This window comes from Gymnodraco acuticeps, unplaced genomic scaffold (genome assembly GCF_902827175.1).
Source record: "Gymnodraco acuticeps unplaced genomic scaffold, fGymAcu1.1, whole genome shotgun sequence".
Lineage (NCBI taxonomy): Eukaryota > Metazoa > Chordata > Actinopteri > Perciformes > Bathydraconidae > Gymnodraco > Gymnodraco acuticeps.
This window is the reverse complement of record NW_022990595.1, coordinates 129,283-240,235: the sequence shown is the minus strand read 5'-3', so window position 1 is coordinate 240,235 and position 110,953 is coordinate 129,283. Positions and strand designations below refer to the sequence as shown.

General features: G+C 41.9%; 5 protein-coding genes and 3 pseudogenes across 5 annotated transcripts; 5 read left to right on the top strand and 3 right to left on the bottom strand.

Moving 5' to 3' along the window:
- Nucleotides 1–2,319: 2,319 nt before the first annotated feature.
- Nucleotides 2,320–3,216, bottom strand: LOC117554422 (annotated as a pseudogene).
- A 30,310-nt stretch (nucleotides 3,217–33,526) lies between these two features.
- On the bottom strand, nucleotides 33,527–36,312 carry LOC117554437 (zona pellucida sperm-binding protein 3-like). Its single transcript, XM_034228878.1, has 10 exons — nucleotides 35,941–36,312; nucleotides 35,751–35,866; nucleotides 35,556–35,659; nucleotides 35,302–35,476; nucleotides 34,774–34,891; nucleotides 34,621–34,703; nucleotides 34,380–34,540; nucleotides 34,073–34,228; nucleotides 33,841–33,954; nucleotides 33,527–33,754 (listed from the first exon to the last, which is right to left on the bottom strand). The coding sequence occupies exons 1-10, from the start codon at nucleotides 36,307–36,309 to the stop codon at nucleotides 33,546–33,548; spliced, it is 1,605 nt and encodes a 534-aa protein (XP_034084769.1). The 5' UTR covers nucleotides 36,310–36,312; the 3' UTR covers nucleotides 33,527–33,545.
- Nucleotides 36,313–36,527: 215 nt separating this feature from the next.
- LOC117554449 lies at nucleotides 36,528–38,366 on the bottom strand (annotated as a pseudogene).
- Nucleotides 38,367–47,481: 9,115 nt separating this feature from the next.
- On the top strand, nucleotides 47,482–50,312 carry LOC117554431 (zona pellucida sperm-binding protein 3-like). Its single transcript, XM_034228873.1, has 10 exons — nucleotides 47,482–47,894; nucleotides 47,969–48,084; nucleotides 48,176–48,279; nucleotides 48,359–48,533; nucleotides 48,939–49,056; nucleotides 49,127–49,209; nucleotides 49,289–49,458; nucleotides 49,610–49,765; nucleotides 49,884–49,997; nucleotides 50,085–50,312. Exons 1-10 carry the CDS (start codon nucleotides 47,517–47,519, stop codon nucleotides 50,291–50,293), a joined length of 1,623 nt encoding a protein of 540 aa, XP_034084764.1. The 5' UTR covers nucleotides 47,482–47,516; the 3' UTR covers nucleotides 50,294–50,312.
- A 16,519-nt stretch (nucleotides 50,313–66,831) lies between these two features.
- Nucleotides 66,832–71,395, top strand: LOC117554432 (zona pellucida sperm-binding protein 3-like). The gene is made up of 10 exons (XM_034228874.1): nucleotides 66,832–67,396; nucleotides 67,464–67,579; nucleotides 67,671–67,774; nucleotides 67,854–68,028; nucleotides 70,031–70,148; nucleotides 70,219–70,301; nucleotides 70,382–70,551; nucleotides 70,701–70,856; nucleotides 70,975–71,088; nucleotides 71,169–71,395. Exons 1-10 carry the CDS (start codon nucleotides 67,034–67,036, stop codon nucleotides 71,381–71,383), a joined length of 1,614 nt encoding a protein of 537 aa, XP_034084765.1. The 5' UTR covers nucleotides 66,832–67,033; the 3' UTR covers nucleotides 71,384–71,395.
- Nucleotides 71,396–86,463: 15,068 nt separating this feature from the next.
- Nucleotides 86,464–95,766, top strand: LOC117554433 (zona pellucida sperm-binding protein 3-like). The gene is made up of 10 exons (XM_034228875.1): nucleotides 86,464–86,832; nucleotides 86,907–87,022; nucleotides 87,116–87,219; nucleotides 87,299–87,473; nucleotides 94,452–94,569; nucleotides 94,640–94,722; nucleotides 94,804–94,964; nucleotides 95,116–95,271; nucleotides 95,390–95,503; nucleotides 95,594–95,766. The coding sequence occupies exons 1-10, from the start codon at nucleotides 86,464–86,466 to the stop codon at nucleotides 95,764–95,766; spliced, it is 1,569 nt and encodes a 522-aa protein (XP_034084766.1).
- Nucleotides 95,767–97,093: 1,327 nt separating this feature from the next.
- On the top strand, nucleotides 97,094–99,995 carry LOC117554434 (annotated as a pseudogene).
- Nucleotides 99,996–100,132: 137 nt separating this feature from the next.
- LOC117554448 (zona pellucida sperm-binding protein 3-like) lies at nucleotides 100,133–104,856 on the top strand. The gene is made up of 7 exons (XM_034228892.1): nucleotides 100,133–100,159; nucleotides 102,351–102,434; nucleotides 103,637–103,752; nucleotides 103,825–103,942; nucleotides 104,034–104,119; nucleotides 104,502–104,605; nucleotides 104,718–104,856. The coding sequence occupies exons 1-7, from the start codon at nucleotides 100,133–100,135 to the stop codon at nucleotides 104,774–104,776; spliced, it is 594 nt and encodes a 197-aa protein (XP_034084783.1). The 3' UTR covers nucleotides 104,777–104,856.
- The last annotated feature ends 6,097 nt before the right edge of the window (nucleotides 104,857–110,953 follow it).

Genomic DNA, 110,953 nt, shown 5'->3' with positions numbered 1-110,953 from the left:
GCCATTCAAAAGGGATGGGAAGGGAAGGTGCTTTTCAAAAGAGTTCTATAACAAAACATCCAAAATTGGATGTAGAATTCCACGCAAGTGGCTATGTTACTCGCCATCTATGGACCGGGTGTACTGTGAGCAGTGCTGGCTGTTCGGTGACAGACTGTCTGCCCATCACCTCCACCAAGCGTGGAGAATAGGAATAAATTATTGGCAGGGTCTCTCTAAAAAGATTAAGGAACACGAATTCTCTCGCTCTCATTTGGCAGCATGTGTCGTGTATGATACGTGGAAAAATAATCTGACCATTGACGCGCAAATATCATCTGAGTTTAAGAGAGAGGTGGGGTTTTGGACCGAGGTCCTAACCAGAATAACTGATGTTACACTAACACTGGCCTCTCGCAACTCTGCTTTCCGGGGTCACAGAGAGAAAATAGGTGATATAGATAATGGTAATTTCTTATCTACCATAGAACTTATGGCGCGTTATGATCCAGTTCTGCAAAGGCTTATTGAAAGCAAAAAGAAGGTGCACTACCTAAGTCCTCAAACTCAAAACGAAATAATTTCATTGCTATCGAAAAAAGTGCAGGACACAATCATTACAGACATACAGAATGCAGAATTCTATTCGATTATAATGGATACTACCCAGGACATTTCAAAAGTAGACCAACTGAGTCAAGTGTTCAGATATGTTACTATAGCAAATGATGAAAATGGAAACCCTACAGAGGTGAAAATAAACGAAAGTTTTTTGGGCTTCCATGCAGTCACAGACCAAACTGCTGCAGGTCTAGAGAGAGAAATTCTCGAATCGATGGAGAGAAAGGGGATACTACTTGGGAAGTGCCGCGGACAAGGATATGACGGGGCTAGCAATATGAGTGGCGTCTACTCCGGTGTACAAAAACGCATAAGGGATAAAGAGCCCAACGCTGTGTACATTCATTGTGCTGCGCACAATTTAAACCTTGTACTCAATGACTCATGCCAAAATATACCTGAGATAAAAGACTTCTACGACACTGTTGAAAGGCTATATGTATTCTTTAGTGGAAGCATCAAACGATGGGAGCTTTTGGAAACACACCTCTCAGTGCCCAAGGCTGGCCAGCCTACACTGAAGAGACTATGCCCGACACGATGGGCATCAAGACAAGACGCCGTCCAATCATTGCGGTTCCGTTATGCTGACATTATGCAAGCGCTAACTAAGATAGACTTGCTCTCCAAAAAAAGCGAGGAACGTGCCGAGGCGACTGGCTTGAAAAAGGCCATGGAGAGCTTTGAGTTTGTTGTAATGACTGTAATACAGGGCAAGGTCCTTGAAACAGTCAACATTGTGTCCCAAGCTCTCCAGCGCAAAGACGTGGACCTCTTACAGGCGACAGCAATGCTTGGTAACGCAACCGATACACTTGTCCAACTCCGAGGAGAGTTTGATGGCTTAAAAGCGCACGCGCAAGACCTGGCATCCTCATGGGGTGTCCACAGTCTCTTCAAAGACAGACGCGCAAGGCGCACAAAGAGGCACTTTTCAGAGCTTTGCGAGGACCAGCGGCTCCAAGACCCAGGGGAGCATTTTAGAGTGGCGGTATTTTACGCAAATATCAATATTGTCGTTGCCCAACTCAAAAATCGATTTGTTGGAATGAGCGAAGTTGCACAGCGATTTTCTTTTCTGCTTCCCCGCAAACTTTTGCGCGCAACAGACTATCAATCAATCAATCAATCAATGTTTATTTATATAGCCCAATATCACAAATGTTACATTTGTCTCAGTGGACTTTACAGTTTGTACAAAATATCAGTACGACAATACGACACCCTCTGTCCTTAGACCCTCACATCGTACAAGGAAAAACTTCCGAAGAAAACCCACAGTTTAAAGGGAAAAATGGGAGAAACCTCAGGGAGAGCAACAGAGGAGGGATCCCTCTCCCAGGACGGACAGACGTGCAATAGATGCCGTGTGTAAATTGAAAAGATAATACATTTGCAACATAGGTAGTCCAAATGTTTGGAAATGCATGTGTGTATAATAGGAAGATGAATCCACGAGGATATCCATCCAGGACCTATGATCCAGGACCACAGCCACGACTCAAGATCCAGGGCTCGCGATCCAGGACAGAGGAGCGCAGGATCATCCATGACTCCGGATCCCGGCGTATATAGACACCAAAAAGAAAGACATTTGGGGAAGCTGGGTTAATCGGAACATGAGAGTACACAGGTATAGACAGAGAGAAGGAAGAAGTAAGATGTCCCCCGACAAACTAAGCCTATATCAGCAAAACTAGGGGCTGAATCTAATCAGCCCTAACTATAAGCTTTATCAAAAAGGAAGGTCTTAAGCGCACTCTTAAAAACGGATAGGGTGTCTGCCGCCCGAACACAAACTGGAAGCTGATTCCACAAATGTGGAGCTTGATAAGAAAAGGCTCTGGCTCCCATTGTACTTTTAGAGACTCTAGGAACAACCAACAACCCTGCATTCTTGGAACGCAATGCCCTAGTAGGACAGTAGGGTATAATGAGTTCTTTAAGGTAAGATGGCGCCTGCCCATTAAGGGCTTTGTAGGCGAGAAGAAGAATTTTAAATTCTATCCTGTGTTCTATAGGGAGCCAGTGTAAGGCAGCCAGAACAGGAGTAATGTGGTCCCTTTTCCTAACTCTGGTTAGTACACGAGCCGCAGCATTTTGAATCAGCTGAAGCGACTTGACTGACTTCTTGGTACACCCTGATAATAAAGAGTTACAATAATCCAGCCTTGAAGTAACAAATGCATGGACTAGTTTCTATGCATCGTTTTGAGGCAAGATATGCCTGATTTTTGCAATGTTACGTAGATGGAAGTAGGCGGTCCTTGAAATTGATTTTATGTGGGCGTTAAAGGATAAATCCTGATCAAATATAACACCAAGATTCCTTACAGTCTCACTGGAGGCCAAATTAATGCCATCCATAGTTAGTATATCCTTAGATAATTTGTTTCGTAGATTCTTCGGGCCAAGTACAATAACTTCAGTTTTGGTCGTGTTTAACATCAAAAAGTTTAAGTTCATCCACGTTTTTAAGTCCTTAAGGCAGTCTTGAATTTTATTTAGATGATTAATTTCATCAGGCTTGATTGATAAATATAGTTGAGTATCATCCACATAACAATGAAAGTTTACAGAATGATTCCTTATAATATTGCCTAACGGAAGCATATATAATGTGAACAAAATAGGTCCGAGCACTGAGCCCTGTGGCACTCCATGGCTAACTTTGGTTTGCGTGGAAGATTCATCATTGACACGTACAAACTGAGAGCGTTCAGATAGATAGGACCTAAACCAGTCTAAAGCAGTTCCCTGTATGCCAACTAAGTGCTCTAGTCTTTGCAATAAGATATCATGGTCGATAGTATCAAATGCAGCACTGAGATCGAGCAAAACAAGAATAGAGACACGTCCCTTGTCAGAGGCTATTAGAATGTCATTTGTGACTTTAACCAGAGCTGTCTCTGTGCTATGATGTGTTCTAAAGCCAGACTGAAAAGCTTCAAATAAATCATTGTTTTTTAAGTAATCACACAACTGTTTTGCGACCGCTTTCTCAATAATTTTTGAGAGGAACAGAAGATTGGAAATAGGTCTATAATTGGCTAAAACCTCTGGATCGAGGTTGTGCTTTTTAAGAAGCGGTTTTATCACTGCTACTTTGAATGATTGTGGAACATAGCCTGATAATAAAGACATATTCATAATATTTAATAAATAAGTGCTAATTAATGGAAAAACTTCCTTCAACAGCTTAGTTGGAATTGGGTCTAACATGAACGTTGATGGTTTAGAAGAGAGAATCATTGAATTTAATTGTTCAAGGTTTATGGCTGAAAAGCATTCTAGTTTACTATCTAGTGTAATATTAGAACTTACGTTTCCGGGAGCTGTTGATAACACTATACTGGTCAAAGGCAAGAGGTCATTAATTTTGTTTCTAAGAGTAACAATTTTATCGTTAAAAAAGCACATAAAATCATTACTACTGAGTGCTATGGGAATAGAAGGCTCAATCGAGCTGTGGCTTTCTGTCAGCCTGGCTACAGTGCTGAAAAGAAATCTTGCATTATTCTTATTCTCATCTATTAATGAAGAGTAGTAGGCTGCTCTCGCTTTACGCAGTGCTTTCTTATATTCATTGAGAGTAATATGCCAAATTAAACGAGATTCTTCAAGTTTAGTGGAACGCCATATCCTTTCAAGTTGTCTCGACTTTTGCTTTATTTTGCGGGTTTCGGCATTATGCCATGGAGCTAATCTATGTTGTTTTATTTTCTTCTTTTTCAAAGGAGCAACAGAGTCTAATTTTATTCGCAGCGCATCTGTAGCACTATCAACAACATGATCAATTTGGGGTGGTGTACATTTTGTATAAGTTTCCTCCCTTACATGCAGACATGCTATCGAGTTAAGTATTGGTGGAATCTCTTCCTTAAATTTGGCTATAGCACTAACAGATAGGTTTCTGCTGCAGGAGCTTTTGACTAATGCTTTGTAGTCTCGTAACAGTACTTCAAAAGTTACAAAGAAATGGTCGGATAAAGCAGGATTATGCGGTTCGACTAATAGTTGCTCAATTTCAATACCATAAGTCAGAACAAGGTCGAGAGTGTGATTATAGCAGTGAGTTGGTTTATTTACACTCTGACAAAAACCAACATAATCTAATATAGAGTTAAATGCAACAGTAAGGCTATTTTTATCATCGTCAACATGAATATTAAAGTCACCTACGATAATTACTTTATCTGTTTTAAGAACCAAAGTTGATAAAAACTCAGAGAATTCTGATAAGAATTCTGAATAAGGACCTGGTGCACGGTACACTGTAACAAATAAGATTGGCTGCAAAGTTTTCCAGGTCAGATGCGTAAGACTAAAAACGAGACTTTCAAAGGAGGTATAATTTAATTTTGGTTTAGTATTGATAAGTAAACTTGAGTCAAAGATTGCTGCAACTCCACCTCCTCGGCCCGTGCCTCGGGCAATATGAGTATTGATATGGCTGGGTGGAGTGGCCTCATTTATGCTGACATATTCTTCATGTCTCAACCAAGTTTCAGTGAGACAGCATATATCAATATTATAATCTGATATTAAATCATTTACCAATATTGCTTTAGATGCTAGAGATCTTATGTTTAAGAGACCACATTTAATATTCCTGTTTTGTTGCACTGTAGTAGTTGTTACATTTACTTTTATTAGGTTATTATGTATGACACCTCTATTAGGTTTTACCTTAACTTGTCCTTGGGCAGACACACACACCGCTAATATTGGGTATTTTATTGGGTTCGGGATTCCTATGGATGACTGCTTAGGAGAGAGCGCAGAGAAGCGTGTAAGACTGCGACTCCGCCTCCTGGTCTTAACTAGGATCTGTCTGAGTCCGCAAGTGCTTTATCAGGCCAGTATAAAGACGACCTGTCTGCCGAGTTTCCTTTCCAGATCCTGTCCCTCCGTAATGCTCTTAGGCCTACTATAAAGAAAATTGAGCGTGGAACAATCAAAGACCTTGCACAAACCCTGCTCATTGAAAATCAGTCCATTTTGCCAAGTATCCCCGATGTTGCCACAGCACTGAAATTGTTTTTAACTATACCCGTGACTGTTGCCAGTGCTGAGAGATCTTTCTCAAAACTTAAAGGGATAGTGGAAATCCGCGAATTTTGGATTTAACTTATGTATTTTTATTAAAAATAAGCATAATAAACAATTTTTTTTTATTTCATGCGCCTAGTTTCATTTTATTTTCAATTTTACTGCGCCCTTTCAATGAAACGAAATACTTCGGGAATCGTCGGGAATCTTCGGGTGATGACGAGAGCATAGGAAGACGGGCACAAACAATGGCGGACATTGTAGAGTTATATTTGTATTTATTCATGTTAGCAAACTATGGATAAGCTTAAAATGGGAATAATTTGGGTAAAACTGTGAGCTGCATTTGGGGCCTGTTGACATGTGTTTTTGAGGACAAAGGAAGATGGGGGAAGGTGAGAGCATGTCCTGATTTGCATTCAACTTAGAACGAGCTACAGTGGTTGTGCTATTAAGAGAGGTCTCTTGGGTTTCTCTGGTGCTTATCAACAGTAGCAGTTAAGTGAATACTGTTCAAACAATACCTGTGTTTGTGTTTTATATTGATTTCTCTGTTTTATCCTTTCATAAATGTAAGGACTACAAATGGCTATAAACATTCTGGGCTGGTTGGAGTAAACAGGGTTTTATGGCTCTGTGGGGGAGGTGTAGGTATGCAGGCCTTGAGACCTTTTGTTGGAAAGTGAGCCTGTTTGGTTTCCTGCTGCGTTTCCTGCTGCGTTGCGTCTCCCAATGAGATGACCTGAAAAGATGACCAGCTGACCTAACACCAAACCCCTCCTTCTTACTCTGGTATATATCCGGTGGATCCCTGGCGTTCGGCCTCTTCTTCACATGCTGCCCTCGGGTGAAAGTAGCTCTGCAGTATGCGGACTAGAGCAGGAGTAAGCCGGCATTACTCCTTAAGCATTGCAATATAACTGTAATATATCATGTTGTATTGTAATGATTGTATTGCATTGTCATATTGCCATTAAAGTAGATTATTGTTAACGGTTACTTTGTAGATATGGATTCCTTCCTGTATTATAACCAGCTTCATAGGAACGCGCGGAGATTTGAAAAGCGGACCAGTTATCCCTTTAAATCTCCAACAAAATGGTGACCCGACGTCTAGAGATAACGAAGCTGAGGAAGAATTCAGACGCTTTCAAACATCTCAGACAATCAGCAGGACTCTGCAACTTTGCAAATAAGGTAAGCAGACGATGAAAGTCGCCTGTCTGTAATTGGATACGCTAAAACTTTAGGATTGTCTGTAGGCGTTTCACAGTGTTTTTATAGTTTAAATGGAATATACAATGCATATTTTACTATGTTAGGAAAGTTATATACAAAACGTAAACGTGGATCGACAGGTAGACGAAAGTCCTGCGTGACGTAAAATAGAGCAGTTTGGCGCGGATCTGCAGGTGTTTATTCCTGAGTGGCGTAGAAATGGTGCAGTTTGTGTGAATGCGAGGTTTGAATCCTGCACGGCAAAACCTGAAAACTCGATATATCAGATCGAGTCGCCGTTTAAAACTGGGGTTTAAATAACAGACCAATGCTAAAAGCTTAAAGCCAGAGGTCTGTTATATATTAAACCAAGGTAGAGCGTTTCCCTTTGTCTGGAAACTTCTGCTGCTGCCATCTAGTGGCTGAAAGGGGGTATCACACCCTTGAAACTTCTGCTGCTGCCATCTAGTGGCTGAAAGGGGGTATCACACCCTTGAAACTTATGCGAGCTTAGAGTTTAATCATTACATTGCTGGCCGGTATTGTTTGGTAAACTGGTACAAAACAATAAGGGATTGAACATTTTTTACAACGACAGCACCAGGAGATGAGTAAACTCAAGAATCTGTAGAGTGTAAATACATTGTGCAAAACACATTTTACACTCGAACTGTTTGCAAATGTAGACAATATAAATAAATGTTCAGAAAGAAGACATAGGCCTACACTTGATTCAAATTTCATTACTGTGATCCGATTGGTGTGCTCTGCAGGTTTACTATTGTTCGAAGTAACAGTGGGATTTAAAATGAGAGAAGATATGGAGATGTTCTTTCATAGTGTGTGGAATATGTGATGCTGGAAACATGTAGGTATTTCAGAGTTGTGTTGGGTAAATATGTAACAATGGATGAAACCATTTTTGGAGTGAGTTTTTGTAATATCATAAGTAGACATTAATTATGTTGTTTAGATGGCATTTAACAACTAAGACAGATAGTATGATTAGAAAGAGACAGAGTGGAAAGGGTTGGATTTATTTAACATCAGTGGGCTAGACTTCTTATAGGTAATGTGTACCGGGACCTGGACTCCCCCTCTGAGTTAGAAAGGCTTTGATCCCGACCCTCCAAGCAGACAACGAGACCTAACCCAACAGGAGACTCCTCCTTCTCCATCGTACAGACAGAGAACCAGAGCTGAACCAACAACAACAACAAGACTACATCAAGACTGCAGCCAGAACTATCTCCACCTGTGGCATCCAGAACCAAACCAGCATGCTGACATACAGAGAGAAACTCTCATCGGTCCCTCAAACAGGACATGAAGTTCCAAACTGCGCCGCGAGATTTGGCACAATAGACATGAGAGCAGAATCCGCCCTCCATAAAAACAGCAGAGAGACTGTAAAGGAGGAGTGCAACAACAGTGGCATGATGGGGCTGCAGATGTGACTGGGCCAATGGCTGCCTACAAAAGTTACAGCGGATGGATTCAACAGCTGATGGACTGAAGAGAAGACAGAATCAGAGGAGTTGGCATGGTCGATTAGAAGTGAGGAGGCCGGGGTCACGGCTTGAGAAAACCAGGGGAGGAGGAAAGGAGAACGGGAATGAGTGAGTTACACATAAACACACTTATTCACGAAACGCACATTTAAATAACTTGAATTAACTTCATAAATACGTAAAGACAGAAAGATTTATTAATCATTTGGTAAATTAAAAATAGCAGTAAAGAGGAAACTATTAAAGTAAAATGATAATCATCCTAAAACACACTGACAGAGTAGAACCATATTCTTCAATATTTTCATCATGTTAACAAATCATTCTTCAAGACATTTTTATTCACGTGTGAATAAAGTAGCGGTCTCATTGGTTACAATATTGATCACCATTAAAAGGATAGTTTTAGGAACCACTCTATAGGACAAATCTTTGTTTGTATTAATGGCTAGTGCCAAGCCACATATTAAATTCCAATCTAAAGTGTTGATTTCACCATTGTGGCATAGTTATTACCAGACTTCGGTTTTAAATCCTTGATAAAGGAGGGAGTAATTGTTGCATGTTCGGACACCCAAGGTTCCACACACTGCTAAAGAGTTTAACATCGTTTTTTAAGTAGACCAGAATTATAGTGAGCTATGAAATGCAGAGCGACACAGATCCTAGTAATGTTTTGACTCAAGATAATAGTTATTGTACACAAGTTTCTGAAATAGATCATTAGACATTTTAATTAGTATTGGTACTCGAAGGAAGTGAGTTTTGTACCAAGTTTCAGGAAAAGTGGGAGGCGGAAGTCCCAATGACAAGTGAGAATCATCTTGAAAATTATAGTTGAAATCGTGACATATTTTTGTAGACAAAGGATACTGGCCTATGCTGAAATGTCAAAGTCTCTGCAGAGCACGACACATGGCCAAAAAAGACGGAGACCAACTGACCTTTGACCCTGACCGACAGTGTAACTTGACAAGGCACTGTGGATGACTGACTCTGGGGTGAACCTGACCAAACTTGACATGACGACCAGACAGTGTGAGTGTGAATGTATGCCGGCATGTGATCAGTGTAACTGCATGATTCTAAAACAATAACTAACCAAGCATGTTTTTGGACTAACATATTATTTTGGAGCTCCAAGGGAAACGAGAGGTTTCCTAAAAATTCCACAAAAAGGGGAAACCGCACATGTGATATTTTCCTCTCACATGAGTTGGCGGTTTGCAAATGTAAAACTACAATCTGAAGATTCTGTTTCTTTTAGGCCTGAAGGACGGAGAGGAACACTTCTTTTCACTGAAGTGTTCACTGTGGAAATAATGATAATAATGTTCGTTATGTCCCTAACCAATTACCTGACAGTTTTTGTTCCCCTCCCATTACAGGCTTTTGTTACACATGATTTCATGTGTAAAAGGGGGGAGTGAGTATAATGTATAAATGTCAACATGGCTGTAAAATTCACAATTTACATTTTTCTTTTAAGGATTGAGCATTGAATGTAATTAACCTGCTCCATATCTGGGGATAAGATACTGTTTGATGAATGTTGAGATGTTTCTAAATATTGATTTGAATTATAACAGGTAACAAAGAAGCAGTGGCCAAGGGGCTACTGTGAAACCGAAGAAGTTGACCTGTGATAATGAAACAATTTTGTAATATTTTAACAGACATTAGAGTAACTGAGGTTTGAAATGTAGAAAGAACATATTACAGTTAAGTTAAGCTAAAACATAGTAATGTAATGAGACAGAATTTAATTTAGACAACATCATGTAACTAGCCTGGTAAAGAAGTAAAAGCCATAGACTTTATTGTTTAGGTCATTATGGGGATATACATTTCATCTAAATTTATAATAGAAAGACATTTGATGACAGTTTGTTGGAATTCTGTATTCATTTTTTCAGCGTGATAATATCTAAGCACTGACAGGTAGAAGCAGAATCACCAGGAAATCATTCACTTTGTTAGCATCGTGATTTTGGTTGTTTTTGAATCCATAACATTAGTGTGTTTCTTTACCAGAAACATTAGCAGTTCATATTATGTTTGGATTTTAAATAGGATTTCATTTAAAAATAAACACCGATGCTTGTCAGAAATTCAGAGCTATTGAAATATGTTATTTAGTTTACCTAAAGATGTTGGGGTTCTTATTTAGTTGGCACAATCCAAGTATTAAGATTCTGAAGCTGCACTGGCAGATAGGAGGTCTACAATTAATTTGGAAAACCTGTTCACAGACGGCTGTTGTTTCAAGACACCCCACCAAGAGGCTCCAAGTGGGGCAAAACAGCTGAGCGTAGGCTTGAGGGAGTTGTATCAGATTTCTCCACACAGGTCACTGGCGCCAAAAGGGGGACCCGAGAAGCACGAGGACAAAGTGGCTCAACCCCAGGCTCTCCGACCCCGACCGAGTGACCCAGCGGACCTCTTATGCCGTCTGCCTGGGAGAAAAGGGGGACAGCTCGTACCACGGGAGCCAGTGTGCGGCGGGGAAACCACCTACTAGGACCAGGGGACGACATCAGGACGGACGTGGCCCTGGCAGACGTGGACTACTCGGAAGCAGCAGACTGGAGGAGCAGGACCCTGGAGACATCCTTACAGCAGACGACCCGGGAGGCATCATCAGCGGGCCGGAGAAGGAGGACCCTGGAGACATCTCTACAGCATCGACCCGGAAGCCGCCATCAGCGGGCCGGAGGACGAGGAGGAGGAAGACATCTCTCTAGCAGGCAGCCCAGAAGCTGCTGTCAGCAGATTGGGTGGACAAAGACACGGCAAGCCGGGACGGCGCAGCAGAGGAGTCTACTTCGGTTCTACTCAGTTCTACCCGTGAGGGGAAAGCTGCATCTCCCCCTCCCTATTAGCTGTCCTTGTGGGCTATTCCTCCGAGGGAGGGGGGGGGGGGCTGATGATTCTAGCACTCAGCTACCCCCTCATGGTTCCTTCACTGCCATGGAAAGTGGTGTTCTGTCTCCATGAAGGTTTCAAGTACTCTAAATACCAGCTTCGGATGGATTTACGGACACAGTAGAAAATAATGACAGTGGGTATATTTCAAAATGCCTTGTCTAAGTTTATCTCTGGAGAAGGAGATAAAAAGGGGGATTTGTAGAGTTATATTTGTATTTATTCATGTTAGCAAACTATGGATAAGCTTAAAATGGGAATAATTTGGGTAAAACTGTGAGCTGCATTTGGGGCCTGTTGACATGTGTTTTTGAGGACAAAGGAAGATGGGGGAAGGTGAGAGCATGTCCTGATTTGCATTCAACTTAGAACGAGCTACAGTGGTTGTGCTATTAAGAGAGGTCTCTTGGGTTTCTCTGGTGCTTATCAACAGTAGCAGTTAAGTGAATACTGTTCAAACAATACCTGTGTTTGTGTTTTATATTGATTTCTCTGTTTTATCCTTTCATAAATGTAAGGACTACAAATGGCTATAAACATTCTGGGCTGGTTGGAGTAAACAGGGTTTTATGGCTCTGTGGGGGAGGTGTAGGTATGCAGGCCTTGAGACCTTTTGTTGGAAAGTGAGCCTGTTTGGTTTCCTGCTGCGTTTCCTGCTGCGTTGCGTCTCCCAATGAGATGACCTGAAAAGATGACCAGCTGACCTAACACCAAACCCCTCCTTCTTACTCTGGTATATATCCGGTGGATCCCTGGCGTTCGGCCTCTTCTTCACATGCTGCCCTCGGGTGAAAGTAGCTCTGCAGTATGCGGACTAGAGCAGGAGTAAGCCGGCATTACTCCTTAAGCATTGCAATATAACTGTAATATATCATGTTGTATTGTAATGATTGTATTGCATTGTCATATTGCCATTAAAGTAGATTATTGTTAACGGTTACTTTGTAGATATGGATTCCTTCCTGTATTATAACCAGCTTCATAGGAACGCGCGGAGATTTGAAAAGCGGACCAGTTATCCCTTTAAATCTCCAACAACATTCAATAGCATTTGCATGTGAATAGCCGAGTATATTGCCATAAATATGATGATTGATTATCAGTAACAAATTCTACGTGACACAACGACATTGGATTAACCTTGAGATGCGTTTTTATTCCGTTGAACACAACTTTTGATCACAAATCAAAAAAGGTAAGACGTAATTATTGTAATATCTTTGGAACCGGATGTTGTTTACTTTCTCTTTTCTGGCTGATAGCTATAGGAATTCGAGGTCTTACAGTGATGACATTACATGTGTGGAATCTGTGGAGTCTCAGCTTTAAATCGTATATCTTGTTTGTGCAGTTAAGATAGTAATAAGGGCATTTCTACCGTGTGTTGTGTGTAAAAAAGCGTTAGCATTAGTTAGCATTGTTTCGCTCAATGCTAATTCAAAGGCTTGGTATTACGCTTGTGTTTTTTCTAGCTAACAATTGTTCTTATTGTCAGTTAACGGAGTTTCTTACCTTTAAAAGGGTATGAAACATTAATAGTTTCATAAATGTTAAGAAGCCCTGAGACATGTGAGAGAAAAAAAACTGTGGGAGGGGTCCACTGGGGGGACCTTCGGGATTAACTGGTTAACAATGATTAATATTTGTAAAGGCTACAGGTGATCTTAAGATGCGTGAGCTATGCTTAGGGACCTACCAGTCAAGATTATTTGTGCGTAGGGGTGCATCATCTGGCGCCTGGTCCTGGTCATCCTCGCCATTGCCCATGCCGTGAACCATCACCTCGGGCTCGGGCTCGAACAAATAAGGACGTAATGGTCCATCGTCTGGCTCAATATTGTCACCATCGTCGCTTACTGAACCGGATTCAGATTCAGTTCCTAAAACAACATTTTCGTAGGAAAGTCGAGAGGATGTTTCTGACTCGCTATCATCACTGGATACCTCGTACAATCCTTCTTCTTTGTCTGGTATATTTGCCCTTCCACGTTCATTCTGCATAGACGCCATGGTTTGTTATCGTATCGTCTTCCTAAGTTTTCGTCACTTCCGGTTTGGCTGAGTCGAACATTTCGTTTCTAAAAAACTTCGGGGAAGATGCAATAAAGTGCTTCTAACATGCGTAAGGCATTTATTATATTTTTTTAATCAGGTGTGATTGTTTTGGTACGTAATTATGCTTGTATATAAGTTAAAACGAAACTATTTTGAGGTTCCATTTCCACTATCCCTTTAAATTAATAAAGACATATTTGAGGAGCACAATGTCGCAAGAGAGACTGTCTGGGTTAGCAGTCCTTAGTATTGAGAGCCGACGCGCGCGCAGTATAGATTTAAAGACTGTTATACAGGACTTTGCGCAGAAGAATGCCAGGAGACGTGCTCGTATAAAATAATAGGCCTACAAAGCAGCTCCTGATTGCATCCTCTTTGTAGCCTATATAGGATGTGTTTTATTTGTTTGTTTTTTGTAGGCTACTTTTCTTTTATACAGAATGTTATATATATATGTGAACCGTTCCGTTGTGTGAACTCCAATGATGATAGGCTATAACGTTCTACAATATACCTTCATGTTACAAAAAATACACAGCCACTTGTTTGTATTTGTCAATTATGTTTCAATCAGATGTATATTATTATACAGTTCCTACTGACCTTACTGTTTAAATCAGATGTATATTATACAGAAAGTTCCTACTGACCCTATACTGTTTAAATCAGATGTATCTATACAGAAAGTTCCTACTGACCTATAGGCCTACTGTTTACAAAAGATGCCTTAAAAAATAAACATTTAAAAAAGTGGCCGCGATGTCTATCCCATGTCACTCTATTATTGATTTAGGGGAGGGGGCGGGGCCCCATGGTCCGACCTGCGGGGGAGCCCCGAAATATTGCGCAACGCCACTGGAGGTAAGGTCCACCCCCCACTTATAAAAATAGCACTTTACCCCTGCTTACACCTATATGCCGTGAGCTGATTATCGAGCCTTCATTGTAACAGTCGCGGGCACACTGTGTGTGTGTGTGGGGAGTGTTGCAGTAGAAAATTCAACTGTAGCGCTGGTGCATTAATGGGAAACCCTTAAAGATCAAATGCAAAGCTTCCAAATATGCTACATTTTTATAGAAATGTTGTTTTTAAGACTGCCTGTATTTTAAAAAAAATGTAAATCGAGATAATACACCCGAAAAAAAAGCTTTTTATTGATACAAAACTTGACCCAAAGCCGTCTGAATTTCTGACATGACCTCCCCAGCAGCCTCCGCGCGCGTGACGTCATACATGCCAAACAGTCTCTGGACCAAACATCCCGACTCGGCAGTCTCGGTCACAAGTTTTTCGACAAGAAAACTGAATTAACATGGGTTATTGTTGTGCTTTTTGTTGTACGAACGGTGCGGGATCTGGGAGAGTTTTTCATGTATTTCCCAAAGACCAAATCATCCGCAAAAAATGGATTTTGTTAGTGAATCGTGTTGGCTGGCAACCGACAAAATGGAGCATGTTGTGTTCTGATCACTTCACGTGTGATGCATACGAGGTTGATCCTGCTATCATCAAGTCTGTTGGTGCAGAAGCATTAATAGCACGTCGGAGGCTGAAACCCGGAGCCGTCCCCTCCATATTTCAGCACAAGAAACTACTGAAAGAACGAAAGAGCCGGGCGATGCAGAAACGCCAAATAATTGAGGTAAACAACTTTTGATTAGATTTCAAAGCGCACGGAGCACAGCAGATAACGGAATTGCAGTTTTATTGCTTATAGAGGTGGGCACCGTTAGATTCTGTGTCTTTACGATCATAAACAATGTGTTGGATGTGGAGCTAGGATAAGTAATAAGGGCGCTAGGAGTGATAGGTTAGCATTTTTCGCTCGGGGCTAATTCACTACACGCATTGTAGTTTATCTGCAGCTCATTCATCGCTCCTCCACTCATAACGGAAAATGTCGAACGTCCTACAGTCGGTGATGCAGACTTCTTCTCCCATCTCTTCCTTCACTTTCCCATAGTTGTGGCAGCACTTGTTTTCTCGGCTTGTAGGCATGGTCTGGCAGTTTCCACATCTACACCAATTCTCAGCACCCTCGGCCTCTTCCTCAGATGGCGAACTTGAATCATCGCCATCAGCACTTTCATCGGTGATATCAGGTGACGTTTCCTTGTATTTCCTCTTCGACATCAGAGGCTCGTATAGATATGGTTGGATGTCGACAACATACTCCACCTACAGTATGTATTTCTGCTGAGTGTCATTATTCTATTGGATAAAAAAAGTTAGGAAACGCCCCTATACGATCCGCCTCCTTGCTGCGGTCTGCAGCCAGACCCATCTCGGAAACTGGGCTGCTGTTCATCCATTTCGGATTGATCAGTCTTCAAAACGCTAGGTGTGTGTGTGTGTGTGTGTGTGTGTGTGTGTGTGTGTGTGTGTGTGTGTGTGTGTGTGTGTGTGTGTGTGTGTGTGTGTGTGTGTGTGTGTGTGTGTGTGTGTGTGTGTGTGTGTGTGTGTGTGTGTGTGTGTGTGTGTGTGTGTGTGTGTGTGTGTGTGTGTGTGTGTGTGTGTGTGTGTGTGTGTGTGTGTGTGTGTGTGTGTGTGTGTGTGTGTGTGTGTGTGTGTGTGTGTGTGTGTGTGTGTGTGTGTGTGTGTGAAGCAGCGCTGTCTGCTTATTTGCAATGTAGGCTAGGCCTAATCAGAATAATTTCAAGTCCAGATTCAATGTTGTTTGCATAAGTAGGCTATATTTTTCGTTTCGTTTTTTTAATAAGTTAATTTCAGGACAACTTTGGGAATTTTGTTTGTTTGTTATGCGTTTTAAATAGATTTTGAAAGTGGAGATAGAGAGAAGCAGCGCTGTCTGCTTAGTTGTACTTATGCAATTTAGGCCTATAAATTGTTGTAATTTATGTGCCAGTGTATTCATGGTTTTGAGTCTATGTGTGTGTTGTGTGCAGCGCCGTCTGCTTTTTGAAGTACAGTAACTAAAGTAGGACTAAGCATACCGGTAGTTTCTGTGGACCTGTCTGCCCGTTTTGTGAGTGCACTGCGCGCGTGCGCACTTGTGTGGCATTGTTTGGGATGACCTAATTAAAATAGCGTCCCCCCAGTAAAAAAAATCCCCACTACACCACTGCTCCCACGTGGCCGAGTGGGCTTTTAGGGAGGGGCGAAAGCGCACCCAGCAAAATAATCGTATTTTGTCAATTATGCTGTTTTCATAATCTTCGCAAGCCATAATCGTAATCGCGATTAAAATACGATTAATTGCACAGCCCTAATTGTAGCTACGGAGTGCTACATGATGAACTCATTCGAGACAGGCTTGTTGTCGGATTGACGGATAAGCGGCTGTCTGAACGGATGCAACTGGACTCAGACCTTACCTTGGGAAAAGCTATTACCATGGCTCGGCAGAGTGAAGAGGTGAAACGGCAACAATCTTCTCTGCGAGGTGACGATAGAACTGAGGCATGTGACGCTAAATTAGTGGACAGAGTGTTTAAGAGCAGTAGCAAATATGCTAAAAACAAAGCTCAATCTGCTAATAGCTACCAAGCCAAGCCACAATACAACAAGGGTAATGATGCAAAGTGTTATAACTGTGGTTGTTCTCCTTCACATGTAAAGACTGAGTGTCCAGCCAAGGATGTAAAATGCCATGCATGTGGGAAAATGGGACATTATATGCGCGTGTGTAAAGCAGCCAAAAGCGTGTATGAGATTAATGAAGAAGAGAAAGCGTGTTCTTAGGCAGCATTGAGGCCGACAATGATCCGTGGATGGCAGACATTGACATTAACAACAAAAGCGTGCAGTTCAAAATTGACACTGGGGTTGATGTTACAGTCATTCCTCACTCCGTGTTTAAGGAGGTCTATAAGCACAAAGCTCCACCAGCTCTTCAAAAGCCAAGGAAGCCACTTTGGGGTCCAGGGAAAAATCCTTTAGACGTAGTGGGCTTTGCTAGTATGCTGCTGAAGAAAGGAGAGAGAGAGAACTTATGGAGGATGTGTATGTCATTCGACGCTTGCAAACAGCATTGCTCGGGAGGCCTGCCAGTGTAGCGCTGAAGCTAGTGGCACGACTAGACAACGTCACTATGGACACGCTCAAGACTAATTACCCAACAGTATGCAGCGGTCTTGGAGAGGTGCGGCAGCCATATGCCATTAAGCTGAAACCAGGGGCCCAACCGTTTTCTCTGAAGACGCCTAGAAGGATTCCACTGCCACTGATGGACAAAGTCAAAGAGGAACTGTCCCGCATGGAAGACCTGGGGGTGATCAGCAGAGTTGAGGAGCCTACAGATTGGTGCGCTGGCATGGTGGTGGCGCCTAAAAAGACAGGGGCTGTTCGCATATGTGTGGATCTAACTAAACTGAACGAGTCTGTGTGTCGAGAAAAATACATTCTACCTTCAGTGGAAGAAACACTGGGAAAGCTGGCTGGAGCCAAAATATTCAGCAAGTTGGATGCAAACATGGGGTTTTGGCAAATACCTCTAACAAAAGGCTCAGCCAAGTACACAACGTTCATCACACCCTTTGGCCGATACCACTTCAATCGGCTACCTTTCGGCATAGCCTCAGCCCCTGAGCATTTCCAAAACAGGATGACAACTGAGGTAACTGAGGGACTAGAGGGGGTCGTCTGTCACATGGACGATGTACTGGTGTGGGGCCAAACACAGGAGGAGCATGACGCTCGTCTGTATGCTGTGCTGGAGAAGATCCAAAAGGCAGGAATCACCTTGAATGTGGAAAAGTGTGACATATCCAAACAGGAGGTGACATACCTGGGCCATGTGATCACTGCTAGCGGCATTAGACCAGACCCGAGCAAGACAGAGGCGGTAAGGAAAATGGAAGAGCCGAAAAATGTGAGCGAGCTGAGGAGCTTTCTAGGCATGGTCAACCAGCTGGGGAAGTTCATACCGCAGCTAGCAGAGCGAGACAAGCCACTTCGAGACCTGCTCTCCAAAAAGAACTGCTGGCTGTGGGGCATCGATCAGGCCAGAGCCTTCCAAGATCTGAAAGACTCTCTGATATCTCCACCAGTGCTAGCCATGTATGACACAAACAGAGAAACCAAGGTCTCAGCAGATGCATCATCATACGGCTTGGGGAGTGTGCTTCTGCAGAAATGGGAAGAGGATTGGAGGCCGGTAGCCTATATGTCACGTTCTCTCACACAGACGGAGCAGAGATACGCACAGGTAGAAAAGGAAGCTTTAGGCTTAACCTGGGCTTGTGAAAGGTTTCGCAACTTTCTCATCGGTAGACACTTTGAGCTGGAAACGGATCATAAACCTCTACTGAGTCTCCTGGGGTCTCAGGCATTGGATGCGCTTCCCCAACGGATTCAACGTTTCCGGATGCGCCTGATGCGTTATTCCTACTCAATCACACATGTGCCAGGGAAAAGCCTGTGGACGGCTGATACACTGTCACGTGCACCTGTGAAAAGAGACTCCACACCAGATGAAAAAGAGTTCCTCGAGAGCACGAATATCTATGTGGATATGATTATCGATGGTTTGCCAGCAAGCACGGCTTACCTGGAAGAGCTAAAAGAGCAGTTGGCAAAGGACAGTGTGTGCGGAAGAGTGATGCAGCTGTGTGAAGAGAAATGGCCAGCACACAGCAACAGAGAACCAGTCATAAAGTTATACTGGGCGGAACAAGCGTTCATAACTGTAAAGGACGGACTACTGTTAAAGGGGGACATACTCGTCATCCCCGCAACAATGAGAAAGGATGTGCTCGCCAGACTACATGAAGGTCACCAAGGAGTGGTGAAGTGTAGGGAGCGTGCCCGACAGTCTGTATGGTGGCCAGGGCTAAGTCAGCAGCTGAATGAGTTGGTTCTCAACTGCCGGACATGCAGCAAGGAGAGACAGAACCCCAAAGAGCCGCTGATGCCAACACAATACCCAGGCTGACCATGGCAGAAACTGGGTGCCGACTTGTTTATGCTGGGAAGCAAGTCATATCTGCTGGTAGTGGATTATGCATCAAGGTATGTGGAAATGGCTTTGCTGACACCCACAAAATCAACAGATGTAATCCACCATCTCAAATCCATCTTTGCACGACATGGTATCCCTGGTCACAGACAACGGGCCGCAGTTCTCGGGAAGGGCATTTGAAGAGTTTGCAGAGTCGTATGGATTTAAACACATCACCAGCAGCCCGAAATATCCACAGAGCAACGGTGAGGCAGAACGGGCTGTGAAGACTGTAAAGAGTCTCCTTAAGAAAGCAGCAGACCCATATCTGGCTCTGCTGGCTTACAGAACCACCCCACTACAAAACGGGTATAGCCCTGCGCAACTTCTCATGGGGAGGAGGCTTCGCACGACGGTGCCAACATTACCAGCGCTGCTGGATCCTGCTCCTCCCGACAGCGAGGCTGTAGTTCTGTGAGAAAGAGAGAGGAGAATAAAGGATGCACAGCGGTACAACCTGCGTCATCGAGTGAGAAGTCTCGAGAGGCTTGCACCGGGAAAAGAGGTTTGGGTCACGGATCAGAAGGCGAGTGGAACGGTTATGGGAAGTCACAACACGCCGCGCTCCTACATTCTTGAGGGACCTCATGGGACAGTCCGGCGAAATCGCCATCATCTCATCCCCATGTACTCCTCGTCAGAGCAGAGCGGCAGGGATGCAGCTGAGCAGCATTCAGGAGGTGGTCCAGAGCCGCATATCGCAGAACCTCCTGAGCCCGGTGCTCAAGATCTGCCACCTACCCCGAGAACCAGGTCTGGGAGAGCCGTGGTGAGACCGGCTAGGTTGGACTTGTAAACAAACCAGAAGCCTAAGAGATATTATAGAGAGTTTTATAAGAGAGTAAAAAAAACTGGTTATTATTAATGTTGTGCATTAATGTTGTGTAATACACAAAATATCATAGGGTTACATTTAGTTCATGAAGGTCTGGAGTTAACTGTTATTTTATATCTGGTTCAGATAGGAACAGACCTTCCACCCTACAGAGGCAGAATAATCCTCTAAGGTCTGTGGAGTCAATGGCAGTCTACCCATTGCTTCATAAAAAGGGAGATGTGGTGTTATTGTATATGTGTGTGTGTTAGCCAATAGGAGTGAAGCCTTACGGGCACGGTTGATTGACGTCATAGGCAGAGGATATGTTATGGTAACGGGGCATGTGAGCAGGGTTGCCAACTTTGGGTACCTGGCTGGAGTGAGATTTTGATATCATGGGTTTAATTACACATATGCGCACTAAATGACTGCTATCGTGTCAGTAGCGGGACCTTCGCATATATATAGGATATATATACAATAGTGCTGGGGGGAAACGATTATTTTGAAAACGATTAATCGGGCGATTATTTGATCGATTAGTCGACTAATCTAACGATTATTTTTCTGTTGCTCAATTCATAAAAAACGTAATGTAAAAAAAACATACTGTGTCTCAGGGGATCTTAATATTTAAGAACCTATTAATGTGTTATACCAGATTAACGGAAATAATCTCAGCTAACTGACGATACAAACCATGTTTACCAAAACAAAACACAAGTCTCATAAGAAGCATCTAAATGACCCCTGAGCGAAAAATGCTAACGGGCATTGGCACAGAACTCAAGATAAAAGTACCCTTATTACTTATCGTAGCTGCACATACAATATATCCGATTAAAGCTGAGACTCCACAGATTATGTAGGTACATAGTATCATCACTGAGTGATCCGGACTCGCGACAGGGGAAGCAAATACAGTCATCATAACACGTACCTTCACAGAGCTTCTAGGGAGATCGTCTCACCACCGTAGCTGTCAATCTGATCAAAAGACGTGTTCAATGGCATTACAATGAGAAAAAACGCGGCTGAATCTATTAATCCATAGGTTTTTAACGTCTATGTATAAAAAAATGATTGAATTTATAATCTATAATTCCATTTTATGTAAAAATCGGAGAGCAAATGCTAGCTGGTAATGGTAGCCACCACAGCTAGCTGCTGCTTCTGCTAGGCTATGCAGCAGTCTCAGTGAGATATAAATATATAAATATCTTTGCGTTTTGGACTAACTTTAAAATATTCCCATGCTTTTGAAGACCTAGGGCGAGATGTTTTCGTTTGGGGGCTTCGTGCGCAATCCTGTGAGGAGGAGGTGGTAGCCGTTTCAGTCTCCATTGTGTTTGAAGTGAGATTGCGAACTGCATGTTGCTTTGGGTGACCCACGTGTGTGTAGCGATGCGTCAACGCGGAAATATGTCGTCGACGATATTTTGAAGTCGACGTCGTCGACGCGTCGCTACAGCACTAATATACAATATATACAAATACACAATATTGGACACAGAATATAAAGGGCACACAGTTTCATTCACTAATGAAAGTCAAACACATGTTTGTTTCCACTGTTTTATTGTGTGCATAGGCCTGTCGCGATAAGCAAATAATTGACTTATAGTACGACAAATAAAAATGAACTCGATAACTTTTCTGACTCGATAAATTGCCGTTTACATGAGGATGTGACTAGCAGTTTGAAAGGATGTACTTGAATTATTATTATATATTATCATTATGTCAGTGGTCTAAAATGGTCATACAACGGTGCCGACAATATTATCGTTTATCGCAATAATTTCCGGGAAAATGTATCCAACAAAATTAATTATCGTGAGAGGCCTATAGGCCTACATGAAACACACGCACACAAACAAATCTACAGACTTACTCCAAACTGCCAAATATATTAATTAACACACTCTCACTCTCATATACTCTTTGACTCTATTTTGGCCAAGTAGAACAATAAGCAGCAGACTTTGACTATTTTATCATTTCTACTGGATCTTAGATATGCGCATGCGCAATACGGGTCGGGGATTGACCAACCGGCTCCCACTGCTCTGCTCAACGTTGTTAAGAGTGGTGGGGGCGGAGAGGGAGCTATAGCGGCCAAAATCATAAAAATATAAGAAAGAAATATAACGCAAAGTGCCGCCGAGGCACCCGTCAGCGAATCTTACGCATGGGTAAAAATCAAGGTCCGAGCAAAAGTCGTTTCAGTGCAATTTATTGTCAACACATCAAGCATTTCTCTTCCTTCTTACCCGATGGTAAAAAACCATAAGCCTACCGGGTGCGCCCCTCACTACCACCTGTTTCCCATATTTATAATGAGCCGGTCTCCCCTCCCCCGGTGCCCAAAGGCTGTCTTTACAAAACAGAGGCATGGTACAACTTATTTGATCAACTTAAATAAGAATTAAAAGGAAGATTTACTATAAACAAAAAAGAACAATAAAATAAATGGATAACTATTAAATAATATAAGCTCCTAGATATGGCTTCATCAGGAGCGGATCGACAGTTTGAGCTGCTGTCAACTCACATTGTAAATAACTAACCAAAAATGATCGCCGGTTCATCTTGTTTTTGGCGTGAGAATAGTTTGGGCAGCGTGAGAGCGTGAGATTGAGAGTGAAAGCGTGTGTCACACGCATGCCCGGCGCCGTGGGAGGGCCAGGCCCTCCCATTTGACATTCCTGCCCTACCCGAATAAACACGTTTTTTAATTATTTATACAAATTAAAAAATATATTTATTTTATTTTTTTAATTATAAATAAACTGTGAACTTTTATGCTACGATGTATGTGATGTCAGAACTAAAAAAAAATCGCAGGCGCCAGGCTACGTCAAATAAATGCATGTGTCTGTTGTGATTTGTGATTCGTCCCCATTTAGACCAATCACAGCGTCACACTCTGCCGCCTATTCTGGATTTGTTTATTGTGCATTCTGTAGACTCCCATTTCTGTTTGAATTACAAAATGGACATAAAAAATTGGCTTAAAAGGTCTAAGAATTTATTAAAACGAAATAGCGATGAAAGAACTGCAGCCGATGGTGCTGCTGGCGACCCTGCACCTGCCGTTGCAGCAGCACGCCTTAATGTCACAAGCTTGACCTCGGCAAACCCCGGGCTGAGTTAGCGATGATCTGGGGTTAATAAACACAAGCAGGTGAAGCTGGATCGTTATCCAGGGAGATTGTTTTCAGGAAAGAACCGCACTTTTGCCGGTCTGTTGAAGATTCGTTAAAAGCAGACGCAGCCTTGTGTCTTCATCTGATGCGGCTTTTACTGTCAAAGGTTTTTGCGACTGGAAACACGCATTACAGACTGATAAAGGACTGCTAAGGCATGCCGCATCAAAAGAACACATTTCATGTGAGAGTGTGTGGAGAGAGACAGATACGCGAGGAAACAAATAAGGAAATTAGAACTTTGGTGCAGATCAGCTGCACGGAGCCGTTATTACGTGTCAGCTGTCGTTGATATTATAGCTTTTTTAGCTGTCAACCAACTCCCTCTCAGAGGTGACTCGATTCACTCCACAGCATGTCCGAGTGCAGTGCATCGGAACATAAACCATGCCCAAGGCGGGCTAAACAGCTAGTAGTAGAGATATAGTAGAGACTCTGTCTCTACTATTTCTCTCCGAGTGCAGCGATGAGGAAGCTGCCATCCTTAACCAGTGTGCCTTGCTCGTGATTTACCAGTGTCTGTGCTGCCACGCACACAATGTTTCAAAGTGGTTTCTACGTTGCCCTTTATTTGTGTATGTTTGCGATAAGTGTGCGTCTTTGCGCAATGCCGTTGGCCTTGCTGTTTGATATATATTGTGCCGACGGTTTTGTGGGCCCTCCCATGAAAATCATAGGCCCTCCCTTTAGATTTGTTCTGGCGCCGGGTCTGGTCACACGCCAGATGCGTGAGAGTTGGCAACCCTGATGTGAGCTAGGGGTGTGCTAGCATGTGGGCTACCAATAAAGAGACAGGTAATTGTGACAGTTGAACTCAAGTGTATTATTGAATAACACGACAGGTAAGACTTTTATAGTCTATGGCTATGACGCCCATAATGCTAAACGGGAGCAAATGTTAATAGGGGACCCAATTATCCCAGTGGTAGCCGCCGGAGCTAACGGAGCCGCAGGGGGCTAGCTCCAGCCGGCATCCCGGAGCTAGCCCCCTGCGGCTCCGTTAGGTCCGGGCGGTGGAGTCCGTCTTTTCTCAACGTGTGAATGACAAGCATTAAGAATAACAAAATATAGCAAATTCTCTTGCAGATTGTCTCATTTGATTATGAATGTAACGTTTATATAGGGGAACTACACTGTTGGCAGCAACTTGGTATGCATGTATTTTATGTTAGCTTAGCTTCTTAGCCTGAGCTAGCTCTGTTTACTTCCAGTTCGGAGGCAGCAGGTCCCGCCTCGGCTCCGCCTCTTTGCCCTTATTAGGAGCAGGCGGGATTAGACTCTGACGTCACAGTCGAGCCGTTAGTGGCCGACTCCGCCTACTAAGGGCAGCGCCAGAGACACTGATATTCTATTTTATAGTTCTATCTATATGGCGCTGACTAAGGGCTTCAAGGCAACTCTGCAGAATCCTATGGGTGACGTCACGGACCCTACGTCCATTTATATCCGTCACTATGAGGTTAATTTTCACTGCTACGCCGATGACACAGGTCTACATTTCCTCCAAACCCACCACTGCCCTCCCCCCAACCTGCCTCACCACCTGCCTTGAGGACATCAGGAGCTGGATGAGCAGGAACCTTCTGAAGCTTAACGGTAGCAAAACTGAGGCCCTGCTCATCGGCTCCAAATCCACCCTCACCAATTCATATATCACCCCAGCATCAAACATCATCATCGACGGCTTCCCCATACCATTCGCTGCCCAAGTGAAAAGCCTCGGTGTCATTCTGGACGGCTCCCTCTCATTCGCACCACACATAAAAAACATCACCCGCACCGCCTTCTTTCATCTTCGGAACATCTCCAGACTCCGCTCATCTCTGTCCCAACCCAGCACTGAAATCTTGGTCCACTCATTCGTCACATCCCAGATTGATTACTTCAATGCACTTCTGACTGGCCTTCCCATCAAGCTCCTCAATAGACTGCAAATAATCCAGAACTCTGCTGCCCGGATCATCACCCGCACCAACTCATCCGACCACATCACCCCCATTCTCACTCGGCTACACTGGCTTCCTGTACGCTACCGTATTGACTACAAAAACATTCTACTCATATACAAAGCTGTCCATAACCTTGCCCCCATCTACATCTCTGACCTCCTTCAGGAGTACACCCCCTCCCGCACCCTCCGCTCTTCGTCCGTAGGACTTCTCACCGTCCCAAGCTATCGCCTCAAAACCATGGGTGCTCGAGCTTTCAGCTGCTCGGCTCCCAGACTCTGGAACACCCTGCCACTACACATCCGACAGTCTGATTCCATAACAACATTCAAAACCCAACTCAAAACCCACCTGTTCAAACTGGCATTTTCTCTATAATCTGTACCCTGTGTCCTTTTGTAGTCAATTTCCTGTTGTTTGTCTTACCCCGGCTGATACTTCACTAAATCCACTGTTTTAATTTGTAAGGTAAAATTGTAAATCTGTAACCCTGTAAGGTGTCCTTGGGTGTTATGAAAGGCGCCCCCCAAAATAAATGTATTATTATTATATACAGTCTATGGGTAAAAACCATGGATGTATAAAACCAAAAAAAACCAGCAATGAGCGCTCAGCTCGAAATACCAGCGAGTCGTTTCCCATCAAGCATTTCGCTTCCGCAGCCCGTGGAGAGGAACTGCCCCGCCTCGCCCTCAAGGCTGCGGGCGTCTTTGTCCCGCGAGATTTCAACGTCTCATGTAGGCGAGCCTCCAGAGCAAGTCGGACAAAATAGGCTTGTTTGAGACGCGTTGCGGCCTGGTTGCGGCTCGCCTCAAAAGTAGACGAGAATAGCCGATCACAGCCGGGGGAGGTCTCAAAAAGCTTGCCTGAAGTCGGACAGCTCGGAGTCGGCTTCGTCTTCTTCTTCTCTCGGTTTTTTGGCGGATTGCAAACAACTTTAAAGGTCACATGTCATGGCCATTTCCACTGATCATAATTCCATTGTTGATGTCTACTAGAATAGATTTATACTGTGCAATTTTCCAAACTCACATTGTTTCGCATACAGCATCTCTGTAAACTACGTGTATTCACTCTCCACTAAACGGCTCGTTGCAGCTCTTGCCCCCCCTCCCTGTGAGCCCAGTGTGCTCCGATTGGTCAGCTCGGCCCCTCTGTTCTGATTTGTCAACCACCAGAGGCTCTGCCCCTGTTGACATCTGCCGTAAAGTGGTTTAGCGGGTACTTAGCCCACTTAGCCCATGGTGTTTTTTCGGCTCTGAGCGGAGTAGCAGAAATGAAATCGCGTCAGTAAAGCCATATATGTACGAACCGGAGTCCGACTCTGAGAGTGAAACGGACCGTGATGGACCTGATCCACCGTCCCAAACAAGAATACAGCAGGCGGTTTCACAGTGGAACGTTTTAATTTTGTATAGCTGCTACATTTCAGATGTAATGTTAGAACTTCATCATTTATCTACATCACCGTAACAAGTGTGTCCGCTGACTAACCAAACTTTCCAACTGTTATTTAGGTGCACGTGTGGAAACTGCGCAGTAACGGAGCGTCCACACTACAGCTCCAAAAAAAGCTTGGAGCTTGGCGTGTCTGAAGCTTGGGGATGTTATTCAAGCAACACGACCAACAACCAATCACATGAATCTCCCGCCCCCGACATACAAAGCAAAAACCCCCGGGGATTTTATGGGAGCAATATATATATATATATATAAACTCCCCAAACAGGCGAAAACCTACCAGTTTCACCCACTGTCTCTGCCACCTCCCTCCATGCCTCGCTCCTCTGGTTTGTATCCCGGTAGATCAACAGAGACTGATCATACAGCACCGGGTGATTCACTACCGCTATAATGAATTTTCCCTCCATTTTTTTGAATATGAGGAAATGACCTGCGTAGTCTCTCCCAGCATACACGCGGTTTGATTGGCTAGTGCTTGTACTGGCAGATTTGCATAAACGGGATTTCATTGGCTGACGCCAGCTTCGAGCAAGCATCGAGCCTCAAAAGTTGAACATTGTTCAACTTTTGACGCCGATAGACGCTCGCGATGCTTGCAACGCCTTGCCATGCTACCCACAATGCAGTTCGGCGAAGTTTGAAAATATCCTACGTCACCCCATTCAAATGAATGGGCGAAGCGTTGAAAGCATTTTTTGACGCCTGTAGTGTAGACGGGCCGTGATGCCTACCGAGGTGGAAAACCTCTGTTGCAGGGAGATTAGAAAGGTGACAGTGTAGTGCCGATGAAAGGGAGTCGGGGGCGGTGTGTTTAGAATCAGGTAAAATACATGTCTGCTCTGTCTGACAAGCTAGGAATGACAAGCTAAACCTAAGAGCACACACTAAAGGGTCCGTGTGGCAACACTATACCAAAGGTGAATTATGGTCAAAACAGGGTGTCACCACAACAAATACAAAAACACCAACAGTAGCACACAACATTATATACACCATACATACTTGTCAAGTCAATAGACTATATGCCCTTTTATTTATTCTATAGTAATTGAATGTTTATTTTGTAAACCTCGCCATAGTTGGATTTAATTGTTAAACGTATTATGTTACAAATATCTTATCCTCCTATAGGTTTTAACACGAATGCACCAAGTACCAGAACCCATTGTGTGCATGGTTGACCACCCCGGACTAGAACCAAACTGCCTCAATCCCTACACCCTGCAGAACCTCCACAATATTTATCGGTTTGATTATGGACCTTTGAGGCGTAGAACTGAAGAAGAGTAAGTTATTTTTAGCTATAATAAACTACTACTGTATTAGATGAAAAATCAAATAATGGTTTGCTATATATGAATGATCTAAGAGCAAATCATTCAGGGAAGAAAGGCTATCAAGTAGTTCCATCAAACTTTATTTTGATAAATGTACAAATTGATCATGTGTATATATATACACTGTATGAGATAAGATGGACCTTTATTAATCCCTGTGGGGAAATTCAGTTGTTCAAGCAGCCAGAGGGTAAGGGTGAAAAACAGGACAGCACATATATGTTATCATCCATTCCTCCTCTTATAGGCGTTTTAGGCATCGGGCCTATCGCAGCTTCGTAAGCTGGTGCTGGGGCTTTTTGGGACGAGGAATCAGAGTGGTCATCCCGTCGTGTGTGGTCCGCCGGATACGCCAGGAGTTCCCTGATCTGGCTGGACAGTACGTGGGCTTCCGACCGCCCCTAGACTAAAACGTGAGACATGGCGGGCTACCACTTCCTCCTTTGAGGGCCTGTCAAATTGAGTGGACAGGTCCTTTGGGATGTTGATTTTATTCATCTCCTCCAGAAAGGGTGTTGGGTCCTCAAAGACTTCTTCAAACACCAGCCTCATCAGCTCACCCACGTACACTGAAAAATATAACATTCATATAATAATTAATTATTTGTATACACTTATTCATTTTTAGAATGAGTTCTTATTTTATTTTATTTATTTGGGTCTACAACAGATGATACAAATGTTTGTGTCAGTAAATGTGTACTAACAGAGTCGGGGGGTGTGTGGAAATAACGGGGACAGAGAGAGTCAGACGATCAGCTGTGCAGCGTCATCACAAACGGACGTCGCTTCACGTGACGCTCCGGAGAAAAGGACGTCCCATTGCTCTTAAAACTAATTTCCCTGCTTCTCGTGGTTTCCTTGCGTCCCTCCATGCTTCCCTGGTGGGAGGGACTAGACGCAGGGAAACGACGCAAGTGAGGGACGCAAGGAATCCATTTAACCGAAGTGAGAAGGGCCCTATGTATTGAAGTCAATGGGGAGAGAAAGATTATCTTTCGATCCCGTTTGAATTGTGCCACGAATTACACATATGATGTTTGTCAATTTAAAAGATAATTTTGTAAGTACATTTTTTTTAAATGTGCCGTAAAACTGTGAAGTAACACTTTTTTGTGTTAAACCGCTCAATTAACTACATCTCCCGTCTCGCACCACACACCAAGACGGCCGTCACGTTGGCACATTTCACTTCTCTCTTTCAGCATGAGGCAAAAAGTATTAAAAGAGGTGAAAATCACTACAAGTCTGGGCATGTTGAGAGCTGTACACAAGGGTGTAACTTTGGTTTGAGAAGTGGGGGGGGGGGGGACACAAAAGAGGGGGTCCTCCGCAATTAAAAATGTTCCCGATTTAATTTAAGAGATTTATGGATACAGCTCTCAACACTCATGAAACAGAACTGTATAGCTATTTAAATAATCAAAAAACCATTAGAATATGCTCACAACCAATAACACATATTTGATAAACTCCTCTCTCCTATCTTTATCTTACCTAGTCTGCATTCTTTCTTTTTAGTAATGCATATTTTACTAATCAATCCCCTTTTAAACTGTGTTTTTGATTTTTTACTGACTTAATAAAGTATCTATGCCACAATTTGAGATGTTGTTAAACTAATACGTTTGCGCTGTGGACCAACACTATACATTGATGGGGAAGGGGGTAGCAATAAAGATAACACCATTAAACAGTTACACAACATAGCCCAGTGGTTCTCAAACTTTTTCTGTCAGGCCCCCCCTTTGGAGAAAAAAAAAAGTCGGGCCCCCCCAACACAAATAGTCAGGCTCAGTGGCGGCGCCAGAGATTTCTTTTGGGGGTGCTGTGGGGTAGCTTGACGTTTCATAGAGGGTGCTCAAACATTTAGGGATTCCCATTAATGTACCGGGCGCTACAGTGGAATTTTCTACTGCAACAATCCCCACGCATATACACAGTGTACCTGTGACTGTTACAATGAAGGCTCGATAATCAGCTCACGGCATATAGGTGTAAGCAGGGGTAAAGTGCTATTTTTACAGGTGGTGTGTGGATCTCACATAGGGGGGTCCTCACCTCCTCTAGGGGGGTCCGAGGGCAAGCTCCCCCGGGAAGATTTATTTTTAAATATTGAAGTTAAATGCATCAATCTGGTGCACTTTGAGAGCAACATGAAGAGATCTATGGATACCTCTCTCAACACCCATATGAAACAGAACTGTAAACAGATTTACTTTTTCTTTATAGATATTTTACAAATCACCCTTTTTTTACTGTCCTATTTCATACCTGTTAATTTATTACAATTTATTCTCTTATTTTTGTATAACTATAATGATCATATAAACGTGTGCCTCGGAAATAATTGTTTACATTAATGGTGACCAAAACGTTTGAGACCCACTGAGATAACACTGAGAGTCCTTTAGCTCACTGAGTCTCTCAGTCTGACAGTAGAGGACTCTCCTCCACTTTGTTGTTGAAAAAACTCCTTATATCTGTTAGCGTAGCTCGCTAGCACCAGAAGCTAACAACAACGACCTCCAGTACCGGTGCGCTCTCTCTCGCTCGTGCACACAAAATGGCTCGTTTCACACACACACACACACACACACACACACACACACACACACACACACACACACACACACACACACACACACACACACACACACACACACACACACACACACACACACACACACACACAGTCGAGCTTTAATGAAACACAGAGACCCAGACGTAATAGTACTCTACTGCATTATATTATTTTCGAATCAATAATTTTTTTAATTATGATTTTTTTTTTTTTTTTTAATTATGATTTATTTTTTTTTTTTTTTAGAACCATTTTTCCTCCTGGTCTCTCGCGCCCCCCCTGGCATGCCTCTGTGCCCCCCAGGGGGGGCGCGCCCCCCACTTTGAGAACCACTGACATAGCCTAACAGAAATAATATCGATAGCAGCGTCCCTATAGCAACCACCTTGGTAACAATGAAAACGTTGTATGGACACAATTTCCTGAAGTAATCTTCGTAATAACTAGCAAACTAAAGATCATGTACATCCACTGCACACATAATCTGAAATAACAACTCATATTTCTCGCATCAAATGACATCAAAACGCATTTTAATGGCCAAACTAACCTTAAAATAGGCATTTTACACCGAGAATAAAACGAAGGCCGGCCATGTTTCTTTTTTCTGCAGGGAGAAATTTGAAGATCACGTGATAGACGCCAGCCATTGGAAATCAATGGTGAAAAAATAACGTAGGGATCCTACAATTTCAGAGGCGTTTTTGTAGAAATACTACGTCCCAAGTTGTGGACCAACGTAGTTATACACGTTTTTTTGTGAGACTGGGTTGGGTTGGCCTACACTTGACATGTGGGTTTACGGCTTAGTAGACTGATGCTTCCTTCCTTATGCATCAATCAATGTTGAAATATTATACCACAGTTAATGGAGAGCAATTTAAAATGCAGCCCCATTTTATTTTATTCAACATCATTCAGTTTATTTTTTGCATGTAGGTTTTAATGTGGTATATGAGTAAGATTTAGTTAAGATAAGATAAGATAATACTTTATTCATCCCGAAGGAAATTGTTGTGCCAGAGTAACAAAATACAATAAACACAATAAACACAGCAGCAAAACTGTACACTAAAAGTGCAGCAAAAAGAGCAATTACACATCCACAGACAACATGAAACGTAGAAACATAGAAACATAGATGGTCACACAATCAATGCAATCATTATTAGCAGTATTTAGTAGTTAGTAGTGCAAAAATTAAAACGTAGTGGCAGTTACGTAATTGCACGTTATCATAGCATTATTAATAATACTACTAATAATAATATATAATATTGCACATAGTTATATATATAGCAGCGAGTGTATTGCAATGATGTTAATTATATTGATATGTATATTGCACATAGTGTTGGTGTGGAAGTTCTCAGTGCCCTTTACTTAGAGGTGAAGAGTTAAAGAGTTTGATTGCCACTGGGAGGAAAGACCGTGGCGCTGTGTGGTGGTTATCGATGATCTCAGTCTATGGCTGAAAGTGCTCCGGTAGGAAACCAGTGTGGCATGCAGGGGGTGAGACCCGTTGTCCAGAATGCTGAGAAGTTTCCTCAGCATTCTCCCCTCCGACACCACTGTCGGACTAGTTCCAGTCCACTGTAAAGTGAAACAAAAACTGACACATTTACAGCTTCACTGGTTTCTGGCTTTGAGTCCCAACAGGCACTTTGTTGCAGGGACCAAAAAACATCCCAGGAAGTTTCATCTTCCACACGGCCTTTTAGTCTAAAAACAAATGTGTGATGTCATGGCTGCCATTGCATTGAGCCAATATTTTAAAGTCTTGCTTCAGTTTTTTCCCCCAGATGCCTTGAAATAATGGCATCTGTAACGATACTTATCTAAAAATTCATATTCAACAAACTGGATTATCCTGATCACACCAGAGGTGAATTTCCAGAGCAAAATGTAATGTACAATTTATTTTAAAATATGTTTCAATTTAAATAAGATGGCAAAGTTTGTTAACTGAAATAATACACCATTTTTAGCCTTCATGGGAAATACATTTTATTTTTCCATTTTGGCTCACGTTGGTGGTAGCCTATTTTATGAAAAATGTTTATGCTCATAAAAGTATCACAACAAAGATTGTCAATCACAAATGTAAGATTAAAGAAAAAATATCTTCAACAAAAAAAAGTCCATCTGTCATCACCTTTCAAAAACAATTGCGGACAATAGATGTCTGCAATGTGGTCTCTTGTCTTCCTTGTATTATTTTTCATATCCACTAGATGGCGATCGGTAGGATTAAAGCGCTGATATTCAGGATCTAGTAATCTTGAAAAATTGTATCTGGTCCCTGCAACTGTAATTGTAAATTGTAAATCTGGATCAGGGTGATCCTATCCTGAATTGCTTTGAACTACAGGGACAACATCTGGCTGATTTGTCTGATCCTGGATCACAAAAAAAAAAAAAAAAAAAAAAAATTCTAAATCTGATCGGATCTGATTGAAATTAAAAGCTTTGAACTACTTGCCCAGGTCATTATATTGCCAGGGCCCCCACGGTAACTCCCCTTTTAAAGTCGCTACTCATGTACAAAGGCTTTGTTGCAGCAACTGAAGTTCAAATATAAACTGGCTGACCTCTGATGCATCTCCTTTATACAGCCGTTTCAACAACGCATCATATCTCCCCAGACAAAAACTACAATGTTGTAGTACACATTTTAGCAGCAGACAAGCACAAGAAAAGACAAGGAAGTCAAATAGCAATTTTGAGTCCACCCCATAAATGTTTACCGTTATATGGAATACTTTTGCTCATTAGGAAACAATTGAGCAGCTGTGAGCAGGTCATCAGTTTTCCTTGTGTATTGAAACATTAAAAAGCAAACAAATTAAAGTTTGAATCATTTATTATCTCTTTTGGTCCATTGTTTCAGAAAGGTCAGATTCTGTTGCAGTGGTGTTGGACAGTGGGGGCACAGCCACATTAACCGCAGCAGTTGGGAGGACTTCATCGAGCGCCGCTGTGTTGGTACTGTTCAGCACCGCTGCCTTCGGCTGCAGGTGGGCCTCAGGAGAGGTTTTTTCTAGAACTTCAGGAACTTCCTCAGCATCTTCATCTGTAGTCGTAGAAGACATGTGTTAATGTAAAAGGTGCATTGCAGAGTGCCATTTAAAAAAAGAGTTAAGACGTTTCACATTTTACCTTTTTCTGTTCCACTTTTGTCTTCTTCGTCTTTATTCCGCTCAGAAGCTAAAGTCACAACGTCCACCTGGTTTTGGGTCGATGATGAATCAGGAAGCAGTCCTTTCCTCTGATCTTTGACAGAAAAACAATTCAACATTAAGATTTAATTATGGGCCATTTTAATCTCAATTTAGAGATTGTTAAAGGCTTCAAATGAACAAAGAATAATTCAATACCGGTATTGACTTACCAACTCTGTTTATTCCACTCCTCCAATGGCTGCCATACATTGTAGATCTGCTGATTTGATCAAGAATGGAAGAAGGCTCCTCTGCAGGTATGGGTCGGCTTTTCTGCTTGGCTGGCAAGACCATCATCGGACCCACTCTGGCCTCATGTTCCCACACTAACACAAACCAGCACAATGCATGTTAATTCAGTTACCCAGCCATCATCACATCTAAAACCTATGCCAAAACATGTGTCACAATTGATCATTATGACGACATCTATTCTGCAGCCAATATTCATCATACAAGTTTCTACAAGCTCCCCACCTGTACTGGTCTTCAGTCCGCTCCTCCAGAGGGGTTCACGCTCTTCTGGTTTCACAAACCCTCGAGGCCTAAACTTGCCCGGGCTGCTGGGAGTTTGCTCAACTCCAATTGGTCTTTTGCATTGCCCACATAAGTAGTCATTACCATCAGCGGACCGCCATCTGATAAATAAAAAACATTCCGCACCAATACTTTGCTTTGTGTGTGTAATTTGACATATTTTAGACTGGATCTCACTTACCTTCCATTCACAAAGGTGCACGCCTTGGTTGTTGCATCTGTGCTATTTATTGGAACAGCATACAGGCGACATGTGATGTAGAGCTATGAGAAATGCAGGTGTTGGGAAACATGCACACACAATCATGTTTAAGGCAATTTAATAGAGCCTCACCTCCCCTCTGTCCTCATTATAAAATCTGAAGGCATCAATGGACATGTGGAGCTTGTCATCCTGTGTCCTGGCTAAGAATTGAGACCTTGAGCCTGGAAGCTGAGAGTCAACAAAGCACCTATGATGAGGAAAAACAAAAAGAGCAACACTAAATTAGCACTCAGACTACTATAACCAGAGTCTACATTACCCACAATGCAACTCCACCGCTAACATTTCTATAGCCTATAGGCAAGTTCTGGAAGTAGTTCTTTAGAGTCAGAACTGCACAAATCTGACCTGTGCGTTTGCCAATAGTGGCAAAGAAAGGAATAACTAGAATAAAGATTAAAAGCAAACTGCAGCTAGCCTTAGCTAATGGCTAACTTGAAGACAACGCTAAAGGAATGATCTTTTATTAACCTGTCACTCGAGTCAGCATTGCTCGTGTCTGAATTAAACAACTTGAAGAGCCTTACACATTAAACAGCTCCCTCTAGGGTCAGAAAAATACTTTACTTTTTGCCATTTAGCAATTTGCAGCCTTACCCATTTTCAATGAAGGCATGCCTGGGGCTGGAGTGCATGTCAGGGCTCAGGGTAGCCACGCAGCTGCTCACAAACACTCGGAGCTCCACGTGATGCCCAATTCTGACCGAGGCCTCGATGCTGATGGGCTCACCGAGATGAAACACATTAGAGCCTCTTTTGTACTGCCAGTCACCTGCACTCGGACAGAAAAAAGCACTAAGTGCAAATAGAGACATGACAACTCATAACATGGGATAATTATCAAAACCCACTTGTCATGATTCTCAAGTTAAACTGCAACATTTCCACTGCAGCCTGGGTCGACATGAAGGGGATCCAGGTAGGCATGAGTGAAGAACTGGACAAACTGTACTTCCTAAGAAAGAGAAAACATGCATTTAAAAAAAGACAGACATCATTCAAAGATTTTTACAATGTGAGCTTTAAAAACAAAAAGAGACAAAGACCTTTCGTAGTGACATTCAATTGGAATTACAGCCTCCTCCATTCGAACAACACCATATGGAGAGGCCTCAGGAAAGTATATGAGCAGGTTTGTGTAGATCAGAGATTCCTCAGTTACCTGTGGAGAGTAGACGTGTTTAAAACTAGAAGCTATAATGAATCATATTTGAAATGAAATATATTTAAAGTTACCCAGTGTCTGGTGCCGCACTCCACAAGTCCAACACTGATACTGTACTCATCTGCTGAAGACGCTGTAGCTCTGCAGTACTGGTTGTTGGTCTCTACTCCAAGGCGTATCTCGTCACCATCAACAGGAGCTCCAACCGCAAACATATCTGCTTTGATAACAATCTCCAAGGAGTCTGGATGACAGGTCACTCTGATGGTATTCACCTGCTGCGGTTCCTCAGCCGGAGACTTCTGCTGCTGCTGCCCGAGTTCTGACCTGCCTGTGTTCGCAAGGCTCTGAAACGAAGCATCTTGTGTGGGCGGGAAAGCAAAAGAGGAGCTAACACAGAGTCCTACAAGGAGGATAACCTGAAAATGAAAGGCCTCCATAAGTGAAACTGTTCGGCTGCTCTCTGTCTTCCTGACTGACTCAGAGTAGGCCTATGGTTCAGTGTGAGCGGTGGAATTTTTTTAAACTCTAGCCGATCATTATCCTCATCAGAGCAGCACACCTGCGTCCAATCAGACACGCATCAGCTTAATTGGCTGCACACTCTGAACTCAAGACATGAGGCTGATTGGGAGAGGTGAAGGGCGTTTTCACATGTTTAAAACAAGGCCTTGTTGACGGGGCTGCTCTTCTGCGTTTCAGAGGTCGCTTTCAGCTGGCAAGTGTTAAAAACCTAATATAAGAGAGCCCAAAGAAATGGCATTATACAACTTCGAAGCATTTCCAAACATGACAAAGTCATTCAAAGTGGCTCACTGAGTTCCTTGTGTCGTGGGGGAACAGGAAGGCATCGAGCTGCAGCTGAAGAGAAGAAGATCTTGTTCTGGGATTGAAAAGTGCATTTGATCTGTCCTCTTTGGCATCATTGAAGCACCTGACGAAAACATTTTTTTTGAATGCAATTTAAGAGCCAATTATCATTCTGTATTCTGAGCTTCTCTTACCCATGGTTTTCGATAAAGTAGGATCTGGGGGCTGATCTCAGGTCAGGAGACAGAGCGGCGACACAGCCGTCGATAAACAGGCGTCTGTGTCTCGCATCAGGACCGCTGTAAGAGGCCTCGAGGTGCAGGAGGTCTCCGGTGTAGAAGACACTGGTGAGCGTCTCTCCTGTCCAGTCCTCTACAATTAAACACAAGCGTCACTCACCGTAATTGAAGTCAACATATTTGTGTTTCTGCTTATACTCAGTTATTCTGTAATGAGTTTTGAAACTGTAATTGAGTGTTTCTTTATTGGTTGAAAAAATGCTCAAACTTATAAATAAGTAATATCCTACTATACTTCAAATATAAATGTTCATTTTGTATTAAACAATGGTTTTTTTTCTAATTAAAATGGTGGTCGAATTTAAGAAAAGCAAAACCTCCATTGACAATGTCTTAAAAAACTTGTGCAAGAAAATCAAAGACCCATTTATCCAGTAGTGTACTAAAAAAAAGAAAAGAACAAATTGCCCTGCGAAATACTACACTGTTTATGTATGATTTGAGAATTCAACGTAAGGAATTAATGTACACATTGTCCTTAGTCCTTAGATGTCTATAGAATAAAAAATAACTAAAATCAGGGACACTTCTGAAAACACAACAAATCAAAACTACCACTTGAGCAACCACAGTTATATATCCAGCATCTTCTATTATTAGCAGATTTAGACTTATACCTTTTGTCTCCTGCAGCAGAAAGGTGAATAATCTCAGCAGTTCAAGTTTAGCCATTCATCACGGCGTTATTTATTATAGGCACACATCTCAAGAGGCTTGAGGACAGAGAGAGAAGGGGTGTGACTTCCAACGGTCTTATACCAGGTAGTGACATCACAATCATGTGGTGCAGCCCTAACCAATGAACACAGTTAGAAGTCGCAGCTACTTACATAATAAAGAATATATGGTACACAGTAATACATGGAGTCATACACTATACAAGTCTGTATGTTATATCTCAACAATCATCAACAACTTAGTCACTTTGGAGCCACAGTCTTGTAGTCCAGCTTCAAATAAATATTCAGTCACCAGCAGCAACAGGTCAACACTGACTGCTCTGTGAATGCTTGACTTCTCTCCAAAAAAAATCCCATTGAGACAAAAGGCGTCCATTTTTAAAGAAGTCAGCCTTTACCGCAATGATTATGGACACTTCTGTGCATTGTACGCTGATAGTGGATCCCTCATTGAATTGTGGTTCACTGATTTGACTTTCTGTGTCAAACCCTAATGCAGCAGTTTTATATTCCCTTCCTTCAGCATCGATCATTGGTCCATCTCTCAAAGTTCGAATGGCGTCTGCAAAACCAAAAGCAAAAAGTGACAGCAGTGCCACAGAGGCTGGCCGAGCTGCCGTCACCATTGTGCTCTTTTATCAGAAGAACAGGAAAGCAAAGTAAGCAAACACAACACTACCAGTAGAACAAGTGATAATTTAGGAAATCTAAACCATACTGAATTTAAATAAGATGCAGAAGGTTCAAACTCTCAATGTCAAATACTTCCCAGTGCAGACTAATCACATGGAGAGGACAGCTGGAAGCAATTACTCATTAACTGATGAGAATTAAAGCTGCAGTCACACCGAAATACCTGCATGTGATTGGCCCACACCTGACATGTGCGTTTACATCTAGTAGTTACACTGATGCTTCCTTCCTTATGCATCAATCAATGTTGAAATAGTATATACTACAGTTAATGGAGAGCAATTTAAAATGCAGCCCCATTTTATTTTATTCAACATCAGTTTATTTGTTGCATGTAGGTTTTAATGTGGTATATGAGTACGATTCAGTTCCAGTCCACTGTAAAGTGAAACCAAAACTGACACATTTACAGCTTCACTGGTTTCTGGCTTTGAGTCCCAACAGGCACTTTGTTGCAGGGACCAAAAAACATCCCAGGAAGTTTCATCTTCCACACGGCCTTTTAGTCTAAAAACAAATGTGTGATGTCATGAATAGCATTGAGCCAATAAGTCTTGCTTCAGTTTTTTCCCCAGATGCTTTGAAATAATGGCATCTGTAACTATACTTATCTAAACATTAATATTGTCACTTTTTTTTAATCAGTCCCCAAAAACAGGAATTTAACTATGTAACCATGTAACTAAAGATTGTAGTCAGGGAAATCAGTTTGACATATTGAACTAATAACAAATCACCTCTGGCTGGCAGAGAACTCTCTGCTCCATAGCTTCTCTTGGACGTAAAATCACATGTACATTTTACATTTATATTCAATTTAATATTCCATCCCTCACATACTTTTGTATATATAATAACTTATATTTTGTTTTTCTTGTTATGCTGCTGCAACACAAACATTTCCCAAATTGGGATCATTACAGTAATATCTTATCTTAATTAAGAAATATAACTATTATAATTAGTGTAGCAGCTGACACCTATTTTCAATATGGATTAATCTACCATTTATTTCTTTAGTTCAATTTTCATCTATAAAAATGTCAAAATAGTGAAAATGTTCACGAGACAAAGTGCAAGGTTATATCTTTAGATGTTTTGTTTTAGCCTATGTACTGTATGTCTTAATGCTCTTATATGTGACGGTGTGACTTCCATGAAACTAATATTTGATATCTTCCCAACAGACGAGTTGACAGGAAACACTCTAACAACCACAACATTGCAAAGGCGAGTACATGTAAATTAAAAACGATTCACAATTTTTTAATTTCTTCTTCTTTCTTGCAGTGAGGTGAAGCTGACCTTGCACTTGGTGCCAGTAAGGATGTTCCTCACGTAGGCTGAATGTTTCTCCCTCCTTACTGACACAGAACCCTTGATTTGCAATGCTTCACTAATTGTCATTTCCCTGGCTCCGTAGGGACACTTTACCTCCAGCACAACGGAAGACTCTACCAGACCATCTGGAGATGCCCCCAACAATCCTGATTGGGAGAGCCCCAAACCTGACTCATGGATTGCAGTGGTGAATGCCCTGACGCCCTCACATTCATTCATAGTCCCCCACTGTACAGACAAAACACCATCAAGGGCCTGTTGTTGCCCTAGCACCCTGGCACTAAGGGAAGCAGTCACACGCTTTGATCTCAGGACAGCTCCAAAGTTGCTGGCAGTCAACCTTCCTTTCCTGAACAAATGCCAGTTTGGGTTGGTTCGCTGACCAGTGGTAACCACCTGAATTGCTCTCTGTTGCTCCTCAGACAATGCCATGCTTGCCACAATTGCCTCAAGTCCCTGATGCCCAACAGATTTGAGAATTTCAGGAACAGTAAGTGTTTCCAAGCTGGAGTGTTCCTCTTCTGGCTCGGGGGAGAGAAGCCAAGAAATTCCTGAGAACCTTTCCCCGAGTCTGTCCCTCAGCCAGTCACGATCTTCGGAGGTGGGCTCTCTTGTCAGCGGTTTGAATTAGTTATTAGTTGGAGGAAATAGCTCCTCCACTGAATGCGTACGTTTAGCTGCCTTTGGCTTCTTCCACTGACAGGGGGTGTCAGTGCAGCTGAAATTGTGGATGGCAAAGATGGCTAATGCAGCCACATGACTGCATTTCCATTCTCCACGTGGGCATTCACATTTTCACATGAATTCCCTCTTCTCCTGTAGATACATGTGGTGGTGGGATTGTTTTATTATTTAAAATATATTTACATTTGTAATGCCTTCCCAATTATCCCTTTAATTGTTTATAGCCTACTGTATGTTTATTTCATGGATATTTCTGTGTTTTCTGGTGTGTAATATTTGTAATCTTGGTGCCTCTTCTCTTTAACGTCTACATGCTACCACTGGCTCAGATAATGAAGAACAACAAAATAAGTTACCATAGCTATGCAGATGACACACACATTTACGTAACCATTTCACCAGGAGACTATGCTCCAATTCAAACACTGAGTAAGTGCATTGAACAAATCAATGACTGGATGTGTCAGAACTTTCTCCAATTAAACAAAGATAAAACTGAAGTAATGGTTTTTGGAGCCAAGGCAGAACGTTTAAAAGTTAGCGCTGAGCTTCAGTTTGCAATGTTCAAAACAACAGATAAAGCCAGAAATCTAGGTGTAGTCATGGACTCTGACCTGAGTTTCAACAGTCACATTAAAACAGTTACTAAATCAGCCTACTATCACCTAAAGAACATATCTAGGATTAAAAGACTAATGTCACAGCAGGATTTGGAAAAACTTGTCCATGCTTTTATCTTCAGTAGACTCGACTACTGCAATGGTGTCTTCACAGGTCTCACTAAAAAATCTATTAGGAAGCTGCAGCTGATTCAGAACGCCGCTGCTCGAGTCCTCACTAACACTAAGAAAGTGGATCACATCACTCCTGTTCTGAAGTCTTTACACTGTTTTCCTGTGTGTCAAAGAATAGATTTCAAAATACTGCTGCTGGTTTATAAAGCTTTGAATGGTTTAGGCCCAAAACACATTTCTGACCTCCTGCTAAATTATGAACCATCCAGATCTCTCAGGTCTTCAGGGACTGGTCAGCTTTCTGTCCCCAGAGTCAGAACTAAACATGGTAAAGCAGCGTTCAGTTATTATGCTCCAAATATCTGGAACAAACTCCCAGAAACCTGCAGGTCCGCTGCAACTCTGACTACTTTTAAATCCAGACTAAAGACTTTTCTTTTTGCCGCTGCTTTTAATTGAACTATTCATATCTTAGACTGCACTGTAACTTTTATCCATGTATTTTTTCTTTTAATGTTTATTTTATTAGCTTTTCTTTTTAATGACTGATTTTAAATGCCATTTTCTTAACGTCTTTCATTTTTTGTAAAGCACTTTGAATTGCCTTGTGTTGAAAAGTGCTATATAAATAAACTTGCCTTGCCTAATAAAGATTTCATGTGACACATAAAGTGGATTTGTTGATGGGAATGAATGTGAATAAATGAACTCTAGGTTAACGGTACTCTTGCTATCACTACTCACCGACACTATAAACCTTGTCCCTCATGCTAGCCCTGACAACACCGGTAAGTGCATCTGGCCTTTTCTCGGCTTTCTCCCCATTCATTTGTTGGGGCCGTGGGCCACCATATGCTGGCGGTGGGATAAGTTAACCAGGCGTTTATGCGGTCCCCCGGCAGCATACTATGCTATATGTGGACAGCCAATGTGTGATGTGTGTATTCCAGCATAGGTGGCGCTAGAGACCCATGCGGGTACTTGTACTTATCCCCTGATTTGGTAAGCACACCTTCATCTAGGCTGCACTGTTTTACGTGTCCTGACTTGTAGTGGTTCTCTCCTCTATCTACACTCTTCTTGTCATCTTTGTAAAACGATATCAGACTGGTAATTGACACAGCCATGACTTATAGTTAAATTCAGCTTTATTGTCAAAAATTCTACATGTGTTATTGTTAGAGTTTATTGAAGGATAAACGTGTTTTCATAATATGTTGTCATTTTATGTTGTAAAGAGACCATAGTCAGAAAAGAGGAACAGAGAATAGTCTGTTCCTCTTTTCTGTGGACCATACACACACACACACACACACACACACACACACACACACACACACACACACACACACACACACACACACTCACCCACATGATTGCGAGTCACAAGACTCCCATTGACAAATAAGCCGTTGGTTACATACACTTCCTCATGCATGACTTGTAACTGTTTGTTGAAATAAAAAGAGGGTGCCAAGGAGAAGGCGAGGAGAGTTGGCTCTCCTAGCTGAGAGTTGGTTAAGGAGTGGACATGGCATATGTCACTCGCCGATTCTCCTAGCTGGGAGTTGGTTAAGGAGTTGACATGACATGTCACTCGCTGATTCTCCTTGCAGCAAGTAAACTGGAAACATGAGTCCTGTTATCTCTGTTCACTGGGTTCTGGTTATTGAACCGAGCTGGGGTTTACTATTACAAAGTAATATAGAAATACCTCACAGTTATACATCCAGAAATATCGAAATATCGTTTCCCACAGTGTGACATGTATACATAAAACAAAACAAAAAGGGCCTAGATAAACGTGGTATACATTAAACAAAACAAAAAGGGTCTAGATAACCGGGGTATACACAGGGCCGTCCCTGGCCAACTTGGGGCCCCAAGCGACATTGTGAGATGAGGCCCCCCCCCTACCGATAGGAGTACACATTTTTTTTTTGGAAACAAAGTAGGCTAGTTTGCAAATATAATTCCTGTTTATTATTATTATCAACACAGTTACTTTTTTATACAGTGAGGTAAATGGTAAATGTGCATGTATGTCGTTCAGTATGCGTTTACAGGTGAATACGTCTGCATTTCCTGCCAAATACTAGCCTCAAAAAGATTACAATATAATGAATGCAAATAAACTACTTCTACTAATAATAATAATCATAATAATAATCAATTCAATAATATAAATACTATATTATTGTATTGTAATATTGTTGTAATAGTCAAGACAAAACATGCTTATGACATGCTCAAAAACTGATATTTCTTAAATCTGTATTCTAGTTCCCTCTGTCAGCAATGTGTCAACAACTACACACACATTTCTATCAGTATTTCTCTGTGTTGTGGTTGACATGATGATGATTGTTAGGAGTTAAGGGGAGAGGCTGAGCATCACCATGAAATGTGCAAATTGACATAAAAATGAATAAAAGGGGGAAACATGCTCCATGTTTTTTAGGCTGTAAACTTTAACTGTTATGTAAGCCAACTAGACAGACAGTGTATCACTCTTCCTCCTGTACATTAGCAGATAAAAGGCATACCATACTTGAATGAATGGTAAATAAAGAATGCTGGAAATAACTGCATCTCCATTAGCCTCTATGCTATGCAGAGACTGCCTTCTTCATGTCGTGATGCAGCTGATGTTTTAATATGGCAATTGGCAATTTGACTTATACAACATTCGCAAGTTGTACATTTGACTCATACAATAACCCACCTTCGAGTGATGCTCTAGTTTCTTCATGTTTTTTTTTTTCCCCTCTAGCTTGCGCTGAACTGAAACTGTCTTTTCACCGACATCTCTTCACCTGCACTAGTGGCCGTATCAAAGCCGTGATTGGTCAGATGTTGATTCATTGCAACGGTGTCGGGTTACAGACGTGCTCCCCTTGTCACCTCTCACTCTCACTCTTGCGGGGGCGGGGGTGTGTGGAGAACTGCGCACAGCAGCTGAGGCCCTCTGGGCGGGGCGCCCTGCGCAAGGCGGGGCCCCATGCAGCCTGCGTGATTGGCCTGTAGGGAGGGGCGGCCCTGGGTATACAGTTTAAAATGTTAATATATTTAAAGTGTTCAAAGTGCAGTTTCAGTGCAAGTCAGTTGAAACGATCTTAAGTTGGCGTGACGTTGAAGTCGTGCGACCCTGCTGCTGTACTGGCTTGTAGTTCGTTTATAGCATAACGGTAGCATTTAGCTTTTGGCGACTAGATTTATGATTCAAAAATTATAAAAGTAGGGTAGACATGTGCAGATTATCCGGCTGAACAAAACGTGATCCCACTCTTAAATGTGTGTCAACCACAGACCTTATTTCGAGCTATTTTCCAAAATTCTATGGAGAATTTGCCTTGCGTTTTTGACGAAGGAACCGGAAGAAGTTTACTTCCGGGTTTTACGACGCGTCACTGCGGTTCTCTATTAAACAACATCTTCAATTTCTCTTCACAATATAAGTCTCCTTGCAGTATCAACACTAATTCGGCTGACTTTTATATTTGATCCAATTGGTAGATAGGCTGTATTTACACCATAACGGTGCACAGCTGATAGAAAGGGACACCTAGTGGTTCAATCACGTTATTGAATTTTATTATTTTTATTATTAGATATTAATAGGAGACACAGACAGACACACTAATAAAGCTTTATTTAAACATTAAAGAATACTTTAGGTTAAGGTCTTCTTTTGAATAAGAAAAAAGCTTTGGGGGTAGGCTATACAGATAAATATTAAGCCTGACTAAGTACTAATATATTGCTTTCCTGCAATGTTAACTACTGTATGTGTAAGCACTTATTTTAACTGATATTATACATATGTATTATACTCTTATAAGATGTATGTAGATAGTATAAGAAATGTGCAGAATATGACAGTTTAATGGTGGAGGTATACACACACACACATATTGATAGATGTCTTGTAATGCACTGTTGAGGAACCTGCGACCAAAGTTTTTCATCTCCGACCTTGTCAGGTATTGAACATTCAATAAATAAAGAACACAGAATTATTAAATATAAAACACAGAATTTGTGTGATTATACTAAATGATTTACAAATAAACACCACTGCATATTTAAAACTGTTACACATGCTGATGTAACGAAAACATTTCTAACTTGGGATCAATAAAGTATATCTTATCTTAAGATGATCGATGGCTACTGCCATATTTGCTAAATTTGCATCTGATCCTTGACAAGTGCATGTTTCAGGCTTATCAATTAACAACAGGAGGGGTCACAGACATAAGACCAGCTGTTAAATAAAGCTCTTCTGACCTTAGCTGTCATGTGGGTATATTAATGCTGCCCGTTATGGACACAAGCAATTTTCACCCATTTATTAATTATATGTTTTTTGATAACACCACTGTGTTTCGTATCCCCTAAACCTCCAGGGTGTACACAGTTTAATACTGGCAACTTCTAATTGTGGGAAATACGAAAACGTCTTAGAAAACTACAATTCCAAGTAGAGACGTGCCATAGAACATGTTGTGAAACACACAATAGGGGGGGCTGGCCCCGTCCAATTCTAGTTTTGGAAAGTCTGCCGTGGTTCCATTCCATTTCAAAGAGCTGTTGACGCTCAGCGTAACCTTGTCGCACTGCCACTCCAACATCCAATCACAGGGCTTGAGGACTAATCACGGAGTTTGTAAAGCAAGGCTGATGTTGTAGTCCCAAACGATAGCTGGGGATTCTGGGTAGTGTAGTGTCTTCGGAAACTCTGGAGTGTCTAAACTCCGAAAAGACTATTTGTTTCTCCGAATCGAAGGTTAAAAACACAAAAGCATTGTACACAATTCAAACCAATCAATATTGTGTAATCAACAAGGATAAACTGATTTTTTAGTGGATGAGTAATGCCGATATGACTGTGTAATCATTTGTAATCCGGTTTTATTATGAAAACTTCGAGACCGGAAAAACTGTTTTCACACCGTGAGGGTTGACGCTAACTTTACATGGAAGCTGCCGCATATACACGTTATCCTGGCGAGACCTCAAATCATCTTCCTAATATTTATCAAAATATCCTACACATCGACTGGACGTGGATTCTAAGAGTACAATATACACTTCTCGCTATAAATCGAATAAAAAAGCATTTTAATGGCCAAACTATTCCACAATTTAGGATTTTCCAGAGAGGGTTATTTGTGAATAAATGTCCCTCCGGAGCGTTTGCAATCAAGCATGTTGTTTCTTACACGACCACTAGAGCACCTCTAGTGGTCGTGTAAGAAACAACATACACTTTAAAAACGTGTCTCTGGGTCGTAATAAGGGCTTGAACAATCGGGCTATATGGTCGTTTTCTGTAGGAGGACAGGCTGGTACGCCGGCACAGTCCAATTCAGAAGCTCTGCAATCATAAATAATAATAAATATATATTTTTTAAGCTTAGGTTGTGTTTTGAGCGCACCAAAATAAGTGCTATTCACATACAAGACAATACAATGTGTCCAAATATAAAAGAGCAAAGGAATAGGAAATAGTGAAAGAGGTTATGTCAATAACTAGTAAGCCAGTTCGAATCCTGAGCTGGCCGACCATGTCTGGCATGTCCTCCCCTGTCTCCCCCTTTCAACTTTAACATCTACAATAAATCACCAAAAAATACCTGAAAAGAATGAACAGAAAAACCAAAATGAATCAATCAAGCTAAAATAACAGAACATTATCAAAGTATTTAGGCAACAGTAGGCCTACAGGGTGAACATCTGAAATGGATCATAGCTTTCAACTCTATGGATATATATTTGTTAAGTCAATTTAAATTAGTTGAGATCTTATTTTATTTTAAGTATTTGTATGCATTTTCAATACTTTCTTTTAGTTGGAACTGCATGGATGGATTTTTGTATGACATGTCTTATGTTTTAAACAAAAGATCAAATTAGATCGAATGTTATTTATGTAGCCCAAAATCACAAGTTATACATTTGTCCCTGCGGGATTTACAGTTTGTACAGATCAACAAAACATGGATGACAGATTAAAAACATAATTAAATGACACCATAGACAACCATAATAATGTGATGTGTCCAAATTAAGGATCCAGGGGGATGTCAAAATGCTTCCTGTATGGTTTTCATGAACTGCGACACTAACATTTTATTTAAAATCCAAAGTAACAAGCAATGAAGCAAATATATGCACATTTTAAACATGTGAAAACGCCCTTCACCTCTCTCTCAATCAGCCTCATGTCTTGAGTTCAGAGTGTGCAGCCAATTAAGTTGATGCGTGTCTGATTGGAAGCAGATGTGCTGCTCTGATGAGGATAATGATCGGCTAGAGTTTAAAAAGCTTCACCGCTCACCCTGAACCATAGGCCTACTGTGAGTCAGTCAGGAAGACAGAGAGCAGCCGATCAGTTTCACTTATGGAGGCCTTTCATTTTCAGGTTATCCTCCTTGTAGGACTCTGTGTTAGCTCCTCTTTTGCTTTCCCGTCCACACGTTACACACAAGATGCTTCGTTTCAGAGCCTTGCGAACACAGGCAGGTCAGAACTCGGGCAGCAGCAGCAGAAGTCTCCGGCTGAGGAACCGCAGCAGGTGAATACCATCAGAGTGACCTGTCATCCAGACTCCTTGGAGATTGTTATCAAAGCCGACATGTTTGCGGTTGGCGCTCCTGTTGATGGTGACGAGATACGCCTTGGAGTAGAGACCAACAACCAGTACTGCAGAGCTACAGCGTCTTCAGCAGATGAGTACAGTATCAGTGTTGGACTTGTGGAGTGCGGCACCAGACACTGGGTAACTTTAAATATATTTCATTTCAAATATGATTCATTATAGCTTCTAGTTTAAAACACATCTAATCTCCACAGGTAACTGAGGACTCTCTGATCTACACAAACCTGCTCATATACTCTCCTGAGGCCTCTCCATATGGTGTTGTTCGAATGGAGGAGGCTGTAATTCCAATTGAATGTCACTACGAAAGGTCTTTGTCTCTTTTTGTTTTTAAAGCTCACATTGTAAAAATCTTTGAATGATGTCTGTCTTTTTTTAAATGCATGTTTTCTGTTTCTTAGGAAGTACAGTTTGTCCAGTTCTTCACTCATGCCTACCTGGATCCCCTTCATGTCGACCCAGGCTGCAGTGGAAATGTTGCAGTATAACTTGAGAATCATGACAAGTGGGTTTTGATAATTATCTCATGTTATGAGTTGTCATGTCTCTATTTGCACTTAGTACTTTTTTCTGTCCGTGTGCAGGTGACTGGCAGTACAAAAGAGGCTCTAATGTGTTTCATCTCGGTGAGCCCATCAGCATCGAGGCCTCGGTCAGAATTGGGCATCACATTGGGCTCCGAGTGTTTGTGAGCAGCTGCGTGGCTACACTGAGCCCTGACATGCACTCCAGCCCCAGGCATGCCTTCATTGAAAATGGGTAAGGCTGCAAATTGCTAAATGGCAAAAAGTAAAGTGTTTTTCTGACCCTAGAGGGAGCTGTTTAATTTGTAAGGCTCTTCAAGTGGTTTAATTCAGACACGAGCCATGCTGACTCAAGTGACAGGTTAATAAAAGATCAGTCCTTTAGTGTCGTCTTCAAGTTAGCCATTAGCTAAGGCTAGCTGCAGTTTGCTTTTAATCTTTATTCTAGTTCTTCCTTTCTGTGCCACTATTAGCAAATGCACAGGTCAGATTTGTGCAGTTCTGACTCTAAAGAACTACTTCCAGAACTTGGCTATAGAAATGTTAGCGGTGGATTTTCATTGTGGGTAATGTAGACTCTGGTTATAGTAGTCAATGAGTGCTAATTTAGTGTTGCTCTTTTTGTTTTTCCTCATCATAGGTGCTTTGTTGACTCTCAGCTTCCAGGCTCAAGGTCTCAATTCTTAGCCAGGACACAGGATGACAAGCTCCACATGTCCATTGATGCCTTCAGATTTTATAATGAGGACAGAGGGGAGGTGAGGCTCTATTAAATTGCCTCAAACATGATTGTGTGTGCATGTTTCCCAACACCTGCTTTTCTCATAGCTCTACATCACATGTCGCCTGAATGCTGTTCCAATAAATAGCACAGATGCAACAACCAAGGCGTGCACCTTTGTGAATGGAAGGTAAGTGAGATCCAGTCTAAAATGTCAAATTACACACAAAAAACAAAGTATTGGTGCTGAATGTTTTTTTATTTATCAGATGGCGGTCCGCTGATGGTAATGACTACTTATGTGGGCAATGCAAAAGAGCAATTGGAGTTGAGCAAACTCCCAGTAAGCCCAGCAGCCCGAGCAAGTTTAGGCCTCGAGGATTTGTGAAGCCAGAAGAGCGTGAACCCCTCTGGAGTAGCGGACTGAAGACCAGTACAGGTGGGGAGCTTGTAGAAACTTGTATGATGAATATTGGCTGCAGAATAGATGTCGTCATAATGATCAATTGTGACACATGTTTTGGCATAGGTTTTAGATGTGATGATGGCTGGGTAACTGAATTAACATGCATTGTGCTGGTTTGTGTTAGTGTGGGAACATGAGGCCAGAGTGGGTCCGATGATGGTCTTGCCAGCCAAGCAGAAAAGCCGACCCATACCTGCAGAGGAGCCTTCTTCCATTCTTGATCAAATCAGCAGATCTACAATGTATGGCAGCCATTGGAGGAGTGGAATAAACAGAGTTGGTAAGTCAATACCGGTATTGAATTATTCTTTGTTCATTTGAAGCCTTTAACAATCTCTAAATTGAGATTAAAATGGCCCATAATTAAATCTTAATGTTGAATTGTTTTTCTGTCAAAGATCAGAGGAAAGGACTGCTTCCTGATTCATCATCGACCCAAAACCAGGTGGACGTTGTGACTTTAGCTTCTGAGCGGAATAAAGACGAAGAAGACAAAAGTGGAACAGAAAAAGGTAAAATGTGAAAAGTCTTAACTCTTTTTTTTAAATGGCACTCTGCAATGCACCTTTTACATTAACACATTTCTTCTACGACTACAGATGAAGATGCTGAGGAAGTTCCTGAAGTTCTAGAAAAAACCTCTCCTGAGGCCCACCTGCAGCCGAAGGCAGCGGTGCTGAACAGTACCAACACAGCGGCGCTCGATGAAGTCCTCCCAACTGCTGCGGTTAATGTGGCTGTGCCCCCACTGTCCAACACCACTGCAACAGAATCTGACCTTTCTGAAACAATGGACCAAAAGAGATAATAAATGATTCAAACTTTAATTTGTTTGCTTTTTAATGTTTCAATACACAAGGAAAACAGATGACCTGCTCACAGCTAAAAACAATTAAATGCAAAAGTATTCCATATAACGGTAAACATTTAGGGGGGACCCAAAATTCAATTTGTCTTCCATGTCTTTTCTTGGGCTTGTCCGCTGCTAGAAACGGTACTACACCATAGCATTTATTTTCTGGGGTGTCATTTGCTTTAGTTGTAACAGCTGTATAAAGGTGATGTATTGGAGGTCAGCCAGTTTATATTTGAACTTCAGTTGCTGCAACAAAGCCTTTGTACATGAGTAGCTTCTTTAAAAGGGGAGTTACCATGACCATCTGGCATTAAGATATAAACATGGTCTCATAACTTTGTGTCCATTGGGTTTTCTGACTGGAGACTGCATTCTAATAGAGTACCCAGACCTCTACTAGGGTAGTCAATATGTTTTAGAGGTACAATTTGATGGTTTACAAAGCCTTGAGTTGTTACTTTAGCTTAACAAATCTATTCACTCCTATTTTTGGGGACTGATTTAAAAAAAAAAAAAGTGACAATATTAATTTTTAGATAAGTATAGTTACAGATGCCATTATTTCAAGGCATCTGGGGGAAAAAACTGAAGCAAGACTTATTGGCTCAATGCTATTCATGACATCACACATTTGTTTTTAGACTAAAAGGCCGTGTGGAAGATGAAACTTCCTGGGATGTTTTTTGGTCCCTGCAACAAAGTGCCTGTTGGGACTCAAAGCCAGAAACCAGTGAAGCTGTAAATGTGTCAATTTTTGTTTCACTTTACAGTGGACTGGAACTGAATCGTACTTATATACCACATTAAAACCTACATGCAAAAAATAAACTGATGTTGAATAAAATAAAATGGGGCTGCATTTTAAATTGCTCTCCATTAACTGTAGTATATACTATTTCAACATTTATTGAAGCATCAGTGTAAATAGATGTAAACCCACATGTCAAGTGTGGGCCAATCACATGCAGGTATTTCGGTGTCACTGCAGCTTTAATTCTCATCAGTTAATGAGTAATTGCTTACAGCTGTCCTCTCCATGTGATTAATCTGCACTGGGAAGTATTTGACATTGAAAGTTTGAACCTTCTGCATCTTATTTAAATTCAGTATGGTTTAGATTTCCTAAATTATCACTTGTTCTACTGGTAGTGTTGTGTTTGCTTACTTTGCTTTCCTGTTCTTCTGATAAAAGAGCACAATGGTGACGGCAGCTCGGCCAGCCTCTGTGGCACTGCTGTCACTTTTTGCTTTTGGTTTTGCAGACGCCATTCGAACTTTGAGAGATGGACCAATGATCGATGCTGAAGGAAGGGAATATAAAACTGCTGCATTAGGGTTTGACACAGAAAATCAAATCAGTGAACCACAATTCAATGAGGGATCTACTATCAGTGTACAATGCACAGAAGTGTCCATAATCATTGCGGTAAAGGCTGACTTCTTTAAAAATGGACGCCTTTTGTCTCCATGGGATTTTTTTTTTGGGAGAAGTCAAGCATTCACAGAGCAGTCAGTGTCGACTTGTTGCTGCTGGTGACTCTGAATATTTATTTGAAGCTGGACTACAAGACTGTGGCTCCAAAGTGACTGTAAGTTGTTGATGATTAATAGGAGATGCTGGATATATAACCAGTGGCGTTTTCATATGTACAAAAGTGGTGGGGCACAAAAAACTTAGATGTCTATAAGCTTCTGCAGTGAGGTTCATGGCTGGTGAGGCACTGGCACTGACTCTTCAGTTTTACAAATATTATATTTTTGACCTAAATCAAAATATAATATTTTCAAAAGCTTTTTTTGTCTGATGCTTCAATTAATTTTAAACAGACAGTTCAACAGAAGGATACCCAAAAAAATGTAATTTTATCATTTAAATATTGAATTGTTCTCTCTTAGTAAGATCCCATTTTCAATAAAATTGCAGTCTTACCTTGACTTGAAGATGAAGTCCTGGCCTATCCTTCTGGACAAAAATCTCTATTACTTTTTTGTAAAAGTCCTCCTTATGTTCTTGTAATTTCAAAAGTCTATCATAAATCTAATCAAATCAATAGATTTATGACTCGAAAATTATAAAAGTAGGGTAGACATGTGGATATTATCCGGCTGAATAAAACGTGGATTTATCTAACAGGTCTGTTTCCCGCAGACCTTATTTGGAGCTATTTTCTAAAATCCTATGTAGAAATCTCATTGCTTTTTTGTCGAGGGAAGCCATGCGCAGCTTACTTCCTGGTTTTAGGAAGCCTCACTGCAGCTCTCTCCTCTTCACACACCACACTTTTCGCAGCACACGTACTTACAGCCAATCAGCTCTGAATGATATGAGATGACGTATAGTAGGGATGGCAGCTCCATGCCCCTATGGTCATTATTTTTTGCCACACACATTAAATAGGAAAATATTCTGAGCATGCGTAGTGTAGTTTTTACAGTCACAGGATCGGGTTTTGTCCCATATGGCTCTAAACAGCTCAATAGGCACACACTGTAGACCAGGGGTGCCCAACCTTTTTTGAACCGAGAGCTACTTTTAAAGTTGCCAGTCTGCCGAGATCTACCAGTCCAAATAGAGAGGCGTAGCCATTACTGACAGCCTACTACAAGATAAATACACACTTCTACTTGTATACAACTGACCTTTGTACGATGAATACTTCATAAAATACTGCAGATCCTTTATCTTACCTCTTTCTATTCTACACACATACAAGTATTTAACTGAAGTTACACAACAGTGTTGTTGATACAGAGTTGGAGTTTATTCACACGTCACAAACTACAGTGGGTAATGTTTTCAAGAAACATTGAACAGTGCTGCCACATATGACACAGGAAAAAAAGAAAATACTCTGAACCCTTTCTTTGCCATTATATAAAAATAGTGTTGCTACAAACGTATACATTCGGCTTACTAATAAGACAACTCAGATCTGAAGCTACACAGGAATCTGCTGCCAAAGTGCAATAAAAAAGACAAAATTAAAAGAATCAACATTTTTTTTTTGTTGAATATAAAAATAAATGCCTTTAAAATAGGATGCAAGCAACACTAGTTACTTAACCTGAATTGATAATAGACTATAATCAATTTAAACAGAACAGATCTTAATGTTTGCATTCTTATACCATTTTGTACAATAATTATAATGAATAAGTTCAAACAAACTAAAACTTATAGCTGATTAATAACGGTATTTAACTTGAGTTTTTATTATATCAAAAACCTGTTGAAATACTACTGTTATTTTTACTGTCCCCAAAAAGCGCGTCAGCAGCCTCCAGGAATGCTTCTTTCACAACTTCGCCGTCTTTGAAAGACTTGATAAGAACGTGACTGACACGATAAGGTGCTATGGTAGCAGCCTTGCTCTTGTTGTTGGGCCTGGTGAAAATGGACTGCTGTGCATTTAGCTGTGCTTTCAGGCATTGCGGTTGCAGTCTGCACACCCGTCCCTGGTGGCCTGAATGTCCCCGGACATCCCGGGCCATTAAACTATGGCTCGGGCATGCTGCCCCATCGCTGAGGTACCCTGGTGAGCGGCATGGAGATGCCGAAGGACTCTCCCACGGAGGGATGGGGGGACCACGACGCGGTCCCGATAGAGCAGGACGCCGTACTGTGCGTAGACGGACTCACAGACCGATGACAGACTCGCCAGGGCAGGGTCATTTACGTCAATCCCACCCTCCTGCTCGATGAGTTGGAGGAGGTGGCCGAGGCATCCGTCAGCCGCTGTCTCCCGTGCGAGGAGGGGCCAAGAGACGGCTCCGAGCTCCCGTGCGTCGTCGCGGATGGAGGCCATGAGTGCTAACTCCACGGCGTCAGGCCCGCTCGGCAGCCCCAATGAGAGGCCGTTCGCTGAGCCCGAGGGGGAAGGATGCCTCGACGTGGCATCAGCGGCATAGTTGCTCTTGCCAGGCAGATGCACAATGTCAAAGCGCCATGGGAGGGTGCGCTGCTTGTGTCTAAACAGACGCGAGTTTGTTATCTCATCCAGCGTACGGTCGCCAAAGATCTTCACCAACGGCTTATGGTCGGTGACCACGACGAGGTTGTCGGACCCCTGCGTGAAGTACCGCGTCTGTTCCAGACCCCAGGCCACAGCTAGGGCCTCTCCCTCGACAGCCGCATAGCGCTGCTCCGCAGGGGACAGGAAACGCGAACCCGCGAGGGTGATCCTCCATCCACCTGGACAGCAGTCCGGTATGCCCGAGGCACAGTGACAATGTTGCTGGAGCAGGAAGTAGCCAATGCCACGCATGAACCAGTCAGGGCGGAGGCAGGTACGCTTCTGCATGTCGTAGATCTCCACGCCCTCGCGGATGGCCTCCATTATGGCTTGCTTGGACGCCTGGAAGGCCTCCTCCAGAACGGGGGACCATAGGAACACACGGCGTGGGCTGAGGAACGGCTTAAATGGAGCCATCGTGTCACGCAACTGGGCGTAGTTGGCTACCTGGTTGACAAGGCCGAACCAACTTCTGATGTCCGTCGTGGAGCCAGGGGTTGGGGAAGTCCCGGATGGCGTCCAAGTATTTCGGGAGCAGTTCGATGGTAGATTCCGACACCCTGAAGCCAGCGAAATCGACGCACCTCTCCGCGAACTGAAACTTGTCAACACGATTCCCGACCGGCCGACACGCGTCAGGAAGTCGATGGTCCTCCACCAGTGTTGCTCCAGGTCGGTGTCATAGTGGATGGTGTCATCCACGCAACGTTCCTTGCGTTCATAGTCCGAGAGGACGGCATCAAACCGACGGTTGTAGCCATCCCCTGATGACAGGAAGCCCTGTTGACGCCTCTGTCGTCGGCGGGCCCTGTAGCAGCCGATGCACACCTGGTGAGGCTTAGGATTCCACCCGCGAGGCCCCTCCGTGAAGACGTTAAAGACGCTCTTACATTCCGGGCACGAGGCACGTTTCGCCCCGTCCGCAGGGCTCGGGGCGGGGCTCGTCTGTGGAGTCATCTTCAGGCGCCGGAATGACGACATGGCTGATAGGGAGGACGACGGGAAAGTGTTACGGGCCATCTCTCTGTTCTCGACGAGTGCAATTACGTCATTAACTGGCTTAACCAGGACGTCAGGTGTCCCCAGCGTCTCGCGGCGTATATCCGAGTCATAAATGCCATTGAGCAGAACATCACGGATGATGTGGTCGGTATAGTCCACGTCCTTACCACACTTGCATACCGCATTATATGCGCATGTCTCTGCTTTACCCCGCACTCTGGCAGCGAATGCACGGAATGTCTCATCGCGTTCCTGGCGGAACTGAAGTAGCTCGGTGCGCAGGACGCATGTAGCGACTGGGATGACAGCTAGGGAACGCATGACGGTGATTAGGTATGGCAAGGGTCCGGAAGCGGCGTCGGGGGCGGCTTTCAACAGGCTGTCTCCAAGTACAGGCCCAGCGCATTGAAACAGCTGGAAGGGGGCCTGGGCATCCCCTATGCCTGAGCCGGCGCGGAATACGTCCCAACGGCGAATGAACACGTTCCATTCCTCTATCGACACGTCCACATCAACTTTGGGCCGATCGAGTCTCGAGCCGTGAGGGGCTGGGGCCTGGGCTGGCGCGGCCATGACAGGCGCTGCGTGCTGGTGGCTAAATCTATGAATCGTCAATATAATAATGACGAGTGCTTCAGACAAGTCTTCGGATTCGAACTTGCAGCCGGGGACGGGGCATCCAACAACAACCATGGTGTCGTCATGAAGAAACACACTCCTCAATGTCAGTTCGGTACTTTAATGACAAGGATGACGACACCCTGAAACAGAGCAATGCCGCAGGATAAGCTGACAAAGCACTACATACATGCATGTCATGACCAATACACATATATTCAATTACATAGAGTAAATACACACCAAACAATAGTGGAAACAGTCTTACATGAGTGAGTGGATGAACGTCTCAACTCGAGGCGGAGTGAATGAACAACATGTGAACTAAAATGGCCGCTTGGCACTTCCGGGTCAAAGCACGGCATACCCGGACAGCGACAGCAGTGACGCTGCCCTCTAGTGGCCGGCGATAAACTCTTCAATAATAAAACAATTAAAATGTTGTATTCAGCCCTGATTAAAACAGCGGGGCCAAATCCTGGATGGGCGGGCCCAAATCCTGGATGGGCGGGCCCAAATCCTGGATGGGCGGGCCCGTCCCCATGGGGCCCGCCCGTGACGCCGGGTCTGGACTGCACGGTGGGTTGCCACATCAATTCTGACCAGCCTCTCTCTCCATAGACCTTTTAACTAGCTTACAGAGAGTTAATCCCCAAATGTCTTTCTTTTTGGTGTCTATATACGCTGGGATCCGGAGTCATGGATGATCCTGCGGTCCTGTGTCCTGGATCGCGAGCCCTGGATCTTGAGTCGTGGCTGTGGTCCTGGATCATAGGTCCTGGATGGATATCCTCGTGGATTCATCTTCCTATTATACACACATGCATTTCCAAACATTTGGACTACCTATGTTGCAAATGTATTATCTTTTCAATTTACACACGGCATCTATTGCACGTCTTTCCGTCCTGGGAGGTTTCTCCCATTTTTCCCTTTAAAACTGTGGGTTTTCTCCGGAAGTTTTTCCTTGTACGATGTGAGGGTCTAAGGACAGAGGGTGTCGTATTGTCATACTGATATTCTGTACAAACTGTGAAGACCACTAAGACAAATGTAACATTTGTGATATTGGGCTATATAAATAAACATTGATTGATTGATTGATTAATCCACATATTGGGGTACTGACGTAAACATTCTGGGAACATTACATTACATTGCATTTAGCTGACGCTTTTATCCAAAGCGACTTACAATAACTGCATTCGACCAGGAAGATACAACCTTGAAGAAAACAGAATCATATAAGTACATCAGGTTTCATAGAGCCAAAACATTTCAAGTGCTACTCAACTGGCTATAGATAAGCCAGTCCTTTATTAGTATATAAGTTCTTTGTTAGTAATTCTATCATTCGGAGTTGAGTCGAAAGAGATGAGTTTTCAGTCTGCGCCGGAAGATGTGTAAGCTTTCTGCTGTCCTGATTTCAATGGGGAGCTCATTCCACCATTTTGGAGCCAGGATAGCAAACCCACGTGTTTTTGCTGATGGGAGCTTGGGTCCCCCTCGCAGTGCGGGTGCAGCGAGCTGTTTGGCTGATGCAGAGCGAAGTGCACGCGCTGGGGTGTACAGTTTAACCATGTCCTGGATGTAGGAAGGGCCAGATCCATTCGCAGCATGGTATGCAAGTACCATTGTTTTGAAGTGGATTCTAGCAGTCACGGAGCATCCACACTACAGCTTCAAAAAAAGCTTGGAGCTGGGCGTGTCTAAAGCTTGGGGATTTTATTCAAGCAATGCGACCAACAACCAATCACATGAATCTCCCGCCCCCGACATACAAAGCAAAAACCCCCGGGGATTTTATGGGAGCAATATATATATATAAACTCCCCAAACAGGCGAAAACCTACCAGTTTCACCCACTGTCTCTGCCACCTCCCTCCATGCCTGGTTCCTCCGGTTTGTATCCCGGTAGGTGAAGAGGGTCTGGTCATACAAAACCGGGTGATTTGCTACGGCGATAATTAGTTTCTCCTCCATCTTTTTTTGAAATATAGAAATGAACGGCGGGATATCTCTCCCAGCTTAGACGGGGTTTGATTGGCTACGGCTTGAGCTGTCAGATTTTCCGAAACGGGATTTGATTGGCTGGCGCTGGCTACTCCGGCGTCTCCGGCGTCAGAAGTTGAACAAACTTCTGACGCCGGAGACGGCGGAGATGGACCGCTATGCTACCCACAATTCAGTTCGGCGAAAAAGCGAGGCAACGTGACGTCACCCCATTCAAAGTGAATGGGCAGATTGAAGCTGTCGACGCTGTAGTGTGGACGGGCCGTTACTGGAAGCCAGTGAAGTGAGCGGAGGAGCGGAGTGGTGTGGGAAAATGTTGGAATGTTGAAGACCAGACGAGCCGCTGCATTCTGGATGAGCTGCAGAGGTCGGATGGCACATGCAGGTAGACCAGCCAGGAGGGAGTTGCAGTAGTCTAGGCGTGAGATGACGAGAGCCTGGACCAGGGAACACTGGAGATAGCCCCAACATCTGGAGACACTGAATCACCTGTCTGTGGTGCTTAGAAGCCAGCGTTCTCAGTCATAAAACCCTCTATGACCGATAATATCAACAATAGCTGAACCCTCCCATTCCTTAAGACAGATAATAGACTCAGGGTTGGTCGTAAACGTCAACACACAGAAAAGGTTAAATATCTTAGGAGTAAGGAAGAATCAATCAATGTTTATTTATATAGCCCAATATCACAAATGTTACATTTGTCTCAGTGGACTTCACAGTTTGTATAGAATATCAGTATGACAATACGACACCCTCTGTTCTTAGACCCTCACATCGTACAAGGAAAAACTTCCGGAGAAAACCCACAGCTTAAAGGGAAAAATGGGAGAAACCTCAGGGAGAGCAACAGAGGAGGGATCCCTCTCCCAGGATGGACAGACGTGAAATAGATGCGAGAGAGTACACAGGTATAGACAGAGAGAAGGAAGAAGTAAGATGTCCCCTGACAAACTAAGCCTATATCAGCAAAACTAGGGGCTGAATCTAATCAGCCCTAACTATAAGCTTTATTACATTACATTACATTACATTGCATTTAGCTGACGCTTTTATCCAAAGCGACTTACAATAAGTACATTCGACCAGGAAGACACAACCTTGAAGAAAACAGAATCATATAAGTACATCAGGTTTCATAGAGCCAAACATTTCAAGTGCTACTCCACTGGCTTTAGGTAAGCCAGTCCTTTATTAGTATAAAAGTGCTTCGTTAATAGTTCTAACGCTCGAAGTGGAGTCGAAAGAGATGAGTTTTCAGTTTGCGCCGGAAGATGTGCAAGCTATCTGCCGTCCTGATGTCAATGGGGAGCTCATTCCACCATCTTGGAGCCAGGACAGCAAACCCACGTGTTTTCGCCGATGGGAACTTGGGTCCCCCTCGCAGCGAGGGCGCAACGAGTCGTTTGGCTGATGCAGAGCGTAGTGCACGCGCTGGGGTGTACGGTTTAACCATGTCCTGGATGTAGGAAGGGCCAGATCCATTCGCAGCATGGTAAGCAAGTACCAGTGTCTTGAAGTGGATTCTAGCAGTTACTGGAAGCCAGTGAAGGGAGCGGAGGAGCGGAGTGGTGTGGGAGAATTTAGGAAGGTTGAAAACCAGACGAGCCGCTGCATTCTGGATGAGCTGCAGAGGTCGGATGGCACATGCAGGTAGACCAGCCAGGAGGGAGTTGCAGTAGTCTAGGCGTGAGATGACGAGAGCCTGGACCAGAACCTGAGTCGCTTTCTGAGTCAGCTGGGGACGTATCTTCCTGATGTTGTAAAGCGTGTATCTGCAGCAACGGGTTGTAGCAGCGATGTTTGCAGTGAAGGACAGGTTGTTATCTAGGGTCACACCCAGATTCCTTGCAGTCTGAGTCGGGGAAACAACTGAGGTGCCGATGTTGATTGTTAGGTCAAGAGTGGGACAATCTTTTCCCGGGAGGAAGAGCAGCTCAGTCTTGTCAAGGTTGAGCTTGAGGTGGTGAGCAGACATCCACTGAGAGATGTCAGCTAGACAAGCAGAGATGCGTGCAATGACCTGGGTCTCTGAGCGGGGAAAGGACAGAATTAATTGGGTGTCATCAGCGTAGCAGTGGTAAGAAAAACCATGCGGGCTAATGACTGATCCGAGCGAGTTTGTGTACACGGAGAAGAGGAGGGGACCAAGAACAGAGCCCTGAGGGACCCCCGTAGTTAATTGACAAGGGTCGGACTCAGACCCTCTCCAAGTCACCCTGTAGGTACGGTATTCAGGTATGAGGTGAGGAGAGAAAGTGCAGAGCCTGAAACTCCAAGTTTTTGGAGAGTGCGAAGGAGGATCTGATGATTCACCGTGTCGAATGCGGCAGACAGGTCCAATAGGATGATGACAGAGGAGAGGGATGCAGTTTTGGCAGTGTGCAGTTCCTCCGTGACAGCAATGAGAGCAGTTTCTGTGGAGTGACCTGCCTTGAAACCAGACTGGTGCGGATCCAGAAGGTTGTTCTGATTGAGATAACAGGAGAGTTGTTTAAAGACAGCGCGTTCAAGTGATTTAGACAGGAACGGGAGGAGAGAGACAGGCCTGTAGTTTATAACATCAGACGGGTTGAGAGTGGGTTTCTTTAGGAGAGGGTTTACTCTTGCCTCCTTGAGACTGTTTGGAAAGTGACCAGAAGTTAGAGAAGTGTTGATGAAATGGGTGAGAAACGGTAGAATATCAGGAGCGATAGTCTGAAGGAGGTTTGAAGGGATAGGGTCCAGAGGACAGGTGGTAGGGCGGGCAGAGGTAAGAACCTCACTTGGAGAGAGAGGGGAAAAGGAGGTAAGTGTGTTGGTGGAAGGAGGGTCTGGTGACCCAGCGGTGAGTAAAGGTGAGTCAGAAAAAGAAGAGCGAATATCATCAACCTTTTTTTCAAAGTGGGTAACAAAGTCGCTTGACAGAAGTGAGGAGGGGGGAGGAGCTTTTGGAGGGTCCAAGAGGGTGGAGAAGATGGAAAATAGTTTTTTAGGATTGGAATAGGAAGATTGGATCTTATCTTGAAAGAAAGTGCTTTTTGCCTGAGAGATCGAAGCAGAGAAAGAGGAGAGGAGAGCTTGATAGGTTAGGAGGTCGTCACGGTGTTTGGATTTCCACCATTTCCGCTCTGCTGCCCTAAGGACGGTTCTATTAGCACGCAGTGCATCTTTTAATCAGGGAGCAGGAGGGGACTGACGTGCCTGCCGAGATGTGAGAGGACAGAGCGAGTCCAGAGTGGATAAGAGAGTAGAGAGGAGAGTTTCTGCAGCAGAGTTTGGAGGCAGGAGATGGAACGAATCAGAGGAAGGGAGGGCTGAGAGCACCGACGAGGCAAAGGTAGGGGGGGAGAGGGAGCGAAGGTTACGGCGGACAAGTGCAGGATGGGAAGAGATTAGTTTGTTATGTTTGGAAAGGGATAGAGAGAATGAAATGAAGAAGTGATCGGATGTGTGGAGCGGGTTTACAGAGAGGTTAGAAGTAGAGCAGTTCCTTGAGAATATGAGATCAAGGACATTGCCAGCTTTATGAGTCGGTGGGGACGGAGACAGTGAGAAAGCAAAGGCGGTTAACAGAGATGTTAGTTCATCTATCTTCCCCGTCTGGAGGTTGAAGTCTCCGAGAAGTACAGCGGGAGGGCCAGTTTCAGGGATGAGTGAGAGGAGATTATCTAATTCCTCCAAGAAGTCCCCCAAGGCGTCTGGTGGACGGTAGAGAACAACAATGGTTAACTGTATAGGATGGGTTACTGTGACGGCATGAAATTCAAAGGTGGAAGGAGTGAAGTTAGGTAGCTTGAAGAGGGAAAAGCTCCATTTGGGAGATAGCAGGAGACCAGTGCCACCTCCTCTGCCAGTGGGTCTGGGTGTATGGGAGAAGGAATATGCAGTGGAGAGAGCTGCTGGGGTGGATGTGTTGGATGGAGTAATCCAGGTCTCAGTGAGAGCAAGGAAATCCAGAGACTGCAGGGAGGCGTAGCCAGAGATGAAGTCAGCCTTAGGAACAGCTGACTGGCAGTTCCACAGGCCACCTGAAACTAGATGTTGGATCTCAGTGGAGCACGTGGGATAGACGAGAGCAGGCCGGTTATATCGATTAGGAGATACACGGGGCCAGTGATAATTGCGAGAAGACACATGAACAGGAATGGAGAAAATACACATGATTATAGCATGAGGGGCTAGAAAACTAAAGAAAAGATAAATAAGACACCAGCTGAATCAGAGTAGGATTTGCCTCCTCTTTGCCTCCCTCGTGACTCCCGCAGGACTCCAATGTCTTTGTCAGTCTTACTCCCGCAGGACTCCAATGTCTTTGTCAGTCTGTCTGACTCTGAAGCTGACGCTCCAGGAAAGAGCTACCCAAAAATGGACGCCTGATTGCTCAGTTCACACAGCTGTAGGGCCACGGCCCTCTAATTAGTTAACTATCTACAGCTGATGGGCGACAATAGACTGGCCGTGCCTATATTAATGCAGGCTTGAGTGCTGAGACCTGTAAAGCAGGTTTCGCCAGAGCAGATCTGAGATTTAAAATCTCTCAAACGCGATTTAGCCGTTAAAGCTACAATAACAATTTATACAGAGTCGAATAAATGAAACAGAGAAGTCTAATTAAACAAGAATATAACTTACAGTGGTTGCTGCGTCAATAGGTAATGTCGTTACCGGGTCCAGATGCACACTGAGTTCATCAGATTTTAAATGCGGTATTTAAATGCTTTTTAAGGTACAAAATGACTGAGTCACGCGGTTGTACTTCACGCTATCAGTAGACTGGCCGTGCCTATATTAATGCAGGCTTGAGTGCTGAGACCTGTAAAGCAGGTTTCGCCTGAGCAGATCTGAGATTTAAAATCTCTCAAACGCGATTTAGCCGTTAAAGCTACAATAACAATTTATACAGAGTCGAATAAATGAAACAGAGAAGTCTAATTAAACAAGAATATAACTTACAGTGGTTGCTGCGTCAATAGGTAATGTCGTTACCGGGTCCAGATGCACACTTTATCAAAAAGGAAGGTCTTAAGCGCACTCTTAAAAACGGATAGGGTGTCTGCCGCCCAAACACAAACTGAAAGCTGATTCCACAAATGTGGAGCTTGATAAGAAAAGGCTCTGGCTCCCATTGTACTTTTAGAGACTCTAGGAACAACCAACAACCCTGCATTCTTGGAACGCAATGCCCTAATAGGACAGTAAGGTATAATGAGTTCTTTAAGGTAAGATGGCGCCTGGCTTTGTAGGCGAGAAGAAGAATTTTAAATGTTATCCTGTGTTCTATAGGGAGCCAGTGTAAGGCAGACAGAACAGGAGTAATGTGGTCCCTTTTCCTAACTCTGGTTAGTACACAAGCTGCAGCATTTTGAATCATCTGAAGCGACTTGACTGACTTCTATGACTGATTTTTGCAATGTTACGTTGATGGAAGTAGGCGGTCCTTGAAATTGATTTTATGTGGGCGTTAAAGGATAAATCCTGATCAAATATAACACCAAGATTCCTTACAGTCTCACTGGAGGCCAAATTAATGCCATCCATAGTAAGTATATCTTTAGATAATTTGTTTCGTAGATTCTTCGGGCCAAGTACAATAACTTCAGTTTTGGTCGTGTTTAACATAAAAAAAATGTAAGTTCATCCACGTTTTTAAGTCCTTGAGGCAGTCTTGAATTTTATCTAGATGATTAATTTCATCAGGCTTGATTGATAAATATAGTTGTGTATCATCCGCATAACAATGAAAGTTTACAGAATGATTCCTTATAATATTGCCTAACGGAAGCATAATGTGAACAAAATAGATCCGAGCACTGAGCCCTGTGGCACTCCATGGCTAACTTTGGTTTGCGTGGAAGAATCATCGTTGACACGTACAAACTGAGAGCGTTCAAATAGATAGGACCTAAACCAGCCTAAAGCAGTTCCCTGTATGCCAACTAAGTGCTCTAATCTTTGCAATAGGATATCATGGTCGATAGTATCAAATGCAGCACTGAGATCGAGCAAAACAAGAATAGAGACAAGTCCCTTGTCTGAGGCTATAAGAATGTAATTTGTGACTTTAACCAGAGCTGTCTCTGTGCTATGATGTGTTCTAAAGCCAGACTGAAAATCTTCAAATAAATCATTGTTTTTTAAGTAATCACACAGCTGTTTTGCGACCCGCTTTCTCAAGAATTTTTGAGAGGAACGGAAGATTAGAAATAAGTCTATAGTTGGCTAAAACCTCTGGATCGAGGTTGTGCTTTTTAAGAAGCGGTTTTATCACTGCTACTTTGAATGATTGTGGAACATAGCCTGATAATAAAGACATATTCATAATATTTAATAAAGAAGTGCTAATTAATGGAAAAACTTCCTTCAACAGCTTAGTTGGAATTGGGTCTAACATGCACGTTGATGGTTTAGAAGAGAGAATCATTGAATTTAATTGTTCAAGGTTAATGGCTGAAAAGCATTCTAGTTTACTATCTAGTGTAATATTAGAACTTACGTTTCCGGGAGCTGTTGATAACACTATACTGGTCAAAGGCAAGAGGTCATTAATTTTGTTTCTAAGAGTAACAATTTTATCGTTAAAAAAGCACATAAAATCATTACTACTAAGTGCTATGGCAATAGAAGGCTGCATCGAGCTATGGCTCTCTGTCAGCCTTGCTACAGTGCTGAAAAGAAATCTTGCATTATTTTTATTCTCATCTATTAATGAAGAGTAGTAGGCTGCTCTCGCTTTACGCAGTGCTTTCTTATATTCATTGGGAGTAATATGCCAAATTAAACGAGATTCTTCAAGTTTAGTGGAATGCCATATCCTTTCAAGTTGTCTCGACTTTTGCTTTATTTTGCGGGTTTCGGCATTATGCCATGGAGATAATCTATGTTGTTTTATTTTCTTCTTTTTCAAAGGAGCAACAGAGTCTAATTTTATTCGCAGCGCATCTGTATCACTATCAACAACATGATCAATTTGGGGTGGTGTACATTTTGTATAAGTTTCCTCCCTTACATGCAGACATGCTATCGAGTTAAGTATTGGTGGAATCTCTTCCTTAAATTTGGCTATAGCACTAACAGATAGGTTTCTGCTGCAACAGGTTTTGACTAATGCTTTGTAGTCTAGTAACAGTACTTCAAAAGTTACAAAGAAATGGTCGGATAAAGCAGGATTATGCGGTTCGACTAATAGTTGCTCAGTGGGTTGGTTTATTTACACTCTGACAGAAACCAACAGAATCTAATATAGAGTTAAATGCAACAGTAAGGCTATTTTGTATCATCGTCAACATGAATATTAAAGTCACCTACGATAATTACTTTATCTGTTTTAAGTACCAAAGTTGATGAAAACTCAGAGAATTCTGATAAGAATTCTGAATAAGGACCTGGTGCACGGTACACTGTAACAAATAAGATTGGCTGCAAAGTTTTCCAGGTCGGATGCGTAAGACTAAAAACGAGGCTTTCAGAATTATTCCCTAACAGTACTCCTCCTCTTTCCTTCAGTCCTTGTGAGGTTTTGTGGAGAGCCTCACTTTATTTATTGTTCTTCACCTCTGAGCAGGAAGGGGAAATCAAAGTAAGAACAGCCGTTGAAAAGTTGCAGTTGATTTTGCACACACTGATGTTTAACTAAATTTCTGAACTGAATCAGACTCATCCACTGGATTAACACCACTAATGTGTAAAATTACTCAAACAAACCCTTCTCAAAAAAAATCGCAGTATTTGTTAGCAATATAAACATTGCTCTCCACGCAGTACTTTATATATAACACTTTTTTATAGTTTCATAGTAAGTCTTCTCATAGCGATCCTGTTGTGATATTATCAAGTGAGAAAAGAAGATAATCACTTTCATGTTGTATCACTGGATATGTCTGGTGTCTGCAAGATGAGTGTGAAAGTGCAGGTCAGGAGGAGAGTCATCAGCAGCAAAGGGGTGGATATATATTATAAGTTAGTAAACATTTACGCCGGCACAGTCCGATTCAGAAGCTCTGCAATCATAAATAATAATAAATATATATTTTTAAAGCTTGGGTTGTGTTTTGAGCGCACCAAAATAAGTGCTATTCACATACAAGACAATACAATGTGTCCAAATACAAAGGAGATATTAATAGGAAAGAGTGAAAGAGGTTAGGTCAATAACCCTTGATAAGAATGGGTTCGCCTGATATGTCAGTGGTTAGAGCTGGCAGCCCATATTCAGCCACCGCTGCCTCGTAAACCAGTTTGAATCCTGAACCAGCTGAACATTTCTGGCATGTCCTCCCCTCTGTCTCCCCCTTTCAACTCTAACATCTCCAATAACGGCCCTTTGGACCGAAAAAAAACTAAAAAGTATGAACAGAAAAAACAAAATGGATCAATCTAAAATAACATAAAATATTTAAGCAACAGTACAGGGTGAACATCTGAAATGGATAATTAAGAATATAGTTTTGAACTTTATATTTCGTAAGTCATTTGATTTGAAGTATTTGGAGGCATTTTCAATACTTTGTTTGAACGGCATGGATTGATTTGTATATGTGTCTTATGTTTCAAACACAGATCAAATTGTATTTATGTAGCTCAAAATCACAAGTTTTACATTTGTATTTTATTTGATTTGATTTAGTCTGTACAGATCAACAAAACATGAATGATAGTTTAAAAACATAATAAAATGACATCATACACCACAATAATAATGTGATAGTGTATACAAATTAAGGATCCAGGGGGATGTCAAAATGCTTCCTGCATGGTTTTCATGAACTGCAACACTAACAGTTTATTTAAAATCCAAAGTAACAAGCAATGAAGCAAATATATGCATATTTTAAACATGTGAAAACGCCCTTCACCTCTCTCTCAATCAGCCTCATGTCTTGAGTTCAGAGTGTGCAGCCAATTAAGCAGATGCGTGTCTGATTGGACGCAGGTGTGCTGCTCTGATGAGGATAATGATCGGCTAGAGTTTAAAAAGCTCCAACGCTCACACTGAACCATAGGCCTACTGTGAGTCTGTCAGGAAGACAGAGAGCAGCCGATCAGTTTCCTGTTATCAGTTTCACTTATGGAGGCCTTTCATTTTCAGGTTATCCTCCTTGTAGGACTCTGTGTTAGCTCCTCTTTTGCTTTCCTGCCCACACAAGATGCTTTGTTTCAGAGCCTTGCGAACACAGGCAGGTCAGAACTCGGGCAGCAGCAGTCTCCGGCTGAGGAACCGCAGCAGGTGAATACCATCAGAGTGACCTGTCATCCAGACTCTTTGGAGATTGTTATCAAAGCCGATATGTTTGCGGTTGGAGCTCCTGTTGATGGTGACGAGATACGCCTTGGAGTAGAGACCAACAACCAGTACTGCAGAGCTACAGCGTCTTCAGCAGATGAGTACAGTATCAGTGTTGGACTTGTGGAGTGCGGCACCAGACACTGGGTAACTTTTTTCATTTCAAATATGATTCATTATAGCTTCTAGTTTTAAACACGTCTACTCTCCACAGGTAACTGAGGACTCTCTGATCTACACAAACCTGCTCATATACTCTCCTGAGGCCTCTCCATATGGTGTTGTTCGAATGGAGGAGGCTGTAATTCCAATTGAATGTCATTACGAAAGGTCTTTGTCTCTTTTTGTTTTTAAAGCTCACATTGTAAAAATCTTTGAATGATGTCTGTCTTTTTTTAAATGCATGTTTTCTGTTTCTTAGGAAGTACAGTTTGTCCAGTTCTTCACTCATGCCTACCTGGATCCCCTTCATGTCGACCCAGGCTGCAGTGGAAATGTTGCAGTATAACTTGAGAATCATGACAAGTGGGTTTTGATAATTATCTCATGTTATGAGTTGTCATGTCTCTATTTGCACGTAGTACTTTTTTCTGTCCTTGTGCAGGTGACTGGCAGTACAAAAGAGGCTCTAATGTGTTTAATCTCGGTGAGCCCATCAACATCGAGGCCTCGGTCAGAATTGGGCATCACATGGAGCTCCGAGTGTTTGTGAGCAGCTGCGTGGCTACACTGAGCCCTGACATGCACTCCAGCCCCAGGCATGCCTTCATTGAAAATGGGTAAGGCTGCAAATTGCTAAATTGCAAAAAGTAAAGTCTTTTTCTGACCCTAGAGGGAGCTGTTTTAATGTGTAAGGCTCTTCAAGTGGTTTAATTCAGACACGAGCAATGCTGACTCGAATGACAGGTTAATAAAAGATCAGTCCATTAGTGTCGTCTTCAAGTTAGCCATTAGCTAAGGCTAGCTGCAGTTTGCTTTTAATCTTTGGTATTCTAGTTCTTCCTTTCTGTGCCACAATTGGCAAAGGCACAGGTCAGATTTGTGCAGTTCTGACTCTAAGTTACTACTTCCAGAACTTGCTAATAGAGAGGCGAAGTCCCGGCCATACTTCCGACCCATGGACCTTATTTCGGAAAAATTGTGTAGGCCTATTGAAGTCAATGGAGAGAGAAAGATTATCTTTCAACCCCGTTTGAATTGTACAACGAATTACACATATGACGTTTGTTAATCTTAAAAAATAATTTCCATGTCAAAAAAGTCAGTTTGTAGTAAAACTGTTGAAATATAAGCAGGTCCGTGGGAAGTAGGGGTGCTGAGGGTGCTGCAGCACCCCCTGGTGGAGGACATGGGATCTGCACTTCTACAAGATTAAATACAAATATAATACAAAAAAAAACGGGTACCGGCGGGGAATGTTGTTAGCTTCTGCTGCGCTAACGGATATAAGAAGCTGTTTCTACAATAATGTTGAGGGAGAGCTCTCCTGTCAGACTGAGAGGCTCAGTGAGGTAAAGTACTCTTTGAGTGTTTAGATAGTTCACTTTAGTCTCAGTGGGTCTCAAACGTTTTGATCACAATTTATGTAAATAAATATTTCCAAGGCACTCCTTTATAATTATTAGGATAAATAAAAACAGGTTTGAAATCATTCCAATGTATACTATAGGACAGTAAACCAAAAATATTGTTTAAAACGGGAGAGATTTAAAAATATGCATAAATGTTAACTGATAAAATAAGATATAAATGAACCACAAAAATAAAACAAATTAGCCTAAATGTATTTGTTATTGGCTATGGTAGGTTATCGGTTATTTTCACATACTTATTTGATTATTAAAATGCAAAGCGATATTTTTCATATGGGTGTTTTAGAGTTGTATCCCCTAGATCAGTCTCTAGTAATTGGGTGCTCAAAGTGCACCAGATTGAAGCATTTTACTTTAAAATGTTAAAAAAAATCTTCCCGGGAGGGCACCCCCGGACCCCCCTAGAGGATTTGAAATCCACTCCCCAATTAAAACATGTTCATGCAATACTAAATACATTTGAAGCCTTTTTATATAAGCTGTCCACCATATCAATACGTTTCTCTGTTTGTAGTGTAGTGGTCTTTTGTAGAGGTTTTTCATTGCCAGCTAAAATCTTGCCTAGGGCAGCAATTTGGTCAAAACCGGCCCTGGTGTCATCCCCACAGCACCCCCATTTGAAACATGTTCCCACGGCTATGAATATAAGACTATGAAAAATACGCAACTAGAAAGACTACGAATCCCGGTCCCGCATGCTGGCTCTTAGGAACCAACTAACTCCCCTTGTGTGTATGTGCAGCTCTCAACATGCCCAGACTTGGAGTGATTTTCTCATTCTGAAAGGAAGAAGTGAAATGTGCCAACGTGACGGCCGTCTTGGTCTGTGACGCGAGAGGTAGTTCATTGAGCGGTTTCACACCAAAAAAAAGTGTTACTTCACATTTTTACGACACACTTTTATTTTTTGACTTGCAAAATCATCTTTTAAATTGACAAACGTCATATGTGGAATTCGTGGCACAATTCAAACGGGATCGAAAGATCATCTTTCTCTCTCCATTGACTTCAATACATACTTTTTTAGAAATAAGGTCCCATGGAGGTCCCCCGGAAAGGAAGGGACTTCGCCTCTCTATATGACTAGAAATGTTAGTGGTGGAGTTGCATTGTGGGTAATGTAGACTCTGGTTATAGTAGTCCATGAGTGCTAATTTAGTGTTGCTCTTTTTGTTTTTCCTCATCATAGGTGCTTTGTTGACTCTCAGCTTCCAGGCTCAAGGTCTCAATTCTTAGCCAGGACACAGGATGACAAGCTCCACATGTCCATTGATGCCTTCAGATTTTATAATGAGGACAGAGGGGAGGTGAGGCTCTATTAAATTGCCTCAAACATGATTGTGTGTGCATGTTTCCCAACACCTGCTTTTCTCATAGCTCTACATCACATGTCGCCTGAATGCTGTTCCAATAAATAGCACAGATGCACCAAACAAGGCGTGCACCTTTGTGAATGGAAGGTAAGTGAGATCCAGTCTAAAATATGTCAAATTACACACAAAAAACAAAGTATTGGTGCTGAATGTTTTTTATTTATCAGATGGCGGTCTGCTGATGGTAATGACTACTTATGTGGGCAATGCAAAAGACCAATTGGAGTTGAGCAAACTCCCAGTAAGCCCAGCAGCCCGAGCAAGTTTAGGCCTCGAGGGTTTGTGAAGCCAGAAGAGCGTGAACCCCTCTGGAGGAGCGGACTGAAGACCAGTACAGGTGGGGAGCTTGTAGAAACTTGTATGATGAATATTGGCTGCAGAATAGATGTCGTCATAATGATCAATTGTGACACATTTTGGCATAGGTTTTAGATGTGATGATGGCTGGGTAACTAAATTAACATGCATTGTGCTGGTTTGTGTTAGTGTGGGAACATCAGGCCAGAGTGGGTCCGATTATGGTCTTGCCAGCCAAGCAGAAAAGCCGGCCTATACCTGCAGAGGAGCCTTCTTCCATTCTTGATAAAATTAGCAGATCTACAATGTATGGCAGCCAGTGGAGGAGTGGAATAAACAGAGTTGGTAAGTCAATACCGGTATTGAATTATTCTTTGTTCATTTGAAGCCTTTAACAATCTCTAAATTGAGATTAAAATGGCCCATAATGAAATCTTAATGTTGAATTGTTTTTCTGTCAAAGATCAGAGGAAAGGACTGCTTCCTGATTCATCATCGACCCAAAACCAGGTGGACGTTGTGACTTTAGCTTCTGAGCAGAATAAAGACGAAGAAGACAAAAGTGGAACAGAAAAAGGTGAAAAGTCTTAACTCTTTTTTTTAAATGGAACTCTGCAATGCACCTTTTACATTAACACATTTCTTCTACGACTACAGATGAAGATGCTGAGGAAGTTCCTGAACTTCTAGAAAAAACATCTCCTGAGGCCCACCTGCAGCCGAAGGCAGCGGTGCTGAACAGTACCAACACAGCGGCGCTCGATGAAGTCCTCCCAACTGCTGCGGTTAATGTGGCTGTGCCCCCACTGTCCAACACCACTGCAACAGAATCTGACCTTTCTGAAACAATGGACCAAAGAGATAATAAATGATTCAAACTTTAATTTGTTTGCTTTTTAATGTTGCAATACACAAGGAAAACTGATGACCTGCTCACAGCTAAAAACAATTAAATGCAAACAATTGTTTCCTAATGAGCAAAAGTATTCCATATAACGGTAAACATTTAGGGGGGACCCAAAATTGCAATTTGTCTTCCATGTCTTTTCTTGGGCTTGTCTGCTTATAGAAATGGTACTACACCATGGCATTTATTTTCTGGGGTGTCATTTGCTTTAGTTGTAACAGCTGTATAAAGGTGATGGATTGGAGGTCAGCCAGTTTATATTTGAACTTCAGTTGCTGCAACAAAGCCTTTGTACATGAGTAGCTTCTTTAAAAGGGGAGTTACCATGGGATCCTGGCAATATAATGACCTGAACATTAAGATATAAACATGGTCTCATAACTTTGTGTCCATTGGGTTTTCTGACTGGAGACTGCATTCTAATAGAGTACCCAGACCTCTACTAGGGTAGTCAATATGTTTTAGAGGTACAATTTGATGGTTTACAAAGCCTTGAGTTGTTACTTTAGCTTAGCAAATCTATTCACTCCTGTTTTTGGGGACTGATTAAAAAAAAAAAAGTGACAATGATTGTTTAGATAAGTATAAGTTACAGATGCCATTATTTCAAGGCATCTGGGGGAAAAAACTGAAGCAAGACTTATTGGCTCAATGCTATTCATGACATCACACATTTGTTTTTAGACTAAAAGGCCGTGTGGAAGATGAAACTTCCTGGGATGTTTTTTGGTCCCTGCAACAAAGTGCCTGTTGGGACTCAAAGCCAGAAACCAGTGAAGCTGTAAATGTGTCAGTTTTTGTTTCACTTTACAGTGGACTGGAACTGAATCGTACTCATATACCACATTAAAACCTACATGCAAAACATAAACTGATGTTGAATAAAATAAAATGGGGCTGCATTTTAAATTGCTCTCCATTAACTGTAGTATATAATATTTCAACATTGATTGATGCATAAGGAAGGAAGCATCAGTGTAACCACTAGATGTAAACCCACATGTCAGGTGTGGGCCAATCACATGCAGGTATTTCGGTGTGACTGCAGCTTTAATTCTCATCAGTTAGTGAGTAATTGCTTCCAGCTGTCCTCTCCATGTGATTAGTCTGCACTGGGAAGTATTTGACATTGAGAGTTTGAACCTTCCGCATCTTATTTAAATTCAGTATGGTTTAGATTTCCTAAATGATCACTTGTTCTGGTATTGTTGTGTTTGCTTACTTTGCTTTCCTGTTCTTCTGATAAAAGAGCACAATGGTGACGGCAGCTCGGCCAGCCTCTGTGGCACTGCTGTCACTTTTTGCTTTTGGTTTTGCAGACGCCATTCGAACTTTGAGAGATGGACCAATGATCGATGCTGAAGGAAGGGAATATAAAACTGCTGCATTAGGGTTTGACACAGAAAGTCAAATCAGTGAACCACAATTCAATGAGGGATCCACTATCAGCGTACAATGCACAGAAGTGTCCATAATCATTGCGGTAAAGGCTGACTTCTTTAAAAATGGACGCCTTTTGTCTCCATGGGATTTTTTTTTTGTGAGAAGTCAAGCATTCACAGAGCAGTCAGTGTCGACCTGTTGCTGCTGGTGACTCTGAATATTTATTTGAAGCTGGACTACAAGACTGTGGCTCCAAAGTGACTAAGTTGTTGATGATTGTTGAGATATAACATACAGACATGTATAGTGTATGACTCCATGTATTACTGTGTACCATATATTCTTTATTATGTAAGTAGCTGCGACTTCTAACTGTGTTCATTGGTTAGGGCTGCACCACATGATTGTGATGTCACTACCTGGTATAAGACCGTTGGAAGTCACACCCCTTCTCTCTCTGTCCTCAAGCCTCTTGAGATGTGTGCCTATAATAAATAACGCCGTGATGAATGGCTAAACTTGAACTGCTGAGATTATTCACCTTTCTGCTGCAGGAGACAAGGTATAAGTCTAAATCTGCTAATAATAGAAGATGCTGGATATATAACTGTGGTTGCTTAAGTGGTAGTTTTGATTTGTTGTGTTTTCAGAAGTGTCCCTGATTTTAGTTATTTTTTATTCTATAGACATCTAAGGACTAAGGACAATGTGTACATTAATTCCTTACGTTGAATTCTCAAATCATACATAAACAGTGTAGTATTTCGCAGGGCAATTTGTTCTTCTTTTTTTTTAGTACACTACTGGATAAATGGGTCTTTGATTTTCCTGCACAAGTTTTTTAAGACATTGTCAATGGATGTTTTGCTTTTCTTAAATTCGACCACCATTTTAATTAGAAAAAAACCACCTGTCATTGTTTAATACAAAATGAACATTTATATGTGAAGTATAGTAGGCTATTCCCTATTTATAAGTTAGAGCATTTTTTCAACCAATAAAGAAACACTCAATTACAGTATCAAAACTCATTACAGAATAACTGAGTATAAGCAGAAACACAGAAATATGTTGACTTCAATTACGGTGAGTGATGCTTGTGTTTAATTGTAGAGGACTGGACAGGAGAGACGCTCACCAGTATCTTCTACACCGGAGACCTCCTGCACCTCGAGGCCTCTTACAGCGGTCCTGATGCGGGACACAGACACCTGTTTATCGACAGCTGTGTCGCCGCTCTGTCTCCTGACCCGAGATCAGCCCCCAGATCCTACTTTATCGAAAACCATGGGTAAGAGAAGCTCAGAATACAGAATGATAATTGGCTCTTAAATTGCATTCAAATTTGTTTCGTCAGGTGCTTCAATGATGCCAAAGAGGATGGATCAAATGCACTTTTCAATCCCAGAACAAGATCTTCTTCTCTTCAGCTGCAGCTCGATGCCTTCCTGTTCCCCCAGGACACAAGGAGCTCAGTGAGCCACTTCTATAACCTGAATGATTTTGTCATGTTTGGAAATGCTTCGAAGTTGTATAATGACATTTCTTTGGTCTCTCTTATATTAGGTTTTTATCACTTGCCAGCTGAAGGCGACCTCTGAAACGCGGAAGAGCAGCCCCGTCAACAAGGCCTGCAATTATATAAATTCAAGGTGCTTTTATTACTTATTTTGTGAATTGTTGCTCCTTACTGTAATATTGGAAAAGGTTTGTCAGTGTATCATTTACAAAGGCTCATCAGGTTAACAATTATTTATAAGCTAAAAGTGGTTCAAGTTTTTGCTATTAATATTTATTGCTGCTTAAGTAATTAAGTTACTTAATTAAGGAAACATATATTTGCAATGAGGTCTAACGTTTACTGTAAATATAAGGAAAAATACTTTCTAAAATGAATTTTCCATGCTGTCTCTGTACAGCCAGATCAATGTAACAGTGATGCTTACCTCAGAATGTGGACTGAAACAGTACACATGTGTGAGGAATGTGCTAAATGTAAGCTTTAAGAATATTTTTAGAATGTTGACGTTGCCCATGGAGTATATGTATACAAATAAATGGTTATTTCAACATTGGATTTGGGTGTAAATGCCCTCAACTCAAAGCTAAAGGAAAACAATTATGAATTCTGTATACTGTTGAAGCAAATGTGTGGTCTGAAACCCACCTCGGCTCCGTGCGTCCTTTAATGAGCTAGTTAAATTTATAAAAGAAGGAATTCAAAGCACCAGATACAGTGTTAAACAATAATCTGTTTTTAATGGTAATAGAACAACAATACAAATACAGAGCACTCTGCAATAGTACCAAATACAGAGTGCTCCGGGCTCAATTCCTACCATTACATTACATTACATGTTACTTGTTAGACGCTTTTATCCAAAGCGATTTACATACTCAATACTGTGGGCAATCCCCACAGGAGCAATTTGGGGTGAAGTGTCTTGCCCAGGGACACAACGACATGCTGACTGCAGTGGGATTTGAACCTGTGACCCCCTGATCCGAAAACCAAGGCACTATCCACTGCGCCACAGCCGCTCGTGGTACGTATACCACCGTGTGATATACGTACCACGACAGCCAGTCAGGAAGAGAGCGCCGATTATGAACATTGGGACAGCTTAAATAAAAATTCTGTGGGAGGAGTTGTGTCGGTTACTCCTCCCATAGAGCCCATTCAATGGGAGATATAAAAACGACAGCCTGTTGCAGCGAATCAGCCCGAGCCAGCCGAGATGAACCTAAAATAAGAGTCTTATTCAGTTTGAGGTATTTTTGTCATATACTTCCTTCTCTCCGGCCCCCTCCCCCATCAGTTCAATACACACAGTTTCACATACTTTTGGTATCTTAAAGATATGTTTATGTCGCGTGGTACAGAGTGAAGTAGCCCTCCACTACACATTTAATTTGAAAGTCTTTTATTTTGTTCTGCAAAGAGCAAAAATATGTATCTTATTATCACAGTTCGCCCACACACACACACACACACACACACACACACACACACACACACACACACACACACACACACACACACACACACACACACACACACACACACACACACACACACACACACACACACAGACTTCACTCAAGTGTGTGTTTACGTTCTCTCGACGTATTCACTATCCTGACACAGAACCATAATGAACATCTGCATCAACATCCAAACAATAATCATGTCTACCGAATATTGTCACATTAACCAAATCAATTATGTATCTCTTTTAACTTATTTATTTATCTATTAACTATACACGAGCAGTCCCGGCTCATAGTTCTACTAACTAGGCCACTAGTGCTAACTACTGGCTAGCCATTTTCAATACGTTACGTTTGCTGAACAAGTAACGTTCATAAACACTACTACATCAAGTCCAACCGGGATCATAAACTCACACATAACATATTCACTCATCAATTACACAATTCCAACTCTCCGTTCTGCGGAAGTTTATGAAGAGAATTATGCAGAAGATGTGATGCAGCATATTTTTGGTATATTCATTTTAATCTCACCAATATATAGGAGGTATATTGCATCATGTTATCCCTAAATATATGTGTGGGTATATACATTCCTGTGTATTAATAGTTGAAGGAACAAAATACATTTTTCCTCTTAAATATAGAGAGGTTTTTTATAGATTCCTGAAACAATGTTCCCTTTTTCTTTAAAGTAGATTAGCGCAATAGTCTTTTTCTTGGTTAACCATTAGATATAGTGGCTAAATTCGTTCTAAGTTAATTATGCGCATCCTGCAGGCCTTGAGAATTTAGTCACACAGTTAAGAGAGACAATGGACTTATCTTATTTTTCATTTCCTTGCTCCTCGGTCTCACCGGAAGTTGATTTGTCTGCGCCATCTTGAGTAGCGTCCCAATGGCCTTATTTTTGCCGGAGGACCGAGGATCGAGGAGCGATGATGGAGGAGCGATAACCGAGGAATCATCAGACCATCCTCCGATGAAATCCTCAAACACTCGCCCAGCCCCTTGTGTATCGCTCACTGATTGGACGATGCAGCGCATGCACTGATCTGATGCTTCTTGACATGAGAGCAGAGTGAAGAAAAGACATAAACCTCACGGGAGTCACTCCTCAGTTTATACCGTGTTTTGTTTCAATTCATGTATCATTTAGTTACAAATATGTGATATATCTGAACAACAAAGTGGTCAAAAATCATTTTATTCATTTTTTGGAAACATTTTCATGATCGCTTTTTTCGTTTTACATTTCCATTTATTGTCATTTCCATTCAATCAGTCATTAAGTGCTATTTAAAATGTGAATTTGCTACATATCCACACAAACAAACAAAGTGTGCAATCCAATGAATGTTAATCGAACTGGGTTTTGATAGAAACCATATCTCTTTTTCTTCTCTAAATTATTTTATTTATATTGTGCACTCTAATCAATATTAATCAAACTATTGTTCGTTTATACATTTTAAGAATGGTGTTTATCTTTTTTGAGAAATAGTTCTTATTTTATTTTATTTATTTGGGTCTACAACAGATGATACAAATGTTTGTGTCAGTAAATGTGTACTAACAGAGGCGGGGGTGTTTGTGAAAATAACGGGAACAGAGCTGCTGTCAGACGATCAGCTGTGCAGCGTCATCACAAACGGACGTCGCTTCACGTGACGCTCCGGAGGAAAGGACGTCCCATTGCTCTTAAAACTAATTTCCCTGCTTCTCGTGGTTTCCTTGCGTCCCTCCATGCTTCCCTGGTGGGAGGGACTAGACGCAGGGAAACGACGCAAGTGAGGGACGCAAGGAATCCATTTAACCGAAGTGAGAAGGACCCCGTGACTTCACTCAAGTGTGTGTTTACGTTCTCTGAACGTATTCACGCGAGACTTCTCTTTGTCCCCGAACACAGTGTAGCTGGTCGGAGTTAGACATTACATACTGCTAGATAACACTACATTTTTCAATAAACCAACCATTCCTTATCAGAAAACACACAGACAATTCTCACCACACTCTGAACATGAACTGTACTAAATGCCAATAATGTTAACCATGTAATTACTAATAATGTAGGTATATCAACCCACTGATGGCTCTGTATGCCACACTCCCCCCCAATAATAAATGTCTCCAGACATTTCAGATACCCAAAGTGTACCTTTTCACACATTGAATTTTCACACTGAAAACATGGTATTACTTATTTTAAAGTGGCATTTGACATTCAATTCAATTAGTACCCATGTATCCAGGTATCTGACCCATTTAGACCTATACCACTAAACATCAGTTACTGTACTCTGGATCCCAATCAGATCAACTCTCAAATGTAACAGAACTCATATCGGCCTCGGTCCTTTTAGTCTGTTACCAGTCTCTTCTTTTGTACAGTATCAGTGCAATAACTTTTCCCGGAATTGTCTCTTCTTCACAGTCCATATAATTTCACCATTCTACTTTTCAGAGTCCATTTTCTCCGAACTAGGGTAATGTGAGTTCAACCCATTACCTCAACGTCTAGTGATGCCCACGGTCGCCACATGACCGGTGGGTTGCAGGCTGGTGACATACTCACGACGTGCAGACTCTCGGCCCCCGCTTCCTCCCACGTCGGCTCACCCAAAGCGTTGTAGGTCAGCTTTCGGGGACGGTGCCTGTGTCGCTGCGGATAGCTGGTCGCTGGCGGAGGGTCAGGATCATCTTCCTCTGATGACTCTTGTAGACTTTCCCCAGGCTCTGCCGTGCCGTTCTCACCATCTCCATTAGCTGTGATGCCTCTGTTGTCAGTCTCTGTCTCCTCTTGAGCAACCGTTGCATCTTCCAGATCTGGAGCTCCGTCTTGCATCGTCAGAGCTGGTGCAAATGGCTCTGCCTCTGGATTAAAATCTGCCGCTGGATTCAACTCTGCAGCTCTCTGACTTAGTTCTTGGTCGTAAGGGAAACGGCACACCAGCTCAACTTCATCACTGCTTTCGCTGTCTGAATCTTCCTCTGGTTCGCCGGTTTGGTGTTGTCTTGTTCTTGTCCGTGTCTGTATTTTCCTCTCTTGTTTTGCAGGGGCGGGTTCCGGTTTCCCCAAGGGCAGACTGTCACATGGGAGTAGGAGGTTCCTGTGCAATACGCGACTCTTACCTCCTTCCTCTGGTGCTACTTCATACACCGGGCTGTCACTGCTCCTTCTCTTTACCACCACATGCACTTTAGTTTCCCAGTAGGACCGCAGTTTACCAGGGCCACCCCTCTCTGACAGGTTTGGGATGTATGTTCGGTAGTATGAGAGGAATCCCATTACTCTTCTCAGCTCTCTCACTGTTGTAGGCACTTTCTCCATTAAGGCTTGGACTGGAGCCACCTCAGATGGGTCCATAGTGTAGCCCTGTCCAGACACCATCCGTCCCAGAAATCTCACCGTCCTCTTCAACACCACACACTTGTGGGGGATGAGTTTAACGCCGTGCCCCTGATATCTCTGTAACACAGTTCTCAGGTGCTCAATGTGGTCCTCAAAAGCTGGGGCTATGGACCAGATTGTCGTCCAGATACGGTTGACACATTTCATCTCTCAAGCCACGCAAAAAATCTTCCATGTTCCTCTGGAATTCCGCGGGCGCCGCACTCAACCCGAACGGGATTCAGACCCACTGGTACAGACCCCAGGGGGTTATGAAAGCTGTCAGGGGCTGGCTCTCCTTGTCCAGGGACCCCAGGTGATAGGCCTTCCCCTGGTCCAGTACAGAGAACCAGGAGCTGCCAGTGAGGGAGTCCAGCATGTCTTGAATTCTGGGTATGAGGTGGCGATCAATGACTGACTTTTTGTTCAGTTCTCTGTAGTCACAACACAGTCTTAAAGTCCCATCCTTCTTCCGTACGCACACGACCGGTGAGGCGTACGGAGAGCGTGAAGGAGTAATCCAGCCCCGATTCAATAAATCCTGGATATACTCTTTCACCTCCTGGTGTAGTGGCATGTACGTTTTTCTTACTGGGGTAGTGTCGTGCAGCGTGATGTGGAGTTTCAGTGAGGGGATTGAGCCGATGTCGTCATCGTCGTATGCGAACGCGTGACACTCCTCTCTCAGCAGCTGTTTTGTGATCCTCTTTTGCTCCTCGTTTAAGTGACTAAGGTTGACCGGAGGGTCCCACCAGGCGGGTTTATGTTTTTTTGAGTTGTCACCTGGGGCTGATGCGGTGTTAGTTGGTGATTTGAATCCCTCTCCTCCGGTTATCTGCTCAACACTGGCCGCATAGGCGGTTTTGACTGTTTGCAGGTGACCAACAACAGTGTGCTGAGTCAGGGTTACACTGTATTTGTTTGTGTTGGCGATGGGGACTGGTACATAACCTGACCTTTTTCTGGGGACCCTGACTAGACCCTCCTCTATCACCACCCCCTCTGGCAATGTCGGCTCTTCACTTGGAACTAGAAGCAGGTCTTGGCCATGATACTGAGCCCCAGTGTTGACATTAACATACACTGTGGTGATCTGTTCAGTGCCCAGAGTGATTGTTCTTTTTAGGAATTTGTAGCGGAGTGGTGTGGGAAAGTGTTGGAAGGTTGAAGACCAGACGAGCCGCTGCATTCTAGATGAGCTGCAGAGGTCGGATTGCACATGCAGGTAGACCAGCCAGGAGGGAGTTGCAGTAGTCTAGGCGTGAGATGACGAGAGTCTGGACCAGGGAACACTGGAGATAGCCCCAACATCTGGAGACACTGAATCACCTGTCTGTGGTGCTTAGAAGCCAGCGTTATCACAGTCATAAAACCCTCTGTGACCGATAATATCAACAATAGCTGAACCCTCCCATTCCTTAAGACAGATAATAGACTCAGGGTTGGTCGTAAACGTCAACACACAGAAAAGGTTAAATATCTTAGGAGTAAGGAAGAATCAATCAATCAATGTTTATTTATATAGCCCAATATCACAAATGTTACATTTGTCTCAGTGGACTTCACAGTTTGTATAGAATATCAGTATGACAATACGACACCCTCTGTCCTTAGACCCTCACATCGTACAAGGAAAAACTTCCGGAGAAAACCCACAGTTTAAAGGGAAAAATGGGAGAAACCTCAGGGAGAGCAACAGAGGAGGGATCCCTCTCCCAGGACGGACAGACGTGCAATAGAAGCCGTGTGTAAATTGAAAAGATAATACATTTGCAACATAGGTAGTCCAAATGTTTGGAAATGCATGTGTGTATAATAGGAAGATGAATCCACGAGGATATCCATCCAGGACCTATGATCCAGGACCACAGCCACGACTCAAGATCCAGGGCTCGCGATCCAGGGTCATCCATGACTCCGGATCCCGGCGTATATAGACACCAAAAAGAAAGACATTGGGGGAAGCTGGGTTAATCGGAACATGAGAGTACACAGGTATAGACAGAGAGAAGGAAGAAGTAAGATGTCCCCTGACAAACTAAGCCTATATCAGCAAAACTAGGGGCTGAATCTAATCAGCCCTAACTATAAGCTTTATCAAAAAGGAAGGTCTTAAGTGCACTCTTAAAAACGGATAGGGTGTCTGCCGACCGAACACAAACTGGAAGCTGATTCCACAAATGTGGAGCTTGATAAGAAAAGGCTCTGGCTCCCATTGTACTTTTAGAGACTCTAGGAACAACCAACAACCCTGCATTCTTGGAACGCAATGCCCTAATAGGACAGTAGGGTATAATGAGTTCTTTAAGGTAAGATGGCGCCTGCCCATTAAGGGCTTTGTAGGCGAGAAGAAGAATTTTAAATTCTATCCTGTGTTCTATAGGGAGCCAGTGTAAGACAGCCAGAACTTCAGTTTTGGTCGTGTTTAACATCAAAAAATGTAAGGTCATCCACGTTTTTAAGTTAAGGCAGTCTTGAATTTTATTTAGATGATTAATTTCATCAGGCTTATTTGATAAATATAGTTGAGTATCATCCGCATAACAATGAAAGTTTACAGAATGATTCCTTATAATATTGCCTAACGGAAGCATATATAATGTGAACAAAATAGATCCGAGCACTGAGCCCTGTGGCACTCCATGGCTAACTTTGGTTTGCGTGGAAGATTCATCGTTGACACGTACAAACTGAGAGCGTTCAGATATATAGGACCTAAACCAGCCTAAAGCAGTTCCCTGTATGCCAACTAAGTGCTCTAATCTTTGCAATAGGATATCATGGTCGATAGTATCAAATGCAGCACTGAGATCTAGCAAAACAAGAATAGAGACAAGTCCCTTGTCTGAGGCTATTAGAATGTCATTTGTGACTTTAACCAGAGATGTCTCTGTGCTATGATGTGTTCTAAAGCCAGACTGAAAATCTTCAAATAAATCAATGTTTTTTAAGTAATCACACAGCTGTTTTGCGACCGCTTTCTCAAGAATATTTGAGAGGAACGGAAGATTAGAAATAGATCTATAGTTGGCTAAAACTTCTGGATCGAGGTTGTGCTTTTTAAGAAGCGGTTTTATCACTGCTACTTTGAATGATTGTGGAACATAGCCTGATAATAAAGACATAATTCATAATATTTAATAAAGAAGTGCTAATTAATGGAAAAACTTCCTTCAACAGCTTAGTTGGAATTGGGTCTAACATGCACGTTGATGGTTTAGAAGAGAGAATCATTGAATTTAATTGTTCAAGGTTAATGGCTGAAAAGCATTCTAGTTTACTATCTAGTGTAATATTAGAACTTACGTTTCCGGGAGCTGTTGATAACACTATACTGGTCAAAGGCAAGAGGTCATTAATTTTGTTTCTAAGAGTAACAATGTTATCGTTCAAAAAGCACATAAAATCATTACTACTAAGTGCTATGGGAATAGAAGGCTGAATCGAGCTATGGCTCTCTGTCAGCCTTGCTACAGTGCTGAAAAGAAATCTTGCATTATTCTTATTCTCATCTATTAATCAAGAGTAGTAGGCTGCTCTCGCTTTACGCAGTGCTTTCTTATATTCATTGAGAGTAATATGCCAAATTAAACGAGATTCTTCAAGTTTAGTGGAACGCCATATCCTTTCAAGTTGTCTCGACTTTTGCTTTATTTTGCGGGTTTCGGCATTATGCCATGGAGATAATCTATGTTGTTTTATTTTCTTCTTTTTCAAAGGAGCAACAGAGTCTAATTTTATTCGCAGCGCATCTGTATCACTATCAACAACATGATCAATTTGGGGTGGTGTACATTTTGTATAAGTTTCCTCCCTTATATGCAGACATGCTATCGAGTTAAGTATTGGTGGAATCTCTTCCTTAAATTTGGCTATAGCACTAACAGATTTCAGGTTTCTGCTGCAACAGGTTTTGACTAATGCTTTGTAGTCTAGTAACAGTACTTCAAAAGTTACTAAGAAATGGTCGGATAAAGCAGGATTATGCGGTTCGACTAATAGTTGCTCAATTTCAATACCATAAGTCAGAACAAGGTCGAGAGTGTGATTATAGCAGTGGGTTGGTTTATTTACACTCTGACAGAAACCAACAGAATCTAATATAGAGTTAAATGCAACAGTAAGGCTATTTTTTATCATCGTCAACATGAATATTAAAGTCACCTACGTTAATTACTTTATCTGTTTTAAGTACCAAAGTTGATGAAAACTCAGAGAATTCTGAATAAGGACCTGGTGCACGGTACACTATAACAAATAAGATTGGCTGCAAAGTTTTCCAGGTCGGATGCGTAAGACTAAAAACGAGGCTTTCAGAATTATTCCCTAACAGTACTCCTCCTCTTTCCTTCAGTCCTTGTGAGGTTTTGTGGACAGCCTCACTTTATTTAACAGTACCGAAGGAGTGGCAGACCGGAGTGGTGGTTCCCCTTTTTAAAAAGGGGGATCAGAGGGTGTGTGCCAATTACAGAGGCATCACACTACTCAGCCTTCCCGGGAAAGTTTACTCTAAGGTACTCAAAAGGAGGGTAAGGCCGATTGTCGAACCTCAGATTGAGGAGGAACAATGCGGATTCCGTCCTGGTCGTGGAACGACGGATCAGCTTTTCACTCTCGCAAAGATCCTGGAGAGGGCCTGGGAGTACGCTTATCCGGTCTACATGTGTTTTGTAGACTTGGAGAAGGCGTATGACCGAGTTCCCAGGGAGTTACTGTGGGAGGTGCTGCGGGACTATGGGGTGAGGGGGTCTCTACTCAGGGCCATCCAATCTCTGTACTCCCAAAGCGAGAGCTGTGTCCGGGTCCTCGGCAGTAAGTCGGACCCATTTCCGGTGAGGGTTGGCCTCCGCCAGGGCTGCGCTTTGTCACCAATCCTGTTAGTAATATACATGGATCGGATTTCGAGGCGTAGTCATGGGGGAGGGGGTCTGCAGTTTGGTGGACTAAGGATTGCACCACTGCTTTTTGCAGATGATGTGGTTCTAATGGCTTCATCGGTCTGCGACCTTCAGCACTCACTGGATCGGTTCGCAACCGAGTGTGAAGCGGCTGGGATGAGGATCAGCACCTCCAAATCTGAGGCCATGGTTCTCAGCAGGAAACCGATGGACTGTCCACTCCAAGTAGGGAATGAGTCCTTACCCCAAGTGAAGCAGTTCAAGTATCTCGGGGTCTTGTTCTCGAGTGAGGGAACAATGGAGCGTGAGATGGGCCGGAGAATCGGAGCAGCAGGAGCGGTACTGCAGTCGCTTTACCGCACCGTTGTGACGAAAAGGGAGCTGAGCCAGAAGGCAAAGCTCTCTGTCTACCGGGCCATTTTCGTTCCTACCCTCACCTATGGTCATGAAGGATGGGTCATGACCGAAAGAACGAGATCGCGGATACAAGCGGCCGAGATGGGTTTTCTCCGCAGGGTGGCTGGTGTCTCCCTTAGGGATAAGGTGAGAAGTTCGGTCATCAGGGAGGGACTCGGAGTTGAGCCGCTCCTCCTTCACGTCGAAAGGAGCCAGTTGAGGTGGTTCGGGCACCTAGTTAGGATGCCACCTGGGCGCCTCCCTAGGGAGGTGTTCCAGGCACGTCCAACTGGGAAGAGACCAAGGGGTAGACCTAGGACCAGGTGGAGGGATTATATCTCTTCGTTGGCCTGGGAGCGCCTTGGGATCCCCCAGTCAGAGCTGGTTGATGTCGCCAGGGAAAAGAAAGTTTGGGGCTCTCTGCTGGAACTGCTACCCCCGCGACCCGACCACGGATAAGCGGGAGAAGATGGATGGATGGATGGACCTCTGAGCAGGAAGGGGAAATCAAAGTAAGAACAGCCGTTGAAACGTTGCAGTTGATTTTGCACACACTGATGTTTAACTGAATTTCTGAACTGAATCAGACTCATCCACTGGATTAACACCAATAATGTGTAAAATTACTCAAACAAACCCTTCTCAAAAAAAAATCTCAGTATTTGTTAGCAATATAAACATTGCTCCCCACGCAGTACTTTATATATAACACTTTTTATAGTATCATAGTAAGTCTTCTTATAGCGATCCTGTTGTGATATTTTCAAGTGAGAAAAGAAGATATGATAATATCACTTTCATGTTGTATCACTGGATATGTCTGGTGTCTGCAAGATGAGTGTGAAAGTGCAGGTCAGGAGGAGAGTCATCAGCAGCAGGGGTGGATATATATTATAAGTTAGTAAACATGTACGCCGGCATAGTCCGATTCAGAAGCTCTCATAAATAATAATAAATATATATTTTTAAAGCTTGGGTTGTGTTTTGAGCGCACCAAAAGAAGTGCTATTCACATACAAGACAATACAATGTGTCCAAATACAAAGGAGATATTAATAGGAAAGAGTGAAAGAGGTTAGGTCAATAACCCTTGATAAGAATGGGTTCGCCTGATATGTCAGTGGTTAGAGCTGGCAGCCCATATTCAGCCACCGCTGCCTAGTAAACCAGTTTGAATCCTGAACCAGCTGAACATTTCTGGCATGTACTCCCCTCTGTCTCCCCCTTTCAACTCTAACATCTCCAATAACGGCCCTTTGGACCGAAAAAAACTAAAAAGTATGAACAGAAAAAACAAAATGGATCAATCTAAAATAACATAAAATATTTAAGCAACAGTACAGGGTTTACATCTGAAATGGATAATTAAGAATATAGTTTTGAACTTTATATTTCGTAAGTCATTTGATTTTAAGTATTTGGAGGCATTTTCAATACTTTGTTTGAACTGCATGGATTGATTTGTATATGTGTCTTATGTTTCAAACACAGATCAAATTGTATTTATGTAGCTCAAAATCACAAGTTTTACATTTGTATTTTATTTGTATTTGATTAAGTCTGTACAGATCAACAAAACATGAATGATAGTTTAAAAACATAATAAAATGACATCATAGACCACAATAATAATATGATGTATACAAATTAAGGATCCAGGGGGATGTCAAAATGCTTCCTGCATGGTTTTCATGAACTGCAACACTAACAGTTTATTTAAAATCCAAAGTAACAAGCAATGAAGCAAATATATGCACATTTTAAACATGTGAAAACGCCCTTCACCTCTCTCTCAATCAGCCTCATGTCTTGAGTTCAGAGTGTGAAGCCAATTAAGCTGATGGGTGTCTGATTGGACGCAGGTGTGCTGTTCTGATGAGGATAATGATCGGCTAGAGTTTAAAAAGCTTCACCGCTCACACTGAACCATAGGCCTACTGTGAGTCAGTCAGGAAGACAGAGAGCAGCCGATCAGTTTCACTTATGGAGGCCTTTAATTTTCAGGTTATCCTCCTTGTAGGACTCTGTGTTAGCTCCTCTTTTGCTTTCCCGTCCACACAAGATGCTTCGTTTCAGAGCCTTGCGAAAACAGGCAGATCAGAAAGCGGGCAGCAGCAGCAGAAGTCTCCGGCTGAGGAACCGCAGCAGGTGAATACCATCAGAGTGACCTGTCATCCAGACTCATTGGAGATTGTTATCAAAGCCGATATGTTTGCGGTTGGAGCTCCTGTTGATGGTGACGAGATACGCCTTGGAGTAGAGACCAACAACCAGTACTGCAGAGCTACAGCGTCTTCAGCAGAGGAGTACAGTATCAGTGTTGGACTTGTGGAGTGCGGCACCAGACACTGGGTAACTTTAAATATATTTCATTTCAAATATGATTCATTATAGCTTCTAGTTTTAAACACGTCTACTCTCCACAGGTAACTGAGGACTCTCTGATCTACACAAACCTGCTCATATACTCTCCTGAGGCTTCTCCATATGGTGTTGTTCGAATGGAGGAGGCTGTAATTCCAATTGAATGTCATTACGAAAGGTCTTTGTCTCTTTTTGTTTTTAAAGCTCACATTGTAAAAATCTTTGAATGATGTCTGTCTTTTTTTTAAATGGCATGTTTTCTGTTTCTTAGGAAGTACAGTTTGTCCAGTTCTTCACTCATGCCTACCTGGATCCCCTTCATGTCGACCCAGGCTGCAGTGGAAATGTTGCAGTTTAACTTGAGAATCATGACAAGTGGGTTTTGATAATTATCTCATGTTATGAGTTGTCATGTCTCTATTTGCACTTAGTACTTTTTTCTGTCCGAGTGCAGGTGACTGGCAGTACAAAAGAGGCTCTAATGTGTTTCATCTCGGTGAGCCCATCAGCATCGAGGCCTCGGTCAGAATTGGGCATCACGTGGAGCTCCGAGTGTTTGTGAGCAGCTGCGTGGCTACACTGAGCCCTGACATGCACTCCAGCCCCAGGCATGCCTTCATTGAAAATGGGTAAGGCTGCAAATTGCTAAATGGCAAAAAGTAAAGTCTTTTTCTGACCCTAGAGGGAGCTGTTTAATGTGTAAGGCTCTTCAAGTGGTTTAATTCAGACACGAGCAATGCTGACTCGAGTGACAGGTTAATAAAAGATCAGTCCTTTAGTGTTTAGTTAGCCATTAGCTAAGGCTAGCTGCAGTTTGCTTTTAATCTTTGGTATTCTAGTTCTTCCTTTCTGTGCCACAATTGGCAAAGGCACAGGTCAGATTTGTGCAGTTCTGACTCTAAAGAACTACTTCCAGAACTTGCCAATAGAGGCGAAGTCCCGGCCATCTACTTTCGACCCATGGGACCTTATTTTGGAAAAATTGTGTATTGAAGTCAATGGAGATAGCAAGATTATCTTTCAACCCCGTTTGAATTGTGCAACGAATTACACGTATGATGTTTGTTAATCTTAAAAAATAATTTCCATGTTAAAAAAGTCAGTTTGTAGTAAAACTGTTGAAATATAAGACTATGAAAAATATGCAACTAGAAAGACTACGAGTCCCGGTCCCGCATGCTGGCTATTAGGAAACAACTAACTCCTCTTGTGTGTATGTGCAGCTCTCAACATGCCCAGACTTGGAGTGATTTTCACCTCTTTTAATACTTTTCGCCTCATTCTGAAAGGAAGAAGTGAAATGTGACGGCCGTCTTGGTCTGTGACGCGAGAGGTAGTTCATTGAGCGGTTTCACACCAAAAAAAAAAGTGTTACTTCACATTTTTACGACACACTTTAATTTTTTGACTTGCAAAATTATCTTTTAACCAGTTAAGCCCTGAGCCTGTTTTTCAGCTTTCAGGCTCGAAAATGCCACTAACACAACAAATGATATATCTTCACTTCTAAAAGGGGTAAATTAATAATAATTGTTCTCAAAGCAAGGTTACATCTGTGAGTTGGATGTAGAAGTGTCAGAATCAATATAGATGTTTTTATTTTAAAGTAAATTCAGATGGAACATAGTAAAAATATGTAAATTCTAATGTCCACCTAAAAAAAAAACCTTTACTTATAGTGAAAACCACCCTTGCATGATGGGTTAGTAGACTAAAAGCTTTAGGAATCCAAACTATAACATATAATAAGTACCCTGTATCAAGATTGATGCAAAACAAGTGAAATTTGACCTTTTTAGAGATTTAGAAAAATAAAGTCCAAGCGGACTCACCTCTGGGTAATTTGGGAACCATCGGTTCCATTTGAACTTTTTCACTGTAAAAATCATTATTACTTTGAATTATCACTATAGGTATTCATTCCATCCAAATACAACTGTTGTTAAAAAAATAAAATAAAATAAAACATAGGCCTACTCCAGGGCTATTCAATTACACATTCAGTTGGGCCAGATTTTATAACTACAAAATTCAGCTGGGCCAGACATTCAGCGGCCTGTAAAAAGCGGGTAATGACACATTTTAAACCAACACATATTACTGTGACGAAAAACATGCCGTTTTTATTCATTGTTCATCTAACAAAGGTCAAAAAGTGCATTAAAAACACAACAAATTAGCATTCATTTAACAGAATCTGAAAAAAAATGCAGTTGTAGCATTACATTTGTTTGCTTTAGAAGTCAAATATTCATGTTTTTTTTTGTTGAACCAGGCACATCACAAAGTGCATTTAACTGAATACAATAATAGCAGTCTTAATAAATGTCCTCACATACAAAAATAAAATTGGATACATAATGACACATGCAAACAGTTAAAGAGCTCCAATGTAACAAAAAGAGGTAGTAGGCTACCTATACTATTTTAGGTATTTTTTTCACTTTTCAAGTAATAACAAAAAAATCATACGTTTTGGTCACATTTGACCCAGACTTATTACAAAGTGCATTTAAATTAATACAGAAATAACTGTCAAACCCTTCAGTGCACAAACCCATAACAAGGGATAATGGTAACTAACATATGAATGAATACTACACTACACGTCTACTATAGTAAACTAGGTGCTTACTATCACCTCATTTGTGATTTGTCATCGCTGACTTTCTCAATGTGACATTTTTTGTTTTGAACAAGAGCAGTGATTTTTGGCTCATAGGATGTCAATGCAATCCCAAGACATTGGTGAAGAGTGCTGTCAGTCAGGGAGCAGCGAGTGCTACTTTTGATTGAGTTCATGTGTGAAAAGCTTGATTCGCATTTTTTTGTATGTTGATCCAAACATACTGAGCACACAGATCGCTACTTTCTGAACGTTAGGGAACTGCTGTTTTTTGACATCACTCCAAAACTTCGCTGGCCTGTTAGTGCGCTGCTCTTGTGCCATGGTTACGGATGTAGTGTAAATGTCCCCTCGTCGATGCAGGGGACCACTTCCTTTGCTCTGGTTGATACGTCCCCGTCTATTGCAACAGTGAAGGGGTCTCTGGCACATAGCCGTGGGAAGTGGGTGCTGCAGCACCCCCTGTTGGCGAGTGGTATACATTTGAAAAACTGAGTGACCACCTAAATAAAAATGATTAAACTACATAAAATAGTTATGATTTTACTTAAAATAAAATTAGCTGTATACAGTAGCATATAATAGTCATAGTATATATTTGTATATCAGGTGGCTTGAATTTATTTTCCAAATAAATAAAATCCGAGTCATCTAGGTTGTAGGTCCTGGGAGAGTGACGTAATTGACGCGACACACGCACACTGCAGTGTGACAACTTTATAGAATGGCACGATTTTTTTTCTCCAACAAACAACCCAATAAAAAGAGTGGACCACCAGCTACTCCTCAGCCCACCACCTCTACAACTAGAGTAATATGACACAGAAGAGACTGACACATCTGACTTTAATGCATGTCCATAGTAACATTTTGGACAATGTGGATGTATCTGCTCTAATGAGGGTCTTCATTAGTGCCACCCCAGGCTACATTTGGAGTTTTGTGAAGCAAGCACAAGGTAAGACGATATTTTTCCTTTAATGCCGCTGTGCAGTGTTTTGCCTTGTCAATCAGTTAAAATTGAATTCATAGTTTTATTAATATTGTAAATAATATTTTCTGACTATTTGTAATGTTATGTAGGTTTGTAAGACCCATAGTTAGCATGTGGGCATGTGCAGCTGTTGCTAAGTGATGTAGGTCTATAAAGGTTTATTAAGCGAGACACCCCAGGTGAATAGGGTAATTTATCCAGTTAATTACCTACAATAAGTCAATTGTTTCTTATATTACAAGTTTTCTGAATATGCAAATGATTCATTATCTCATTAAATTTGCGCATATTTTAACACATTTCAGGAACCGAAATCTGAACTTTGGATAAAGCCAAGTTCAAAATTCTCGTTTCATTTTGTAGTCATATTAGCATCTAAGGCTTTTACAGAAGGGATTTTGGATATCTCTTTTTATCACTCCATAAATCAGAAAATACTGTCAACAGCCCTAAAATATCAATTTTCGCCATGTTTCTAGGTATAACATCTTATATAATTCAGGCTATGAATGATATATGAACAAACCCTTCTGTAAAAGCCTTCATAATATTGATAGGAATATAACAGGAATGTTTGGTGTATGTAAGTGCAACTGAAGTGGACATTTCTGACTCAGAGTAGGAAAAAAAACTCATTTTGAGAAAATGACCTTTAAAGATTGCAGTGAGGCGGTAGCTAAACCCTCTGTTCTTTGGATGACAGCTTGCGCCTCGACGCACTCCGTGAAGGTATTTCATGTTCGGGGTAATTTGGTTTTTGTATAATCTTGTTTCGTGCAAGTGACAATTGTTGTTGTCTTCTCTGTGAACGTTTTTTTGCCGTTCTTTTGCCATTTTGAGATTTAAATTTCTAGCGGAAAGCTAACCAGGAAGTGTTTTAGCACATCACGTGACGCATCTGAACGAATCACGTTGTCAGAAGTTGACACCAGCCAATGAGATTTCGTTTCTTGGTTTAAGACCCTTTTGTACTTTCACGATTGGTTGCTGATACAAAGGAAATGACCATATTTGGATCCGATGAGATTGTGCAGGACAGACGGAGCTTTTCCAACGATGACATTGTGCAAACAGCGGTCGCGGTACTTTATGTTACGTTAGAATGCTAACTTTTGGTGAATTTAGGAGAAATATACAGCTGCAAATAGACAAACTATAGTAAAATGAACACTTAAATGTGTGTTTTGTACGTTTTCCTTCCAAAAGCCTGAAAGAAAACATGTTATGGAACAATGTCCATTGAACGACAGGTTGAGATTTGTACCATTACCGGGGCCAGTTTTGCAATGCTCTCCCCCGAAGGTGCTCTTTAAGAGGTTTTGAAGGTAAGTATAGTTTTACTTTCCTTTACAGTTGTGGGAAGAGCGTTCCACCTTGATGTGGCATAATTGCGAAACGTGTATTCCCCCTTTTTTGTGCCAAATCTGGGTTTCACATGATTTGTGGAGCTCCCTCTGGTGTTATGATCATGGTATTCCTTGACCTTTGGGAATAATTTTGACATGTACATGGGTACCATAGAGGTGTAGTGGATCTTGTAGACCAGGCCCATTGCAAGTAGCTGTACTCTGTCGTCTACTCTAAGCCATCCTAGGTTGTCAAAGTGGGCAGAGGTGAGGTGGGTTCTAGATGAAAGGTCAAGCAGTAGTCTGACCAGTTTATTTTGCGATGTTTGAAGTTTTATTTGTAGCGCCTTGGAGGTGCTATGGTACCATGACGTGCAAGCATAGTCATAGTACCCTTGAATGAGTGCTCCTGCCAGAGTTTTCAGGGTGTTTTTGTTTACCAGAGAGGAGATCCGGTATAGGAATCTAGTTCTCTGATTGACTTTTTATATTACATTGGATGCCATTTTGCCACAGGAGAGGTTTGCCTCAAGAATAGATCCTAGGTATGTAATTTCCTTCTTACTTGTGACAATAATGTCGCCCACTGCAACTGAGAAGTCGTCAGATTTGCTGAGATTATGTTTCGAACCGAAGAGAATGGACTCTGTTTTACCCAGGTGTAATGATGATTTATTATCGGCGAGCCAGGTGCAGATTCTGAGCAAAATGACTTCCCGCGGCTATGCTCTGGCATCACCTCTGTGGGCAGAGCAAGTCCATCCAATCGACCGGCAAAGTTCTCTTTCAACTTCGCAATGAAATCTGTCATCACATCCGTGATTTGTGCCGGGGATGTGATGTGTTTGAGGAGCGTCGGAAAATGCAACTTCTGACCCGTACTCAAGTCGGTCGCGAAAAGGTCCAGCGGCAGCTTGACTTGGAATGCACGCATCTGCTCCACAAGATCAATGACCGGGTTGTCTCTGTTTACGCTTCAGAGTTGAGAGAGACATGTTTTAGAGTTGCTATCATAGGACCACCGTTACTAGCACCACTAGATGCACTTTCAAAAAACGTGCTGCGTTGTGGTTTCTATGCAACGCTGAGTAATTGCGTTCATGGTCTGTACTAGTGTAGGAATTTGGCTACGGGAGGCTAGCTGGGCCACTCGGGAGTTGGTTCTGGGCCGCATCTGGGCCGCCATTTGAATAGGCCTGGCCTACTCTGTTATCCTCTGAATTAGCCCCGAGCGAAAAATGCTAACCTATTACTGCACCGAAAATCACTCCTCGATCCCTTATTACTTATCCTAGCTGCACATCCAACACATTGTTTATGATCGCAAGGAGACACAGAATCTAACGGTGCCCACCTCAACACTGAAAGATACAAACTCGCGACGTTATCAACAAAAACGTACATCAAAACAAGTGGTACTAACATGCGTTAGGCTAACAATGACTTACCTTCCTCGTTGTCTGGTCTAAACTGGTCTTCAATGGCATTAAAACGATAAAATCGATGATGTAGTTAATCCATAGATTAATATCCAATGGGGCTGTGTCCCCTTTGAAATGTTCTGATAATCTATAAGCAATACAACTGCAATTCCGGTATCTGCTGTCCGCTCTGTGCTCCGTGCGCTCTGGGTCCTGCTGCATTTCCTGCTTCGTTACGTTGTAAACAATAAATGAAGTCGGCTGCGTAATGTTCTTACGCTGGCTGGCATTCTTTATACTTTACGCAGGACCATATCTCTGGAACCCATTGGTCTATTGGTTCCCAAATCTACGTAAACATTACCATAGCGGACGTAATAGAGAAGCAAACTAAGCATATCTGAAAGTGCAAGCCTGGACGGCAATACTTTATACCGAGTATATTGCCATAAATATGATGATTGATTATCAGTAAAACATTCTACGTGACACAAAGACATTGGATTAACCTTGAGATGCGTTTTTATTCCGTTGAACACAACTTTTGATCACAAATCAAAAAAGGTAAGACGTAATTATTGTAATATTTTTGGAACCGGGATGTTGTTTACTTTCTCTTTTCTGGCTGATAGCTCCAGGAATTCGAGGTCTTACAGTGATGACATTACATGTGTGGAATCTGTGGAGTCTCAGCTTTAAATCGTATATCTTGTTTGTGCAGTTAAGATAGTAATAAGGGCATTTCTACCGTGTGTTGTGTGTCAAAAAAGCGTTAGCATTGTTTCGCTCAATAATAATTCAAAGGCTTGGTATTACTCTTGTGTTTTTTTAGCTAACAATTGTTCTTATTGTTAGTTAGCGGAGTTTCTTACCTTTAAAAGGGTATGAAACATTAATAGTTTCATAAATGTTAAGAAGCCCTGACACATGTGAGAAAAAAAAAACTGTGGGAGGGGTCCACTGGGGGGACCTTCGGGCTTAAATGGTTAAATTGACAAACGTCATATGTGTAATTCGTGGCACAATTCAAACTGGATCGAAAGATCATCTTTCTCTCTCCATTGACTTCAATACATACTTTTTTAGAAATAAGGTCCCATGGAGGTCTATATGACTAGAAATGTTAGTGGTGGAGTTGCATTGTGGGTAATGTAGACTCTGGTTATAGTAGTCAATGAGTGCTAATTTAGTGTTGCTCTTTTTGTTTTTTCTCATCATAGGTGCTTTGTTGACTCTCAGCTTCCAGGCTCAAGGTCTCAATTCTTAGCCAGGACACAGGATGACAAGATCCACATGTCCATTGATGCCTTCAGATTTTATAATGAGGACAGAGGGGAGGTGAGGCTCTATTAAATTGCCTTAAACATGATTGTGAGTGCATGTTTCCCAACACCTGCTTTTCTCATAGCTCTACATCACATGTCGCCTGTATGCTGTTCCAATAAATAGCACAGATGCAACAACCAAGGCGTGCACCTTTGTGAATGGAAGGTAAGTGAGATCCAGTCTAAAATATGTCAAATTACACACAAAAAACAAAGTATTGGTGCTGAATGTTTTTTTATTTATCAGATGGCGGTCCGCTGATGGTAATGACTACTTATGTGGGCAATGCAAAAGACCAATTGGAGTTGAGCAAACTCCCAGCAGCCCGAGCAAGTTTAGGCCTCGAGGGTTTGTGAAGCCAGAAGAGCGTGAACCCCTCTGGAGGAGCGGACTGAAGACCAGTACAGGTGGGGAGCTTGTAGAAACTTGTATGATGAATATTAGCTGCAGAATAGATGTCGTCATAATGATCAATTGTGACACATGTTTTGGCATAAGTTTTAGACGTGATGATGGCTGGGTAACTAAATTAACATGCATTGTGCTGGTTTGTGTTAGTGTGGGAACATCAGGCCAGAGTGGGTCCGATGATGGTCTTGCCAGCCAAGCTGAAAAGCCGGCCCATACCTGCAGAGGAGCCTTCTTCCATTCTTGATCAAATCAGCAGATCTACAATGTATGGCAGCAAGTGGAGGAGTGGAATAAACAGAGTTGGTAAGTCAATGCCGGTATTGAATTATTCTTTGTTCATTTGAAGCCTTTAACAATCTCTAAATTGAGATTAAAATGGCCCATAATGAAATCTTAATGTTGAATTGTTTTTCTGTCAAAGATCAGAGGAAAGGACTGCTTCCTGATTCATCATCGACCCAAAACCAGGTAGACGTTGTGACTTTAGCTTCTGAGCAGAATAAAGACGAAGAAGAAAAAAGTGGAACAGAAAAAGGTAATATGTGAAAAGTCTTAAACTTTTTTTTTTTTAAATGGAATTCTGCAATGCACCTTTTACATTAACACATGTCTTCTACGACTACAGATGAAGATGCTGAGGAAGTTCCTGAACTTCTAGAAAAAACCTCTCCTGAGGCCCACCTGCAGCCGAAGGCAGCGGTGCTGAACAGTACCAACACAGCGGCGCTCGATGAAGTCCTCCCGACTGCTGCGGTTAATGTGGCTCTGCCCCCACTGTCCAACACCACTGCAACATAATCTGACCTTTCTGAAACAATGGACCCAAAGAGATAATAAATTATTCAAAATGTAATTTGTTTACTTTTTAATGTTTCAATACACAAGGAAAACTGATGACCTGCTCAGAGCTAAAAACAATTAAATGCAAACAATTGTTTCCTAATGAGCAAAAGTATTCCATATAACGGTAAACATTTAGGGGGGACCCAAAATTGCAATTTGTCTTCCATGTCTTTTCTTGGGCTTGTCTGCTGCTAGAAACGGTTCTACACCATGGCATTTATTTTCTGGGGTGTCATTTGCTTTAGTTGTAACAGCTGTATAAAGGTGATGTATTGGAGGTCAGCCAGTTTATATTTGAACTTCAGTTGCTGCAACAAAGCCTTTGTACATGAGTAGCTTCTTTAAAAGGGGAGTCACCATGGGGTCCTGGCAATATAATGACCTGCACATTAAGATATAAACATGGTCTCATAACTTTGTGTCCATTGGGTTTTCTGACTGGAGACTGCATTCTAATAGAGTACCCAGACCTCTACTAGGGTAGTCAATATGTTTTAGAGGTACAATTTGATGGTTTACAAAGCCTTGAGTTGTTACTTTAGCTTAGCAAATCTATTCACTACTGTTTTTGGGGACTGATTAAAAAAAAAAGGGACAATATTAATGTTTAGATAAGTATAGTTACAGATGCCATTATTTCAAGGCATCTGGGGGAAAAAACTGAAGCAAGACTTATTGGCTCAATGAAATTCATGACATCACACATTTGTTTTTAGACTAAAAGGCCGTGTGGAAGATGAAACTTCCTGGGATGTTTTTTGGTCCCTGCAACAAAGTGCCTGTTGGGACTCAAAGCCAGAAACCAGTGAAGCTGTAAATGTGTCAGTTTTTGTTTCACTTTACAGTGGACTGGAACTGAATCGTACTCATATACCACATTAAAACCTACATGCAAAACATAAACTGATGTTGAGTAATATAAAATGGGGCTGCATTTTAAATTGCTCTCCATTAACTGTAGTATATAATATTTCAACATTGATTGATGCATAAGGAAGGAAGCATCAGTGTAACTACTAGATGTAAACCCACATGTCAGGTGTGGGCCAATCACATGCAGGTATTTCGATGTGACTGCAGCTTTAATTCTCATCAGTTAATGAGTAATTGCTTCCAGCTGTCCTCTCCATGTGATTAGTCTGCACTGGGAAGTATTTGACATTGAGAGTTTGAACCTTCTGCATCTTATTTAAATTCAGTATGGTTTAGATTTCCTAAATTATCACTTGTTCTACTGGTAGTGTTGTGTTTGCTTACTTTGCTTTCCTGTTCTGATAAAAGAGCACAATGGTGACGGCAGCTCGGCCAGCCTCTGTGGCACTGCTGTCACTTTTTGCTTTTGGTTTTGCAGACGCCATTCGAACTTTGAGAGATGGACCAATGATCGATGCTGAAGGAAGGGAATATAAAACTGCTGCATTAGGGTTTGACACAGAAAGTCAAATCAGTGAACCACAATTCAATGAGGGATCCACTATCAGCGTACAATGCACAGAAGTGTCCATAATCATTGCGGTAAAGGCTGACTTCTTTCAAAATGGACGCCTTTTGTCTCCATGGGATTTTTTTTTGGGAGAAGTCAAGCATTCACAGAGCAGTCAGTGTCGACCTGTTGCTGCTGGTGACTCTGAATATTTATTTGAAGCTGGACTACAAGACTGTGGCTCCAAAGTGACTGTAAGTTGTTGATGATTAATAGGAGATGCTGGATATTTAACTGTGGTTGCTTAAGTGGTAGTTTTGATTTGTTGTGTTTTCAGAAGTGTCCCTGATTTTAGTTATTTTGTATTCTCTATAGACATCTAAGGACTCTGTGATCTACTCAAACAAGCTGATAATCTTACTAGTCGCCGGGCAACCTGGCATTAAAAGAACGACCCGTGCTGTTGTTCCTGTTTCCTGTCACTATAAGAGGTGAGATGTTTTTATTGTGTTGTGCAGAGAATCTTTTTTGTGACTTTTTCTTCTCGGCTGACTTTGTTACCTTTCCGGGACAGGAGGACAAAGTTTGATGGCAGTCACTCTCAGCAGCCGCCCCTCTCTCTTGTACCTGTATTCAACAGGTGCTTTCTCTCTAAAGCTGATGACCGGTATGTGAGACCTATTCAGTGTTTCATTGAAGGTATTTTTTAAGTGTAAATGTAGTATGTGGTGGATGAAGTAGTCACACACTTTACCTCAAGGACCAGTGTGTAGGATATAGTGGCATCTAGCAGTGAAGTTGCAGATTTGAACGGAAAACCCCTCACCTCTCAATTTCCAGGCATGTTGGAGAACTGGAGTTTTTTTAAATAATGTATGTATCTTTTTAAAGGAATATCACCCACTAAAGACAATGTGTACATTAATTCTCAAATAATACATAAGCAGTGTAGTATTTCGCAGGGCAATTTTTTCTTTATTTTTTTTAGTACACTACTGGAAAAATGGGTCTTTGATTTTCCTGCTCAAGTTTTTTTAAGACATTGTCAATGGATGTTTTGCTTTTCTTAAATGCGACCACCATTTTAATTAGAAAAAAACCACCGTTCATTGTTTAATACAAAATGAACATTTATATGTGAAGTATTCCTTATTTATAAGGTAGAGCATTTTTTCAACCAATAAAGAAACCTTCAATCACAGTTTCAAAACTCATTACAGAATCACCTAATTCAAAGTTACATGGTTAAATATAATTGATTATACATTTAAATCTACCTAACTTTATGAGTTAAGTCAGGCAATTTTTGGGGGAAACAATATATAACTGAGTATAAGCAGAAATGTGTTGACTTCAATTACGGTGAGAGACGCTTGTGTTTAATTGTAGAGGACTGGACAGGAGAGACGCTCACCAGTGTCTTCTACACCGGAGACCTCCTGCACCTCGAGGCCTCTTACAGCGGTCCTGATGCGGGACACAGACGTCTGTTTATCGACGGCTGTCTCCTGACCCGAGATCAGCCCCCAGATCCTACTTTATCGAAAACCATGGGTAAGAGAAGCTCAGAATATAGAATTATCCTGATAATTGGCTCTTAAATTGCATTCTCATTTGTTTCGTCAGGTGCTTCAATGATGCCAAAGAGGATGGATCAAATGCACTTTTCAATCCCAGAACAAGATCTTCTTCTCTTCAGCTGCAGCTCGATGCCTTCCTGTTCCCCCAGGACACAAGGAACTCAGTGAGCCACTTCTATAACCTGAATGACTTTGTCATGTTTGGAAATGCTTCGAAGTTGTATAATGACATTTCTTTGGTCTCTCTTATATTAGGTTTTTATCACTTGCCAGCTGAAAGCGACCTCTGAAACGCAGAAGAGCAGCCCCGTCAACAAGGCCTGCAATTATATAAATTCAAGATGCTTTTATTACTTATTTTGTGAATTGTTGCTCCTTACTGTAATATTGCAAAAGGTTTATCATTTATCAGTGTATCATTTACAAAGGCTCATCAGGTTAACAATTATTTATAAGATACAACTGGTTCAATTGTTTGCTCTTAATATTTATTGCTGCTGAAGTAATCAAGTTACTTAATTAAGGAAACATATATTTGTAATGAGATCTAACGTTTACTGTAAATATAAGGATACATACTTTTTCTAAAATGAATTTTCCATGCTGTCTCTGTACAGCCAGATCAATGTAACAGTGATCAGCATTTTGACTGAAACAGTACACATGTGTGAGGAATGTGCTAAATGTAAGCTTTAAGAATATTTTAGAATGTTGACGTTGCCCATGGAGTATATGTATACAAATAAATGGCTATTATTTCAACATTGGATTTGGGATGTAAATGTCCTCAACTCAAAGCTAAAGGAAAACAATGATTAATTCTGTATACTAATCATCAGATGGATAAATGTCGATGGCAGTGATGATGTGTGTCGATGTTGCGACGATACATGCTCCAGCAACTCTCCCACCGGTCAAACAAACCTCGGAAGTCTGATCCCTGAAGGTAAACTGTAAATCCTACAGTTTTATAACTTTCATAATCTGTGATCTGTCTGTGAAAACTGCCCCAACTAAATATTATTTGACTCTCACTTTCATTTGTATTCATGTTTCAGATTTGGTGGCACGTGAAACTGTTACTCTGGGCCCTTTGATGGTTTTGCCCTACAAGTAGGCGAAGCATAACAATCCAGACAATAAAGGATTCAACATTTGTCCATCAATCTCACCCTCCTGACCAAACCTCAGCGTAATACTTATACAGTAGCTTAATACTAGCAAAACGATTATTTTAATGATTGTTTAGTAAGGAATGTTTATACAACATAAACATTAAAGAAACAAGGATTTTTAGTATTTACTGTTGATACCTAACATGGCTCTAAACAAAGCCACACAACTGGTCTGATGAAACATCCCCGTAAATAAAAACAGATTACACTGTATGAACATTACATGTTGATGTCAGCTGTCAGGATACACATATCTGTGTTTGAAAGAGGAAAATAAAATGTGAATTTCTTTTACCTTCAAAAAGCTGAATGAAAATAAGAATGCATGCTAAAGCACCCAGATATTGTTCTAAACCAGGGGTGCCCAACCTTTTTTGAACCGAGAGCTACTTTTAAAGTTGCCAGTCTGCCGAGATCTACCAGTCCAAATAGAGAGGCGTAGTTACTGACAGCCTACTAACAAGTAAATACACACTTCTACTTGTATAAAACTGACCTTTGTACGATTAATACTTCATAAAATACTGCAGATCCTTTATCTTACCTCTTTCTAATCTACACACATACAAGTATTTAACTGAAGCTACACAACAGTGTTGTTGATACAGAGTTGGAGTTTATTCACACGTCACTACAGTGGGTAATGTTTTCAAGAAACATTGAACAGTGCTGCCACATATGACACAGGGAAAAAGAAAAGACTCTGAACCCTTTCTTTGCCATTATATAAAAATAGTGTTGCTACAAAAGTATAAATTAGGCTTACTAATAAGACAACTCAGATCTGAAGCTACTCAGGAATCTGCTGCAACAGTGCAATAAAAAAGACAACATTAATAGAATCAAACCCTTTTTTTGTTGCATTTTAGTAGATTATAAAAATAAATGCCTTTAAAATAGAATGCCAGCAACACTAGTTTCTTAACCTGAATTGATAATAGACTATAATCAATTTTTAAGTTTGCATTCTTATACCATTTTGTACAATAATTATAATGAATAAGTTCAAACTAAAACTTAAAGCTGATTAATAACGGTATCTAACTTGAGTTTTTATTATATCAAAAACCTGTTGAAATGCTTCTGTTATTTTTACTGTCCCCAAAAAGCGCGTCGCAGCCTCCAGGAATGCTTCTTTCACAACTTCGCCGTCTTTGAAAGACTTCATGTGTTTCTCAAGAACGTGACTGGCACGATAAGATGCTATGGCAGCAGCCTTGCTCTTGTTGTTGGGCCTGGTGAAAATTGACTGCTGTGCATTTAGCTGTCCTTTCAGGCCCCTCCCCTTTTGGAGCGTAGGGCAGAATTAGGAGGGAATTCCGTCTCGTGGCGTTTGTGCACTGTTTTGAAATGCCGCTCCTAAATTACCCTTCTTCGATAAAGCCACGCTCGCATTGCAGATGAGACCGATGGACTTTGAATTGGAATAGATACAAAAATAATCATCCTCCCACTCGGAGTGAAAATTATATATTTTGGGCTTTTTTGCTTCTGCCATAATTGTGTGTGTGCGGACTGTCACTCCTGTTGACATGGACAATGTCAGCGAAATAGTGCCCACTGCCCACCAGCCACGCCCCCACACATGGGGTCACGCCGGCCAATCAAAAAGCTTTGGTGCGTTCAAGTGCATTATTCTGGCACGGGAAGATTATGTTATAGGACATTAACGATAAAACAGAATATTGTTGTTCTATTTTTAGACACATCTCGCGATCGACTGGGAATCTCCCCGCGATCGACTGGTTGGGCACCCCTGGTGTAGGATATAGTGGCATCTAGCAGTGAAGTTGCAGATTTGAACGGAAAACCCCTCACCTCTCAATTTCCAGGCATGTTGGAGAACTGGAGTTTTTTTTTAAATAATGTATGTATCTTTTTAAAGGAATATCACCCACTAAAGACAATGTGTACATTAATTCTCAAATAATACATAAGCAGTGTAGTATTTCGCAGGGCAATTTTTCCTTTGTTTTTTTTAGTACACTACTGGAAAAATGGGTCTTTGATTTTCCTGCTCAAGTTTTTTTAAGACATTGTCGATGGATGTTTTGCTTTTCTTAAATGCGACCACCATTTTAATTAGAAAAAACCCACCGTTCATTGTTTAATACAAAATGAACATTTATATGTGAAGTATTCCTTATTTATAAGGTAGAGCATTTTTTCAACCAATAAAGAAACCTTCAATCACAGTTTCAAAACTCATTACAGAATCACCTAATTCAAAGTTACATGGTTAAATATAATTGATTATACATTTAAATCTACCTAACTTTATGAGTTAAGTCAGGCAATTTTTGGGGGAAACAATATATAACTGAGTATAAGCAGAAATGTGTTGACTTCAATTACGGTGAGAGACGCTTGTGTTTAATTGTAGAGGACTGGACAGGAGAGACGCTCACCAGTGTCTTCTACACCGGAGACCTCCTGCACCTCGAGGCAGGGCCGGACTGGGAAAATAAGTCAGGCCGGGAATTATACACCCAGCCAGGCCACTACCAGTTTTCTTTTGTGCCATTTTTCTGGATTTATTTGTCAATATTTACAGCGTTGCTGCACGTAGTGATAGCCCTAAACTTTAAATCTACTACCCCAGAATAAACATATGGACATGGGTTACTGTTTAAAATAATGTGCAAATCTATTTAGGAACCTATGTGAACATATTTTAAGTGCAGGTGGACCTCAAATCTTATAGGGGGGTCCGGGGGCATGCTCCCCCGGTAAGATTTTTTTTTTAAATGTTGGACTTAAATGCATCAATCTGGTGCACTTTGAGGGGGAAATAAAGAGACTACACCCATATGCAACAGAACTGTATGCATTTAAATAATCATAACATCATAAGAACATGGCCATAACCAATAACATACCATATCCAATATGAAAAAACATTGAAACTTGTTTATTTATTTGTTTTTGGTACATTTATAGTTGTGAGTGTGTCTGTGCTCCTGAACCAGCCTCACCTGTCTCCCTCCTCTCCCCCTGCTCCTCTTTGAGGCAGCAGCAAATACTAGTTTTAGCTAACAAGTTTATCTTACCCTTTTTTCACCTAGTTAAAACATTTTTTTAATTATTCATCCATATTTGACCAATCACTCCCCCTTCAAATGGAAATATGTGTTTACATAAATGGTGACCAAACCGTTTGAGACCCACAGAGAACTTAGACTAAGTTAACTATCTAAACACTCAGAGTCCTTTACCTCACCTGAGCTGTAGTTATCAGTCTCTCAGTCTGACTGGAGAAGACTCTACTCCACCTTGTTGACAGCTCATGATATGCGTTAGCGCAGCTAGCTAGCACCAGATGCTAACAACAACAATACACGTAACCGGTGCACGCGCTTTCTCTCTCGCTCTCGCGCCACACATACATACCCTCCCGAGCTTGAATGACACACAGAGACCAATCGAGGGCATTAGTATGATCTGTATGAAAGTGGCCATGTCGGCAGGCCACATCATGGAGACAGCCAGTCACACTCTGTGAGGCAGAGTCAGACCCACATTTGCGCAGCGTTGCGTTCACAATCCATACATAAAAAAAGAATCCTCAGGCCAGCAGGCCACTTAGCAGGCCAGGCCATCGGGAAACCTCCCGGTCCTCCCGATGGCCAGTCCGGGCCTGCCTCGAGGCCTCTTACAGCGGTCCTGATGCGGGACACAGACGTCTGTTTATCGACGGCTGTGTCGCCGCTCTGTCTCCTGACCCGAGATCAGCCCCCAGATCCTACTTTATCGAAAACCATGGGTAAGAGAAGCTCAGAATACAGTATGATCCTGATAATTGGCTCTTAAATTGCATTCAAATTTGTTTCGTCAGGTGCTTCAATGATGCCAAAGAGGACGGATCAAATGCACTTTTCAATCCCAGAACAAGATCTTCTTCTCTTCAGCTGCAGCTCGATGCCTTCCTGTTCCCCCAGGACACAAGGAACTCAGTGAGCCACTTCTATAACCTGAATGACTTTGTCATGTTTGGAAATGCTTCGAAGTTGTATAATGACATTTCTTTGGTCTCTCTTATATTAGGTTTTTATCACTTGCCAGCTGAAAGCGACCTCTGAAACGCAGAAGAGCAGCCCCGTCAACAAGGCCTGCAATTATATAAATTCAAGGTGTTTTTTTAACTTATTTTGTGAATTGTTGCTCCTTACTGTAATATTGCAAAAGGTTTGTCAGTGTATCATTTACAAAGGCTCATCAGGTTAACAATTATTTATAAGATAAAACTGGTTCAATTGTTTGCTCTTAATATTTCTTGCTGCTGAAGTAATCAATGTAACAGTGATGCTTACCTCAGCATTTTGACTGAAACAGTACACATGTGTGAGGAATGTGCTAAATGTAAGCTTTAAGAATATTTTAGAATGTTAACGCTGCCCATGGAGTATATGTATACAAATAAATGGTTATTATTTCAACATTGGATTTGGGTGTAAATGTCCTCAACTCAAAGCTAAAGGAAAACAATTATTAATTCTGTATACTAATCATCAGATGGATAAATGTCGATGGCAGTGATGTGTGTCGATGTTGCGACAATACATGCTCCAGCAACTCTCCCACCAGTCATACAAACATCGGAAGTCTGATCCCTGAAGGTAAACTGTCAATCCTACAGTTTTATAACTTTCATAATCTGTGATCTGTCTGTGAAAACTGTCTCAACTAAATATTATTTGACTCTCACTTTCATTTGTATTCATGTTTCAGATTTAGTGGCACGTGAAACTGTTACTCTGGGCCCTTTGATGGTTTTGCCCTACAAGTAGGCGAAGCATAACAATCCAGACAATAAAGGATTCAACATTTGTCTATCAATCTCACCCTCCCTGACCAAACTTCAGCGTAATACTTGTAGCTTAATACTAGCAACACGATTATTTTAATGATTGTTTAGTAAGGAATGTTTATACAACATAAACAGTAAAGAAACAAGGATTTTTAGTCTTTACTGTTCATACCTAACATGGCTCCAAACAAAGCCACACAACTGGTCTGATGAAACATCCCTGTAAATAAAAACAGATTACACTGTATGAACATTACATGTTTTCAGCTGTCAGGATACACATATCTGTGTTTGAAAGAGGAAAATATAATGTGAATTTCTCTTACCTTCAAAAAGCTGATTGAAAATAAGAATGCATGCCAAGCTCGTCTTCATGGCCTTTTCAGTCATGAACTCACTACTAAATCTGACTCACATTGTACTTGTAAGGGAAACTTCTGCAGCAATGGAGAGTCAGGACTCAGAGAGACACGAGGAGAATTGGAGCTTTGATGTCAAACACTGGTAGTTTATTACAAGTATCGGCCGGAGAATTTCACATCACAAGTCACAGCAGCCAGAGGTTCTGACTGCACGGTGGGTTGCCACATCAATTCTGACCAGCCTCTCTCTGCATAGACCTTTTAACTAGCTTACAGAGAGTTAATCCACATACTGTATTGGGGGGCTGACGTAAACATTCTGGGAACATTACATTACATTGCATTTAGCTGACGCTTTTATCCAAAGCGACTTACAATAAGTACATTCGACCAGGAAGATACAACCTTGAAGAAAATAGAATCATATAAGTACATCAGGTTTCATAGAGCCAAAAAATGTCAAGTGCTACTCAACTGGCTATAGATAAGCCAGTCCTTTATTAGTATATAAGTTCTTTGTTAGTAATTCTATCGTTCGGAGTTGAGTCGAAAGTGATGAGTTTTCAGTCTGCGCCGGAAGATGTGTAAGCTATCTGCTGTCCTGATTTCAATGCGGAGCTCATTCCACTATTTTGGAGCCAGGATGGCAAACCCACGTGTTTTTGCTGATGGGAGCTTGGGTCCCCCTCGCAGTGCGGGTGCAGCGAGCTGTTTGGCTGATGCAGAGTGAAGTGCACACGCTGGGGTGTACAGGTTAACCATGTCCTGGATGTAGGAAGGGCCAGATCCATTCGCAGCATGGTATGCAAGTACCATTGTTTTGAAGTGGATTCTAGCAGTTACTGACTGAAGTGGGCGGAGTAGCGGCGTGGTGTGGAAAAATGTTGGAAGGTTGAAGACCAGGCGAGCCGCTGCATTCTGGATGAGCTGCAGAGGTCGGATGGCACATGCAGGTAGACCAGCCAGGAGGGAGTTGCAGTAGTCAAGGCGTGAGATGACGAGAGCCTGGACCAGGGAACACTGGAGATAGCCCCAACATCTGGAGACACTGAATCACCTGTCTGTGGTGCTTAGAAGCCAGCGTTCTCATAGTCATAAAACCCTCTGTGACCGATAATATCAACAATAGCTGAACCCTCCCAATCCTTAAGACATATAATAGACTCGGGGTTGGTCGTAAACGTCAACACACAGAAAAGGTTAAATATCTTAGGAGTAAGGAAGAATCAATCATTACATTACATTACATTGCATTTAGCTGACGCTTTTATCCAAAGCGACTTACAATAAGTACATTCGACCAGGAAGACACAACCTTGAAGAAAACAGAATCATATAAGTACATCAGGTTTCATAGAGCCAAACATTTCAAGTGCTACTCAACTGGCTTTAGATAAGCCAGTCCTTTATTAGTATATAAGTGCTTTGTTAATAGTTCTATCGCTTGAAGTGGAGTCAAAAGAGATGAGTTTTCAGTCTGCACCGGAAGATGTGCAAGCTATCTGCTGTCCTGATGTCAATGGGGAGCTCATTCCACCATCCTGGAGCCAGGATATCAAACCCACAATCAATCAATGTTTATTTATATAGCCCAATATCACAAATGTTACATTTGTCTCAGTGGACTTCACAATTTGTATAGAATATCAGTATGGCAATACGACACCCTCTGTCCTTAGACCCTCACATCGTACAAGGAAAAACTTCCGGAGAAAACCTACAGTTTAAAGGGAAAAATGGTAGAAACCTCAGGGAGAGCAACAGAGGAGGGATCCCTCTCCCAGGATGGACATACGTGCAATAGATGCCGTGTGTAAATTGAAAAGATAATACATTTGCAACATAGGTAGTCCAAATGTTTGGAAATGCATGTGTGTGTATAATAGGAAGATGAATCCACGAGGATATCCATCCAGGACCTATGATCCAGGACCACAGCCACGACTCAAGATCCAGGGCTCGCGATCCAGGATTATCCATGACTCCGGATCCCGGCGTATATAGACACCAAAAAGAAAGACATTTGGGGAAGCTGGGTTAATCGGAACATGAGAGTACACAGGTATAGACAGAGAGAAGGAAGAAGTAAGATGTCCCCTGACAAACTAAGCCTATATCAGCAAAACTAGGGGCTGAATCTAATCAGCCCTAACTATAAGCTTTAGCAAAAAGGAAGGTCTTAAGCACACTCTTAAAAACGGATAGGGTGTCTGCCGCCCAAACACAAACTGGAAGCTGATTCCACAAATGTGGAGCTTGATAAGAAAAGGCTCTGGCTCCCATTGTACTTTTAGAGACTCTAGGAACAACCAACAACCCTGCATTCTTGGAACGCAATGCCCTAATAGGACAGTAGGGTATAATGAGTTCTTTAAGGTAAGATGGCGCCTGCCCATTAAGGGCTTTATAGGCGAGAAGAAGAATTTTAAATGATATCCTGTGTTCTATAGGGAGCCAGTGTAAGGCAGCCAGAACAGGAGTAATGTGGTCCCTTTTCCTAACTCTGCACGAGCTGCAGCATTTTGAATCAGCTGAAGCGACTTGACTGACTTCTTGGTACACCCTGATAATAAGGAGTTACAATAATCCAGCCTTGAAGTAACAAATGCATGGACTAGTTTCTCTGCATCGTTTTGAGGCAAGATATGCCTGATTTTTGCAATGTTACGTAGATGGAAGTAGGCGGTCCTTGAAATTGATTTTTTGTGGGCATTAAAGGATAAATCCTGATCAAATATAACACCAAGATTCCTTACAGTCTCACTGGAGGCCAGTTTAATGCCATCCATAGATAGTATATCTTTAGATAATTTGTTTCGTAGATTCTTCGGGCCAAGTACAATAACTTCAGTTTTGGTCGTGTTTAACATAAAAAAATATAAGGTCATCCACGTTTTTAAGTCCTTGAGGCAGTCTTGAATTTTATCTAGATGATTAATTTCATCAGGCTTGATTGATAAATATAGTTGAGTATCATCTGCATAACAATGAAAGTTTACAGAATGATTCCTTATAATATTGCCTAACAAACAAAATAGATCCGAGCACTGAGCCCTGTGGCACTCCATGGCTAACTTTGGTTTGCGTGGAAGATTCATCATTGACACGTACAAACTTAGAGCGTTCAGATAGATAGGACCTAAACCAGCCTAAAGCAGTTCCCTGTATGCCAACCAAGTGCTCTAATCTTTGCAATAGGATATCATGGTCGATAGTGTAGTGGAAACTTCTGTGTAGCTATGCAGTGGGAGTCACCGACTCAGGAAGGAGACACGGGAAGAGCAGTAGCTTTGATGTCAAACACATGATGGTTTATTTGGAGTTAACGGCCGGAGGATTCACATCACAAGTCCAAGAGTCAGAGGTTCTGACTTCACGGTAGAGTTTCCACGTCAATTCTGGAGAGCCTCTCTCTTGCCAGCCCATCTAACTGGTTTCGCAGAGAGTAAACAACATATTTGAGGAGATAGCCTAAACAGTGTGGGAGCACAGAGCTACTTGCCTCGGACACTTATGACCTCGAAGATTTTACCTTGGAGTCCACAAATACAGAGAAGGAAGTGTCCCAGTGTACCCACAACACAGACCATCTGTATCCCAGTATTGACCGGTCACAGAATGGGAACAATAACATTATTGGCTAAGCCGCCTGTGTCCTTAAAGAAGGTAAACAGACATCGAGGTTTGTCTTGTATGTTACTAATTGGCGTCTTATGATAATTATTTCCACAACAGTCCTCTCTTTTTATCATTTATGATAACCTAAAAACATTAGTCTAATAATAATTTGGTCAATAATTAACTCAATAGGCGTCTCCAGGTTCGAGTGTGGTCTCACCTTACATTAATTACATCACAAAGTAGAAAAAGATTGAAACATTCAATCACAATGATTGATACAGCCAATCATAATAGGAAAAATCATCTCTCATCAGTGTTTGATCATCTTTTGTCAAAAGCATAATAATGAACACACATAAAACACAGATGCACAATGGCTAAATATTTGTTTTTAAACTAATATATTTGATCATTTACCATTAGTTAATTTCATTCATCAAACTATAAAATCAAAACCAGCTTGCCGCTTTAAAGATTTACTTCAAGGCAATCACTAGTCAAAAGCATTTTAAAACTCAGGATCGTAAGAGATCCAGCTAAACATTCACAGTTAGAGTATAGAATTCACAATGGTGATTTGATCAATCTGTAATCTGCAAAAGTGCAGTGTCCTCAATTTTAGGATTACTTTTACGTTTACTTAAATACGCTTTAGTCAAGAGTAAGGCACTTAGTGAAATCAATACATTCATTTTAGTCAAGTACATTGTTCAAAATCTGAAAAGGAAAAGTTAGGCAAATATTCAAAGACTTTTGTAAAAACCTGGAAAGGAAGGATTAAACATTCTTAAACCTTGAATTATTACATTTGTAAATGCTACCACTGATCTGTACCAAATTAAGTCTATCAAGTATTCCTATTAGCCATACTTACCTGAGCTACTTATGGTACTTGGAAAGGATTTCTTCTGTGTTTATCTAATGTTGAGAATATCTATTTCTTTAAATTATACTTCTCTAATTTGAGGATCAAATATGCTACATAATTGTTATATGAAATATTATAAATATTTGTTTTGGGCCAAAACTGAAATTAATCCAGTACTTGAAACATCATTGTAGGTCTTTCTATGCATGGATAATACATTAAAGAGTAGTGTTGTTAAGCCTGATTGCTGGATTCAAATCCACTAGAGTGCATGTACCTATCCAGAGGGGAGCCAGAACTTGATAGAGCTTGTCGCCGCACAACCAACGTAATCTTGTGGCGAGCTAAACCCCACATCACTGGGCCAGGCCAGTTGTATTGCTCATGGTTGCGTTGTCCCAGGCGAGCCGTCATCACGAGGTGGGAATGCTCCATGGGGTGTGTGTGTGTATTCCTTCGGTCGATTTTGTGACACGGACAGTCAGACTCCGCACACCGGTAACACAAACGAGGAACCAGAGAGCATTTGGAACCGCTCAGCTGGCACTCGCTCGTGATACCTTGTGTGTAGTGTGTTTTGGTGTATGTAGTGCAAGTGTGGTGCAAGTTGGTGATTAGGACACATCACTTGTTGTCATCTACTTTTGTTGGTGATTAGGACACATCACTTGTTGTCATCTACTTCTGTTGGTGACTAGGACCTTGCAGTGGCTGGCGTGGACCCACGTAGCTCTCTCTCTGACCCCTTGGCCTTCAGAGCTGTCCTACTGTAGTTATTGGGTTAACACTTGATAGGGATGTTTTCCTGAGTGCAGACAACTCAAGGTAATGGATTAGCACATTATCATTTAAATACAAAAATAGGATAGGCCCCTCAGAATTATTTGGGAGCCTTCCTGAGACATGCACATGCATAAATGTAAGGTTTGTGTTAGTCATTTAACATGCAAGAATCATAAACTCATCAGTCCAAAGTAGAGAAATGTTATTGTAATTTAAAGGTGAGCTAGTCCCTGCGGATATCACCCCTTCTCAATGATTCTAAATGTTATATTAATTCACCATTTACCGTTTGATAACATATTAGTTTATCAGAAATATTTTCCTCTTCCATAAAACAGGTTTGAGAAATAAATGTTCCAATATAAAATCAATTACTCAATATAATTGACTCTTCCCTCCCTTTTCTTACATATGTCACATATGAAATAATAACTTAGGAGTCTATTTAAGCATGGTTGTAGTTTATAATCTATTAATCGAGAAGACTCAGTATCACCTGTGTGCAGCTTACAAAAAAAACAAA

Excerpts from the sequence above, each read along its gene's own strand:
- LOC117554432 (XM_034228874.1), top strand. The coding sequence starts at position 67,034 with ATGGAGGCCTTTCATTTTCAGGTTATCCTCCTTGTAGGACTCTGTGTT. Across the intron at positions 67,775-67,853 it reads TAACTTGAGAATCATGACAA|GTGACTGGCAGTACAAAAGA; the intron begins GTGGGTTTTGAT and ends GTCCTTGTGCAG. Across the intron at positions 70,149-70,218 it reads ATAATGAGGACAGAGGGGAG|CTCTACATCACATGTCGCCT; the intron begins GTGAGGCTCTAT and ends CTTTTCTCATAG.
- LOC117554448 (XM_034228892.1), top strand. The coding sequence starts at position 100,133 with ATGGCTCTAAACAAAGCCACACAACTG. Across the intron at positions 104,120-104,501 it reads TGCAATTATATAAATTCAAG|ATGGATAAATGTCGATGGCA; the intron begins GTGTTTTTTTAA and ends ACTAATCATCAG. Across the intron at positions 104,606-104,717 it reads CGGAAGTCTGATCCCTGAAG|ATTTAGTGGCACGTGAAACT; the intron begins GTAAACTGTCAA and ends TTCATGTTTCAG.
- LOC117554433 (XM_034228875.1), top strand. The coding sequence starts at position 86,464 with ATGGAGGCCTTTAATTTTCAGGTTATCCTCCTTGTAGGACTCTGTGTT. Across the intron at positions 87,220-87,298 it reads TAACTTGAGAATCATGACAA|GTGACTGGCAGTACAAAAGA; the intron begins GTGGGTTTTGAT and ends GTCCGAGTGCAG. Across the intron at positions 94,965-95,115 it reads CGGACTGAAGACCAGTACAG|TGTGGGAACATCAGGCCAGA; the intron begins GTGGGGAGCTTG and ends GGTTTGTGTTAG.
- LOC117554437 (XM_034228878.1), bottom strand. The coding sequence starts at position 36,309 with ATGGAGGCCTTTCATTTTCAGGTTATCCTCCTTGTAGGACTCTGTGTT. Across the intron at positions 34,892-35,301 it reads CATGCCTTCATTGAAAATGG|GTGCTTTGTTGACTCTCAGC; the intron begins GTAAGGCTGCAA and ends TCCTCATCATAG. Across the intron at positions 33,955-34,072 it reads GAGTGGAATAAACAGAGTTG|ATCAGAGGAAAGGACTGCTT; the intron begins GTAAGTCAATAC and ends TTTCTGTCAAAG.
- LOC117554431 (XM_034228873.1), top strand. The coding sequence starts at position 47,517 with ATGGAGGCCTTTCATTTTCAGGTTATCCTCCTTGTAGGACTCTGTGTT. Across the intron at positions 48,085-48,175 it reads ATTGAATGTCACTACGAAAG|GAAGTACAGTTTGTCCAGTT; the intron begins GTCTTTGTCTCT and ends TCTGTTTCTTAG. Across the intron at positions 49,998-50,084 it reads CAAAAGTGGAACAGAAAAAG|ATGAAGATGCTGAGGAAGTT; the intron begins GTAAAATGTGAA and ends CTACGACTACAG.